The sequence below is a fragment of the Pinus tabuliformis genome, chromosome J, assembly GCF_031772625.1.
Source record: "Pinus tabuliformis cultivar Carrire ecotype Pingquan chromosome J, CPIR1, whole genome shotgun sequence".
In the NCBI taxonomy this organism is placed as follows: domain Eukaryota; kingdom Viridiplantae; phylum Streptophyta; class Pinopsida; order Pinales; family Pinaceae; genus Pinus; species Pinus tabuliformis.
Genome location: NC_142295.1, coordinates 1,338,782,940 through 1,338,927,118, shown reverse-complemented (window position 1 = coordinate 1,338,927,118; position 144,179 = coordinate 1,338,782,940). Strand labels below are relative to the sequence as shown.

The window sequence follows — 144,179 nt, the reverse complement described above, 5'->3', positions numbered from 1 at the left end:
GATAGCCATGGTGATTGTGGGTTTACATTCATTACCTTTTTTTGGTTGGTTATCATTTTTCCATAGCTTGGGTTGAGTTACTAGTCTTGGAAGCCCTGGTTGAACAAACACACTAGAAGCCCTATAACATCTTGGGTTGAGTTACTAGTCCTGGAAGCCCTTGTTAGTCAAACACTCTGGAATCCCTTGGCGGGTTGAGTTACTAGTCCTGGAAGCCTTCGTTGGACAAATGCTCTAGAAGCCCTATATAAGCTGTGGGTTGAATTACTAGTTCTGGAAGCCTTGGTTGGACAAATGCTCTGGAAGCCCTGGAAGGCTTGGATGGAGACCAATATGATGATGGTTTTTTGTGATGTCTGACCGTGAGGTGGAATCATTGTTTGATGGGTTGAGGTGGGTGGCCTCTAGAAGCCTTGGATGAGTTTTGATTGATGTGTTCTATGAGATCCCACATTCATTCTTGGAATATGGAATGGGGATGATTGGCTGACAAGAGACTTGGCTCAGCCAAGCTATGGTTGGGTGGAACATGGTAGTCCCATCTTTGGCTGGTCCATTGCATTTATTAATGAATAAAATCATTCCCTTCATTTTCATGTGCAAATGTACTGATGTATATATGGGTTTTGATGGTTGATATGTTTATTGTATTTCTGTTCCTATTATGTTTTTTCTATATGCAAATTTACCCTAGAGGTTGTTACAAATGGAACATGGCGCATGTGTCCGGATTATAGGGAGCTAAACAAGCTCACTATTAAAGATAAGTTTGTCATTCCTGTCATTAATGAGTTATTGGATGAATTACATGGAGCAATTTACTTCACCAAGTTGGATCTTCGTTAGGATATCATGAAATTTGAATGAAGACTGAAGTCATTCTGAAAACAACATTTAGAACTCATGAGGGTCATTATGAATTTTTGGTCATGCCTTTTCGCCTTACCGATGCACCTTATACATTTCAAGGTTTGATAAATTCCATTTTCAAACCCTTCCTTAGAAAATTTGTGTTAGTATTTTTTGATGATATACTAATATACAACAAATCTTGCAAGGATCATGTTCAACATGTTAATAGGGTGCTCAAACTATTGGAGGAGAAACAATTATATGCAAAAACCTCCAAATATTTATTTAGAGTAAAGGAGGTGGAATATTTGGGTCATATTGTATCTCATGAGGGTGTTAAGGTAAACCCTAACAAAATTAAAGCCATTAAGGAATGGAAAATCCCCACAACCATAAAGCATCTACGAGGAGTTATCCAGTTGACAGGATATTATCGCATCTTTTTTAAATTTTGGGAGAATATCAGCACCTCTAACAACATTACTGAAGAAAGATGCATTTTCTTGAATTCTAGAAGCAACTAAGGCCTTTGAACATCTTAAAGAGGTAATGTGCCAAGCACTGGTATTAGCTACGCCAGAATTCAAAAAAAAACATTTATTGTAGAATGTGATGCCTCGGGAAATGGAATTGATGTTGTTTTAATGCAAGAAATAAGACCCATTGCTTTTGAAGGTCATCCAATCAAAGGAAATTATTTACACAAACCTATTTATGAAAAGGAAATGTTGGCAATACTACATGCATTAAAGAAATGATGACCTTACCTAATGGGAAAAGGCTTCAAGGTAAAAATAAATCATCTTAAATACTTTTTGGAACAAAGATTATCCTTAGAAGAGTAGCAAAAATGGGTCACAGAGATGTTGGGTTATGACTTTGAAATCATCTACAAAAAAATGAAGCAAAATGTTGTTGCAGATGCACTCTCAAGAAAGGATGAGGATGTGTAAGCATTGCTTTGTGCCATTTCTATTACCCAGCCATATTGGACAACTGAAGCAAGGGATGAATGGAAGAATGACGAAGAAGTGTCGACACTCATTCAAAATTTGCAGCAAGATCATAGTACATATGATACATTTAGATGGAAAAATGATTCATTATGATACAAATATCGCTTATATCTTTGTAAGAATTCCCAACTCAAACAAAAGATTATTTTGGAATCGCACACCTCTCCCTTAAGAGGGCACTCGGGAAGTTAGAAACTTACCACAGGGTCAAGAAGGATTTTTTTTTTATGTCCTTAAATCTAATATTCAAAAGTTTGTGGTGGAATGTTTGGTTTGCCAACAAAATAAAGTTGAGACAATTAAGACCATGGGTCTGTTACAACCTTTATCCATTCCAAGTCAACGTTGGTGTTATAGACATTTTTGTGCCTTACAGCATAGAGCATGAAATGTCAATAATCTGAGGGATCCAAAGTCCCTAAACATGTTGTTCCTACCCCTAGAGGAACAAGGTCAGCAAACCACAGCACTTCAGATCAGTTCTCCACTAAAAAACACTCAAAAACAGGTCAATTTTGGATCAAAGCAGCTGCTCCACTAAGCATCTGCGCTGAATGTCAAAAGCTCTATGGTGTACCTGCGTTGCATAGCAAGTGCAACAAAGCCTACCTGCGCTGGGCGTACTTTGACATGTGGAGGAATCTTTTCTCAATGTGCCAGTGCCCAGGAAGCTTCCAAAATGACACTTGGATCAGAAGATTCGCCTAATGATGAGTTAAGAGCTTCTAAAACTCCAAGTGGAAGATAGAAACTCCGAGTGAAGGACTGAAGAACAACTGGAGTTGAAGAGGACGACAAGTCACACATCAAGCTGACTTATCTTCACTCCAAAACTCTATATAAGGATCTCATCCCATGGGATCTAGAGGCCGGAATTTTGTGCAAAGAATTGTCATTGGTTTACAGTGGAGAGTATTGGGTGATTGCTTGAGGGAGGTGAAGAGGAGATTTCTTTCCGTCGGGAAGGTGATGCTGGATTGGACCTCTTACGGTTGTATCACCGCCTGAACCTTACTTCCTTATATTAATAAAGCATTTGAGGTTCTTCTATTCGCATGTGTTTCAATGGTGTATTGTCTTACTTGCGTATTTGATTTATGCTAATCCTTGAATCAATTATGAATGCATGCTTCTTGTAGTTTCCTTTTCTTGTCTTGTTCGCAGGATCTCGTGTAGCTGGGCCCTTGAGAAGACTTGGAGCTGGGAACAAGCGGCAAATAGAGGAGATTGGATCGACCATTTGCGCAAGACATCGGTAAGTGGATCTCTTCCTTTCATCTCTTGCATTTCATAAAGAAGTAACTTTAGATAGCTTTGCTTCGACTTTTGCTAAGGAACTGTCACCCTTAGAGTGGGTTAGGGTCATTCCGAGTTGGATACTTTCCCCCACAACAGACTGGCGACTCCACTGGGGATCGTGTCTTGTTGGTAGCTTGTGTTTCTTGCTATTCATTTCTTAAACAAAGGGAGTACCGAATCGAACTGCATTCGAATCTTTCGAATGCAAAGTAGAGGGAAGCTACTCTAGCTCAGTGCTGGGCATGTTTATGATTTGAAGAGCTGATCCACAAGGACTCTTTTTAGCTCTTTGTGATAGTGTTCATCTTCCTCAATCATCCTCTAGTGTATACTTGTCTGATAGCCTCTGATTTGGCCAAAAACCACTGATTTTTGAGCAATCTGTGACCCGGAATCTGAGAGAGACGAGAGTTGTCTCTTCAGTGCAGCTGCCACAAAGGCTACCTGCGCTGCATGTCAGATTGACAGTGCAGTACCTGCGTTGATCCAGTTTTCCTTGTGCAACTGGGGTTCCCCACTGTCTGTTGCCCAGTTTTCAATATTGTTTTTGCAGCCTGTTGTCAACCTGTATACCCAGCTGAAACTATCTTTCTTTGCCATCATTCCGCCTCAGTTGTATGAAGAAACCGTGATTGTTCTTATTGTATTTCTTGCTTTCATTCACAGTTTCCCGTAGCGAAAGTGAACTAGTCTTGCTATGACCTCTTGGATCTAGACCTGTGAGAAAGTGTCGTTGTGATTCTAAGAGCTAGTTTATTGTTGTTCATAGCTGCTTGAGCATTTGCTTTCGTTATATGGTTCGAATTTCAGTATTTCTTGTGTTGAAACGAGTGAATCTTAAGGTGTTCTTTTGATTATTGGACAAATGCTTGTTTGCTTTCGCTTGAAATTGAATTCGAAATCATACAATAGCTTTCTTTTTGGAATACATCAACATTAAGAAAGAAGAAAAGAAATACTTGCATTGTGCATGTGCATTTTGACAGTTTGCATGTCGATTTAGGAAAAGTGCATCAGTGTGTGCTCTATGATGTGTTTGAAAAGATGATGTCTTTCTTTTCCCTCAGTAGTTAAGATTTTCATAAGTTGAAAGAATTGAAAAGCTTGCTTATCATTCTTAGACTGCATTTAGGAGTTGTATCATACATCACGTGGTGATCCATAAAGGCAAACTGCTAAGCAAGATCAACCTAAAAAGAACTGAATTTATCTAACAACGCTTTGAAACATAACGAAACACAGTAGAGGTCTAGGTAGAGACGTGAACCGGCGTCGTTAAACATAGTGACTGTAGATCTCTACGAAGGTGGGTGATTCCTCCTGAGGGACGATAGCACTAATACGAACTTGTGCCCCCGCGTACCGTCGCGTATATTGGGGGACCCCTATAGGAACAAAACCTTTATCCATAGGAAGCCGTGTCGGCCGCCCTACTGATCGCGATGCAGTGAACACAGCATTCACGAAGATCGACCACTCGTACCGTAAAACGTATTCTGTGGTTTCGCGAAAGGTTTGGCACACCCTCTGCCTAGAACTCCAGAGTAGTTTCTTTTGGCCTTTTTCAAACTCTATAACTGAAAAAGTCCATCCGAGCATTTGTCACTTCGGGCTCGTTAATACATCGAAGGAGACTAGAGTCATCTTTAGCTTTTTCTCGACTCTTAAAAAGTGAAAAAGCAAGTTGTGTCTAAAGCGTCGTCATATAAAATTCATTCTAAACGGAACATAATCACCCCTTATTCCTACGTTGATCTTTAGGTTGAGAACATGGAACACACCAACCAAGGGATTCCACATGATGGGACCCCTAGCCCTTTCTCCTCTTGGGGAGAAGTTGGTGCGCCCCACATGGCCACGTTGTCGCTTCCAGGACTGACAATTGGCCTGCCAGTTTGGCTATTCTCAACCACTGTAGTTCAGAACACCACGGTTCCTGAACAGTCGAGTCAACAGTTAGACCAGTCTAGAGCTACCCTCCAGCCTTCCACTTCTTATAAACCTTCCTCCGATCCTTCTTCTTCGAAAGGTCAAGCCACCGAAAGCGGAGCTCCCATAGAAAAGAAGAAGGAAAAGAAGAAAAAAGAAAAGAAGCAGAAGGAGCCGAAGGCGCCTGGGGGCAAGCAAAAGGCATCTAACAAAAATCCACACACAGCACGGACTGGGCCCAAATCGCCATGTGTCATATGTAGAGGGGACCACCTCCACCGTGATTGTCCCAGTATTCCCCGAATACTAAGGGACTGGTCCCCTCGTTTGCACAGTTCGGAAGCGTCAACCTCTGACAACCAGGTTGAATGCTTACCGTCGACCAACGAAAGTGAAGGTCCTAGACGACGAAGGGGAATGAGATTCCCCTGCGAACTGTGTGAAGGCAATCACACCCTCCGCCGTTGTCCCTTTTTAGACGAAGCAAAGAGAGTTTTGGAAGATCAATCGGTTGCACTATTGATACTTCCTCCTGGATACCAAAAACTCGCGCCAAGTCCTTCGTTGGTCGAAAATACAGCTGCCCCGCTCATAGGGCCAGCTGAAGTGTCAGTCACTGAAAGTGAACCTACTGAATCCGGACCGGACGAAATTCCAAAGGTCGAAACGGCAGTTGACCCGGTTCTCCCTTCAGAAGTTTCATCTTCAAATACCACAGTCACTGAGGATTCATCTTCAGCTGACACCCCTACCGAAGAGAGTAAGGATGACACCGTCCAGATTCTTTTCATTAACACCGATTCTGATGAACATCAGGGCAATGTGCCCACTCCTTTATCGCAGGAAGGAGCATCGTCAGGATCATACCCGGCCGTATATTCGGTCCCACCACCAAGCAACCTGGTTGTGTCCTTTGATTGGAACCAACTAGGCAGACCCCGGTTACCAGCCAATATACCATTTAGAATTATAGTCCAAATATACAAAATGGTGATGGCTGGGACTATCATTGATGAAGGGGCGTCTGTGAGTATCCTGTCCTCTATTGCTTGGAAAGCACTGGGTTGCCCAGCGCTTTTGCCTGAGATAAGAAATCTCTCGGGTTTTGACAAAGGAACCAGTCGACCATTAGGGATTCTACCTAATGTGCCTATTACCTTGAAAGGGAAGGCTGTCAAGATGAATTTGATGGTCGTCCAAGGACCCTTGGATTATAACCTACTCCTTGGACGAGACTACATATATTGCATGGAAGCAATAGTCTCCTCACTCTTTCGAATAATGTGTTTTCCATACGAAGGAAGAATGGTCAAGCTCGTAGACCAACTTTCATTTCCGGGATCACGCATCACAAATAGTCACATACCTATCCTGAATGGTCTATTTGATCAAGAAAGGTCTCTACCTCCGGTTCTTCTTCCTGATGAGTACGAGTGATTCGGGAAAGTAGGGCCGGAACCCAAGGAGCATGCATCCTGGTCTGCTGAGGTCAGAGAAAACCTTGGGTGTAAAGTAGAATTTTCGTGGGAGAATATGACTAGTCCGTACCCCGTCCCCTCCTTCATCCTCGTAAAACAGAAGGGCTAGTAAGAGCTCTCATGCGGAAGAAGGGGCTGTTAGGAATGGGGTTGTTCTGGAACAAGATTCTTTTGTTAAAGTTAAGTGTGTGGCGGAAGCACCGTCATTCACCTTTGTCTAAAAAACTAGGCTCTGCCAAAGAAGGGGATCCGTTTGCGGCAGCAAGTAGTAACCATCTTTGGGTAAAAGGCAAGCCTCACCCATTAAAACAAATGTTTTAAAGGATAAGTAGGGGCAGCCTCCAAAGAAAGGGATTCTCTTGCTGCAACAAATTGTAACCATCTGTGTGTAACCTAATGATAGACATCGCCGAAGAAAGTTTCTGTTTGAAAGAATTAGCAGAACGATCTTCGGATAACCTGAAAGAGGTAAGCCTCACCCGTTGAAAACTAGGGTTTTTGACGGATGAGTAGGGGCGACCTTGAAATTAGACTTACACCTGGGGGCATGCAAACCTCTTGGAATGCAAGCACGGGCGGCTTTTTAGTTTTTAGGTAGGTCTAACCCCGCTAACCCGTAGGATAGGCCGATACCCAGCTTGCATAAAGAGAGGATATGGAGCAAAGCGTAGGGAGATGAAGCTCCTTAAAAAATAACGATCTTCCAGGAGACCTTCCTACTTTATGACTGGTAAAAACGAGCAGTTTTGGCAAAGTTCATGCTCGTTAAAAAATAAACGCAAACACGAGCAGTTTTGGCAAAGTTCATGCTCGTTAAAAAATAAACGCAAAACCGAGCAGTTTTAGCAAGAGTTCATGCTCGTTAAAAAATAAACGCACATGTGAGCAAGCTTCCCCCAGAGTTCAAGCTCATTAAGAAAAATGAACCGGTAAATAACCATTTGAGACCGTAAATTCATCAGCCGTAAAAGCCTTGGTCGTGTTCGCACCGTCACCTCCACTTTTCATTTGGCCGATCATTCACATCCACTTGATTGTTTACCTATTTTGAGGAACAGCTGCGAAGAGTGATTTCACCTAGCCATCCTTGTAATACTGCCGTGATTGGAAAATTCCAACCTGTACCTGGAATCTGCTGCTATCCCTGTTTATCACTCGTTCCTCAAAAGACGAGTCTTCTTTGAGCTCTTTTCACTGACTCGTAAAATATGAAAAGTTTGCCGAGTTTTGGCCTTCCAGCTCGTTAAAAGGACCGGAAGAGCTATCCCTCCTCTAGATTTTAATCTTTTTGGACCTGAGGGATTATTACACAAAAAGATCGAGCGCTTGTCTAGTTCGGCTCGATAAAGATATCGAACATTCATCCCTTCTGTATTGTTTTATACTTTTTCGGACTTAAGGGATTAGATGACGAAAAAGGACCCCTGGAGTCCACTTTATGTACCCTTTTCAGACTCTCTAAAAATGAAAAGGACCGAGTTGTCTTTGTCGCTGGGCTCGTTAAAAATATTAGATAGCGACAAACTTGTCTTTAGACGAGAACGAGTTTCCCTATCGTTAGGCTCGTTAAAACATAGCGATGGGCTTGCCCGAAGGGCAGGTTATAGAACAAGCATATGTTATCCTCCTCAAGCTTGACAAAAATAAAGAGGTACTGGTCAGAGATGACTGGGGAAAAATTGGGAGAACCTCAAAGCTTAATGGTAGCAAGTCGCTCTTGAACATGACACTTTTGCCTCCGTAAATATCGGGTTGGGTTATTATCATTCACCGGTCCCTTCACCATGGTCTCGCCATACCATCCATACATGGGGTAATGCTACCGATCCATCACATCAGTGTCGTCATATGTTCAAGAGATGTCATTCAGAAAGTGTCAACCGGGTCCCATCCACTACCATACATCATCTTTCATCCTTCCATGATCGCCACCCTGAATCATATTTCACAGATCGTTTTCACCATCATCGCTAGCTCCGTTCCGTGTCACTGATGTGGGATTCATTAAGGCCCTCCTTTGACGGATCACTTCTTGTCGACATCAGCTCATTATCCAAGAAGTTGATCTAGGAACACCCCCTCAGTACTTTGAAGCTTGCATGCCTCAATGGCAAGTTTCTCACTTCCGGCGATAGGTATACATTAATGACCTTCGACCGGGAGACTTTGCGTGGTGTTCGACGTCAGATCATATATTCACGCCACGTGAATTGTGCTGCAGTACCTTGAGGGTCATCATCATTATCGGTGATTCCTCTCGCGCTTGTTAACAATTTACATTATTGACTGGTAATCAAGCGATGTCTTTCCATGTTCGACTTCAGGAAATTCTCACATGGATCGACTTGTACTAGAGTGAAGATCGGACAAGTTTGAAAACCCCGGATCTAGTTTCATCCATCCGGGCTGCGATATATATTCAGGAGATAAAAACATAGACATGTGCAGCAGATGATCATCCTACTAAAAGGATGATAATTAAAAGCAAAGAATTATCAGTCTATTATCAGACGATCGTCTGTTTATGTACAGCAAATGTATTTATAAAGCTGAGCATGGGAAATGCCCGCATCAGCTAGATCATGAAAAGAAAGTATGAAAAGATAATGTATTGTATTGTATTTTGTTACAGGTCACCTCCCGACGATTGAATGAACTTCGGATCCTCCTAATAAAGCATTTCACCCGATAAACGACCTCATACTTTAGGGGGCAACTGTTATAGACATTTTTGTGCCTTACAGCATAGAGCATGAAATGTCAATAATCTGAGGGATCCAAAGTCCCTAAACATGTTGTTCCTACCCCTAGAGGAACAAGGTCAGCAAACCAAAGCACTTCAGATCAGTTCTCCACTAAAAAACACTCAAAAACAGGTCAATTTTGGATCAAAGCAGCTGCTCCACTAAGCATCTGCGTTGAATGTCAAAAGCTCTATGGTGTACCTGCGTTGCATAGCAAGTGCAACAAAGCCTACCTGTGTTGGGCGTACTTTGACATGTGGAGGAATCTTTTCTCAATGTGCTAGTGCCCAGGAAGCTTCCAAAATGACACTTGGATCAGAAGATTTGCCTAATGATGAGTTAAGAGCTTCTAAAACTCTAAGTGGAAGATAGAAACTCCGAGTGAAGGACTGAAGAACAACTGGAGTTGAAGAGGACGACAAGTCACACATCAAGCTGACTTATCTTCACTCCAATACTCTATATAAGGATCTAATCCCATGGGATCTAGAGGCCGGAATTTTGTGCAAAGAATGGCTGTTGGTTTACAGTGGAGAGTATTGGGTGATTGCTTGAGGGAGGTGAAGAGGAGATTTCTTTCCGTCGGGAAGTTGATGCTGGATTGGACCTCTTACGGTTGTATCACCGCCTGAACCTTACTTCCTTATATTAATAAAGCATTTGAGGTTCTTCTATTCGCATGTGTTTCAATGGTGTATTGTCTTACTTGCGTATTTGATTTATGCTAATCCTTGAATCAATTATGAATGCATGCTTCTTGTAGTTTCCTTTTCTTGTCTTGTTCGCAGGATCTCGTGTAGCTGGGCCCGTGAGAAGACTTGGAGCTGGGAACAAGCGGCAAATAGAGGAGATTGGATCGACCTTTTGCGCAAGACATCGGTAAGTGGATCTCTTCCTTTCATCTCTTGCATGTCATAAAGAAGTAACTTTAGATAGCTTTGCTTCGGCTGTTGCTAAGGAACTGTCACCCTTAGAGTGGGTTAGGGTCATTCCGAGTTGGATACTTTCCCCCACAACAGTTGGGAGGAGGATTCAATGGATTTATCACAGGTTTACCCATGTCTGAAGGAAAGAGTGTCATCATGGTGGTAGTTGATAGACTTACCAAGTATGCACACTTTTTGTGCATTATCTCATCCATTTAAATCTAGTATAGTTGCTACTGCATTTATGGAAACAATTCAAAAGCTACAAGGAAACCCAAAGATTATTGTAAGTGACAAAGATCCCATTTTCACTGGAAATTTTTGGACGGAATTTTTTTTTTTTCTGGGTACTCAATTAGCTCAAGCTCATCTTATCATCCTCAATCTGATGGGAAAACTGAGATAGTGAAAAAATGTTTGGAAGGATATCCTCATTGCTTTGTATTTGATAAAAAACACAATGGGTCAAGTGGTTACCTCTGGCTAAATGGTCGTATAACACTTCCTTCCATACTGCAACCAAAATGACCCCATTTATGGCACTTTATGGATATCATCCACCGTCCATCACATCATCTTTAAGAGAAAATTCTAAGGTTCAAGTAGTGGAAGATAACATCGAGCATCAACAACAAGTTCTCCAATTCTTAAAGGATAACCTTACTTTGGCGCAGAATTGAATGAAACAACAGGAATATCAGCATCGCAACAAAACAAGTTTTGATGTAGGCGACTAGGTATTTTTACGACCACAACCATACAAACAAATGTCCCTCAAGCAAGCTAAGAAGGATAATAAATTATCACCAAAGTATTATGGTCCTTACAAGGTGCTGCAAAATATTGGTACTATGGAATACAAATTGGAGCTTCAAGCATCTTCCTTAGTGCACCCAGTTTTCCATGTTTCATGCTTAAAGAAGGTTATAGGTGACAAGCTCATAATTCAAACAATATTTCCAGAACTTAACGAGGAGGGAAAATCATATTGGAACTTGACGCAATCATGGAAACAAGAACTCAACAACTATGAAATCGATCAATTTCAGAGTATCTTATCGAGTAGAATAACTTACCCATTTAAGATTCCACATGGGAGGATGATAATTTTATATAGAAGCATCCAGAACTATTGAAGCGTTGAGGACAACACTTTTTTGAAGGAGAGGGGAATGTTAGGTCCCTATAATATTGGTGTATCCCCTTATTTTTATTGTTAGTGTAGCCCTCTTATCGTTATTGTTGTTCCAATGTAGTCCGCGTATTGTTATTATTGTGCCCCATAGAAGCCTACTATTGTTATTATTGTGCCCTTACATTATTATTGTTATGTAGGTTCTGATTGTATTGTGACCCCTTAGACTCCTATACATAGAAAGGATGTTTTTCCATTTGAATCATCAAAGAATTGTTCATTTATGTGATGTAAAGGAGGTTGCCCCCTCGAAGAGGCTATTTTTCAAGTTGTTTATCTATCTTTTCTTCTGTTTTGTGAGCTAGTTGCATAAAACATTATCTTAATCTTAAAGCTATTTAGATTTCATGTTAACCAGATTTTTCACAAAACATGTAAACATACTAGTGAAAGTATTCATTCATGTTGATTATATAAATCGAGTTGTCATAATATTATATAAATCATATATGTAAATATTGCTAGATTTTAGCTCTTGTTTATGTAGATTAGGTCTCTAAATTTTATTTTCAAGGCCCATTTTGTCCTAGTGTTGAACCTGGCCATTGATACCACTTTGTAACACTATTTATCACTCCCTTGCAATAATTATGGGGCATGGAAAGTGTTACTAACATTTTAACTCAAATTCCTCCAAAAAAACATCGTTTTTTTTTTTAACTTGTAGAATCAGATATTGATGTTGTCATTATGTCGAGCTTAGAGAGAGTTTTCTGGTAATATAGATTTTACATCAATCTGAGTCTTGGATCAAAATTTATTTTGAAAGAAACATTTGGCCTCTTGACATTGTTCACATCAACCTTAGCTTGCCATGTGGCACCTATGTGATTTTGATGAGGAACCTTATAGACATAACAACTCACATCGTAAGTTATATAAATCACATATTCTTCGAAAGGCCATGTATTAATTTAAATTATCAAATTACACAACCATTAAAACTAAGAGTTATTCACCAATATTTAATTCTAAATTATTGTATTATAAAGTTATAACTAATCCTTGAATTAAGGATTACTAACCAATAAGAGTATACCAATGTAAGGGTTGGAACTTCTTTAATAATCTTGCCCACCCATGGATTACCTTCAGTAAAGTATTGGATATAAGCATGATCTTATACATCTCCATAACACTTGGTTGCACTATTATCAAGAGATTCTCTACACCTAGTTTGTTATAATGAATTTTTATATAGGAAACATTCTCCTTTACATTATATTAATATATGAGTGCTATCGGCATGTGCAAGGTCGATATCTTGAATATTATAATTATTCATATATAAATTTTAACTGTCTTTATTTCGTCAACTTCCCAATTACAATATCGATATAAAATGGTTTGTATTTATCAAAGTATGGTCCAAATATTTGTAACATTACTTGAAGACTATGAGATGTGCTCCATCCATTCCCAATGGCATAGTCGAAAAGGTCGACGGCTAAAACAATCCTACAAAGTAACCTAATGTCATTTCATCCACCCTTTGGCATCAGTCTTACCAGTGGATAAACAAATTAATATGTGGGGGCGATAGCCCGAATGCTTGGTGTGGGCTCACCCCATCAGGTCAGTGTCAGTCCACGTTGCAAACTTGGAAACCGATAGTCATGCAGGCCACGTGCCCATTGTAACCATTGTAGCCAAGGGTTCTCAACCAGTGCATATAACAATTGTATAAACGAATATACTTAAATGATTATATATAAATACCACTAGCAAAACCACATTAGTAAATGTGGTTGATATAGGCCAAAGGCATCATTTCCCGTCGTTTGTATGCTAATAAACTTTTATAAATGAGTCCAATCAACATAATTTAATATATTTATTAATATTAATATAAATAATATTAAAAAGCTTAATTTCATTAAAAATAATATTAATAATTTCATATTAATATTAACATTAGTATTCATATTAATATTAAAATCAATGTTTAATAATATAAATATTAAACTTAATCTTTAATTATAATAATAATAATAATAATGTTATAAACATAAAATAATATAAAACTAATATTATTAAAAGCAGTGATCCAACCCAATTTTCAATAACCACACCAAATGAACTAGACTGATGGCAAATGCCAACGCCACATTTCATACATGTTTTTTTTAATAAATTTCAAAAAAAGCCACGTTCCACAAATAATTTTTTATTGAATTAAACACAGGGACATACTTAAAAAATTGAAAAATGATTGGAAATTTTTTCATATTGTCCATTGGATCATGTATTAGACGAATAATATTCGCTTGGCTTGCAATCTCAACCATCATTTTATTGAAAATATAAATTCCTCAAGCCCAATTCCAATATAGACTAGGCCTTCAACGTGAATATAAATGAATGCATATAGAGACGACTGCATATAAAAATTGTATAAACGAATAGATATAAATGAGTGCATGAACAAACATATTCATAAATATAATTAATTACACAGCCCACGTGGTTCTATCTCAATGCAAGTTACTTCAAGTGGCAGTCCCCCCATATCTATGGTGACGATAAATATATATATGTATCCATGTATTTACGATGTGAGTGCATAGTGGTGAGGCAATATATATTTCAGTCGAGATTCTAAAGGGTTACACAGGGCTTAGACCCTACCCGCATCCCATGGGTCGATCGTGGGTCTACCCTTGTGTTGTATAAATATGAACTTTATTTAACTTATATATGCCATCGACCCCTCGTATATTGTCACCAACACATTCAAATATTCACCGGTTGATAGTGCAATTAAATATTTGCACTGGAGTGTGTGCATATTGTATAAGGCTGGGAATGGGTGTGTGTAGTATGTGCAACTATGCCCATATTGGGTGTGTGATTGTGCCAAGAAGCGCTCTCCAGCTCAGTATGGTGGATATGTTGTAATGTAATGTTTAACATTTTGACTCACTCAAATTACATAAAATAAAATAGAAAGAATAATGTAAATTAAAGTGAGCTTTTAGAAGGCCAAGGATTCACGCTAGGGTTTTCAGGTTTCTGCTAGGGTTCTGAGAAACCTGACACCTCTGCTCTATATGCCATCGAAAGTTCTGCCTTGAGCACGACCTGTTTCAGAATTTCACGCTGACAGACAGGATGAATGAAACTACAAGGCGAGGGGAGAGATTCCCTCCTATCGAAACATAGTGAGTGGAAAAATAAGTTTTCAGGGCGCATAGACTGCGAGCACTCAGAACGGCCATGGAAAAGGACCCCCTGTCCTCGGAGCCCAATGGCAGACTCACATGCATGGCCATGCCTCCCAAGGGCTACAAATAAGCCTCGCTTCATCATACCCAACAATAAACTCGAGAACTATAGGAAATATATGAAGGACCACGCAATGATCTGCAAATTTATAAAAGTCCCACCAACGGAATGGGATCTAGTCAAGTGGATCTAGCCTAAATGACAATCAATGGGCCACATCGAGCTGAAATTAGGGGCTAGGGGATTCTTTACAGTAATTTTCTCCAACCTGGAGGACAAGGAAAGGGTGTTCGATGGCGGCCCGTATTTCTTTAACAATGGAGGGTTGTTCATGAGACATTGGGAGGAGTTTTATAATCCAGATTTGGAAAAATTCATAGCGGCTCTGGTATGGGTTTGTGTCAGGCTAGGAGGTAACTCCTCAAATGAGATTATTTTTGTTCATTTAGGTTGTTCATAGATATATACATGAGGGAGTGACTGTTGAGTTTCATCTCCCGATGACTCTCCATTTTCTCTTATTATTTATTTACACTATTTACAATTGTTCACCCAATCCCTATGATTAGGTGTCAACATTCCCCCCCTTAATCTGAAGGGATGTTGGTGAGTCCAAGCATCATTTTGAATCTTTCAAGCTTTTCTCTTCCAAGTGCTTTGATGAAGATGTCTACAATCTCCTCATTAGTGGAACAATGGTGAAAATGGATTGTTTTTGCCTCAACAAGATGTCGAATCAGATGATATTTTGTACTGATGTGTTTTGTTCGATCATGGAACTTTGGGTTCTTGGCCAACTTTATTTCCAAGGTATTGTTAATCATGAGTGGAGTCGAATGTACTTGTTTTACCTTTAAATATTCCTGAATTTCCCTAAGCCACACAATTTCTTTTGTTTCCTCATCTGTTGCCACATATTCTACCTCTGTTGTGGAATCTACTAGAACTAATTGTTTGCGTGATCTCCAGGAGACAGATCCTGATCCATGACTCATAGCATAACCAGAAGTATATGCCCCAGTTTCTTTGTCTCCATCAAAGTCTAAATCAGAGTATCCAATCAAGCTGAAGTCACCCACCTGTGTATACTTGAGTCCAAAGTCTTGAGTTCCCTTCAAGTACTTTAGAACTCTTTTTGCAGCAGACCAATGTCCCTCACAAGGATTTTGCATAAACCTGGAGAGGATTCCAACAACAAATGAAATGTCTGGTCTTGTAGTAGTCAGGTAGTTGAGACTTCCTACAAGTTGTCTATACTTTGTTGCATCCTCAAATTCTTTTCCTTCAATGGATGTGAGCTTTAATTTTTGTTCCATTGGAGTAGTCAGAGGATTGCATTCAGCCATGCCAAACCTGTTCAACAGATCTCCAATGTACTTCTTTTGAGAAAGGAATATGGACTTCGGATGTTGAGTTACTTCAATACTAAGATAGTAATGAACATAGCCCAAATCAGTCATTTCAAAACCTTTCCTCAATTCCTTCTTTATGGATGCAATGTAGCTCTCATTGTTCCTTGTCATCAAAAGGTCATCTACATATACCACAAGATATACAACTATTTTTCCAACTTTCTTGACAAACAAAGTTGCATCATCAAGATCATAATGTTTGAAATTGAATTTCAGAATATGCTTAGTTAGTTTTCTTACCAGGCTCGCGGTGCTTGTTTGAGGCCATACAAGAATTCAACAAGTTTTCATACTTTATGTTCATTTACTTTCCTAACAAATCCTTCAGGCTGGGACATAAAAACATTCTCTTTTATATATCCATTCAAGAAAGCAGTTTTTACATCCATTTGATGGACTTTCCAACCATTCTGAGCTGCTAGGGCAAAGGGTGTCCGGATGGTAGCCCATTTTGTTGTGGGGGAAAAATCCTCCTCATAATCGACCCCTTCCTTTTGTGCAAAACATTTTGCCACAAACCTGGTTTTGTGCTTGTCAAGTGAGCCATCAGCTTTATACTTGTTCTTGTAGACCCACTTGTAGCCAATTGGTTTGGTTCCCAATGGAGGATCAACCAACTTCCAAGTGGCATTCTTTATCAAGGCATCATACTCCTTCTGCATCACTTCTTTCCATTCATCATGAGAAGTAGATTCTTTGAAGGAATTTGGTTCAAAATCTATAGATAAATTCAATTCACAATCATAAGAAACATCCATATCAATAGGTGAATCAAAGTCATCTACATCACCTCCATTTTTCTGGATTGAATTTCTAGTTCCTGTCTTTCCAACCTCATTAGGATGAACACTTTCAAGTGTCTTTGTCAGCCACTTTTCGGGACCTTTCTGAGATGGTCCAGACTGCTCAATTGATTGAGTTGGCACAAAATAAAGATTGAGTCTCCCAATTTTTTCAATCACATCACTCAAATTATCATCCGTTGTTGGAGTTTCATGCGGGGGAGAGTGCTTCAAAAGAAGATTCCACAGGTTTATCTAGTATAGGAATCCCCCCTTCAAGTTGTGGAATCTGAATATCAAATTCTTGAAATGATTTTGCATTTGTGAATCTATCCAAGTGATCAAGTTGCCACTCAACAACATTGTCAGCTTTGGATGATTCAAGAAAGATTACATCTCTAGATACAACAAACTTTTTATTGACTTCATCATAAAGACGGTATGCTTTGGAGGTGTTTGAATACCCCAAGAAGATACACTTACGACTCCTTGCACCAAGTTTGTTTCTACGTACCTTTGGTATCAAGGCATAACATGTGGAACCAAAGGCCCTGAGATGATTTACCGAAGGAATGTGCCCATACCACATTTCATAAGGAGTCTTGTTTCTAATAGCATTAGATGGACATCTATTCTTTACATATACAACACATAGAACTGCATCAGCCCAAAACATCAATTTTACATTCTTGAAAAACATCATGGAGCGCACCATATTTAAGATTGTCCTATTCATTCTTTCAGCTACTCTGTTATGTTGGGGATTATAAGGCATAGTTGTTTGATGTTTGATCCCATGTTGGTGAAGATAGTTTTCAAATTCATTTGAAGTGTATTCTTTTCTATTATCAATGCGAATAGAGCCAATATGAGATTGTGCATCATTTTCAATCCATGTATGAAAGTTCTTGAATGTTTGAAAAACATCAGATTTGTTCTTTAATAAATAAACCCAACACATTTTGGTGTAGTCATCAATAAATGTCATCATATATTTATTTCCATTTGCAAAAGGAACATGCATTGGACCACATAAATCTAAATGAATAAGTTCAAGTTTTCTGTGTGCTCTGGAATGTGAATCATGAAAAGACTATTTGATATGTTTTCCTAGGAAACTTCTATTGCCAATATATAAAATATTTTCACTTCTCCTGTTAAAGAAAAAAACTGCACTGTAATAGCAATATTCTGAAGAAAAAAAGTGCAATTCTAATCAAGAATGCAATTCTGGTAAAAAAATACATTACCAGTAAAAATGTAGTTCTATTAAAAATGTAGTTCTGGTAAAAATTCATCTTCCAGCATGGCTTTAAAGGACTCCATCTGCTCTATTCAAAAACAAAGAAGAAGTAGCTTAGAGGTTCTGTTCAAAACCCCATAAAACCAAAATGCATAGAGCTTATACTCCACCCTGCGACTCTGGCATGTCTGAAGTTTTAGTCTAGACAAATCGATGCATTCACCTCTTTCTAGTGCCTATCAATGGTCGCGGGTACCAGTCTCACTACGGTCTATAGTAGCTAGCCCAATGGGAAAGAGGGAGCATATTATGGCACAATACTTGAAAAAAACACCAGCAGCAGCCACATGGAGATGCCTGAGTGCGTTTTCCTCCTCGAACCTCTCGCAGGACAAATACTGGGCATCCAACACAGTCTATTGCGATATTGGAGAGAAGAATATTGGCAGCGCGACATATTGGAGGGAGGGATACGTATGTATGGGAGTGTTGTGTATGGGAGCGCTGCAAACAAGCAGTGAGAAATGTGAACGTTGCGTATGAGGCAACAAACAGACAATAACCAAGAAACAGTCCAGTCTTGAATGCCCGGAGAATAGCGAAAGCAAGGAAAAAGGATGGCGCGGAGAGGGCAGTTTTCGAAATAATTGGAGCAGCATTAATAGAAGTGCAGGCCAAGACCAATATCGTAGGTAACTGGAGACCATAGCACGCTATCTGCCATCGATAATGAAAAAATTGAAAACAGCATTGAAAACAGTGAGACTCAGAACCACAATGGCAGTGGAAGCGTTTTAAATGAATAGCATGTTATACCTCTGGAGATGCTGGGAGCCAACGTTGTTGTTAACCTATGCGATATCACCAAATATGCACTCATCGCACCACAATACAGTCAGAGGTGTCAGTTTTGCAATATGGGCAGAACATAGCCAGAATAGGAAAATAGGCAGAAAGGGAGTTACAAGGGTAGGAATGCTAAAAATAGAGTTGGATCTGATACCCTGTCAGGCCAGGAGATAACTCCTCAAATGGGATTGTTTTTATTCATTTAGGATTTTCATAGATATATACATGAGGGAGTGACTGTTGAGTTTCATCTCCCGATGACTCTCCATTTTCTCTTATTATTTATTTACACTATTTACAATTGTTCACCTAATCCCTATGATTAGGTGTCAACAGTTCGCCTCTTTGGCCTCCCGGTGGACTTCTGGGATCTAGACATCCTGGAACGTATCGGTAACTCCACATGGAGTTTTGTGAAAGTTGCAGACTCCACGAGAAGGGGAAGGTACACATCTTACACAAGGATTTGTGTTTATATGAATATAACAAAACCCTTACCAGAATCCATTGAACTGGAATACCACGAGGAGGTATGGCAACAACCCATTAACTACGAGCATATCCCCTTCAGATGTCGTAGATGCCATGAATATGGACATTTGTTCCAGGAATTCCCATTGAACCAGTCTGAGACCCAGGAGCAATGAGAAGCTAATAATTCGAGGAAATCACAATAAGATGAGGAGGGATTCCAGGAAGTCCAGAGGAGGAGGCGAACTCGAAATAACCCCCATACTTCGACCCAACCGTGGCCAAGCAAAGGACTGCAAATTAGCAACCAGTATGACATCCTACAAGAGGAGCAGGAGTCCAGGGAAATGAAAATGGAAGCAACAGGTCTAGAAAACCAACCAACACAGCAAAAGGATGGAAATAGTGCCAAAAGAAAGGTTGAAAAGGAAATATCTGAAAAGGAGGTCAAGGAACATTTAATGGAACAGGATAACATGCAAATCGATAGTCAAAGAGAAGAGATAAGAAATGAAGAGAAAGTCTTACGCAAGTTGTTGAGTGAGTGGAGGCATTTGGATGAGCATTTTATACTGGAGGATCAGAAGAAACTTTACAAAGAAACATTCCAACAATACAAAGAAAAATAGGGGACAGGGGGATCAGTTCAATCAGAACAACTGGGATCACAAATCAATCAGGGGGGGGACCATGGACCCCTAGGGAAAGGAGGGAAGAAATGAGGAAGGAAAAACTTAAATGAGACCATTCAAATGATAGGAGAAGTGTTGGTGAACTCTGGAAGGGTGGTGTCACTGTCAGCGGTATTCCATCAACTCAATAAATCGTCCAAATGATAATTACATCCTGGAATATTAGAGGCCTTAACAGCAAAGGAAAACAATGTTGCTTGAAAGAGAGACTCAAGAAAGACAAGCCCAACATCATGGTGATCCAAGAAACCAAGATCTTGAAATCCAAACTCAAATACATCATAAAGGCCTTCAAGCCGCACTATGAGGTCATAGCCCAGGATGCTAGGGGTAGTGCAGGTAGACTTGCTATCCTATGGAATCTGGCGGAAATCATTTTTGAAGACTGGGTAAGTCGACCCAGAATCCTCTCTTGGAGATTTAGACATATTGGATATAGATATTGGGCCTTGCTAACAGGAGTCTATGGGCCTCATATTCCAGGAGAAAAAGGGGTTTTCCTTCAAAACCTAGAAAATCTTAGAAGAGATTATCGAGACAACTTATGGATCTCTTATCAAGACAACTTATGGATTGTCGGGGGAGATTTCAATATAATTACTTCCCTAGAGGAGAAAAAAGGGGGAATAAGAAGTTAGGACATAGACATGGAAAGGTTCAGAGACCTAATCACTGAGCTTCACTTGGTTGACATGTCGTCCAACAATGGAATCCACACCTGGAATAATAGAAGAGGGGGACTACACCAGATTGCATCTCGACTGGATCATTTTTTAGTATCAGAGTATGTAGTTAGTCATGACATCTTCCTGGAAGCATCCATCCTCCCTTGTATGGGATCTGATCACTGGCCAATTCAGTTGGAGATTGACCTGAAAACAGGGCCCAAAAACCGTCCCTTTAGATTTGAGTCCTTTTGGCTCAGAGATCCTAAGCTGATGCAGAAAGTGGAAGAATGGTGGAAGGAAAGCAAGGAACTTGGAAGGAACCATATGCATACGTTCCTATTGAAAATTAAGGAAATATAAAGAAATATTAAGAAATGGAACTAGGAGGAGTTTGGGCACATTACGCGAGACTAGCATCAAGTAATTAACAAGATGGAAAAGCTCCAACAACAAATCATAAGACAAGGCAAGGTAGAACACCTAGTGGAGGAAGTAGGGAGGATCATCAACCGATTGGAATAACGACGAAAACAGGAACATATCCTATGGAAACAAAAATCTAGAGTTAATTGGCTAAGAGACTAGGAAAGAAACACATGTTTCTTCAACAAAGAAGTGATCCAACACCTCCATCACAATAGGATCTTCTCTTTAAAGGATGAGGATGGAAACAGAATAGTCCAACATGGGGAAATGGAGGACCTGGTCGTGAACCATTTCCACTTTCTTCTCTTAGAACCAGTTCATGACAAGACTGAGGCAATTCAAAGAATTACTCAAAAAATTCCCCACCTCGTATCCAGGGACCATAACTTGGGCCTTATGAGGGTGGTCTCCTTGGAGGAAGTGGAGGAGGTGGTTAAAGGAATGGCGAAGAATAAAGCCCCTAGCCCTGACGGATTCACAATAGAGTTATTCCAAGCGGCTTGGAACTTCATTGGAAAAGATGTGTTGGAAGTGGTGGAGGAGTCTAGATGCAACCAAAAGGTATGTCCAAGCTTGAATGCTACGTTTATTTTTTTAATTCATAAAATGGCCAAATCAGAGGATCCCTAAGGGTTCAAATCGATATCCTTGTGTAATGTTATCTATAAGATTATAGCAAAAGTGATTGTTAAGCACCTCAAACCCCTACTCCCTAACTTCATTTCCCTGGAACAAACAAGTTTTGTTGAGGGTCATCAAATTCTGGATGGATTCATCACTTCCTAGGAGGCAATTCACTCCCTAAAACATCTCAAAGTCCCTGGTATGATGATCAAGTTAGACTTATCCAAAGCCTATGACCGTATTAGCTGGACCTTCCTTACCAACATTCTCAAATCCTGCGACTTTGATCAGAGATTGATCCAAGATCTTTTTGCTTCTAGATGTATTAAAGAATTACATGCATAAATTGCAGCTTAACCATAGAAATTTAATGCGCACATGAGAGAAGAGGAGAAACACATAAAATCATGAAAGAAGACAAGAGACTTGACAATGGAGTTCATTCGATTTGGACTATGTCTCCGGGCCCTGCTCAATCAATGGGTAGGCCTTCATTCATTAAGTGGCATGAGAAACAAGAGTACAATCATCATTCACAAAAAAGGAGTCTAATACCTCTATTCTGGAAAATGGATGAAAAATGGAGAGATTTTTTGGAGAAATGGACAACACCATTGAGTTCGTGGCATCGAAAAATGCTGAAACCATATAAAATTTGTCGAAATATGACAAAGTGAAAATCTAGCCCCGTGGAGAAATTGCTCAGATCATGGTTTCGGCCCCCTCTCTGCACTGCTCATGGTTCCGCCACCTACAATCGATCTACCTCCTAGCGCACTGAGCAAATAGGTTCATTTAATGTTTGGAGGGTGGATCAACCAAGAAAATGGTTGGGCGCATTGGTTAGCATTAGAAAATAGTTGAGGAGGGGTCGGGGGAACAAATCTTGCCCCTCCCCATTTTAACACCATAAACATTTGCTATAACTATTGGGGCGACGAGTCCACTGTTTTGGTGGCCCGCGCCCTTTTGCCCCACGGACAGTTTCGTTACATTGGAGAGGTGGAGGGGCAGCGGGGTTGACAGCTCGTGCCGCCCACTATATTTAAATATAAGTTGTTGTCGGCTCCTCGGGTGGTGGGGTCATGGCCGCCCACCCCACGTTGGTTTGTTGTGTGGCTCCGGGGTGGGGAGTTCATGGTTTCCCACCCCACTTAAAGTATATATTTTTGGTTTGGTGGTTCCGGGGGCGGTGGGGTCATGGCCTCCTGCCCCATTTAATATTTATTTATTTATTTATTTTAAATTATAACCACCAGCCCTTTTTGGGTTTTTCCAGAACCTTAGGCATTAGGAGACAAATTAACGGACCCACAAATTCACCTAGAAAACTGGCAGATTCTGGTGCTGGGTTCTTCCCAAATTGCGCCCTCCTTAACCCTGCCACATGGGTAAGTCAACCCACAACTTTGATTGCCTCTATCCTCTTCATACTGACTCGGATTGGAGTGTTGTTCACATCGTTGGAATTAGGGCAAGAAGCACTTCAATCTGATGCCAAGTTAATCGACTTTCTGCCACTTTGAATTTTGAGCCTTTTTCATGCCCCTGGTGTCTAGAGATCCACCTGGATCAATCCTCCCCATTGAGGAGCTTTTGGACTGCCAAAATATTTATCAGTCAATTGGCAAGTGAGGGAATTGTTCCCTCACTCTTTCTTTTTCCAGCCATTTTGCCTTGCTAGGGTGCATCCCCTTGAAACCAACTCGAAGGTATTCCACATCTCCCCGTCGTGAAGTCTTGGTTCTTCTGTCAAGGATGATATCTTCAGGAAACTCATCGAGATACTCTAGTGCAAAATCATCAACTGTAGGAATTGATCCCACCTCTTTGGTGTCCATAATCAATGGTGGCTCATAAAGCTTTAAGTTTTCCACATTCACTATGGAGTACATTTGCACATATATTGGCAAATCAAGACGAAAGGAATTGTTTCCAATCTTCTCCAAGATGGTGAATGGACCATACCGAATTGGTCACAACTTCTTCCCTTCTCCCTTCATCCTGTCCTTGTTGATATGGAACCACACTTTGTCGCCCACTTGAAATTGATGGTCGACTCGGTGTTTGTCATGTCGAGCCTTGTACTAGGCTTGACTTTTCTCCAACTGCTCCTGTACTGCTTGGTGAATCAACTAGATTCGCTGAATGAACCGTTGCACTTTGTCCCTGTCATCACGTCCACTGGAGTCATATTCCCTTCCAAAGACCATATCAAAAGGATCTTTGGGCAGGTAGCTAAAACATGTCTCAAATGGTGAACGATGCGTAGATGAGTGCACTACTCGATTGTAGGAATGTTGCACATATGGAAGATGCTCATCCCACAACTTAGGATGTTTCCCACAATAGCCTCGCAACAAGTGTACCACAGTGCGATTGACAACCTCTGTCTGTCCATCCGTCTGTGGATGAAATGTCGTGCTTCTTTTCAACTTGGTGTCCATCATCTTCCACAAGCTAGTCCAAAACTCTCCAAAAAAGAAAGAGTCCCAATCTAACAAAATCGATGTGGGTAACCCAAAATGGACCCAAACATGCTGAAAGAAAAGATAAGCAGTCAGCTTTGAAGTGATCTGCTTTTTACAAGGCATTAAAATACACAGCTTACTAAAACGATCAATGACAACATACAAATAGTTGTGACTTTTCCTAGACAAAGGCAAACCTCCTACAAAATCCATTGACAAATTGTCCCATGGACGACTCGGAATAGGGAGTGGTGTGTAGAGCCCAAGTTTTCTATTAGAGGGCTTTGAAGCAAAACACATCACCCATCCCTTTACATAGCGAGTCACAATGTTCTTCATATGAGGCCAAGAAAAAATTCTTTCTACATGACACAAAGTTTTTTCAACACCAAAATGACCAGACACAAGGGAGGTGTGGGCCTCCCGAATTACATGTACCCTTTCCCTTGTGGGTATGCACAATTTTCCAAGGTGATACAATAGTTGCGCCTGCAAGTGATAGTTGTCCACCTGTGAACCATGGGTTAGTTTTGCATAAATCTCCTTAAAGTCATCATTGTTAGCATATTGTTGAGCATAACTTTCAAAAGATAACGAAGCATTATACAAATAACAGAAGCAGAAATAGGAGGGCAAGATAGCATATCGGCCACTTTGTTGCTAATGCCCTTCTTATACTTTATTACCAGATGAAACTGTTGAAGAAAACCCATCCACCTAAAATGATGAGATTGTTGCAACTTGGTTTGTGACTGAAGATACTGCAAGGGCTGATGATCCATATGGATGATGGTCTCCTTGCCAATCAGGTAGTATTTCAACTTTTTCACACTCTAGACCAAGGCATATAACTACTTGTCATAAGTGGGATAGTTTATCACAGCCTGAGAGAATTTCTCTGAATGGTAACATATCGACTTCTTTTGCTACATCAGTACAACTCCCATGGCATATCCGTTGGCGTCTGTCTTGATCTTGAATGGCTGCTAAAGATCTGGTAAGGCCAAGACCGGTGCGGTGGTGATATTTTCTTTCAATGCTTCGAAGGACTTCTATTTCTTTCCTCCCCATTGAAAGACCTACTTTACACTTGTCATTGTGTGTAAAGGTGTTGCAATAATATAAAAATTGGCAATAAATATCCTCCAATACTGTACTGCACCCAAAAATTTGCGAACCTCGGTTACACTAGTAGGCTTAGGCCAATTTACAATTGCTTCAACTTTAGAAGGATCAATTTTTAACTGACCATGACCAACAATATGACCTAGGTAAACCAAAGAGGTCTTCCCAAATGGTGGGCTCCAGTATTGTAGCAATAATGCTGCAACTCCTGGGACTCCCTTCTTTAATTTTATCAACCCGTAGTTTGTAACAAACTTGGAAGCGACAGTGTTGTATGCACAAGTACTAGCTCTTGCCACAACTGTCACTTGGTTAGCTGGCACAAGTCCGCTAGGAGCTTAAGCCAACTTCTATGAGCTCTTAGAAGAAGCTTTTTAACTGATGAATGAAAGCTAACTCAAAGGGGCTAATTTACTTGCAGAAAGACACTGGATAGCGAAAAGGAAATGCAAACCCTAGCAAACCCTAATTTTACCAGCTAGCCCTACTGATGCGAAAAAGAGGATGCAAGCTACTGAAAGAGATGCCATTGACTTCTAGGAAGGTAAAATGCATGTGTCTAAGTTATCACTATCTGAAGAAAACATCTTTTTGTATTTTTGAATAAGGTGTCATAATTATCATGCATACAATTTAATTGTTTTTTACTGTGGAGAGGTGGATTGGCGAGAGGAAATGCTTGGAAGAGGTCAGGAAGGTTCAGAGAGGGCCTAAGGGGTCCCTAACACCCTTCTATAGAGTTTCATAGAGTTTGGCTATCAAGAAACCTCATTCATGAGCTTCTACAGGAAGTCTGTAGGGGTTCTACATGATGTTTCAAGAATTTCTACACGATGTTCAGAAATTTCTACAGGATGTTTAAAAATTGGATTTTGGAGGATGGGTGAGTGAGGGAAGATGCATGAATGGATATGGAGGTACGATAGGGGTATGAAGTGGCCCAGGGACTGGTGGATGGAGTGGTGAGAAGGTGTAGATAGCTAAGTTGGCTAAAAGAAGGCTGAAACAATGATGTACAAAAACTAGGGTTATGTGAGCAAATGTGGCAAACGTGAGGTAAGGATTCTAAGTAGAGGGTGGAGTGGATGGTGCTGATGGAGAATAAGCAGATGAAGGAGTGGTACAGGTGCTCTGTAAGCCGTTTTTCCAATCTGAACCAACAAAGACTTGTAAATTCAAAGACCTAGTTACGTTGACCTAATTTGCTAGCTCTCAGTAGAGAGAATGAACAGAAGTGTGACCTGCAATGAAACCATGTATTTTAACTCATGCAACTAAGAAAACGAAAGTCTGAACTTGTAACCAACTTCTACACATGAAGATCAAACACTAGTGATTGTATGGCAAAGAAAAATCAGTGTTTTTGTGGGCAGCAAAGTCATCCTAGTCACAGCTCCTGATCCCACTGAAGGAGAGGTGAAACCACAGATGTTTGTTGGCCCTTTTCTTGAAGCTTTTTCTGTTAACAACCTATCAACTAAATCTGAGCATGAAAAGCTATTTTACTCATCAAAAACAACCTAAATAATAAAACAAGGTTTAAATCTAAATAACAGATTTTATTCTAAGAATGCAGCAAAGACACATGAAAGTAAACAAAGGAGGTACAGGCACTTGATATGGGCCCAACCCCAAGAGCTACAGCCTCCTATGAGAGATTTAGAGCTGGTGCAAGGCTGGATTCATCTTTGTTGATCAAAAGAAATGTTACATTCCAAAAATTGTCCACAAGGAGAACTTGAAAACGGGCTAAAAGCAAAGCTAATCTACTGCCTAAAAATCGAACTACAAAATGACTAGAAAATGAATACAAAAATGACTAACTACTGGCTAACAAAAAATGACTAGCTAAAATGAGGCCCTAAGCCCTCTTATTTATACAAATTGAGGACCCCAACAGTCCTCCTAAACTTTAGGGACTCGGCTGCCCAAAACTTGCAGTTAACAATAGTTCTACTTGACTTGTTTGGCTGCCCTTGTGGTAATTTATTTGGTGGCCCTTGATCTCTGAGCTGATGGTGTAGAATTAGAGGTAAGGGCCCATAAATGAAGGGGACACCTTCCTACAAATCCTCTCCCTTGTTCTCCCACGAATTTGGCTGCCAAGTGCTCATTAAAACCTTCAATCTTGTCTCCAAAATGACCAAAAAGGCTACACAAAGCACACATTAGACTTGTTGGCATAATGACTAACCCAATTCACTCTATTAGCATAAATATAATAAAAAACATGCAATAAACTAATGAGAATGGTGGATTAAGTCGAATTAGGAGGTTGAATGAGCCCAAATAATTATCCATTTTTGGGGCTCATCATCACCCCCTACTGAAAGTGTTGCTCATCCTCTAAGAAACTAATCTATCTCCTCATCTTTGATGGCCCTGGTGGCCTCCCTGTCATGCCAAGTTTCTGAAGTGATGTCCTCTTCTCGATCATGAAACCATGCTTTTCTCTTTGCTTCTTCCCACTGCCTGCTCCTTTTCCTAGAGAATTCTCAGCTTTGGTATGATTGTGCAAGTATATTCAATTAGATGGCGGCAATGGTGGTGAAAGCAGAAGAAACAAGTGGAGGATGGAAGAAAAGAGTGGTTGCATGCCTCCTCAACAGACTTCAAGCTTCAAATCCCTCTCCATAATCGATTCTGGCCTGCCCAAAGGCTCTACAGGATGTTTCTGGTGGAAATACAGAACTTCTTGTAGAAAGTCCTGTAGCTTCCTGTAGAAGGTTGAACCATGACTAGATTGTGTCCGAACCTTGAAAAAATGAGTGTTCATGGAGGTGATGGATGTGAGGATTCCTGGGAACTTGGTAGGGACCCTTCTGCTTCTATTGGGAGGCCCCCTTTCCGCATGGTGTTCCTGCAACCTGCAACAATTTCCAGGGATTAAACTTGTTTTTTTTTCTTCTCTCTTTCTTCCTTCTTTTTCTTTCTTGCTTTTCCTCTTGCTTTTCCTGTGGCTTTTTTCAATTCGTTGATTTCATGTTGTACCATAGGCCTCAGGAATCAACCGAGTCACCACAATAATTTCAGGTTTGATGTCCAATCCTTGATGTTTTGTTCTCAACAACATTTCATTGTCCAATGCATGAACTTGATCAAGTATATACACAACCTATCCACCAGTATCTGGCATTCCTAAAACATTTGCTTGGCCAAAATAACCCTGAGGTGAAAGAATCACAACATTAAAGACCATATGAATCCTTCCTAGAAATGTTTCTAAAGTTGATGGATCAGGGGCCTACAAAGTCTCCAAGAGCAAATGAATCATATCTAAGACATGTTCTGCATTGTCTCCCCATCCTTTTTCCAATCCCATTTCTTGTAATTTGTATTCAAACTCTCTGTGTGGTGTATTCTTGGGGAACTTTTTAAGATATTCCTCTGCCTTTACCAGGAGTGAGCATACCTTGGACAAACTTTGTATTCTCTCATTCAGCATCAGCTTCTGGCCTCTGTAGTTGTGTGCTCGAAGGAAATCCAGCAAGGGCTGCATGCTTTCTCTATCATGGAATAATCTTGAGGACAAATGCTGATTGAGAAATTGAACTCCACTACCAATGGAAGATGGTCGTGTTGGGCGAGGAAAAGATTCATTGAAGGGCTCAAGGTCTAGCTTCGATGCATATTTATCCTTGACACTTTCATCCACAAGGTGCTCCTTGAATTCCAAATATTCAGCCACAGAAAGCTGTTCAGCAGCAAGTTCATCAACATTGACACGGACATAATCCCACACACCAGGCCTTGGCCGTACTGCAAGAACAATCCATGGTGGAAGAATGATGGCCTCCTGTGTGGACCTTAACACATCTCCAAATAGCCCATCTTTGAGCATTTGAAGTTCATCATTCTCTCCCAATACCTCTGTTAGTCCATCTAATAAATGATGAAGCTGCAAAATCTTCTTCCCTTGCGCTACATATCTCTCTTCAGGCTCCAAATTTGATGAAGAAAAACTCGGGCTTTTCTACTCTGGAAGGCTTTGCTATACTTTTCTGTAGGACGTCTTCCTATAAAAACGCCTGTGGAGTGCCCCTGCGCCTCTGAGCGAGCCTGATACGCAGTAGAATTTCGAAAACAGATAGAAAAACTCAATGGAGGACTATAGGTTAACCGATTGTGCACACCTCAATTGAGGACGTGGAAAGTGCACATGAACAACAGTTCATGAGTTTCAGCTGAGACGTCTTTAATTGTTGTGTGATTTGTGGTGAGGTGGCAAAAACATGTGCGCTGGCTTTTTCCAACTGCAGTGATGTTATGAACTGCATGTCTTCTTCTATTTGTTAATCATCTGATGTCCTGTGCGCTGGAGTTCAACAGGTCCACCACTGCACGTGTTTTTCAACTTCCACGTGAATGACTATACATGCATGCTGCGTGACTTTTGCCTGGGTGAGTGCAATCGAATATGGCTAGCTTCCTGGATGAATCCGCCCATCTCATTCGTTCATGCAGTGCTTAGATTAGATTCATGCAATAGAGGAACAAGTTTTAGTCACGTACCTGAAGTCAAATGGTTTCTATGAGGTGCTTTTTGCTGCTGCATGCATCTGTTTCGATGGTTGCATGATGGCTCCTTTGTGCTGTAAGCTCTTTGCTATCTGATGTGTGGTTATTTTGCTTGTGCAGGTATCCTCTAGCCAGATCTAAGCTGCAGGCGTTCATTTCCACATTCAGATCTGCACCCTCAAGCTGCTGCTGCTGAATTTTCACAGGACCAAAACTTGTTTTCGCCATTGCTCCCGAACAATAGATCGGATCGATCTGAAACTTGCTGAGCATGTTCCTATCATCACGATGCACCTCCCATAACAAAATTGAGATTAATGGATGCACAACTTTCGAGAAAAATGGAAAATGGCTAAAGATTTTAGAGATCAATTTCTCAGAAACTGTGAATTGGAATCAGCTGAAACTTCTTGGGTAGGTTACTATCACCCATATGCATCTCCCCATGAAACAGGTTTTGAAATAGACGCACGGATATGGAGAAAATGCAAAACTGGCTGACGGTGATGGAGGCAGATTTCTTGGAAACTGTGAACTGGAATTGGCTGAAACTACTCAGGCATGTTGCCATCACCCTTGTACAATTCCCCATAAAACGGTTTTGCAAATGGATGCACGGTTTTCATGTTATGGAAAAAACAAATTTTGTTCTATGTATTTTTTCTTCAAAGCATTCTGCAAGTTTTTGCATGGTGAAAAAGAATGAGCTTGGGCTGTGATGCAGGCATGGAGATGATGGAGGAGGAGTTTGAAAATTGCAGGAGGACTTCTGAACCCTTGAGGAAGCTACCATGTTTGCCAAACTACTTTTTTCAACCCATTTTTAACTTCTTCTAATTTCTACAAGAACTTCTTGTAGAAAACACAGTTTTGAGGAAAGAAGCACAATGACATGGAAAAAATGATGGAGAAGGGTGAGGGATGGAAACATGGATGCTTGCAGGCCTCATGGACATATTCCCAGCCTTCGGGTCCTCTTCGGAGATCAATTTGGCTTTTTTGTAAGCTTCCTGTAGAAAACACAGTTTTCATAAAATAAGCACAATGAGGTGGAAAAAATGATGGAAAAGGGTGAGGAATGGAAACATGGATGCTTGCAGGCATAACCAATAGATTCCAAGCTTTAGATTCCCTTCCAAAATTGAATCTGGCTCGCCTGAAGGTTCTACAGGATGTTTCTTGTAGAAATACAGAACTTCCTTTGTCTTTGTTTTGAGCGATCCTCCTGACCTGCAATGTCCTTCTTGCAACCTGCACTTATTCAATTAGCTTTATTTTTGTAAAACAACTAGGGCGCCTCATGGAGGTTTTCACCCTAATTGCCTGCCCTGGGCACCTCCAAGGGAGGTTTTCACCCAGAGACCTTATTCTCTTTTCTCTTTTTTTCCAACCCATTGACTGCGTCATGGAGGTTTTCAATCAATGAGCCAATCTAAGGCGCCTCCGAGGAGGTTTTCACCTTAGATTTTTATTTTCATCTTATTTTCATTTTTTGTTTTTGTTTTTTTTTTCTACCCTACCCTACCTGAAAAACAAAATTCTTTTCAAATATAAGAATACTTCCAATGGAGCCATGTGCACATCGATATTAGAGATAAAATGATGTGGCAGCTTGAAATGCATACTTTGACAGCTATCCGGATTTCAGAGACAAAATGATCTGATTTTGAAGGGATCAAACATAGCCGAGGAAGAGAGTACTGCTGCAACTTAGTGACCATCTGAAACCATATCTCAATATAGCTTTGATATCCTTGGTCCTTTTGCTGATCTGGATCATTCTCCATATCTTCTTCTATCATGAACTTCACATCTTCCTCTTTGTGCTGATTTTTCTCTTAACTACATGGAGGGGTTGATGGTAGCCATGAGGGAGCTTTCTTGATTTCTGCTTCTGATGTTTTCTCTTCATCAAGTGTAGCCCATGGTGCTTTGGTTTCCTCTTTTGAATCTTCTTTTGCCTTTGGTCCTTCAATGTTGTCAACGTAATCCCTGCTTTGCAACACTCTTCCTGAGCTATGGTGTAGATCATTGAGCTCAAGAGGAGTCATTTGGACATGTTGTGTCTCAGCATTGCAATTTTGTTGAGCTACTCCAATGGACAAGTTTGGAAATGGTGGTATGGGTAGCTGAGTGGGGGTGTATGTTTGAGATGGATGTGGATGGGGTTGTGGTTGGGCACGCATTTGGGGTTGCCTTGGTGGAGGAGGAGGCGATGGTTGTGGATGAGCAGGTGGTGGAGGAAAATAAGTGGGAGGAGTGTTGTATTGGGGCCTCCACCCCTGATGAGGTGCATTCCACTGAGGCTGTGGCTGAGCAAAAGAGTGAAACGAATGAGCAACTGGTAGGGCATAATATGGATCTATGATGGAACAAGGAGGAGGTGTGAACCAGGAAGGATGAGCAGGGGGACCCCAAGAAGGCATGAAAGTGGCTTGATAGGGGTCATAATAGGTCTCGGATGTCCCTTACAGTTCCTGCTGGTAAGATCTAGGTCCATGTGGCCTCCTTTGGTTCATATAATAGAGTGGTTCCGTGGCTCCTTTAGCCCTTTGATAGGCAGCTTTGATTTCGGGCAAGGAAGGGCACTGATTCGTAGGATGGTCTCTTTCACAAACAAAACAAACTTCTATGGAGTGCAATGGACATTCCTTCCTAGGATGCTTTCTAGTGCACCTGGGACAGAAGATGGCCAAAGCCCTCTTGGCTTCCTCTTGCTTCCTTTGGATCTGCAAGTTATCCAGTTGCATGGCAAGAAACTGCCTCATATCACTCTTGAAATCTTGGATCTGATTTGCAAATTCATTTTTGGATAAGGTACTGCTCCCAACATTTCTTCTTGTAGCCATTCGCTCCAGAGGAATATTTTCTTCTTCTTCTCCCCTAGAGGTTCTTTAAAGATGCCTTGATGTCCACCTAGGGCTTCTTCTTAATCACAACCATCGAATAAGAGAGAAGGTTGGCTATGTGAAGCAGTGGGGGGTGTTGTGCAAACATTTTTCTAAATTATCTCTACTCCTACAAGGCATGAAAGGAAATCTTTTTGGTTGTTTTTTCTTTTTTCTGCTTGTACCTGCAAAAACTAAAATAGATTGAACTGCAACTAACTATCTTGCTGAAATGAAAATGCAGAATTGAAATGAAAGCAGGAAATGACTAATCTATTTTTTTCAAATGAAATTGCAGGAATGAAATGCTAGTCTACACTTGCGGAATTGAAATGCTAATCTATGAAAGCAAGATATGTCTACTCTACTTTTGCGGAAATGAAATGAAATAAACTACTTAGCAGAAGGTTGTAGTGGAAAATAGAAGAAAAGCAGAAATCACCAATACTCTGACGCTTCCCCAGCAACGGCGCCAAAAAGATGGTGGGCTCCAGTATTGCAGCAATAATGCTGCAACTCCTGGGACTCCCTTCTTTAATTTTATCAACCCGTTAGTTCGTAACAAACTTGGAAGCGACGGTGCTGTATGCACAAGTACTAGCTCTTGCCGCAGCTGTCACTTGGTCAGCTGGCACAAGTCCGCTAGGAGCTTAAGCCAACTTCTATGAGCTCTTAGAAGAAGCTTTTTAACTGATGAATGAAAGCTAACTGAAAGGGGCTAATTTACTTGCAGAAAGAAACTAGAAAGCAGAAAGGAAATGCAAACCCTAGCAAACCCTAATTTTACCAGCTAGCCCTACTGATGCGAAAAAGAGGATGCAAGCTACTGAAAGAGATGCCATTGACTTCTAGGAAGGTAAAATGCATGTGTCTAAGTTATCACTATCTGAAGAAAACATCTTTTTGTATTTTTGAATAAGTTTTCACAATTATCATGCATACAATTTAACTGTTTTTGACTGTGCAGAGGTGGATTGGTGAGAGGAAATGCTTGGAAGAGGTCGGGAAGGTTCAAAGAGGGTCTAAGGGGTCCCTAATACCCTTCTAGAGAGTTTCACAGAGTTTGGCTATCAAGAAACCTCATTCGTGAGCTTCTACAGGAAGTCTGCAAGGGTTCTACAGGATGTTTAAAAATTGGATTTAAGAAGATGGGTGAGTGAGGGAAGATGCATGAATGGATATGGAGGTAGGATAGGGGTCTGAAGTGGCCCAGGGACTGGTGGATGGAGTGGTGAGAAGGTGTAGATAGCTAAGTTGGCTCAAAGAAGGCTGAAACAATGATGTACAAAAACTAGGGTTATGTGAGCAAATGTGGCAAACGTGAGGTAAGGATTCTAAGTAGAGGGTGGAGTGGATGGTGCTGATGGAGAATAAGTAGATGAAGGAGTGGTACAGGTGCTTTGCAAGTCGTTTTTCCAATCTGAACCAACAAAGACTTGTAAATTCAAAGACCTAGTTACGTTGACCTAATTTGCTAGCTGTCAGTAAAGAGAATGAACAGAAGTGTGACCTGCAATGAAACCATGTATTTTAACTCATGCAACTAAGCAAACGAAAGTCTAAACTTGTAACCAACTTTTACACATGAAGATCAGACACTAGTGATTGCATGGCAAAGCAAAATCAATGTTTTTGTGGGCAGCAAAGTCATCCTAGTCACACCTCCTGATCCCACTGTGGGAGAGGTGAAACCACAGATGTTTGTTGGCCCTTTTCTTGAAGCTTTTTCTGTTAACAACCTATCAACTAAATCTGAGCATGAAAAGCTATTTTACTCATCAAAAACAACCTAACTAATAAAACAAGGTTTAAATCTAAATAATAGATTTTATTCTAAGAATGCAGCAAAGACATATGAAAGTAAAAAAAGGAGGTACGGGCACTTGAGATGGGCCCAACCCCAAGAGCTACAACCTTCTAAGAGAGATTTAGAGCTGGTGCAAGGCTGGATTCATCTTTATTGATAAAAAAAAATGTTACATTCCAAAAACTGTCCACAAGGAGAGCTTGAAAATGGGCTGAAAGCAAAGCTAATCTACTGCCTAAAAATCGAACTAAAAAATGACTACAAAATGAATACAAAAATGACTAACTATTGGCTAACAAAAAATTACTAACTAAAATGAGGCCCTAAGACCTCTTATTTATACAAATTGAGGACCCCAACAGTCCTCCTAAACTTTAGGGACTCGGCTGCCCAAAACTTGCAGTTAACAACAGTCCTACTTGACTTGCTTGGTTGCCCTTGTGGTAATTGATTTGGTGGCCCTTGAACTCCGAGCTGATGGTAGAGAATTCGAGGTAAGGGACCATAAATGAAGGGGACACCTTCCTACAAATCCTCTCCCTTGTTCTCCCACGAATTTGGCTGCCAAGTGCTCATTAAAACCTTCAATCTTGTCTCCAAATTGACCAAAAAGGCTACACAAAGCACACATTAGACTTGTTGGCATGATAACTAATCCAATTCACTCTATTAGCATAAATATAATCAAAAACATGCAATAAAATAATGAGAATGGTGGATTAAGTCGAATTAGGAGGTTGAATAAGCCCAAATAATTATCCATTTTTGGGGCTCATCACCAAACTCACACTTTGACAATTTTACATAGAGTTTTTCTTTTTTCAATACATCAAGCACTTTCTTCACATGGCATACATGTTCATTCCAACTTTTACTAAAGACAAGAATATCATCTAGATATACAAGAACAAATTCATCAATGAAAGGCCTAAAGAGATCATTCATGACCCTCATGAAAGTGGTTGGAGCGTTGCAAAGTCTGAATGGCATCACCATCCATTCGAACAACCCCTGTTTGGTCTTGAAGGTGGTTTTCCACACATCCTGCTCTGCAATTTGGACCTGGTGATAACCACTACGCAAATCCAATTTGGTGAAATAGATAGCATTCTTTAACTGATCTAGTAAATCATCAATGCGCGGAAGAGGGTAACAATTTTTCACTGTGATTTTGTTTAGTGCTCGATAATCCACACACATCCTCCATGTGCCATCTTTCTTCGGCACTAAGACAATCGGTGAGCCGCATGGAGAAGTGCTCGGTCTGATGACCCCTTGGTTCAATAGTTCTTGCACCTGCTTTTTGATCTCCTCCATCTCAATGGTCGACATCCTGTACATGCCAATATTTGGTAAAGGAGCATCATGTTGCAAATGGATCTCATGTTGGATTTCCCTCTTTGGAGGTAATCCCCTTGGTTCCTGAAACATCTCATCATAGTTAGAAATTAATTCACATAATTCCTTTTTATGCACATGATCACAACCATGGAAAGCATCAGATAATTTTGCATCTTTCCTCCTTACAACCATAAGCATGCAACCCTTACTGGAATTCACCAACCTCTTCATTTGTCCTGCACTTACAAGGCTGGAATTGATTTTAGTTTGATGAGCCCTTACAATATATTCTACCCCATCTTTTGTGATTTGGTATTTGTTTTCATGACGGAAGAAGATTGCTTTTCTATCATATAGATATGGATGCCCTAACACCATGCCACAGATATCTAATGGTATCACATCAAGTTCTACCTCATCCACTAACTTAGAAGGGATAAAAAATTTAACCTTGCACTACTTAGTTACATTCAATTTTGCTTTATCATGTATCCATCCAAGCGAGTAAGGTTTTGGATGTGGTTTGGTTTCTAAGCCTAGCTTCTTTACCAAGGACTCTGAAATTAAATTTGCTTGGGATCCGGTATCAAATAGAGTTTCCACTTTTGTATGATTTATGACAACTCTAATATGAAATAACTCAATTCTCTTTCGTTCATTAGGAAGAGACTCATCTACTGATCTAGTGCCTTCATGTGATTCAGAACTAACATGAGGTGTAAGTGTACCTTTTGTTCATGTTGTTGTGATCAATGCTTTATCTCCGGAATCAGATCCAAGGTCTTGCTGCATAGTTGCCACTATATTTTGTTTGCCTTTTCCTCCATACTTCTTTGGTCTATTTTCTGGGTATAATTTCCAACAATGATCGTCGTCATGACCTTTCTTTTTGCAGTGAGTGCAATAAGGCCTTTCTCCTTCATCTTTCTTGGTTGATGTCGTCCTCTTCTCCTTTCCCTTTCCTTTCACTTTGGGTTTGCCATTTGGAGGTTTGAAAGGTGGTTTCTTGAAATGATAATCTCTTTCATTTTTTCCCCTGTTCTCAAGATGAAAGGCCTTTACACTGGTCGAGTCAATAGTAGTTGGTTAAAACAATAATAATGAATGTCTAATGTAACTATGTAATGATCCAATATACTTAGTTACTACTTCAGGTGAGTCAAGTGCAATGCCCAAATTAAGTTCTTGTTTTCTAAACTCCTCTGTAAAGCTTTGAAAATCCTGACCTCTGCCTTGCCTTAAGTATTGCCACTCCATTAAGGCTTTTTGCTTATAACCCAAGGGATAAAATTGTTCTTTTAATGTAGAAATGAAACTAGGCCATGAGGAAAGAAGATTACCCACACTCTTACTGCTTCGAAATTTTCTCTCCCACCAGACGAGAGTAGTGCTACTCAGCCGAAGAGAAGCCAGCTGAATCTTTGCCTCGTCCTCTTTGATCTGCTAAATCCTGCAGTAGATTTCAATCTGCCTAATCTAGTTATTAAGCTTTTCTACATTACTTTTGTCATTAAACATGGGGAGACCAAATTTGACATCTAATTTAAAGAAATGTTTCTTAGATGCCTCCCTTGAATTTCTATGATGATGGTGATGAGAGGAAGAAGAAATTTCACTCGTGGAAGGAGAAGGAGGGGGTTCTTCTCCACCATTTCCATGCACTGAACCTTGTTCTTCTAGATTTCTCTCTTCTTCTTTCTCCAGCCTTGAAAGCAACTGACCGACATTTTCTGCCATTGTATAGAAGGTTTTGAAAATTGCGCTCCTCTTCATGACGATCCTCTTCATCTGCCATGTTTCTCCTTCAATGTGCACGCCCAGCTTCGGGATTGAAAGACTTTAGTTTCCCTTCAAATCTTTGGAGCTTGTTTCTTGTTAGCATACAAACATGCAATTCACATCTACAAAGACCTGCTCTGATACCACTTGATCCAAGATCTTTTTTCTTCTAGATGTATCAAAGAATTACATGCATAAATTGTAGCTTAACCATAGAAATTTAATGTGCACATGAGAGAAGAGGAGAAACACATAAAAACATGAAAGAAGACAAGAGACTTGATAATGGAGTTCGTCCAATTTGGACTATGTCTCCAGGCCCTACTCAATCAATGGGGAGGCCTTCATTCATTAAGTGGCATGAGAAAGAAGAGTACAATCATCATTTACAAAAAATGAGTCTTATACCTCCATTCTGGAAAATGGCCAAAAAATGGAGAGCTCTGTTGGAGAAATGGATAGCATCGTTGAGTTCATGGCATCGAAAAATGCTGAAACCATATAAAATTTGTCGAAATCTGACAAAGTGAAAATCTGGCCCCCTGGAGAAATTTCTCAGATCATGGTTCCAACCCACTCTCTACACTGCTCATGGTTCTGCCACCTGCAATTGATCTGCCTCGAACTGCGTACACACTCTCTTCCTCCTGGTGCACTGAGAAAATAGGTTCATTTAATGTTTGGAGGGTGGATCAACCAAGAAAATGGTTGGGCGCATTGGTTAACATTAGAAAATAGTTGAGGAGGGGTCAAGGGATCAAATCCTGCCCCTCCCCATTTTAACACCATAAAAATTTGTTTTAACTATTGGGGTGGCGGGTCCACTATTTTGGTGGCCCGCGCCCTTTTCCCCCGCCGGAAATTTTGTTACATTGGAGAGGTGGAGGGGCGGCGGGGTTGACAGCCCGCACCCCCCACTATATTTGAATATAAGTTGTTGTGGGCTCCCGGGATGGCGGGGTCATGGCCGCCCACCCATGTTGGTTTTTCGTGTGGCTTTGGGGTGGCGGGGTCATGGCCGCCCACCCCACTTAAAATATATATTTTTGGTTCGATTGTTTCGAGGGCGGCGCAGTCATGGCCACCCGCCCCATTTAATATATATATATATATATATATATATAGATATAGATAATCAAACTACCGACTCTTTTTGGGTTTTTCCATAACCTTAGGCGTTAGGAGAAAAATTAAAGGAGCCAAAAATTTGGCCGGAAAAGTGGCCGGATTCCGATGCCGAGTTCTTGCCAAATTGCGCCCTCCTTAAGCCTGCCACATGGGTAAGTCAACCCACAACTTTGACTGCTTCTATCTTCTTCATACAGACTCAGATTGGAGTGTCATTCACACCGTTGGAATCAGGGCGACGAGCACTTCGATCTGATACCAAGTTAATCGACTTTCTGCCACTTTGAATTTTGAGCCTTTTTCATGCCCCTGGTGTCTAGAGATCCACCTAGATCAGAGATGGATCAGCTGGATCCTTGCCATGGTGGCCTCCCCTATTTATTCCATCCTCCTAAATGGCTCTCCAACCAGAACTTTCAACCCCTCTCGAGGCTTGAGACAAGGCGATCCTCTATCATCATTCCTTTTCATCCTGGCAACTGAAGGCCTAGGTAGGTACCTGAAAAAGGAAGCCCAATCTCTGAAAATATGAGGTCTTAGACTATGGGGAAATGACCTCCCTATCACGCACCAACAGTTTGTTGATGACATTATGTTCTTTTTCCATGTATCCTTGAAGGAAGCTCGTCGTATCAAAGAAATTCTCCACGACTTCATGGAAGCCTCTGGGACCCTGATAAACAATGACAAATCCTGCATCTTATTTTTCAACACTGCAAGGAACATTCAAACCTTCTTAGCTCATGTGTTAGGATTTGGAGTCAGCTCTCTTCCCTCTAAATACCTGGGAATTCCCCTATCTTTGAACTCTTTAAAAACCTCATGTTGGAACTCTCTCCTTCAGAAAATCCAAATGAAACTCAATCATTGAGCATTCCACACTCTCAACCTGGTCGGTCGCACAGTCCTACTCAAGGTCGTTCTTCAATCCATACCGATTTACCAGCTCTCGAGTCTGGCTGCTCCCAAAACATCTTGCACCAAAATGGCTGAGACTTTTAAAAAAAATCTTTGGGGAGGGGCTCATCAACTGAAGAAATGGGCTCTGGTTTCGTGGCCCAACTTAACCAAGCATAAAATGGGAGGATTGGGTCTTTGAGATCCGCAAAACCTGAACCAAGTTATGGGAGATAAACTCTAGTGGAGGTGGATAAGAGGAGGAGTTGATTTATGGAAACAAATTTGGACTCGCAAATATGGTATGCCCACCCGCACAAAAGATATCCTCAGGTACCGTGACCTGCCCAAAGGATCTGCAATATGGAACCTGGCAGCTCAAAACAGTGATCTTATCCATCAACACTTCTTCTGGGAAATTAGGAATGGGTAAACAACTCACTTCTAGCAGGATTCATGGCAGTAGAGAGGAAATATTTTTGCTAGACAGGACCTGAGTGATTTTTTCCTCTATGCCTCAGAAAGAAATTATCATATAGTGAATCAGTATTGGAAAGAAGACTCACCAACAGAAGGATGGAGAAGATGGAAAGGTCGTGAGGACTGGCCAGAACCTCTGGATTCCGCCCAATGGATTCAGTTGGGTAAAGAACTGGAATCCAGAAGAATCACCAGATATGAAGGACCAGACATTCTGAGGTGGGGATACAATACAAGAGGCACCTTTACCATCTAGGAGGCATACAGATTAAAGGCAGGATGGAGGCAAGAGAACCAACAAACAATTTGGAAAAATATATGGGGGGGGGGAATGGTGGCCGAAAGTGGCATTCTTTCTATGGCTGGTGTGCAGGGGAAAAATCCTAACATGGGATCAACTCCAAAAAGAGGCTTCTACGGACCCTCATACTGTATCCTCTGTGGAAGCCACACTGAGGATCTAGAACACCTTCTAAATACATGCTTGTTTGCCACTCAAAAATGGAATCAAGTGGAAGAACTCTTTGGAAGAATGGATCAAGATCCCCAGAGCATTAGAGAATCCATTCTTCTTTGGCACCAAGGCCTCTTCTCCATCCCTGCCCTCAACCGGGCCTGGAAATTATTTCTAGGATTTACTCTCTGGACCATCTAGAAGGAGCGTAACTGCGAGATCTTCAAGAGCAGGTGACATAATCAAGTGCTAGTGTGGGAAGGGATATTCCAAAATAGTCATGAAACTATCATGACAGAAATTGGCTACTAGATGACTGGAAAGTAAATATCCAAGAGGCTAGAATTCTTAACTGCCTAAAACTGGCGCTAACCATGATTGCCCCAGACTCCTAGAAACTGATCCCAAGCAGAGTGGATTCAGCTCAAATCTTCATCAATAAATTAAGTTGTGACAGAGCCTCAAAAGGAAACTTGAGTCCTACAGGGTTCGGCGGGCTCTTTCAGGACCATCAAGCGAGGACCAGACTCATATATGTAGACTACTGTGGTCATGTAAGTAATAACGAAGTGGAATTTGTTGGTGCCCGTCAGGGCCTGATCCTAGCCATCAAGCTGGGATACAGAAAGCTAGTAGTGGAAGGAGACTCCCAACTTGTAATCAATACTCTCAAGAAACTAAGTCAGGGGACTAATTGGGATAAGCTTAGTCACAGTTGGAGAACTGCCAGGTTGGTGTAGGAGCTGGGGGATCTTATTTAGAACTTTGACTATGTCATCACAATGCATGTGAGGTGGGAAGGAAATTGAGCTGCTGACTTTCTGGAAAATTGGGGTTGCTCACACCAAATTGAACCTCTAGAGTTGACTTGGCCTCCTCAACTTAGGGAAGGTCGTTTGGAACCACTGCATGAAATTCTCGAACATGACAAGATCAGTAGTTCATGTATTCTACTGGCCCCTGAACAGATTCCCCGATTGGGATGTGTACAGGATCCTCGGCACAATCACTGCAATTAAATGACGGGCGCCTCAAAGGACAAACCCACCACCCTCCACATGCATGGCAAGGCTCGCAAGGTCGCCTCATGTAGGTGGGGTGGTAATATTAACTTGGGTGGCGACAAGGGAAACCATTCTCGGTGTAAACATTCGGTTGATTGCACGCAGTGGTCTCGAGAGGAGACATTGGACCTGGCTCAAAGGAAGGTGGAAGACAGAGTTACCAGCAGTGGAGAAAGGTCGATATTAGTGTGCCCTCATCTACCCTTAGCGCTGGCTATTTGTGGAATAGGTTCTTAGCAAAATTCGTCAACTGAGTGGTTGGGGGCTTATACCACCTATGAGAACTCAGAATTATATTTCATCAAGTTGTGAGATGGTTACCATGGCTCGTGTGGCGGCTCAAACTCGAAGCTCTACCTCACAGGGCCATTGCAGGAAAAATAAAGGTAGACAGGAAGAAGGCCAATCCAATAACGCTAGAAGCAAACTAGGAGGCCGCAAACCAACTATAAGCATCATTAACGAATCTGCGGAATATTACTGCGAAGGTACAATAGAGGAAATTTGGTAATTGATACAGGAATGGGAGGCAGATCTGAACCGCTAGGCAAGATCAATGGAAATTGATGCAGAGGATTCGTTGATCTTGGTGCCTGATATAGGGCATACACGAGGCCGAGTGATCCAATTTAAACACACCTTGTTTCTTTACTGGTCAATGAAGGGAATTCTGGGCAAGGCCTTGGAACAAATAGCTCTGAACATGGCCACTGCAGTGCAGGCTTTCCCGAACTATAAGCAGGACTTCTAGAAGCTCCAGTTCCAAATGCAGAAGCAGGATGGGCACCTCCAGCACATTGAAAATCACCTGCCTTACATACTTTCATCAACTGAACTCCCGACGTCTAATGCAAAAGGCCTGGCACCATTAGAATCTGCTTCAGCTGAGGAAGTAGATTAGTTAAAATGATGTCTCTTTCTATAGTTTTTTGATGTGGATAGATTTTACTTTTCATTGTATATGCAGTTATGTCAATAGGAAAGTAGATAGTAGGATGAGCATAGACACACAGTGTTATATTTCTTGGTTAGAAATAATGAAGACTTATTTCTTTTGGATGGCATACCATCCTGTTAGGTGGCCAACAGACTTGGTTTCCCGCAGGGTAAGTTGAGGCCACCTAACTATCTTTAAAACTAGTTGTAACTTGCTATTAAATCAATAGAAAGAATAGGTACTACCAAGCTTACAAAAAAAAAAGTGACCTTTTAGAGTTTCTAGCGGATTTTTGACCGGAATCTGACGAAAAAAATTGTTGCCAAATCTTGATTTGTGTTGTTTAAACTAGTTTTTTTTACTACATATATGGGTTCAATGCCCCCAAAAACCCCTAGGGAACTTCGATTGTGAATAGTTCACATGTTAAACTTGTGAATTCAATGAATCCCTGCCAAATTTAAACAAATTAGATTGCAAAATAAATCGGAAAACTTTCCAAGAAGTTGCACTTAAAGAGTACTCAGAATAAAAATAAAAATAATAGAATAAAATTAATCGTATAATAATAGAATTTTAAAAAATGACTCATGGTATTAACACATGGTATTGATAACCCATGGTATTAACACATGGTATTGAGAACCCATGGTATTCATGTGGAATATAGCCTATTTAAATAGGGGAATTAAACCAGCCTAAATCCATCTTAACTCCATATCTACCAAGCATCCAACCAGCATCCAACTGAGATCCATCTTAACTCTGGATCTACCAAGAATCAAGAGGGATCAAATCTCGAGATTCAAACCTCTTTTAGAGTGAAAATAGATTTGATCCCTCTCGCCGCTTGGTAGATCCAGAGGCTAGTGTACAAATATAATCCATTTATGCACAATAGGGTTCATAAACATTTGTGTTTAACACAGGCCTGTCCAATTCATAACACCCTGAATATCTATATATTTATATGTATCTAGTTTATACTCATTCAAGTAGAGATATGCGATCGACTTCATCACCCGTTCAACAAAGTTATAATAGGGCATCAACACCGCAACGCGTGACTAAAAAAAATAATCAACAAAACTATTGAGACCAGAAAAAGGCACATTCATATATATATATATATATATATATATATATATATATATATATATATATATATATATATATATATATATAATATATATATATATATATATATATATATATATATCACAACCAAATAAATCTAATCCCATTTTACTACATAAACTTACTCTTATTTTTCCGCTACCCACTAAATAACTAGACATTGACACATACCCTAATCAACTAGAGTACTTGGAAAATTATTACCATGGGAGGAAAGCAATACAATGCTTTCTCAATCATTTTTCCTCCAAGATTAATATCCTATGGAAGTTATATATATATATATATATATATATATATATATATATATATATATATATATATATATATATATATATATATATATATATATATATATATATATATATATATATATATATATATAACCCCACTGTTGTAGACACCAACCTTAATGGTGCATGCAAAATCACCCCTATAACAGTGTTGACGTCAAGAAAGGATGCAACTCAGCTGACTTTCACAATTGTATAGGTGTATACACATTTCATAAGACACCAAATGAGATAGTACATGAATGCATGGTATGATCATTTCCCAAGCGACATTACTAAGACCTAAAGAGGGCACAACCTCAATCTAATTTACTGACGACACATATATACATGCACATCCTCAATCTAATTTCCTCACAAGACATATATACATGCATATCGATGGTCCATAACATGCCAGACATATATACATAGCATGGAAACACTGGGGTGGTGATAACCATTCTGACCACAAGGTTTGGGTTAAGAGAGGGGTACAACCCTAGGAAATTCCTTGGAAATTAACTAAGTAATAACTTTAATTGTAAACATGCATCATATGTAAACAATCTAATCTCTATGATTTCATATTATTCATTACTAGTTTACAATGTTACTACAAAGTGTAAATCATAAACTAATATAGAGCATTAAGGTAAACAACCAATGAGGTGTGTGATGTCCTGGGTTTCATGTTTACAATACCAATTTTCAATATTACTGGCACACAGGGTGCATGGTACAATTTTGGTATTGTCCAACTTATAAAGTGAATTGTGACTTCTAAATTGTTAGTGAATTAACAAGACTAGACCACTAAGTGATCATTGAACATCTCACGGCATAATTATATAGCTAAATAGTACAGTGAAATAACTGACCATTGTAAAATACATATAAATTGATCATTGTGAAACATAGATTTCACAACACAGAAGGTGTAGAGGTTACTTATCTGGATGATTCAATGGGAAACTAAAGGAGGCACTCCACTCTCCTCCCAACCATAGGCCAATTGTGACACTAACTATCTTGCAGCTGACCACCCCAAGTCAAATCCAAGGTCTGAGGAAATCACGAGTAGATTGAAAAAAAACTAGCAAATTCCTAGTTCGGTTCTCTATCATCCAAGTTGATAAACAACTAACATTCTAAGGGATGGGGCATGTGATCTAGAATTATAAAATGGTACGAGAGTTTCCAATAGGGGATATTACGTTTAACACCAGTGTGAAGGAGGGAATTATGTGGTTGCTCAGTGTTAACCAAAGGTGGCACAACATCCTCAACAAGATGTGATAGAGATGAGCCAATGTTTTTAGAGAGAACAAAAGATAGTATTAGAGTAATGCCCATTGTGATCCATATCTATTTTATGTATTTATAGGTTGTGTTATTTGTCCTTGGCATGGCGAAGAGGGAACCACCCTAGGTACCATTGCTCCCATGTCTTGCTTCTTCCAACCGGACGACTTTGTCGTCTTGCTTCTTCCAACCAGACAAATTGGTCATCTTGCTTCTTCCAATCAGAGAAAATGGTCGTCTTGCCTATTCCAAGCACAAACAATCAGCAATCCTTCCAACTTTATTTTCTCTTTACATTAGACTTAGTCGACCAAGCTATTGACTTTAAAATTCGTTATCCATACTTTATTAAAAATTTGATAGGAGAAATTACTTTTCCCAGTTGCGAGTGGTTCTAGAATTAAATGTAGCAAGTTAAGGTTATGGTTTTTCCAGACAACAATTAATTCTTGGTAATTTTCCCTCATACTGAGGATTTCTAAGGTGGTCCAACCTTTAGTTGCGTTAATTAATAATTTTTTAATTAATTAAATCAATAGCTAATTTGGGGTTTTAGGCAGTTGTAGTTGCTTCCAAGCTAATGTGGTTATCGTCTTTATATTTAAAATAATAGGGGTAAAATTAAGGGGATGTTACATCTTATATATGCCAATTGAATAGTATGGATTAAACTCGACAAGAAATATAAGGTTATTATATTGTTGTGTTCATTACCTTAATCATGGGATCATTTTGTAACTTCCATTAGCTTTAGTACAATTGAGACTCTTGAATTTGATTCTATTGTTCGAGCATTGTTGCCTAAGAAGGTGAGGAGAAAATTTACATTGAAACCTCCTCACCATAAGCAATGGTGGTTAGAGCTTAGTCCAGAGAAAAAGGAGAGAAGTCAAGAAGTGCATCCAGATCAAAATCGAAGGTAAACAACAGCAAACTTAATTGTTGGTACTGTAACAAGTCATGGCATCTCAAGAACAATTGTGCAAAGAGAAAGGAATTGAAGGAGGACTCCAAAAAGGAGGCAAATCCAATTGAATTAGGTCTAAGTATGATTGGTGAAGTGTCGTCTCCTTACAATGTCCCTCAATACTATAAAGAATGGTTGTTACATTCTAATGCTTCTTATCACATGTGTCCACATAGAAGTTGGTTTTCTTCATATCAAGTTGTTGATGGGGGGATTGTTCTTATGGGAAATAATATTTCTTATTAGATTCTTGGGATTGGAAGTGTCAAAATTAAAATATTTGATGTATGTGTAATTATGTACTAAGACCAAATATTTCAAGTGTACTAGGCGTTGTCAGCAGGTACATAGAAAATTTAGGAAAAGAACATTGGAATCCAATGGAATTTGTACTTTTGTATCTTAGCGGCATAAGAGATTATTGCATCACCCTACCTATAATAGTGATTATTTATGCAATTAAGTGGATTTAGATTTTGCAACTGATTTGGAGGAGGTCTACTTCAGGTTATGTATTTACTCTCGTAGGAGGATCTGTTAGTTGGATGTCAAAATTTCAGTAAACAATTGTTGTATCCACTACAGACGATGAATATATCATTGTCTCACATGCTTGCAAAGAGGCAATTTGGTTGAAGGGTCTTCTAGGTGAGCTTGGAAGAATGTCGGACAATGTCACTATATTATTTGATAATCAAAGTGTTATTCATTTGGCTACAAATGCAACTTATCATATTAAGACTAAGAATATTAATATTAAGTACCATTTTGTAAGACAAATCATTGATAGAGGTGGAAAAGATCTTAAAAAGGTACACATAGAAAATTGTGCAGACATATTTATAAAACCAATGTTGATAGAGAAGTTGCAGTGGTGTTCAAGTTCTCTTGGCTTACAAAAGAGGTGATAAAGGGGCTTGGTCAAGTTGTTAGAGAAGTTGTGGTGGTGTTTGGCTTCTCTTGGCTTGAAGAAGTGATAAAGAGGCTTGGGCAAGGTATCAAGTAAATTGTTGTCAAGGGGAAGATTGTTAGAATGTAACCACTAATAAATTAAAAGAAAATGTAAAAACCAAAAATTACTTAGGTAAATATTTGGTGGTCACTCTAATGGTGTTGGTTTATGAAAACGGTGGTACTTCATATAAAGAATGCAACATTGCCAAGATAGTTATATGAAGGCAGTCCAAGAGATGCATGGATGGGGTCGTAAGCTTTATTATAATTATTCATCTTTAATGATAAAATACTGTTATATGAAGGCAGTCCAAGAGATGCATGGATGGGGTCGTAAGCTTTATTATAATTATTCATCTTTAATGATAAAATACCTTACCTTGCCCGTGGATTTTCCCCTGATAAGTTGTTAGGGTTTTACCATGTAAAATTTGTGCTGTGTTATTCACAATCTTGTCATTATCTCTCTATTGTTGTCAACATTTTATAGACTTTCAATACCAATACAAATGGAGGAGGATAAAAAAAACTTGGTGCAACGCTGGCCTTTCCCTTTCATTCTAGATTCTCTTTTACACTCATCAATGGAACATAACTACCCACTCACTTTCATTCTAGATTCCCTTTTACACTCATCAATGGAACATAACTACCCACTCATTCATAACGCTTCTATGACAAGTTAAATAGAATTGTGCTCATTGGACACTCAAAATTGAGTAAATTAGTTGTGAATCAACAACTTAGATTGAGAAGATCATTACCTATTTGATGTCTTTTAGAGAAAAAGAAACACCTATAATACAATTAACTTAATTTATTAATAAACGGCTATATTTGACTAGGGTTCTACTTAATAATATTTATTTATTAATTTAATAATTTATCAAACAACTATATTTAATTGGGAAATTTTATTAATTTATTAATTTAATTATTTTATTTAATAGATCCCAAAAGGACTCACATAACAACTCACCCATGTACAATATGTAAAACTGAAGATGACCTATAAAATGAGAAGAATAAGGGCAATAACCTCAAGGATCAAAGCTCTAACATGTTCTAACATGTGAAATTTCATGGTCTTAGTACATAGAGGCTTTGCTCATTGTAATGTTGTTGAAAAACAAGAGTTGAATTGCAAAAACCCAAATTGAAACCCATGTTTTTTATTTGGACTTGTACATATTCATGTAATACAGGGAAAAAAAGGGTGAGGAAATAACCATATTGTCTAATCAATCATTGTTCATTGTCAAAACTAAAGATACATATCCAAAGTATCTCTAAAATCTGCTAGAAACATCGAAAAAATTTACCTTAAATATTTAAATATAAAAGCAAGTCCTCGAATCCCAATAAAATCTCTAATGATCATCCAAAATCCCCAAAACATCCAATAGCAAATATTCTTGGAGGAGACATAGCTCCATAGCAAATTTGAAATAACTTATGTCTAAAAGAGTTTTGGCCTATGTAGTTATTGTGAACAATAAAATGTATTTGTGAAATAGTAATAATAATCTGATTTTAGGATTACTATCAAACCAAACACCAAATTGGTGTATGAAACCAGTTTATTTGTGGGAGAAGAGACCCATCTTCTAGCACCGATGTGACTATTAAAGTTTAAAAAAATCTAAACATTTCATGTGAAAATATGATATAAATTTTGAAAACAAGTTTTACTTTGACATTATTGTTGGATAAGTCCACTGCCTCTTGTTTGAATGATAAGTTAGGAGCACTTTCCAGAAAGAGAGCCTCTTTGGAATTTTGGAGACAGCTTTGGCCATCCATTGTAAATAAATGCTCAAAGAAAAATTGAGTGTTTATCATAATCACCAGTTATAGGTTTTTGTAGGTCAATCCTCCCACATGTAATTTTTCTTTGAGACTCGGTTGTTTCTTGTAGCTATGTCAGTTCCGAATTTATTAACAAAGAATTTTATTGGATTCATCCACACTAGCATTACTACTTCACTAATATGTAATATTCATGTCTAGTCAAAGCCGATACGCTTCACGTTTTCATGAATTACAATTACTTTCATAAACTAATCTTTGGAGATGCCCTTCTGCAAAGGACTATTTGTGATCCTTGTCTTAGTTTGTCTCGGAACCTCTAAATAGCAGTGTCTTCATATCGGGTAACAATCAAACGCACCTTTGGCATAGTATTATCGGGCATCATGCCGGTTTCTGAGCAGTGATAACTGCAAATTTTATGAGCCCTTGATTGTAGCCTTTCACCATACGAAACATGGCAAATGCACCTTTAATGGTCTTCCATCCTGCTCAAAAAGCCAAACCAAATTGGATAACAACGGTCAGCTAACACTCTCTGAACTGCAGGACATGTGATGGTTGAACACTAAATGGACAGCTAACTTACCAGACTTAAGGAGACCCATTATCCCTCTCCAGCTTATGGCTGATCTTATTACTGCTGACCAAAATGGAGCTACATTTTCTGACCAGTCTGCAGTTTTCATATTCTGTTGAAAAATACTAGAATCAATAAGAGCTGTTCTGTTTGCAGTCTGTATTACATACTTTATTGCTTGATTTGTTTCAGAGTAAAACTAGAGTTCACCTGTAGTGACAAAGCTTGTGCGATCCTCACATAGTCAGCAGTGGAACACCAAGCAGGAAGGTAATATGCACCACAAATCTTGTCCAAGAGCTCCTGATGTCAATTCAATTGCAATGTCAGAGCCAAAAACTTAGACACACCCTTCCCTGACTCCCTCTGTGTTGGAAAAATCCAGCCTGCCCTTAGATGAATAGCCGAGGCTGTCCAGCCTTTCTATCTTGTTAGAGAGTGCCTTTCATTAGATGTGAATTCACTGCAGCCCCATAATCTGTGCTGGATCTTCATCTCACGTGAGTTTTAAGAAATGCCTCAGCTGAAGTATATACTATACTCATAACCTAGTTGCAATTGACATGGCTTAACTGCAACCATGTGTCTTTCATCTAAATAAAGAAACCCTCCCCCCAAGTGACCTGGTAACATTTTGGACTAATTTAATTACGTTAAAAAGAATTGCAATAGTGCTCTTAGTCCTAATGCAATTTACAGTAGCTTATGCATATACCTGCTCACTGGGTTGCAGAGAGGTCTCCCCTGGCAACAGGTCTCTGTGGCACCAGGTCACTATTATTATGGAACCACCAGGTGCTGCTACTCGGACCAACTCTTGCATAAACTGTAAAACAAATCAAAAGATGACCATACCACTTCCTATGTCTGAAATTGCATAATAGCTATTACAGTATATGCTTGAAACACTGTTCAAAGTTAGAATTATCTCAGCTTACAAGATATTTGAAGAAAGAAACAAATCTTAGCCCACCTTTTCTTTATCTGGCATGTGCTCCCCACTCTCCATTGACCATACCAGATCGAACTGTCCATCTGAAAAAGGCTGGTCTATTACATCTGCTACTTGAAAAGCAACCTGTGCAAATGGGGACAAATTAGACTAGAGTTTCAGATCAAAAAACTGAATAAAATGTAGTCATATAAATAATTCCAAACAAAACTGAAATTTCCCTGCTAAAGGTTATCTCTTAGGGAAAAGGTAAGATTATCCTTACCTGAACAATCCACACCTTTAGGTTGAACAGGTAAGTGCATGCAGAGACAAAATAATACGAATGGGCTTTTGTTATTCACATCACAAACCCGAAGGTGATTTGGAGAGTGCCTTGAGTCATAACTTACAAGCTATTATTAGCAAAATCTTAAATGGATGAACCATGGTGATTAAAAGTTCACGAGTGGCTGGTATAGAATTACCATGCTACGGTGACAATGATAAACACAGAGTTACATTTGAACCCTGTGTTTTCCCAACAAAAGCATAAAGATAAGTAACGTAATAATAGAGTAGCCTGTTGATTAGGACAAGTCCTGTTTTAATTCTTTCCTTATTTAATCTTTAACATGGAATGGGAGCTAAGTAGGGTGGTGGTGTCTAGGACTCCTAAACCAAAGGTAGCTTGAAGGGGGGTGTTGTAGGTACAATAGACATTCAAATTTTTAAGGAATAAGTAGTTTAGGGGTAGAGCACCTTATTATTCTGGACAGGTCATTGATTCAGTTCCTAACTTGTCAAAATTTCAACTAATATGAGAGCCAGGTAGGTCAGTGGTAGGGCGGTGGCTAGGAGACCTATGAGCCAAAGTGTGGATACCTGAACTATGTGAACGGCAGGTTATCCTTCATAGCTTGGGTAAGACCTTATTGCTATGGAAAGGTGATTGATGCAACTATGGGCTCCACTGGCAGTTCACGAACATGGGTTTTGCATCTTCCGGAAGCAACAACCATGGTTCTATTGACAAGATTGCGGAAATAATTGATGGCCCCAGAGCCCACCTCCTCCTGTATTTTCTAAACTAGTTGGGTACTAGCGGGATGATCTTTAGAGTAGGGCAGATTATTCTCAGGAAAAGACGAGTTAGTAATTAGCGACTGCCCTGTTTGCTCTGTAAGTACGTATGTTCTTTTGGGGGATATAGAGAGGGAGAGGCTTCGCTTCTGATGGAAGTGTGCTGCGCAGCTGCTGTAGTTCTTTGTTTTCCTCACTGGCAAGCTTCCTTCTAGCAGCTGTAAGTTCTGTTAATATATTGTATTGGGGGCTGTGACTCGAAAATTCTGATTTGTAAGATAAATATTATATTCCAAGTAAAATCCTCTTTGGATCCCCTGTGTTTTAGCTGTCGTATTGCCCAATTTACTGCCTTGCTGTTACCAATATCTTTGCAGGGCTGCAGATACATCCCAGAGGCCGCTCTGTATATCTAGGACCATGGTATATGCTCGCATCTGAGCTGATCAGTCGTATAGAGATGCAGTAGACTCTAGCCTCAAGGTAGTCTGCACCAGTAGGGCCATCCTCGCAGCTCAGGTAAAATCTTTCGCTACCTAAAGGCAAGGTTATCCCTTGTAGCTCAAGTAAGGCCTTCGAGCTTCGCAAAGGTATGTTTTTCACCATAGTGCCAGAAAGACCAGGCACATGCCCTCTGCATGGATATGCTTATCACTTACCTTATGCCCTAGTTAAGAATAGCGATATGTTTTTTGAAAAGGGCAAGTGATGACATTACCTTGGCCTCGTGTAAGAGACCTAACCTACCTGAGTTATGCGAAATACCTTTGTTGGGAAGGTCCTGAGGTCTTACTAGAGCTAGCTCCGTGAAAGGGCCAGTTCTCCTAACGTACCAGGTAAAGCTGAGATAGACGGGTATATGTGAGGTGGCCATCCAGACCTTTCGATTTAATTAAGGAAATGTAACTCAGTAGTGCAGCAGGGAGCTTGAGAACTGGCACATAAATTGCCTCATTTCTGGCAACCTCCCCGGAATATTATGTTGTTTAGATTGCAATTTTGAGGTATGGGCAACATTCTTGGAATGTTCCATTGCTTATATTGCAATTTTGAGGTCCTGGGCTGATTTAGAGAAGAACCAGGAAAACTCTAAAATCGCACTTTTTGGTTCCTAGGATTATGATTAGTCGTAATCTTATGGTTTTTTTGGATATATTTTCTGGTCAAATTTGTGGATAATCTACCGGGAATTTATTGGACTCACCAGATTGATTTGTGAACTTTGCACTGTTCAAGTGATTTCAGGGTTTTTCCAGCGTGTTAAATTATTTTATGCATTCAAAAAAAGGTTTTAAGCAACAAAAAAAACAATCCACCAAAATTTGTTTCGCCAGATACAAAAACTCTAAAAATTAGACAACGCCCGAATGATTCAGGAGTGCTCTGATTGCAGCTCTTTGATTCCAAGTTGGTTCTGCCCAAGAACATGAAGAAGGTAGGGCGCTTTCAATGCCAGTTATCCCACAGCGTAGAGGAGCCCATTGGCTGGCGACATGTCTTTGGCCCAGAGTTTTAGCCCCTCCAATTTTCAACAAACCTGACCAATGCCTTACTTGCCAATCCCATGTAAGACTGAGACTGGGATCTTATCTTCTAGTGAAGGTGACTTTGTAATCTAAAATATATTTGCACTTGATTGATTGATGTGATGCAGTGGTTTGTATAATTTTACTAAAAACACAAGGCATATTTTACAGTTCAAGTAATGGTGAGGTGTTCCACGCTTTCCAAAGTGTTTATACGCTCGTTTAGATTCAGGATACCATCAAAACACACCCAGAGTTGACTAAATATCCATCTAAACCTAGATCTGATATGCACATGGACGTTGACGATGTTGTTGAGTAATTGAGCGGCAAGGATGCGCTTTCTTTATATGGAAAATATTCTATGTTGTATGAGTTTCTGGAAAGTGGGAATATTGGGAACTTGGATACCGGAGTTAAGAACGGTTAGAGATTTCCCCAAAATTTATAGGGAACGGCTAATGGGGAGTTAAGAACGGTTAGAGATTTCCCCAAAATTTATAGGGAACGGCTAATGGGGAGTGATAATATTATATAATAAAAAATTTAAATATATAAATATATATATATATATATATATATATTTTTAATTATACAATTTATATAATAATCAAAATTAATATTGAATCAAAATATTCAAATATTCAAATCAATTGAAATATATAAATAATAAATATATAATCTATCTTATATATAAATATATTCTTTGGGTGTCTCTCTCCCTTTTATATATATAAAATATTAAAATGTCAAGTTCATTACGACACATGACGAGTCTTTGAAACAATCTGGATTAAAAATACAAAGGAACAATTTTACATATGTTTCTCTAGTTATTCTTAAGCCAAAAAGTAAACCAACTCTAATGTTTAAACAATCTGGATTAAAAATACAAAGGAACAATTTTACATATGTTTCTCTAGTTATTCTTAAGCCAAAAAGTAAACCAACTCTAATGTTTAACCACTGCCACATTCAATATGCACACATAATCCTTTGCAATATATATACATAAACAACAACAAAAATACTCATTAGCATGATATCCCAGATATGGCCCTTACATCGAGGTGCCACACACTTTCTTAACCCATCAGGAGATTGTTCGAGTTTCTCAATTAAGGATATCAGTGTAAAGGATGTCTTCTTCCTTTCTTCGTGCGAAGGTTTCAACTTATGCTCATGTTTTTTGGGCAATTCAACATATTCCTCTACCAGCTTTGTATTCCCCAACCACAAGGAACGTTGGAACTAAAAAAAACAGTCTTCAAAGCTCCTGGAACTTTCCCAAGCTTCCATTGGAGCTCCCGCTGAAAAGAGAACGTTCCCATACAGTTCCAAAGCTCCTGGGAGCGCGGGAACCATTGGAACAAATTTCCCAACTCTTGAGAACGTTCCCGTGTAACATAGAAAATATTACAATGAATGAAATATAATTGGATTGCAACCCTTGAAAACATGGTTTGATTAAACTCACACCTAAAGGAATCTGCTGAGGTATGAGACCTGGGTTTAGCTGGGTAAACAGGTCAGCTTAAGAGAAGGGGATTGCCCAAAAAACACACATACCTTATCGCTGAGACTCTGGGAAGCAGTAAGAGCAGAGGCCCTCTGAGCCTGCAGTGGGCTGAGTGTGATGCCCTGAACTTGGGCTCCGTACTTTCTTGCCAAATATCTGGAGCTCCCTCCGATACCACAACCAATGTCCACCACACGCCTTGGTTTCTTAAAATCCTCCTCTGCAACACAAACATCGCATTTAATACCAAAATACCGTATCCCATTTTTCCAGAATCGACCAATCAAATCAAAATCAAGAATCATATAACCAATGGCATTCATGCTAACCAGAGATGGCAGCGAATGAGAGGGCTTCTTCTATCATTCTAATCTGCGCGGGGGAAGTTCGTAGAATCCGTGATGCATATGTTGCCCCCACATCTCCTCCCAAACCCCGGACGACTCATCGTAGAACTCTGCTATTCCAGTGCGCAGGTCAGCGAAACTCGCGTCGGCCCCGGCCTTGCACTGGACGCGACTTCCGGGCATTGTGGGAGCGATGATGGGAATCGAATCGAGGTTGAACGCTTATCCAGTAAGGAAGGCCGCAGTCGCAATGGCAGGGACAATGGCGGACTGTTGCTGGTGTTGTAACACTACCATAAATAGCAGGAGGCGCCATATATATATAATTCAACCCTGTTTTTCAGCACCTGATTCAAACCTCTTCTGCTTTTAGTTGGCTTCTGATAATTGGCGTTCGAAACACCCTCCCAAAATCCAATCATTAAAAATTTGAAGGTCAGAATCCAGTCAATAAAAATTTGAAGGTCAGAATCCAGTCAATCAAGTTTTCATCAATCGTTTTAAGGCTTCACAGAGGGAGAATGACAAAGATTTAACAGATTTTTGTCATAGTTAAAGTAGTGCAGATATAAAAAAATTGAAATTCAATTATTTAAATTTTTAAGGTGAGAATCCAGTGAATCAAGTTGTTTTAATGCATCCACGGAGATTGGCTAAGATTAATAGATTTTTGTCAGCGTTAAAGTAGTGGATATATAAAAATTGAGGAAACTTATTTTATTATATATTTTAAAATTATTAGAATTAAATAAATTATAGGTGTATTTTAAATTATTTTTATATTATAATTTTATTTTAAATTATTTTTATATTTGATAAATGTGTTTATTTTTTAAAAAAGTTATATAATTTTAATTTACTTATTAATATTTAAATAAGGGGACACTAGAGATTTAATTTGTAGATTATCCATAAAATATTTACATCTATAATTATGTCTATTTTGACATAGGGTTTCCACAATTTTAATTTAATTATTAATAATTATTAAATGGATGGTCAAGATTTAACTTTCATGAAATATTTTAGAATATTCTTAGTAGTAGTCACAAATCAAATATTGATATTTATTTCCAAGATAGTTATACTTTTCCTATTATGAATAAGTATCATATGGAATGAGCTATGGTGTTTTGGGCATGTGGTATTGATAAACCATGGTATTGGCCTTGGATGGCCTCTCGAGGATTTTCTTCTCTTGCCAAAGATTTTTGGTTTCCCAAAATCCCAACTATTACAGTGACAACTTACACTGATGCTGATTGGGCTGGAAGCGTGGATGATCAAAAAAGTACGAGTGGAAATGCATTTTTTATGGGAGATTGTCTAATATCTTGGCTCAGCAAAAAAAATCATCGATATCTCTTTCCACCACTGAAGCCGAATATATAGCTGATGCAAATTTTTGTACACAGATACTATGGATGAAGGCTCTGAAGGATGTCAACATAGAAAATAAATAACCAATCACCATCTATTGTGACAACACTAGTGCCATCAGTCTCTCAAAGAATCCAGTCATGCACTCAAAGACCAAACATATGGCTGAACAAAACATCAAGTTGGAATATATCAATACTAAGGAGTAGATTGCAGATATTTTCACCAAACCCCTTCCTCGAGAAGCATTTGAACATCTTCGCCAAAAGATGGGGGTTATTTCTCTAGCATCACACTAAGAAGATTCTTAAGATCTCGCATGACAGGGGGAGCAGTTCGATAGGGGGAGTTCTTGTGCACCTGTTTTCCATTGATGTCAAAGGGGGAGAGAATGTTTGAAAGGGAAAGAATATTTCCATCAATGACCAAGGCAGAGATTGTTAATCAAGGTTGACATTGATGTCAATATGGCAGTGGCCAGGATGGCAAATATTCTGGAAGATGCCACAGGATGACTTGCTTAATCATGTATAAGACAAGCACTGTCAATCATGCCCCTGATGATCTAGAATCCATTGGTGACCTTGATGACATATGTGGACCACACTTGATGAACATGATTGGAACACTACCTTGGAACTTATGACATATCATTACATCACTAAGACTACACGATGATGATGAAAGACTAGATGCTGATGCTATTAATGACATTTCTGAGCCTATGAGCTTTTATGAATAAGCCTAACAAAATGAAGGCCATCCATGAAGAATATAATTGTCCTCTATTTATGCACTAATTAATAACCACTCATATTAAAAAATATTTTTCTTCTCCTTAGAGGAAAAGTCTCGCCATGAGGCCTACACCAATGAGCTATTACTTGGAAAAAATCTCCAAATAATGAGAGAGAACGAGATTTTACAAGGTTAAATAAGGTCTCTGCCTAGTAAGCCGACCCATCTTCAACAAAATCATGTCGGCTCATCTATTAGACATGTCTATTTGGTCTTCATACACAAGAATTTGTATATATACAAGAGTGTCCTCGACTTCATTACACCCAAAGCACTCAGACTCGATAAGCCAATGAAGAAATAATGATTTCACATCTCGTGAACTATACTTTGAGGAGTATACTCCTTTGGAGAACGCGGTTAAGAAGTTCATCACTGTGGATTGCGTTAGGATGGTTGGAAGAGACAATTTCTAAGACGGTTCAGTGTGGTAACAACCACAGTTCCAGACCTCCTCTCCTAGATGCAGATAGGGTTGTATTATGTTGATCTGGGTTCGTTTACCTTGCGGGCTATGCAGGGTCACATGTTATTGATTGTAGGCTGAGTACATGGACTAGGCTTTAGACTATTGGATAATACTATGGAAAGAATATGCCCTCCTTGTTGCGGATAAGTTCCTTCCTACCTGCAAATAGAACTGGGTTACCTTTTGCACACTTCATACCTGTGTAAATTGTTTATTGTAGACCTGTTTTGTTTTTGTTTTTTTTGTTTTTGTTTTTGTTTTTTTTTTTTTTTTTTTTTTTTTTTTTTTGCATATTTGGGACTCCTGTTGATTTCTGTGACATAGTTGGACTATAAACTAAGACTGTAGCAGTCATGTCTATGGTGCAAACTTTGGTGCAGTATTGATAAAAGAAGTGGAGATGGTGTGGTATGGTGCAGATTGGTGAAATGAAGCATTCTTGAACTAACAACTTCAGTAAATCTTGATGCAACAGTGTTTAAGTTGCCTTGAGATAATCTAGTGATTGAAGCAGTGGAGAAGTCATGGTGCAAACTCTGGTGCAGTATTGATAAAGAAGTGGAGATGGTGCGGTATGGTCCATATTGGTGAAATGAAGCAATCTTGAATTGAAGATAGCACAGTGAGCAGTGAAGGAGGATTCCCTTTAGACAATGAAGCATTTCATGTAAGTTATATCTACATTCTTTATTAAAACACAGGATTGGTGTCCTTGAAGTTGGTACTCCTAAACTCAAGGTCAGCGCCTTGGATGAAATAGGGTCGGAGCCTCATAAAAAACCAAGTTGATGCTTGGCAATAATTATCATACATTGTACTTATTCTTTTATACTCAATAAAATTATTATTATACATTTCTCTGATTAAATTGTGAAGAATCTAACTCGTAATAATAACAATTGAATAAAATACTAATTCACCCCTCAGAGTTTCCAACCATAAAAACTAATTTTAAAACTCACATTCTAAAATGGCTTAAAAAAAACCTCATTAACATTTTCATATATATATATATTCCATAGTATAATATAAAAATCCCAGATATGAGTTAGCTCTTTTGTCATTAAGCGATTTTTCTTCATCTTGTTGTTTATTTTAGTCCTACAAAAAAATCATTGCTCCACATGTTTTTTACAATAATTTTATAATTTTTCTGATCTGACCACGAGCAAAATCTAACGCACTCACTTTTAAACAAAAGGATTTATTTGAAAAGTGGGGTAGCTAATTACTTTTGTAATTAAGCGATTTTTCTTCACTTCTTGTTTATTTTAGTCCTACAAAAAAATCAACGCTCCACATGTTTTTTACAATAATTTTATAATTTTTCAGATCTGACCATGAGCAAAATCTAACGCACTCACTTTTAAACAAAAGGATTTATTTGAAAAGTGGGGTAGCTAATTACTTTTGTCATAAAGCGATTTTTCTTCATCTTGTTGTTTATTTTAGTCCTACAAAAAAATCAATGCTCCACATGTTTTTAACAATAATTTTATAATCTTTCTGATCTTACCATGAGCAAAATCTAACGCACTCACGTTTAAACAAAATGATTTAAAATATAACGCACTCACTTTTAAACAAAAGGATTTATTTGAAAAGTGGGGTAGCTAATTACTTTTGTCATTAAGCGTTTTTTCTTCATCTTGTTGTTTATTTTAGTCGTACAAAAAAAACAATGCTCCACATATTTTTTACAATAATTTTATAATTTTTCTGATCTTACCATGAGCAAAATATAACGCACTCACTTTTAAACGAAAGGATTTATTAGAAAAGTGGGGTAGCTAATTACTTCAAAAAAGATTTCATCGAAAATTTATCATCACGATTGCGTAGCTAAATTTAAAATAAGCAGATATGATTGAAACGGACCCTACCAAATTTCTAAATAAACAGATTTGATTTAAAATGTAGTAGGTACTTGAGTGGCTTCATTTCATGATCCCGTAGCTGATTTTTAAATAAGCAGATTTGATTGAAAGTAAACCGTTTTCCGTGAAAATGCAGAGAGTATTTGACAGACTTCATTTCAGATTTGATTGAAAGTAAACCATTTTCCGTGAAAATGCAGAGAGTATTTGACAGACTTCATTTCATGGTTGTCATATACAATCACATCACAACTTTCATCATTGTTGTTTGAAACAGAAAAATATATATTCATTCATTTTGTTTATTCTAAAATAAAATAAAATAAAATAAGATCTCTAAAATTCTAATTTAATTATCAATAATTATAAAATTAATAGTAAAGATTTATTTTTTATTAAATATTCTAATAGTAATCTTTTAATAAAATTAAGGATTTAATTTGAAAATAGATATTTCATTTTTGCCTTTTCATTAATTAAAAAAAAATCACATGAACAAATGTCATATGAAATAATAAGTTATAATTTTGTGCAAATGTAATATTGATAAATCATGATATTAGCCCATAGTATTGTAATGAAATCTATTATATTTTTTAAGATATATATATATATATATATATATATTACACAATTTTAAGGTCAAAGCCAAGTCATACACCAAATTGGTGTATAATACCCCTTGCTTGTGGCTAAAGGACCCAACACTCCTTTCATCATTGTTATTGCTGGACAGGTAAAAGTATATATTCATTCATTCTGCTGATAATTTTGTTTATTCTAAAATAAGATTTTCAAAATTTTAATTTAATTATCAATAATTATGAAATAAATAGTAAAGATTTAATTTTTATTAAATATTTTAATAGTCATCTTTAAATAAAATTAGACATTTAATTTGAAAGTAGACATGTCATTTTTGCCTTTTTAATTAAATTGAGAAATTAAAAAAATGAATCACATTAACAAGTGTCATATGAAATAATAAGTTATAATTTTTTGGACATGTGGTTTTGATAAATCATGGTATTGGCCCATAGTAATGTAATTAAACCTATTATATTTTTTAGTTAATATTGATATTATACACAAAATTGGTGTATGATACCCCTTAGTTTGTGGGACAAGGGGCCCACCTCCGGGCAATGATTTGGCTGCTAAGTCTACTAAGGCATACATAGTCTACCCCCTTTGGTTTTGAACCTGTGACCTCTTTGGAGGAGAAACATGGTCTAAAAATAAAGCTATAATTTTAATGTTTTTTTAATCTTCGCAATGTGGCTTGCATTATGAAGTAAATGTTTTGATGTTTACCATAAACTAGTGCCCATCAATGTTTGCTACTCATTTAATCTATATACATGAACAACAATAGTATTTTTTCTTATCAATCTAGATCCCTCAAACTCGGGATCTATCATGGAGTGAACCTTTCTTTTTGGACTGTAGAATATTATTAATTAATTAATAATTTATTATAAATAAAAAATAAAATAAATTATAATTTTCTTTAACAAGAACTAAAAACATATTTTTTATTAAAGAAAATAGAGGCCTTGTTAATAAAAAGGCTTCTAAGAATCAGTGGGCAAGATTGGTCAATGTAAGCTTGGTCAGTTCAGTTTTGGAGCTCTCTAATTATTCTCTCTCTCATATTCTTGGATACTTAGAGTTTTCTTGGAGCACTCTTAGAGGGTGTGACATACCTGAATTTTGGAGAAAGAAGGCAAATGAAGAGTAAGGAATCACAAGAGGACATCAAGATCAACAACTAAAGTGGGATTTTCTTGTCGGTATTGAGTTCCATGTATGTTTTCCTCACTATTTTTGGCATGCATGGCATATGCATGTGGACTTTTGGTCATGATCTATCACTGGCATGGATGATTTCCTAGATTCATTGTGGATTGCCTAGCCTTTCCATTTCCTGGATAGCCATGGACATTGTGGGTTTATTTCCTTGTTTTGTTTTGGTTGGTTCTCATGTTTACTTAGCTTGGGTTGAGTTATTAGTTCCTAAAAGCTCTTGTTGGACAAACACTCTCGAAGCCCTATAATAGCTTGGATTGAGTTACTAGTCCTAGAAGCCTTGGTTGGAAAAATGTTATGGAAGCCCTTGGCGGGCTGAGTTACTAGTCATGGAAGTCTTGGTTGGACAAACTCTCTTGAATCCCGACAGTAGCTATGGGTTGAGTTACTAGTCCTGGAAGCTTTGGTTGGAACAACTGTTCTGGAAGCCCTGGAAGGCTTGTATAGAGACTAATCTAATGATGGTTTTGTGATATCCAAACATGAGGTAGCAACATTGTTTGATGGGTTGAGGTGGATGGCCTCTGGAAGTGTTGGATGGTTCTGGATTGATGTGTTTTATGAGATCCCACAATCATGCTTGTAATATGGCACGGGGGTGAATAGCTTAACAAATATTCGGCTTAGCCATTCTACGATCACGTGGAACAAGGTAGTCTCATACTAGGTTGGCCTTTGCATCATTAATATGAGGTTACTTCTACTTGCACTTCTATCAGTAATATACATGTTTATATGTGGATTCTATGGCTATTGTACCCTTCGTATTTCTATTGTTATTATGTTGGTTATGAATATGTATTATGATAGTGGCTATGTATGTCTTCCATCATGCATTTACTTGTCTATGAATGAACAATGTATCTATGGCCTAATGGATAAAACTGGAGCTAAAGTGATAAGGAAACAATGCCTCATAGAGAATCTTAGGTAAGTATGAGACCCCTATGAATAGATTTATTATTTACACTTGTAGATTACATATTCCTGATATGTTTGACGAAATGTCTATCATGGCTAGTAGGGGTCCAGTCAAGGTCTCATTCAAGTGATTGCATTTATACTATCATTTCCTTGTTATTTTATTGTTTTGAAGATGTGACTCAATTCTAGGAAGTGACCTGGGTTTTGGGCCTAAATGTGGTTCAAATCTCCGAGACGCTGGTACAACATTGTCAAAAGTAGACCCTAGATGCTGGATTGGATGCATGTGAGAGTGTTTAGAGGTCCCTGGACGTTGGCATACACATAGCATGAGAGTTCCCATAGGTCAAGTGATCCAAAATCTCAATGGGACCGAGGGGTTGGTCAACAAAAAGGTTGGATCGGTTCCTGAGGGTCTTATTGCCGATATTGAAGGTTTGTATGTTGTGTATCTATCCATTCCACTTGCTTAACATGAATTCGGAGCTCGAATCATATCATAGTAACTTACAGTCACATGTTTACCCCGGTTGGATGATTACTTGGGTAGATGTGGGAGGAGGGTGTTACCGAGTGGTATGAGAGAATGGTTCACCACTCGAACTGGATGGGCGGTGTGTTGATCATGCATTTATGTAAGCTGCATATGTTTTCCTTATGTTTGTAGTCCATGTGCTTATTTCATGGCCATGGTGTTGATCATGCTTTTAGTCATGTCGCCTTGTGAAAGTTGATGATGTTGTTGTTCGGATGTGTTAGCCATGAATGCATGTCAATTGTATATGAATTTATTACACATGTCAGTGTCTATATGTTGTTATGCATGCATTGCCATGGTAAAGGTTATTGTGCCTGAGGTCATTTTATGAAATTAGGTCATCATGATGTTGTTGGTTGTTATGATGCTGATGTGTTGGATGAGATAGAGTAGGAGGTGCAGATCATCAATGTGAAGTTTCAACATTGGAGCTGGAGGTAAGAGAAGATCATCATACAGGTATTGTATGTTTGGCATGCAGGTATGTTAGTTAATGGATTGTTATATGAATTAGGGTTATATGCATGCTTTTTATTATATTATTATTATGGTTACATGTATGATAAATGCTAGTTGATCAGTGTAGTCATATACACATGTGTCACATAATCATGAATGATAGTAACATGTGGTTGTATGCATTTCTATTGTTGTTTTATGTTAGATAAGTTGATGATTATATTATATGTTGTTGATGAACATGATATATTACTTGTTGTCGTTATATTATAGTAACTTGATGATTAGGGTTATTACTTTAATATCTTGTTGTTATATATATCATACTAAGTTTGATTGGTCTATTCAAATAGTTAGGGTTATGACATTCAAGTATGAGTTAATATGTTGTGATATTATGTCATACTAATCTATAATGACTATGCAGATGTGATTATTATGTATGAATGCTAATTGTTTATGAGTTTATGATGTGAAAATGTTAGTTAGTGACTATTATGGATATCATGATCTTATTTGTGTTTGAGCTGCTATGTTGTGAAGTTATATCATGCTAACTATATTGATTGTGCATATAAGATAGCCTCCCCTTAGATAAATTAAGGAATGCCCCCTTTTATGTCATTTACTTTGTGCTTGAATGTTTGACTATGTTGTCTAGTTGGTGTTTGAGTGTCTGGTGTCTATTATGTCATCTGATTGATTTATCTAACCTAGTACATTTATAATTTGTTGAATGTTTGATTTATTGCATGATATGAGTATGTGTCTATAGGATTTCATCAAGGAATGATCTTGCTTTAAGATGATTGTACTAATACATATGTGTTGAGATAATTGATATGTACTTGAGTGTAGTAGGTGACAGTTGTAGCATTATGCCTAATGACTATGAGTTGACTATGGATTATGACATGATTGCTAGTCTCATAAAGGTTGATTTCAAATTGATAGATATGATTGCCTTGATATTTGGAACATGTGGCTGACATGTGTGAATATTTATAGGAAACATGCTTGGTATTAGCATGACAATATAACAATTTATTTATTTGTGTAACTAAATGTTGGATGATGTGATAGCGCATAATAAGACTCAATTGCACAAAGGTAAAAGGTAAAAGAAAGGAATTGGGAAAGAATTCATTTGGCTATGTTTGGAAACCCTAATTCCAAACTAATCAGTGATTTTCATGTAGGAAGTCTTCTTAACCTTGATCATGTTTGACATTATGTGGATATGTTCTAAATTCATGAACATGTACTTGACAAGTATATTAGGTAGTCTCTCGTTACAAATGGATCTGTTAAGGGAATTGGAGTCTGTTAAGAGATGGCGTGGATGTGCTCAGTTGCAAGCAACATGTTTGGTACAACAAGGTAAGGTAACCAGTGTATTGTTATATTTATTTAAGCACTGGAAGTTATGTGTTGATGGCAGTATGATGCAAGGCATTTCATGGAAAACAAATTGCCATGGAATCATGAAGAAGGGTTAAGTTATGCTTTCCCTTGGAAGCACTAGGAACCATGAGGATTGAGTCATCGTGTTTGTTGTTAGTCCTCTGATCTTGTTATTTTTGTGATTTGTTGTGCTTGATTGCGGTTTTGTTTGTGTCTTGTGTATGGACATGCCACCTTTTTGTGGTGTCGTATTGTTGTTGGTTGTCCATGGTTTTCTTCTTATTTTCTTCTTAGTCTTGCCTTTATTGTTTTGAGAGTCTTGGGAATTGGCTGGAAAATGAGGAAGTCAATGGACTCGGGGAGAGTTGTGTGGTACCCAATAGATAAGGTAAGACATGGACAAAGCCAGTGTACATACAAAGGAAGTTGAAGGCAAGAGTATGACAACCAATTGGACTAGTTGGGTCTATTGGTGCAAATATACTATGACAAGACAGTCATGGGAAAGGTAATCAAGAAAGTTAAGGTGAATGGATTTGAGGCGTCATATACCTTGGATATGTTGGGAATTACTATTCTCGATGTTGCGCATGTGTTTCACGTATAAAAGGAGTTCTCTTAACCTTGACTCTATGATATCTAGTAATTGCGTTGCGATCATGATTATGTGGATGTCTATATGTGTATACATGTATGTATGTATGTATGTCATGTCTGACAGGGTCATCATGGATCATGATTATTTTATGTAATGTTTATAGGTACATATGTATGTATGTATGTCGTTGATTGACTAGATCATTATTATTTTATGTTGATGTTTATATGTATGTATGTGTATGTATGCATACCATTGTCTGACAAGATCATGATTTTTTATGCTAATGTTTATGTTCATGATTGTTTTAAGCTAATGTTTATATGTACATATTATGTATGTCGTTGACTGACTAGACCATTACTATTTTATGTTCATGTTTATATGTATGTATGTGTATGTATGCATAACATTGTATGACATGATCATGATTGATTATGCTAATGTTTATGTATATGTCTGCATGTACTCATGTATCTATGTCACTATCCAGCAGGGTCATCAAGGATCATGCTTGTGGAAGAACGATTGCTTATGTAGGTGAATGGCATGAAGAGGTTCTTGGTCTTACAAGGAATCAATTAGGAGGAGCAGCCCTAAGAAATATATGAGGTCAGTATCATGTGGTTATGAGTTGATATTATGTGATTTTATGTTTATGTTATGGACAGGCTATACCAAGGGATACATCAACGAAATCAAAGTGGTGTGGTCTGTGACATGCTCGGACAAGCAAGGATAAAATATTGGAAGAAAAGTTTCTTGGTAGATATAGTGTGGTTTTGGATGTGTAGTACTATTTTTATGCATATGTTCTATATGTTGTACATGTCGCATATGTGATGCTATGCGCATGCGGTGTTGTGTATATATAGTCTGTGTACATGTTGTTTATGCAATGTTATGTACATGGTGGTACTGATAGGGTTGCGCAAATTTTGCATACACAGTGTTGGGTATAGATGGTGTTGTGTACATAATTGGATATGTGGTGCTCTGTACATATTGTACATTGTTGGGTATAGATGGTGTTGTGTACATAATTGGATATGCGGTGCTCTATACATATTGTACTATGCGCATGACGGATATGCAGTATTGTGTGCATATGGTGTTGTGCGCATGTTGGATATGCAATGTTGTGTACATAGGGTGTTATGCACATGTTGTATATGCAATGCTATGTACATATGATGTTGTGCGTATGTTGTACATATGGTGCTGTGTAAATATGGTGTTTTGTGAATGTTGTACATATGGTGCTATGTACATATGGTGTTGTGTGCCTGATTGTGCAAGTGGTGTTGTGAGCATGTGGTGTCGTTTACATGTTGTACATATGGTGTTGTGTGCAGGTGGTGCTATGTACATGTCGTGCATCTGGTGTTGTGTACATGCGGTGTCATGTACATGTCATGCTTATGGTGTTGTGTACATGTTGTACAGGTGATACAATATACATGTGGTGTTGTGTACACATTTTGCAGGTGGTGTCATGTGCATGTGATGTTGTGTACACGTTGTACAGGTGGTGTTGTGTATATGTGGTACTACGTACATTTTTTACATGTGGTAAATGTGGTATTATGTGCTTTTCCTACATGTTGTGTTGTGTACATGCGGTACTATGTATGTGCATTGTGTAGTCGTGGTGTCGTCACATGTGTACCCGTTGCGTTGAAATCTGTGTAGTACATGTATTGTATGGTGTTGTACACCAGGTGTAATTACATGTATTGTATGGTGTTATATGCCACGTGTAAGTACATGTATTGTGTCGTGTTGTACATTGGGTATAGACGTATGTATTGTGTTGTACATCTTATATATATGTAAGTATTATGTTGTACTGCGGGTGTAGGTGCATGTATTGTGTGGTCGTGTACACAAGATGTAGGAGTATGTGTTATGTTGTGTTTTACATTGGGTGTAGGTGTATGTGTGGTATGTCAGGTGTGAGTGCATGTATTGCATTGTGTTGTATATTGTGTGTGGTTGTATTTGCATATGGTTGAGGAGAAGGCACTCTGTGTTTGTCAGGTGTCGAAACTGATCTGGAGTGCGTATGGAATAAGGACAAAGGTAGATTAGCTAAGGATTAATTAAACGATAAGCATCTATATTTTATTTCTATTTTATTATGCATGAGATTTATGATTTTGGTCTATGATGATTACATGTGATTTATGATTCTAGTTTATGATGGTTAGATGTGATTTATGATTTTGATATATCATGGTTTTTTTAGCTAACCTGATGTGATATGTTTATACATGATGATTTGATCATAGATTCTAGATTGACTTGTTGTGATAGGAAATGAACAAAATTGCAAGTATACCTTATTGACATGCCACCAATGAGGTATGATTTGATGTTATTCAATTTATTTTGAATCTAATGGAAATTATATGTTTGGTACAAGAATACATGAAAATGTTTGGTTGGGTTGTTGAAATTGATTGCAAGAATTAGTAGCAAGAACAAAAGGAATCAGAACATGCAGCAATATGTTGGTAAAGCATTCAGGAGCAGGGCCATTATGGGACACTCATACCCAATAACGTCCATTGATTTCCATGAGAATGCTATAACCAGTATGATGGTTTTAAGGCAGGGATATGCCTTGGTTTGTGTATCTTTCGATGTGAGGACGCCTTACGAAGGGATGGACTGCCCAGGATGATGGTCCTTTCCGAACTTGGAAGGTGAGTGATTGCATGGAAGGGTGTAACCAAATTGCCCGAGGGACTGTGTAGCATAGAAGGGATGGTCGAGGATGAACTTTGTTTTGTCATTAACATTGTGAGAGGCAGTCAGATGCATTTCGGGAGTGAACCCTGGAATAATGAGTAGGTAACTATTCATTGGGAGGACAAGTGGTGCTAGAATATAGCATTGGACATTGGATGCAGATTTCACTTTTACAATGGAATTTGGACTTCGTGGGAAGGAGTTCAATCCTGATATTACTTTGAGATTGGAGGTGTGATCCTCTGCATTCCCTTTTTGCAGATGCAGGTATTGTATCCTTTTTATTTGCTGGATGAGAAAATGTGCAAATGTGTATATGTGTATATCAGGGAAAATTTTAGGGGCTAATATTCGCCCACTGGGGTAATTTTCTATACTTTTTCCAAAAAAAAGATTCACTAATTTCCATTTTTTTGTAAAAATGATTCACCCAAATTTTATAGAATGAAATAATTTTACCCTAAAAATCGCCAAAAAATTATATATAGACCACATAAAAATATTATAAATTTGAATATTTTTACAAAAATTTCTCCAAACATTTTATAGATTTCATATTATGGACTAGTGGGATTCGCCAAGCTTTTTAAACCTTAAGATAAATTTTCATCCTTAAAATTTTCCTTGGTGTATATCATTGTAAATATTGTATCGATCTGGATTTATAAAACTCCATAGACATTATGAGTATTTTTTGGGTGAAGAAAATGTGTATGTGTGTATATGTGGTTGTTATTATAAATACTGTAATGAGTTGTGTTATAAAGCTCTAGTAAATATTATGTTTCTCACGTTTTACAGATGGTCAATGTAAATACTGCAATGACTTGTGTTATAAAGCTCCATGGGAAGTATCTTTTGTTTTCAACAATCTTCTTGGTTATAGGTGTCATTGAGCACCGAGGATGGTGTTCCCGCAAGGGAGAGGGTTCTATAATAGCCCTAGTTCAAAATCCATGTAAACATATATAAGGTCGCGGCGATGGGACACATATTCCAAGATGAATGGTAGGTAAAACATCCTAGTGGGTGTTCATTCGATTTATTATGGTTAAGGAAATTGGCAAAGGAAATGGAAAAGGCTTTGGAAAGGCATGAGACATTAATTGGCATTTTATTTATGAAAATAATGGAAATTAGGAGAAAAGGAAGGTGAAAGGTCACAATTTGTATGTGAGGAGGGAAATGAAGGAAAATAATGGAAAATGAAGAAAATAGAGGCCTCATTAATAAAAAGGCTTTTAAGAATCAATGAGTAGGATTGGTCAGTGTAGGCTTGGTCAGTGTAGGCTTGGTCAGTTCAGTTTTGGAGCTCTGTCCTTATTATCTCTCTCCCTCATACTCTTGGATACTTAGAGCTTTCTCGGAGCACTCTTCGAGGGTGTGGCATACTTGGATTTTGGAGAAAGAAGGCAAAGGAAGAGTTGTAAAGCACAAGAGGACATCAAGATCAACAACTACATCGAGATTTGCTTGCAGGTACCAAGTTGCATGTATATTTTCCTCACTAGTTTTGGCATGCATGGCATGTGCATGTGGATTTTTCATCATGATGTGTTAGTGGCATGGAGGATTGCCTGGATTGATAGTGGATTACCTAGACTTGCCATTTCCTAGATAGATGTCGAGATTGTGGGTTTATTTTATTATTTTATTTTCGTTGGTTCTCATGTTTCCTGGGCGTGGGTTGAATTATTAGTTCCTAGAAGCCCTGGTTGGAAAAACACTCTGGAAGCCCTGTAACAACTTGAGTTGAGTTACTAGCCCTAGAAGCCTTGGTTGAAAAAATGTTGTGGAAGCCTAGTGGTAGTTGTGGGTTGCGTTAATAGTCCTGGAAGCCTTGGTTGGACCAAATGCTCTAGAATCCTTGGAAGGCTTGCATAGAGACCAATATGATCATGGTTTTATGATGCTTGACCGTGAGGTGGAATCACAATTTGATAAGTTGAGGTGGATGGCCTCTAGAAGCCTTAGATGATTTTGGATTGACATGTTTTATGAGATCCCACATTCATGATTGGAATATGGCATGGGGTTGAATGGTTTAAGAGAGATTTGGCTCAACCATTCCATGATAAGGTGGAATGTGGTAGTCTCGTACCAGGTTGGCCTTTTCATTGTTAATATGAGGTTATTTCTCCTTGTACTTCTATGAGTAATATACTTGTTTATATGTGGATTATATGGCTATTGTATCCTTGGTATTTTTGTTTTTATTATTTTGGTTATGAATATATATTATGACAGTGGTTATATATGGCTCTCATCATGTTTTTACTTGTATATGAATAAACAATGTATCTATGGCCTAATTTATGAAATTGTAGCTAAAGTGACAAGGAAACAATGCCTCATAGCGAATTTCAGATAAGTATGAGACCCCTATGCTCAGATCTATTATTTACACCTATAGATTACATATTCATGATATTTTTGATGAACTACCTGTCATGGTTAAAAGGGGTCCAATCAAGGTCTCATTCAAGTGATTGCATTTATACTGTTATTTCCTTGATATTTTACTATTTTGAAGATGTCATTCAATTATGGGCAGTGACTTGGGCTCTGGGTTTGAAAAAGTGGCTCAAATCCAGAGGAAATTGACACAACATTATCAAAAATAGGCCCTGGACGCTGGCTTGCAGGCCTGTGAGAGCGTCGAGAGGTTCCTGGTGTTGGCATTATGTTTCTGGTATGGCTATATGTTACAAATGTTGTACTTGATGGCAACTCCCGTGGCAAGGCCCTCATTTTGTTGAAAATATAGAAGTACACAGGAAATCAGATCATAAGGTGCATACCCGCAGGTACACCATGCAGGGACCGCGTCCAGATACGCAGGCCAGCCGTTCAGGAGGTGCGTCCCCCCAGTGCACACATTTCAAGGCAGAGAAAAGCACACCTGGGGTTTCTTATGTTTTACTCTTGGTATTTAGTCGACGGTTTTGGGTTATTATGGTGTCGGCTCGTGGTATTGTTCCATGATTTTAGGAGGAGCTTGCCTATATAAAGCAAAGGAGATCATTTTGCTTGAGCATTTTTTTGGGTTGAATATCTTATGAGGGCTAGATCTGGTCTAGATCTAAACAAGGCGAATCTACTGATGGACCGAGATCTCTTCGGCACATGTTCAGATCTGTAGATCTGACTGTCTGGGTTACTTCTAAAGTCTTTAAATCATCTATGCCCGAAGGTACGCAGGTACAGTGAAAGAAAAGTGCGTACGTACGCAGGAGCGAAGCGTTTCAGGTGCGCCGGTACGCAGGCACAGAAGGGGTGCAGGTGCGGGGTACGCAGACACAGAAGGGCTGTAGGTGCGTACATACGCAGGTAGTTCAATAGACTCAGAGCGAGGTACGCAGGCTAGCAGTTGAGCAGGGTGCGTCCGGGACGCAGGCTAGCAGTTGAGCAGGGTGCGTACTGTAAGCAGGCAAGCAGTTGAGCAGGGTGAGTACAGTAAGCAGGCCAGCAGTTGAGAAGGGTGCTTACATAAGCAGGCAAGCAGTTGAGCAGGGTGCTTATTTCTCTTAAAATCTTTGTTTATCGTTGTTGTGTTCTGGGTTTGGTCCTATTATTGTTGATCTGGTTACTACAGTTGATTGGGTGATTCTCTTACACTTGATGATCAATTGATGCTTATGGATCCAGTTTGAAAATTTATGAAAAGTGGTCCTTGTATGAAAAGAAGTAGGGGGTTGTAGCTCCCTTCCAGGAGAGACTGGAAAACGAGAGAGAGTTGTAGCTCTCTGCAGGTTACAGCCTGCGTACTGGTAAAGGACTGCACCAGTACAAAACCATTGTAAAAGGAGTTTCTAATTTGAAAGAAGATAGAGACATATTGCAGCAGGTGGTTTTCACCCACATTGGGTTTCCACCTTACATCTTGTGTTCTTTGGTGTGACTATCTGTTTTCTTTTGTTCATGCTCATTATTTTATGGTACTGACATGCAAAAATAATTCAAAGAACAAATAAAGAAGATTTATTAAAAGAATTATATAATACTGATTCACCCCCCCTCTCAGTATTATTTCCAACACCTGGATGCTCGCATGCCCATAGCATAAGAGCATCCGAAGGTCAAGTGTTCCAAAAGCTTAGTGGGAACCAGGGGCTGGTTGGCAGAAAGGTTATGTTGGTTCCTCAGGGTCCTATTGTTGATGTTGAATGTCTATACGGTGTGTTTCCATTTGTTCCACTTCCTTAACATGACTTAGGAGGTCGAATCATATCATAGTAACTTCTCCTCACATGTTTACCCCGACTGGCCGGTTACTTGGGTAGATGTGGGAGGAGGGTGTTGCAAGGATGAGTTGTTTGGTAGTTAACAAGAGTGAAATGGTGAAATCACTCAGTTAAGTCATTCAATCCAATTTTTTAGGCTAGAAGTAGAGTTGTGTGCAAGTTGGTGGTTAAAATATAGTTTTCTAGAGGTGTTACCTTTAGCGAAACTCAGTTATTTGAGCTCTAGTCTAATATAGAGTTAATATGAGTTTAGTTGAGTAGTTGTAACTATTGTAAACTCAACTAATTCTTAGTTAAATAGTCGACTTACTAAAAATATCCTTAGTCATGCATGCAATCCTAAATGCCTAGTCAATTTACAGGGGAAAGACACATTGTAATTATCAATACATACTAGTGAGTGTACATTTTTTGCATGTGGTGGGTTAGCTAATTCTCTTGGATTTGCACAAGGAAATATGAGCTTATTTATTCTTTATTAGCAAAAATTGAGCTTTAAGTATTGAAGCAATCATTGTAATATATCAATGTTCTCATTTGATATAATACAAATAGAGGAGGGGTTTTTCCCAGTTGGCTTCCTGAGTAAGAAATTATGTCCATTGTCATTGAAAGATTGCATGTATTCGTATTGTCATTTTTCCTTCCACAAAATCTAGTAGAATAAATTTGTGTCTATTGATTTTAGTCTGATTTCATTATCCGCTATAAATTTTGAGTTATTTCTACATGGTGTTAGAGATTTTGAAAACTACATAAGAACCAGGTTCCTGATCATCTCTTAAATAATTTTATAATATCATGTTTGTGGTGAGGATATTTCTCCACTACGGGAACAATGTCTTTCAATGGATTGAGGCTTGAGTATGCATTGGAGAGAACTTCAAATTTCTATGCTTGGAAAGAATGAATCGAAGTTGTGTTGGATGAAATTGAAGTATTAGAGTACAAAGAAGAATATATTCCAAAACCAACAACATTAGATGGACAAAAGTTGGTTGAGTGCAAGAAATATATTGCATATTCCAAGAGAATTATCTTGGAGGGAGTTAGAAACCATGTGGTTTCAAATTTACAAGGAAAGGAGACTAATTTTGCAATGTCGAAAACTCTCACAAACCTATTTGAAAGTAGCAGTGATGCCAGGAAGTGGGCATTGAGAGATAAGCTTAGGAAAATTCAAATGAGTAAAAATGAAACTATTGTTCAATAACTATCTAGATTCACTCAGGTGAGAGATGAGCTTGGAGGAGTTGGAGAGATTGTTCCACCATCTGAACTTGTAAGCTTCATACTCCTTGGTCTTCCAATATCTTGGCAAAACTGTTAGGATTTAGTTAATGTAAGAGACAAGATCCGGAATTGGGAGATACTTTGGCCTGACTTTGTGCAGTAGGAGATTAGAATAGACACTAGAGCTAGAGTCACATCCAAAACTAATGAGGAAGAAAAAATTGCTTCAACAAGAAAAAAGAAAGAAAACCAAAGGAAATAAGGCCTAAGGTAAGGTAGAATCCATCCAAAACCGTGGAAAGAAGAAAGACCTCAGTAAAATTAAATGATTTCACTGTCATGAGTATGGAAACTATGCAACAAATATTCCACACAAGAAATCTATTAAGAAGCCTATAGCAAGATCAGGGCCATAAATTTCCAATGTAGCCACCATAGTTGTTCCTAACTTGCATACACAAATATACGAGTAATTCAAATAGATATAAAATAGTGTGCGATAGAAAAGATAAGAGCTTGAATAATTAGCACAATGAATCAAAGTTCTTTCCTGTCAGCAAGAAGAAAATCCATAACCACTACTTCTAACCAACTTGCTCTCTTACCTTTTTGACGAAAAACGTTATAAAACAAACCTCAAAAGCCTCCTGTGAATGCATATTCATCTCTATTTCTTGCCTTAGTAAGCATGAGAAAATATCAAAACTTGTTATTTGTGATGAATATTGCCTTGTAATATTGCTCCAATCATTTAGTGATTGGATTGTTAAATTAAAAGCAATCATCTTGAGAACTTTGAGATCCTCAAAGAGATGAATTTTCAATTAAAAGCCCAAGATTAGGATGAGAACCTCGTAATGGGAAATGAAATTGATCATGTTCATAAGGCTTGTCAACATATTGAGGACCTAACATAACCATCTACAAAGGCTAAAGTGACTTAGCTGCTTCACAAGTATCAGAATAGTGAGATAAACCATAAATATTAATCGACGTGAAACAAATGTCATCAAATATACTGGCAAGAAAATGATAAAACAAATGACAATTAATATTACGAGGAAATTTATGATTAGAAAGATTAATTAAATCATAATATTATCAATTATAAGACAATAAGGATAGGCCAATTTGAATAGTTTTGTAAATGCTCTGAATAATAGAATCATCTTCCTTGCACAATGAATGTAAAAAACTATTTCCTTGTAATTGATTACACATTACACTACTATCGTAATCATCGAAAGAAGTGAAAAGGAATGCCAATATAGAAAAAACATGAAAATAGTTAAGATACCATGAGTGAAGAAGAATTTCATTCATCAAATGACTCTTGCATTCACTAGCACTCAAGAGGATCTAAGGTGTGATGAAGAAGAACACTAGTTGTATAACATTCACAAGAAAAACCAGGAGCTAAGTATTCTGAAATCCATTTAATAGAAAGGATTCCTTCCGTCAGAGATAGTATTTCAAATGATAAACTTCGTTGTCCCATGATTTTAGGAGAGATACACACTCCAAACCCACGCTAAGTAGAAGATCCATGCATGGAGATGAAGCAACAAAGTCGTGAGATCCTGACATAACCATCAATGGAAGTTGAAGTGCCTCGACTTCCTAACAAGTCCCAAAACATTCAAGGAATGAAAAATCACATTTTGAAGATTGAACCAAATCATGCGTGTTCTACGAATAGCTACTATCATTGATTTCAATAATACCACTACTGACCAGATGGTAGCCATCTCTATCACTGATTGAATGGATTTTACAACTTCAACAACCAGATTAATCAAGTCCAAATATTCTTCTAATCACGAATCTAGAGATGCATGCATCAAATAAATTTCATGAGTAAGCTTATTTGAAGTGTTTCCCTCATGCAAAACTTAAAATGACAAGGAGCAGAGTGGATAATCAATGATTTGATCATTTCCTTTTTCATTGTGGGTAACCTCACTACCTTGTGTTAATTGAGAAGTTAACCCATCAGATGAATAACTTGAACAACATGGAGTATCTTCATCACAATGAGACAAATCGTAGAGTAAGTTTCCATAAGTCTAACATCTTCTTTGACTAACTCAAATTCTGGATGAGACAACGAAAGATCAACTGTTGCACTTGGGGGTTCATCATCGCATGCATCAACGAAGTCATCATCATTAGAATGGTGGTTATCCAAGACTTTAGATTGGTTAAGAAAATCAACTTCATTCAATTGACTACCGAGATTAGTAGATTCAGAATTAGTCAAGAATGGAAGGGAATCATATTGACATGGGGGACTTTGAAAAAGAGAAGAAAGATTGAAATAATCCTCACTTTTCTTCTCCTCTACCTGTGTAATATTTTCACCTTGTACTTGATCACAATTTGAACCAACAAATTGAAAATCAAGAGAGCGTGAAGAACTAGTTGGTGGAATAGATTGATTAAGCGGATCATGGTAAAAATATTCAAGGCATATAGATGATAGAGGATGACAAATATCCCTTGAAGAAGTGATACTTTTAGTGAAACCAGATTCAAGATTGAGGTTAAGAATGATAGTATCATCTTGAGGAATGAAAGAATTAGCATTCACCCTAGGCTCCATGAACCATTTCCAGGTTTCCTCCATTAGATTTGGATCATCAGAAATGGGTAAAGATTGAAGAGATGGATTAGCAATTGGATTTTCACATTCCCCAACTTCAGCGACATCACAACGAGACACCCACATTGGAACTAAAAATGGAGGACAAGGAACAAAAGGAATAGTAGGTTCCTCCACTGAAATTAGAGGTGTCTTGTCATTTACAAGTGTTAAGAGAGTAGAAAAATTAGGAGGTTTAGATTCACCATGCAAAGAGATATGAAGAAAACGCTCAAACATTTATTTAGATTCAGAAATTACAACATTGCACGGTAGGGCCATTGCGATTTGTTATATACCTAGGGGGGATAATATGGGGTACCAAGGGAGGTACCCAAGGTAATAATGGAATAATGGGATGGGCCATTGTAATAAATAAGGTGGTTAACCCACATCATGTAAGGGACCACAAGTAGTTAGTAATAATGTAATGGGCCCATGGTATTAGTTGATGGTATGAGGGAACCATGGTAATGACCCATGGTATTGTATGTATGAGGCCTATATAGAGGCTAGAGACTCCACTTGGAATAGAAAGTGAAGGATTATTGTATGAACAGGCATATGGCTTGTGGAGTGTTCTCCTTCCTTAAGGAGTGAATGTATGGTTTTGCCCTACCTTAAGGGTTTGATCAATAAAGAATCCTTTCATATTAATTCCTGGGTTTATTTGAATTATCTTATATTTTCATATCATATCTATAGTATTTCTGGGTTAGATCTACAACAATTGGTATCAGAGCACTTTCTTGGGCACAAAAGTGGAGATTTTTTTTATTTTTTGCAGGGTTTCGGGGGTGGCGACTTTGCAGGTCATATCTATAGATTTTGGTGCAAGATCTATAAAATATAATTACATATATGGATTCTTTGTGCAAAAATAGTCGAATTCAAAAAAACAATCAGTTGAATCGGAGTCCGGATGAAGGAGATATCACTGATCAAAAAATCAGTGGGGTTGCAGACAATTTTCAGGGCAACGATTTTGTGGCGCAGATCTAGACGTCCTAGTACAAGATCTGAAAAATCTAATTGCAGATCTGGATTCTTTAGGAAAAAATACCCAATTTCAAAACAAAAAATCAGTCGAATCGGAGTCCGGATGAGGGAGATATTGCTGATTTAAAATCAGCTCTTTTTGCAGAAATTTTGGTGACGGCAGGAGAGTAGCAGCACAGATCTGAAATTTCAAGTGCCTGGATCAAGATTTCTACCACATGGACAGATGCAAAATGATTGTTCCATTTCTAAAAATAGGTTATAATAGGGATTCTGAGCAATATTGACGGAATTGTGACCAATTCAATTTTTCGCCAATATTTTTTGTGATGGCGGGCCTAGATCGGAGTTTGAGGGACTTGTATAAATTTGATGGCTCTCATCTAGCTAGATGGATAGCACAAATGGAGCAGTGTTTCAATCGGAATTGCATCTATGATAATGAGACTCAGCTTATGGTGGGAAGCATGTACTTGGAATATGAAAGACGACAATGGTGGCAAGAGCATCAATGTTCCAATAGAAAGTTTTGGACTTGGGACATGTTTACACAAGCTATTATGGACCTCTTTGGCCGAAAACTATTCTTGTTGATAAGCTCACACAGACAGACACTTTTCCTAGCAAAGAGCTTATTTTTACAGAAAATAAGGAAACCATGGAAAAGGGTTATTTTCTGCTGATGCTTTCTTATTGCAGGTTCATGGATTGATTCAGAAGGAGAAAATCATTGTGACTATAAATCCTAGTTGCAAGCAAAATCTTATAAGTGTTAATTTGGCAAAAAGATTGCAAGTTCCAGCAAAACACATTGAAACTGCACAAGTTGATAATGAGGATGTTCAAGTGTACAAGGATTTGAATATTTCTATGGATAAATATGTGTTGCATGGTGATTTTTATACGTCAGAGATGGATGATATGGATGTTGTTTTGGGATATCCTTGGATGGAATCTGCGGGTACTATCAATATTAATGTGCAAAAGAAATTCCTGAAGGTATGGTATAAAAAGAAGAAAATTACATTACAGGATATTTCCATCCATAAACAGGTAGAGCACATGGAGGCTAAAGCAGAAGATGTTCCAGGGGCTGACATATCAGATGATGAGCCTTTGATGATCAAAAATCAAACACAAACAGAGACTGAAGAAGAAAAGGTTACAGGTGATGATACATCAGAGGAGGGTTCAGTGGTTGAAGTCATATTGAAAAAGAAGACACCACAACAGCCACCACAGCAGGGTGAAGTAAAGAAAAAGCCATCGTGGGTTAAAACTTCAACATATCATCACCCACATCACCCTGCAATACAACCATCAAGATGGAAACCAATTATCCACATGGACAACAACCCCCGCATGACAGATCGAGAGAAGCGAAGATCCACCTACTACACATCCACACAGAAGAGCTACCACGGTCAACTTCCATCTCAAGCGAGCGAGGCACCAGCGAGATCGAGGGTTCACCTTTATCTTGGATGGATAGATGCACGTGCATGGTACCAGTGGACTACTCTTTTGAGTAGATCTTATTATTTGTGTTCTTCCCATGTTTCGGGGACGAAACATGCTTACGGGGGTGGAATGTTATATACCTAGGGGGGATAATATGGGGTACCAAGGGAGGTACCCAAGGTAATAATGTAATAATGGGATGGGCCATAGTAATAAATAAGGTGGTTAACCCACATCATGTAAGGGACCACAAGTAGTTAGTAATAATGTAATGGGCCCATGGTATTAGTTGATGGTATGAGGGAACCATGGTAATGACCCATGGAATTGTATGTATGAGGCCTATATAGAGGCTAGAGACTCCACTTGGAATAGAAAGTGAAGGATTATTGTATGAACATGCATATGGCTTGTGGAGTGTTCTTCTTCCTTAAGGAGTGAATGTATGGTGTTGCCCTACCTTAAGGGTTTGATCAATAAAGAATCCTTTCATATTAATTCCTGGGTTTATTTGAATTATCTTATATTTTCATATCAGATCTATAGTATTTTTGGGTTAGATCTACAACACGATTAAAGTTCATTATTTCGAACGAGTACGTTTGAAAGTCTCCAAGATGAAATCAGATATGCCATTCTTTAAAATATGTAGATATTCATAATAAATAATTATTGTTGTGTCAAAACTAGCCATTATATTCTAATGGCTAGAAAAAATCTCTCTACATCTATTTAATTTGGTTCTAAGATTTGGTTCCTAATCTTGAACTAAAGTTGAATCACTCTAGTTTTTTCGCAGCACGTCGACAAAAATTTCTCTTATGTGATTATCGCCGAAAGATTTCTTAGCATACAAGTTATGGATCACATAAGCCTAAATTCAAAAATTACAATCCTGTAGAGTAGGACCATTGCAATTAAAGTTCATCATTTTGAATGGGCATGTTTATAGGTCTCCAAGGCGAAATTAGATTTTTCATTCTTGAAAAGATGTAGAGATTCATAATAAATAATAATTCTTGAGTCAAAACTATCCTTTATATTTTAACGGCTAGAAAACATCACTCTACATCTATTTAATTTGATGCCAAGATCTATTTCCTCATCTTGTCTTGAAGATCAACCACACTAGTTGGTTCGAAAGGCATCGACAAAATTTTATCTTATGTGATTATCATAGAAATATTTCTAAGCATACAATTTATGGAAAACAAAAGCCTAAATTCAGAAATTACAACCATTCACAGTAGGGCCATTGTGATTAAAGTTCATCATTTCAAAAGGGCAAGTTTGCAAGTGTTTAAGATGAAATCAGATCTGGCATTCTTGAAAATATGTAAAGATTCATAATAAATAATAATTCTTGAGTAAAAAATAATCGTTATATTCTAACATCTGGAAAACATCTCCCTATATCTGTTTAATTTGATGCCAAGATCTTGTTCGTCATCTTATCCTAAGGATGAACCACACTAGTTGGTTTGAAACACATCGAATTTTTTTTTCTCTTATGTGATTATCACCGAAATATTTCTTACCATACAAGTTATGGATCACATAATCCTAAATATATAAATTACAACCTTCATGGTAGGGACATTGCGATTGAAGTTCATCATTTTGAACTGGCACGTTTGTAGGTCTCCAAGAAGAAATTAGGTCTAGCATTATTCAAAAGATGTAGAGATTCATAATAAATAATAATTCTTAAGTCAAAACTAGTTGTTATATTATAACAACTAGAAAACATCTCTCTACGTCTATTTAATTTTATGTCAAGATATATTTCCTCATCTTTTCCTGAAGAGGAACCACACTAGTTGGTTTTAAATGTGCTCACAAAATTTTCTCTTATTCGATTATCACCAAAATATTTCTTAGCATACAAATCCAAATTCACATCTTATTTAAAAAATTCATAACAAAGGTGAAGGAATCAATTAGAGAAATCCTTTATTGATTCAATAGTCTAAATTCTAAGTTTATTAATTCTTTTGAGAACGTTCGAGTAATCATACCTATCAAATGTTAAACGAAGCTCTTTGATGAGGTGTTTAGAAGAATGAATGAAAGCGGGTGGTAGTGTATGACACCATTCATTAACTCGGCCTTCAAGTGTGAGGCATACAAGAATACAAACCACATATTCATAGTCAAATTCATAGTATTCATAAAACTTAAGAAAAATAGATGCATGCTCAGCAATGGTTATATCACCCTCACTATCAAACTTAAATTATGACAAGTCATCAAATTTTCCACGGAGATGCAAGGGAATAGGTTGGAGAAACATTATGGTATTATTATTTGGGGATGAGCCATTTAAGAGAAGAGATTCAAAACAGACTCAATGGGAATAGATTGTCATTTGGCCCTCCTTCTAGCACCATTTGATGACGGTGCTCGAAATACATCAACGAAAGGGGTCTCCTCGATGAAAAGTCCCAATTAGACTTCATACTTTTTGGTGTGGAGCCCTTCTTTTAATAAGGTCTAGATGCCATATATTCTTAAAGATATTCCTTGGCTATAATGTTCAACACAAGAGATTAATGAAACAATACTTTCATATTATCAATTGAGTATGCCTTGTGGAATGTTCATCTGTAGAATGTATCATGGTTCTTCTATGGAAAGGCAAGAGAAAACGTGAGACTTTTAAAAACAAGTTGTAGTACTAATGAGCATGTACATATGAATGAATCATTAAAGAGCTAGTGAAATATTTCATGTAGAAGCAACAATTGTTAAAACACATACAACACACCTTCAACAAGATAAGTACCAAAGCCATCGAAATAGTTCAATTTCCTTCATACAAATAAAACTAACATGCATCACAAACATTTAAAGAATAGTCTTACAATATTTATGACATATGCATGAAAGTGTGTTGGCTTAATGAGCTTTTAAATTATACAAAAGTTCAAAGATACATTAAAACAGTGAACCCCACTATCCCTAATAGTGGAGCATTAGAGAAACCACTTTCTCCTCCAAAATAACTATTTTCCACTCTAATGATTGGTATGAGGAGCCAAGGTGAAAATTCCTTTGCATCAGCTATGAGGGTGTATATATACCAAATATGGTGATCATTCACCTCCCTCGTCACTCTTATATGATCCTCATGATTTTTTGACTTCTCTATCACCTGTCGACTCCTTCATGACTTTTCACATTCTAGGCATGCCTCTTGGACTTCCACTTTACATTAAATTTCATATACATTGAAATTACATAATCCACAATGATGTGGCCAATGATGACATGACACTTTGAAAAGATATGACAAGACATTGATGACATGGACTGCATGATGACATGGGAATGTCAAACCATTCTTATTGCTGCTATGTTTGAGTCTTCTTAAGAGATGGTGAATATTCTTCTTCTTCCTCCATTAGGATTGAATGTAGGGATTCTTGAATGTGGTCTTGATTTCCAGTTGTTGTCACAATCTAGTGTCCCCTTCTCTTTCTTGATTGATCAACTTGTCTTCGTAGCTTTAAAGTTATCTTCTAGCAAGGTATCCTTCTTCATCTCCTTCTTCATCATCCTACCATAACATGATGCGATACATGCAACTGAAATCCACTCATGACAAGATGAAATCAGTCTGCTAAACCCCTAGTTTAACATACTTTATGGCAATCACTAACTGAGATGGAATGGGGTGATAGGATGAGACACGTGCTCAAGGATTTCCTAGTTGTGTAGATCAAGATATCAAGGGTCAAGACTAAGCCTTGAGACTGCGCAGAGTGTAGTTGAGGCAGGTCAGGGCTATTCATTGGCTCAAGAGTTCAGGCTGAGGGATTGAGGCTTAAGGATGCGCACTTCACAGTTCGAGAGAGATGAAGGACAAGGGATTGTGTAGTTGTGTAGTTTAATGGTTCAAGGCATAGGCCTCATGCTTGAGACTGGATAGTGCACAGAGGAGACTAATTAAAGGTAGTGATTGCACAGTTCGAGAGCTTAAGGGTAAAGACTGAGCACTGAGATTGCACAGTGCATAGTTCTAGGATGCAGAGACCCTACATTGCGAAGTACTAAAAGGTAAGGCTGAAGCTTGAGGAATGATACCGTGTAGTGTGCATTTCAGGAAGGTTGCATGATGTCGGGTTGCTCGGCCAGGAATTTCTCTATATTTGACTAAGTGTGGGATTAGTGAGATGGAAATGAACAAAAACAAGAATTAAGCATGATCACAGACTTAGAAAACTTATTTACACAACATAGATCACCCAAAAAACATTAACAACATACTTTCCTCAATGCGACAACATTGTGAAAGCTTTCCCCAAGTGCAACACTAAAGGTACACTTTGCGATGATAGTGAGGACACTTGTGCGAAAGTGCTTGAAACATTGGAAGTGAGTTTGATACATGTCTACATGAAAATAATGAATCATTAGCACCAAGGTTACCCATTAAAACAAACAAAAAATGCATTTTTGCAATACGTGAATCTTACCACGATAAAAGACGACACTTGCGACGACAAGAGGAAAGTGGAAACAACATTTGCAAAAAATGAACTACATTGAAAGAGATACATGCTATAATGAATATAGCATGAAAACGAAACTTGTTAAAGTGAAAAAAATTGAAATCAATAGTCATAAACATCAAAGTGACACTTGCATGTGAAAAGGTGTGCAAAAGAAACAGTTCAAAGAACTCATTGAAAATAGAAGAACAATTGCAAGAAAAAGCGAGAGACTATGAATGAAAGTGTGCATTGATTGCCAACATAGGTTGAACATTGCACATGCACTATCTTGATGGAATTGTGTTATGCATGTTCATGCTTTCATAAAAGAGTGTGCTCATGAACTCATTGCAGATTGAGCATGTGTGAGCAAGCGAATTTGACACTTACAAACTGAGAAGAAGACTAGAATACTTAACAAAGCATCGATTGACCATAAAGTGACTATTGAACAAACAATGGAAAGATCCACAGTAGGCTCCAAAATCCAAGTGTAGACCAAATTTTGGAGGGTGTTTGTAACAACGACAACAAAGCATAAGAAAAATATACATGATATATGGAACTCATGATATAATTTATCGATTTTCAGCCATGCTATTTTGAAGAGGTTATTTCCTAGCAGGTGTGGGTAAATTCCATCGTGGAGGAGTATACATCAATCATGAAGAACAATGTTTGGGGGGTGGTGCCTAGACCTAAGAACAAGTCATTTTTTGGTTCCATGTTTGTGGCCAAAGGATTCTCACAGGTGGAGGGGACTTATTTTGAGAATACATTTTACACTGTGGCAAGATACTAATCTATTAGGACCATACTTGCATTGGCAGTAAAGTTGGGGTGGAGGAATCACCAAATGGATGTTAATATTAACTTCCTCAATGGAGTGGTTGAGGAAGAGATCTACATTGAGTAGCCTGAGGGGCTTGAGACCTTTAACAGGGAGACACATGTGTGTAGGCTCAAGAAAACTCTTTATGGTCTCAAGCAAGGACCTTTTGCTTGGAACACTCACATATATTATTATCTTAGTGGATTTGGCTTCACTAAGAGTGAAGCAGATGCCAATCTATACTATATTATGGTCAATGTCAGTCTTCTCATATTAGTTCTCTATGTGGATGATTTGATATTGAAAATAGATGACATGTTGATCCATTGTTGCAAGGAGGACCTTGCAAGAGAGTTCAAGATGAAGGATATGTGTTTTATGCAATACTTCCTCAGCTTAGAGGTGTGGCAAGGAGATCGAGGGATAGTTATTGGACAGGGTAAGTATACCTCTCAGATCTTTCAGAGATTCCATATGTAGGATTGAAAACCCATGGATACTCCTCTAAGTACCAACTGGAGGAAAAAGTATTCTTCTACAGGGGAGGAAGTATATGGAACTATCTATAGATAGGTTGTGGGGTCCTTGATGTACTTGGTGAACACAAGGCCCACTATTTATTTTGCAGTAAATCGGCTTAGTCAGGGCATGGTAGAGCTTGCTAAGATTCACTAGAAAGGAAAATAACATGCTCTAATATACCTCAAAGGCAAAATATACTTTTGTTTATGGTACATCCAAACTGATGGAGTGAAGCTCCAAGGCTTCACAGATGCAGATTGGGTAGTGAGTCTCTCAGATAGGAAGATAGCATCAGGAATAATCTTAAGTGTTGGGTCAGTAACAATTTCTAAGTACAATAGGAAACAAAGATATGTAGCACTCATCTCAACAAAGGATGAGTATATAGTTTCTATTCAAGCAACATGTTAGGCTATTTGGATGATGAAGATCATGGTTAATCTCTTCAGTCAAGGGACAAAGCATAAATTTATACACCTTAACTATCAAAGTTGTATAAAATTCTATGAAAATCTAGTGTTTCATGATAGGACCAAGCATATAAATATAAAATATCATCACCTCAAATATTTTGTGCAAAGGAGGATCATTATGTCATAGTACATTCTTACAAAGGAGCACAATGTAAATATCTTGACAAAGGTGTTGTTAAGAAGAAAGTTCAACTTCCATAAGAGTAGTATTGGGGTTGTTCAGAACTATTTTCTTGCTAAGAGGGAGTGTTAAATTGTACCAAGAAAAGGCTTCATTTTACTTGTGCCATAATCAAATGAAGAAATCTGAATCTCCACTTCAGCAAGATGAGTTGTCAAGAAGTTATCAGGAGAGACATGGTCAAATCCTTAATTAAGTTGGTCAATTTGAATTTATGGGCTAGAAGTAGAGTTGAGTTCAAGTTGGTTGCTAACATCTAGCTATCTAGAGGTGTTATATTTAGATAAAGTCAATGATCTGATCTCTAGTCTAGAATAGAATCAATACGAGTTTAGTTGAGAAGTTGTAAATGTTGTAAAATCAACTAACTCTATGTTAACTCATTAATTTATTAAAAATAGACCTAGTGAGGCATGAAATTCGTATTTCCTAGTGAATTTGGAGGGAAAAGGCACATTGTAATTATCGTTGTATACTAGTGAGTGTAATTGTTTTCCATGTAGCAGGTGAGCTAATTCTCTTGGATTTGCACAAGTAAATAGGAGGAATAAGGAGGCCTATTTTGGCTAAGTATTAGCTAGATCAGAGTCGCGAGGAGATCAATGTTGCAATGTAGATTGAGCTTCAAGCATTGAAGCAACCATTGTAATAGATCATTGTTCTCATATGATATAATACAAACAGAGGAAGGGTCTTTCCCAGTTGGGTTCACTAGTAAAAATTGTGTTCATTTTGGTTGAATGATTGCATGTGTTTCTATTGTCAATTTTCCTTCTATGTAATTTAGTGGAATAAATTTGTGTCTATGGATTTTAGTCTGATTTCATTAATAGCTACAAATTTTGAGTTATTTCTACATTATGGGAGTTGAAATTTCATTTTTTGCAGTCTTTCTTACCTCTTGTCAAATGGGGGGAGGAACCTGAATTTTTATTTGACAGTTCGAAAAAGGATGCAGAGGAGGAAGCATTATCTTCTTCGACCATCTTTGTAGATGTAGAATCACCAACCATCCTTCTCTGTTATTTTCCAAAAGTGTCTTCCTTTTCTTCCCCCAATTCCTTGTCTCCAGTTTGTTTAGATATTTTTTGAAAGACCTCTTCAAATGACCTTTGAGAATGAAATTCTTTATCCTTCTCTACATATGCACTTATAACATCTTTATTTGTGTGGAAACCTTATTTCTTATGTGGTTTTTCATGGATTGTCTTTTCACGCTCTAATTCATTTTCTGTAGATCTAAAAACTAAAGATTTGTAATGATTCCTTTTGTTCCTAGGTGAATGAAAAGCCTCCTTTGTCGGACCCTCAACCTCTATTTCCACCTTATTTTCTAACTTATACTTTTTTGAAACGAAATTTCCTTGTGGGATAGCCCCTAAATTTGAAGACATGAAGTTGTCATGTTCTTCATATCTTTGTTCCTTCTCTGTAGCTTGGAGCACAATGTCCTCTACTAGATACGAGGGTCATTTTGGTTCCATTTGGTTTACATATTCTTTCCTCCTATGATATTTTTCCTCTAAAACTTCCTAAGTTGTATCTCCTTTATCAAGACCACCCTTTAAAGAGGTGAATGGGTTCACCGATCTAGTTGTTTCATCAGAGTCTAATTTTCCTTCCAGGTAGCTTAGATACATTGGTTTCTTACATGAGGAGGCTTCAGGCTCCCAAGACTCAAGGTCCTGAAATTTCTGATATTCCTACTAATTCACACCCTTTCTATTCCTCTATGTCTTCAATTTTCCTTCATCTTCTTAGAATATGTGGGTTTTCCTTTTTTTGGGAATTTTCTTGCGAAGTTCCAATAATCATGATAATGCCTACACTTGAATGAGATTTGATCATGATCCATAGGTTGGATATGTGACCAGTTATCTCGAGAGATTTAGATTGTTTTAGGAATACATTTCTTTAAAATAAACACAAACACAAATCCTAGCACAGGTATACACTGAGTATTTAACCATTTCCCTATTGATATAAATTTCTATTGCATTTCCAACATTCCTCAAGGTATCTTCATCCCAACAATTAATACGTACATGGGGTAATTTGAACCCAAATGCAATAGAAAATAGGACATCATTCTCTGGGATAAAATTTAATGTCCACATGTCCAAATACAACCCTTTAGTTCCCATAAAATATGGTCCATTTTGAAAGATCAAATCCCTATCCTCTTTGTGCTAAAAAGGAAAGTGAAAAATCCCTTCCCATAAGAAGCAAATTCGATTTGTCCCTTAACTAAGGGCTTTCAATTCTTGTCCATGAATATTCTGACGGAATTAGGGGATAACCAGATTTCCATGAATTTACTTATGAAGCCCCTCTCAGCAACACTCAGAGTTATAGTTGTAGATCTACTTGGATTTTTTCTAAACCTTTAGAATAATTTACAGTCTATTCAAAAAATCATCATTTTTGGTTTTAAACCTTTTCAATTCATTATGAATGAGAATGTTGAAGGAAACTACGATGGGAGAATATGAGGCGTGCGATAGAGAAGTTGCTAAAGATGAGGGTGAGGGGATGAATCCCCCCGTGATGACAACCATTTCATAGTACTCGTTTAGTCATGTCTTTAGAGTTGAGGCTATCAAATTCTTAAACTTCTCCCTTAAAACCAAAACAAATCCAACAAAAAATACAAATCAATAAAGGCAATCGAAACCTACAAACATGAAACCAATGCCAATCATGGAAAATGATTCTTTGAATGAGTTGAATGCAATGATTGAGCTAGAAAAAATAGATTGCAAATTCGTAGAGGAGGTTTGGGCAGTGACTAGGATTACCTTAGCCGCAAAGGAGCTTCTTTGTTGAGTTTCACATCACCTTGCTTGTGAATATGTTGATAACACTTCTCAAAATTTTAATGGAATTTTTCGTTTATATTCATAAGAATATATTTTATAAATTATTTATAATAATATTATTAAACTATATTTATATTAATTAATTAAAATTAATTAATTAATATTAAATTATTAGAAAATAAATAATCTTTAAAAACAACTAATTTTCATAATTAATGTTATTAATACAATTAATAGTTATTGTTTAAATAATTTGTTAGCGTTAATTAATGTTGGTAATAATAATAACATTAATAATAATTATTTTAAATTATAATGATAATCCTCTTTGTTTGCAATTTTTTTGGCAATTTGAATTTGAAGAATAAGTTTCTTGAGTTTTATCCACAATATATTCATTTTTAATTGACGTTTTGAGTCCATATAAAACTCCAAAAACCTATTCTTTGAATAATAATGTTATTTGATCAATAATAACATGATTGAGTGATCATATTCTAGCCTAAGATCCATAATAACTTTGGATCTTAAATACTAATAAAAGATAAAACTAAAACCAGCCTAAGATCCATAATAACTTTGGAACTTAAGTACTAATAAAAGATAAAACTAAAAATACACTTGTTTTGAAAGAATTTAAATAATATAAATTTCAAATTGTTCATCCAAAATAAATTATTAAAAATTAAAACATGGTTTTAAAATTTATTTTCATAATCCAAAATCATTTTAAAATCATTATGCAGTTTTTAATAATTTATTTTCCATAATGAACGAGCTGTAATTTGCTTGATTTTAATTCTTTCAAAACGAGGTTATTTATATTCTTATCTTTCATTAGTATTTTATATTTGGAGTTATTAGGGATATTAGGCTGGAATATCATCTCTCAATCATGTTATTATTGATCAAATAATATTACATTTTCTTTTGCTGACGCAAGAGTGGTACCTTCTATTTCATTAAGCTTGAAAATATTTTACATGGTGTACAACCGTCCACTAGAAACTGTGGACTCAGGAAAAAATTAAGGCTAACCGCCTTAGGCATGAATCCCCAACCCTACAGAGGTAACCTCCTCACCCACAAGGCTACAAACAATGTTTATGCAACATGATCATATGAATGAGTGGAAATCCACGCATTTACCCACCCATTTACCAACACAATTGTTCACCAGACTTGCCTGTCTAATCGTGACCGTCCATACACCTATCTCAATCCAACGGTGGAGGAGGGTATCGCCCCACAAAGGCGCTTGATATTTAATGCCCTGACCCCATCAAACTACACGATCAATGCCATTCGTTGATCCTTAACGTGCAATCCAATGGTTGAGAGTCATATCGCTCGATACAAGGGCACCGAACTATAGTGTGCGATGAGGGCAGTATATGATCCCGTTCCCCTGCCACGTGTTGGAAGCTGTATGGAATCACTTCCAAAACACTAATACCACTTCCTTCTTGAGAGGCTTGCGATCAAACATAAACCACTCAGGAAGCTGTTTTGCATTCCGATAAGGGAAGATATCGATATTCTGGCTACCAGAAAAGTTAGTATTCTCATCCTTCGCCTTCTTACCTCTACTCCTGAACCTGGAACCCTGGAAAGTCTTGAGCCTTCCATCTGGTCGACCATATGATGAGCTGATAAATCCGTACAACCTACACTGAGGATTTCTGAAGTTGAAATTGACAGGGCTGCTGAGATCGATAGAGGCCCGCCTCCCTCCAAAGACCAGTCTGACCAAAAATGGTGTTGTATAACTAGATCTAATCATTGTGACCTTGCCCCCATGGCTTTGTTTTGAAACACTTCCCTATCCTCTTCCGCTTGGTTGTGACAAAGTTCTTTAAGGCTGCCCTGAGGCATTACTTGCCACCCCATCGAAACTCTGCCTTCATTACAGCTCACACCTTGATTGGCCACAATGTCCGCCAGTTTATTGGCCTTTCTACGTACATAGTTGAAACTTACCGTGCACAGTCCTTGGACGTGACTCTGAATTCTTTGGAAGACACGGATTAGCCTCTACTGTTTTGAGACTTTCTCCGACATTGTTCCACAGCTAATTCTTTTGATTGAGTTAATGACTAACTCAGACTCGGCTTCTATAATCACATTTAGACAATTATCCTGCTTCAGAAACTCTAGGCATTGCTCCAAAGCCATTAATTCCGCCATTTTGTTAGTGGCTCTTGCTAAATGACAATGAAAGTGGAAGAGAATTCTTCCTTCTTCATCTCGTAGAACCCCTCCAAAACCTGCAGTACTCGGGTTGCCTTTTGACGCTCCATTTATGTTGTATTTCAGAAAGCATTTTGGTGGAGGATGCCAAAATTCCTTCTCCATTTCCAATTTGATTACTTTCCTATTCAGGCCTTGTGGTATCAGTCCTTGCATACCCAGCTGCCTGAGAATTCTCATTTCAGCCTCTGAGGGAGGATTTATGGGGTGATTCCTCACTATGGTGCCGACCGTTTCCTTTAGCTGTTTTAAGATCTGCTCAAACAGGCGAAGAGAGGGATTCTTTTCATTTTTGAAGATTCTCTTGTTCCTTTCCTTCCAAACATTCCATATAATGAAGCCTGGCATTAGAGCCCAAGCAGAGTTAAGAAATTCATTACCCGAAAAATTTCTTCTCCAACTGCTTAGGGTGTTGGTGATACTCCCTTTGTCCCTATCAGTTTATTGGAAAATGGTGGCAAATGTATCCCATAACCTGGAGGTGAAAATGTAGCCATTGAGAAGATGTTCCATTGTTTCCTCTTGAGCTTCACAGAGCAGGCATCTGGAAGGCCCCAGTACCCCCCTCTTCCTAATATTATCCCATGTCAAGATTTTCTTGTGATGAACCAACAACATGAAGAGTTTTATCTTCATCCAACCTTGGTGTCTCCATAGGTTCTGCCATGTTCTATCCGGAGCAATGGAACCCAACTTAAGGAGAATACCTTTTGCTTCCTTAAGATTAAAGGTGCCTTCTTTATTGTTGCCCCATCTTAGTTGATCCTGCCCCCTAGTTACTAAAATCATCCTTTGTTCCAATATTCTCATAAGAGCCTCTTATTTTGTATTAAGAGGTCTATCATCCCTGCAATCTATTTTTTTCCAGGTTCTCCACTTTCCTGTATTGTGAGAATGATCCCAAAAATCTTTTACCTTTATTAATCCTTGGGTATCTGTCTCGTGCTTAAGGTCCAAAAAGTCCTCTTTTAATAGAGTTGGTTCTTGTTGCCATTTGTCCTCCCAAAATAGAGCTAGATCTCGTTCTCTGATTTCCCAGAAACTATTTTTTTGTACTAAGCCTCTGTTATCCCAGGCCTTGTTCCAGATGTATAAGCCCTTTATATTTCTAGACATCCTTATGAGATTAGTAGTTTTCCAAGGGCTGGCATATTTTTCTTTCCAGATACTTGCCCATTGAGCTTTTGGATCTTTAACCCAATGCCACCATAATTTGGCTCCTAAAACATTGTTGAGAATCTCCTAATCATCCAAGCCTAGGCCCCCATGGTTCTTGGGTTTACAGATTTTTTCCCATGAAGCTAAGGTCCATTTTTTCCTTGTCTCTTCCTTACCCCAAAGAAAGTCCCTTTAGATGTTTCTGAATTGCTGCAAGACTCCTTTTGGTGCTGGGAGTGCTGATAGCATGAAAACTGGGATTGATTGGAGCATAGCCTTTGTCAGCACCAGCCTACTAGCCAGATTTAAAGATCTGATGGTCCATTTTCTGACTTTATCTTGCATCTTATTGATCAATGGTTCCCAAATGCTCTTGTGCAAGGGTTTAACAGTTAGAGGAACTCCCAAATACTTTGAAGGGAGGGAATCCCTTTGAAAGCCTAGAATTTTGGAGATATTTCTCTGAATAGCAACATTGGTATTAAAGAAAAAGATTTTTGATTTGGCAAGATTAACTTCCATACCTGAAGCCATGGCAAAGTTATTCAGTATTTGTTTCTAAGCTAGAGCCTCCTTGACTGTGGGGATTCCCTGTAACATGGTATCATCTACAAATTGTTGATGAGTCAAAGCTTGTCCATTCTCCGATAGTTGAAGGCCCTTAATTTTACCCGTTGCTTTTGCATGCTTGATAGCCCGACCAAGTCCTTCCATCATGAGGATGAAGAGAAAGGGAGAGAGCATATCTCCCTGCCTGAGTCATCTTGAAGGAAGAAAAATCTCAGCGGGAGAGCCATTAGCCAATATAAAAAAGTTGGAAGAAGTCACCAGGGCCATGACCCATCTGACCCAGTTGTGATCAAATCCAAATGTAATAGGCACTTTTCTGATGTAGGTCTAGTTCACTTTACCATCAACTTTGGCTATATCCAGTTGCATGATCATTCCAGCATTTATCTTGCTTGTTAACGAGTGGGCCACCTCGTGAGCTTGAATGATGTTGTCTAAAATTTGTCTGCCTTCTACATAACCAGATTGTTCCCCTAAAACTAGAAAAGGAAGTAGAGGTTTGAGTCTGTTGGCCACTACCTTGGATATTATCTTGTATACCACATTGCATAAAGCTATGGGTCTATATCTTTCTAGTGTTTGAGCATTGTCCCGTTTAGGGATTAGGGAGATGAAGGAGGTATTGAGCACCTTCAAAATAGTTCTGTTCGACCTGGAGTCATCCACTACATCCAAAATATCATGTTTAACAATATTCCAGCAAGATTTAAAGAAATCCACATTAAAGCCATCTCAGCCTGGTGCTTTTCCATTCTACATATATTTGAGGACCTCGCTGACCTCCTCTTTAGTCACTGACCTGTTAAGATTGAAATTGTCCTCTCTAGACACCAACTTAGGTATACGACTGGTTAAGTCCCTGATGAAATGTTCTCTTTCTGGATTGGTTTCCTACGCTATGCCTCGGAAGTGCTGAACTAACACAGCTTCTATGTTCTCATGGGAGATATGAATCTGCCCATCCTTGTCCTTGATTGAAGTGATCTTGTTGTGAGCTCTGTTTGCCATGGTGGATCTGTGGAAAAATCTAGTGTTACACTCTCCTTATTTTAGCCATTGAACTCTAGATTTTTGTCTCCAAAATATTTCCTCTTGTTTACACAAATTTTCCCAGTCTTGATGGTGTTTCTCGACTTGATCACTTTTGTCTTTATCAAAGCCTTCCTTAATTAGGGCTTGATTGAGTTCCTGCATCTTATTTTCCATAGATTTCTTTTCAACAAAAATATTGGCAAAATCATTCTTGTTCCAATCTTTAAGCCTAGGCTTGATGTGCTTTAATCTTTTGTGTAGAAGGAACATTCTTGTTCCCTGCATCTGCAACTCTTCTGCCAACCATTTTTCAATATTGCTGATGAATTCTGGGTGGGAAAGCCAGATATTTTCAAATCTGAAAGGTCTATTCCTGGGGGTACCTATTCCCTGGATTTCCATTTGAACCGGCCAGTGATCTGAGCCTCCAAAGGGAAGAACTCTCGCTATTATCTCCTTATCTATGATCATAAGGTCCTCTGAGATAATGAATCTATCTAACTTGGAGGCCACATGAGACTCTCCTCCTCTTTTGTTGTTCCAAGTAAAGAGGCCATTGTTTGTTTCAAAATCAACTAGCTTCATATTATCTGTAAAGATTTGGAAAGCTGAAGAGTCTTTATTTAGAGCTCTGGTTCCCCCTTTTTTCTCCGAAAGTGATTTGATCATGTTGAAGTCCCCTTCCATGATCCATGGTATCCTTGCATGTCTGTCCCTGAGATCCACAAGGGAATCTATGAACTTTAGTTTATCATCTATTCTTTGGGGGCCATAAACATTCGTAACTAGACAAGTATCCCTATCTCCTACGGGCTGAATAACCACTGATAAATAATTCCTAGATGCCTCAACATCTATTATGCCAATTCTTTGGGGGTTCTAGAGAGTGAGAATTCCCCCTACTATATTTTCTACTTTGACTTCTAGAAACTCAAATATACTTAGCCATTTGCTATGTATTTGTTTTAACTTTTTAATGGAAAATTTTGTTTCCTGGATAAAAATTATATCCAGAGCTGCTTTTTTCATTCTATTACTAAGCATTCTCTGTTTTCTTTTACTACCTAGATGTCTGATATTCCAAGATGTAAACTTCATACTTAAATATTTGTGAAGGAGTAGCTAGCTAGATCTTTCATCTTACCTGAATCTATCATAAGCTTTCCACATTCCATCAGTAGCTCATTTTTCTTTTTCCTACCTCTTTTCTTTCCTGGGTTTCTAGATGCTAAGCCTGGAGTAGTTTTCATCGTTTTCACACCTTTGTTACTCTATCTTTCAATGTTTTTCCCCCCTCCAAACCCTTAGCTCGAGTTTTCCATAAAAACAACTGTTGTATTCTATTGAACTCTTCTTGAGGTAACGATTCTACCCCACCTGTAGTTCCTTGAATCAAGAACCCTTCCAGATCTAGGTGTTCTCTATCTAGAATCTCCTATAGCTCATGGTCCTCCAGTTCCATCTCACTCTGGGTCATTTCCTGATCCATCTCTGGTTCTGTATCACTGATCATCATCTCTTTTTGTTTGTCAATATCCTGTGTTTGTTTCCGGTTTTCTTCTTTCTCCTTCTCCCCAGGACTTCCTCCCATTGTTTGGTCTTCTGTTATTATTTCTTCATCCTCTTCAAGAACTTGGAATTGGTTTTGACTGACCTGTTGTCCTTCCTTTTGGTGTTGCTTAGGCCCTCTTTTGCCGCCTTTTCCCCTGTGTACCACTTTGTGAAAGTTGTCAGTGTCTTTCATTGTATTAGTTTTTCTCTTGTTCTCTACTTTACTGAGAGGGCAGTCTCTGAGTAGGTGCCCATGTTCATGGAATCTATGACATATGAACAGAATATGCTCGTAGTCTACTGTTTGCACCCATTCTTCATAAAAAACCTCCAAGATTAGCTCATCTGGCAGAGCTCCGGATAGATCCATCTCCACACATATCCTTGCAAAGGAAATATATTTTCCCCTTCTTGTGGCTTCAGAAGCTTTGACAAAACGACCCAATTTATTGCCTATGGCAGATAATGATTCAGTTTGCTAGTAATCGAGAGGTAGAGAATAGATTCTTACCCAGACTGGGACCGAAGTAAAAGTCTCATGCTCTGGGGAAAAATTCGTCATCCATGGCCGCATATAGAGACCTGCTACTGCGTAGAAGTAGGGCCCTCCTTCAAACACTCTGTCTTTATCTTCAATATTTGTGAATACCATTGTGAAGAATCCCTTTGACCCAAGATGTAGGTCAATGCCCCCTTTACGTTTCCAGCGGTATTTGATCCATGTTTGTAAAGATTTTTCAGTGGGCCATAGTCCCATGAATTTACAGATGATAGCATAAGTCTGCATGTGATCCCTATGTGCCTACAATGCCAGATCATTTAAAACTACTCTGGGAGTGATTTCAGCTTTGGGTTTACAAGGTCCCTTTTGTCTTTTGTCTTTTGTTCCCTGATTTTTGTCATCTTCCTCCTTGTCTTTTGTGCTGTTATTCTCCTTCATTTTGGTGCCATCTTTCTCCTCTTCCATATTTCTTCTTCCTTCCTCAACAGTACCTCTGACATTTTCTAGAGGTTTCTTGCCCTTGTTGGCCACGGCCTCCTTATAGGAGGGAGTGGAGCTCCCTCCTCTGCGTTCTTTCATGGAGATCAACCCCTGCAACAATCTGAAACCCTAGTTGTTCGCTCTCCATTCCTCCCACTCCACAAGACTCTAATTCGATATCTGATTCACACCTAGTTAAATATATCTTGATCAAATAACATTATCATTATAGTTTAAAATAATTGATAATTATATTATTATTAATAACATTAATTAGAAAATTAGTTCTGATTAAATATTTATTAATTTATAATATCTAAATATTAATTAATGTATTATAATTAATTAATATAAATATTAGTTTCTAAATATTATTATAAATAATTTATAAATTATTATAAATCATCTAATTTATTAATTATCATAAATTATTGGCAAGTTGGGATGTTTTTAATGAAAAAAGTGGAGGGGGAGGGGGTGGTAAGGGGGTGGCACTAACCCTCTTGGCCAGGTAGCCTAGGTATGTGGTAGTGTGATCGAACAATAAGATGGATGACCGACATGCTTATAACATTTCACCTAAGGCGATTTATATGCAACGTCCTTGATCCCAAGACCATGCATTAAAGAAGCATTTAAATGTCGTTATCTCATCTGGATGGTCACGTCACCACTTGTGTGGTGAATATATTTTACACATTATTATATAGATTCCTCCTTCTAGTGTGAGTTATCTGATATGCTGGTAGAGGAAAACCTTTCTCCTAGTTTGTGACTCCTTCTTTGACTCTAAGCAGTCAACATTAGCGTATCTTGTTGGCCTACTTCTATGAGTTCCATCTAGAACCTAACACTCTAATTTGTATTTCTCTCAGAGGTTTCATACATAATAAAATCCACTTCCTTTAAATAATGATGCTTTTCATTTGGCTTCATGTTTTAATGGTGGAGACCTATTGTTTCCTTTTCAAAACCTATTGAATGTGCATGCAAGCGAAAATAGTGGGAATCCCATAAGCGTTTGCTACATATTGGACACGCCCCTTGTGGGAGTTGGGCCCCTATTATGAGTGATGGTTTGGTTGTGTTTGGTTTTTGTTCGTCTCTTTATTTAATTGTTATCTCTAATATGAGAATTGATACTCTCGCCTCTTTGGCTCATAATCTACCTATTTCCTTAAGTATTTTTCTTTATTCACTCTTGAGAATTATTACCCCTTTCTCTGCATACCTGTAACCCTATATCCCTCCCATTCTCCTTATCCCATGGGATATCGTCTCTTGTAGGCAACATCTTTGGTAGGCGCTCCATTTTCCCAGATCCACTCTTATGGCCTCATTGTATTCTTGTGGTAGGATGGTGGTTTTTCCACATCATCAACTTCTAGTTCCATTTGACTCTATGCTATAGGAATCCTTGTATCCCTCCCCTTTTCCTTATCATGTGATATATATTTCTTTGTAAGGAGAATTTTTAAGTAAACATATTTAAGTGAAAATTCATAAGTTATTTGACTTTCTTTATTTCATGGTTGTCATATACAATCACAACACCATATTCATCATTATTGTAGTTTAACTCATAACAACATATATTCACTCAATATATTGATAGTTGTGTCTATTTTGGAAGAGGATTTCTAAAATTTTAATTATATTATTAATAACTATTAAATGAATGGTAAGGATTTAACCTTCAAAATATTTTAAAATATTCTTAATAGTAATCATAAATCAAAACTAGACATTTAACTCAAAAGTAGTAATATCATTTTTGTCTTTTTAGTTAAATTGAGTAATTAAAATAATAGTCACATCAACAAGTGTCATATGAAATAAGTTATGATTTTTTGGAATGTGGTATTGATAAGTCATGGTATTGGCCCAAAGTATTGTAACAAAGAATATTATATTTTTTGAAATGTGTATATGTTTAGTTCAATTTTTTTTCCCAAAGAAAAATCACAATTTTGTTCATAATGACCAAAATTACATATTGTAGATGCTAGAAAGCATATGTGAAAAACAACATATCCTGGTATCCAAGTTCGGTAAGAACTCATCAGAGAGATAACACAAGTCTACTCTTTTCTACCTTTATTTTTTTCCACTTTTTGGCAACCACTAGAGTTGGGAGTGGAAGATACAATAGTCATTTGAGTCTCTTTTACATTTATTGAGATTTATTTATCAGAATCTGAACTTTATGATGCATGAATATGTTTGGTACCACTTGCTTCATTTTTAGATGGGATCTTCTCAATCTGTTGCTACTGAGCTGAAGGCATTGGAACGATTGAAGAATTATTCTCAACTTCGCTCTTCTGCATGGTATCCTAGGATTTTTGGTCATAAATGTTTGAGATGTTTTCTAGGATTTCTGCATCATTTGCTTCTACTTCCTGTTATTTATGCATCCTTTGCTTCTAGTTCCTAGGATTCTGAAAACTGCCAACCTTTTGGCTTTGGAGCTTGTTTCTTTTTTCTTTTAGGGTATTTTTTTTGCTCAAGGACACACATTTTGAAGATGGTCAATTTGAAGACATATACAACAATGAAGTGTCGTATTATCATAGCCAACAAGCTGAGACCATTACAGATTGTTGCGAATCAGAGTAATGTGCTCAGGTAAACCTTTACTAAGGACTACCTCTACACATATTATGGAAAAAGTGAAGATTATGTCTCAGACTCCATCTACATCCACCTTTAGGAACCTCCCTAATTCCTTCTAATACTTTGTGATGACAAAAATGCAGGGGTATATTATGTAACCTCGTATATACTGGAATTTTGGGGACCACTACAGTATTTGCATCAAATCCCAGAAACCAAGGTATCATAAATAGACCCGCATTGCCCCAAAACCATGGTCCCTGATAAAACCCCAATCCATGGAGTTCCTAAAATCCCATAGATTGGAAAAAACTCAAGGAGTTTTTAATTCAAGAAGGTATAATATCTTTGACCGGAAGATAATATCATGTTTGTGACCATGATTTCTCAAAGATCACATTTCTTTGATTGCGATGAGAGCCCAAATGTAGCCAAACCATTGTTCTGTGATGTTGTAAATCCTATTGGCTAGTCTCATCATGCCAATTATTGTAGCATAAGATGATGCTAATCAATCCTCGGTTTGCACTTTCACGATATTCTTCATCTTTCTAGCAGATCCACTGGATCATGACTCGAGGCCCTTGATCCATATGGAATAGTGAGAAAAATAATTTCTGAGAAGTCTATGAGTCTGCACTTGAGGTAATATGGTGAGATCGAACAAACAAAAATTGTATCTATCTATAGTTCCACACTTTCAAAAGAACTATGAGTCCAAGGAATAACAAGTTCTTCATTATTTTCCCAACTAAACCACCATATCTTGTTGATGCTGAAGGATCTCCACTTGCCCAAACCCCTCTTCTTGACTTTCCATGTGTGTCAGTCTAAATCTATTGAGAAATCACTTATCCCGTGATCAGATCAGCTTTCATCGACATTGATCCTAGCTTAATGCGTTTTTGCACGTGAAGCAGGCTTGTCAAAAATAACACAATCCAACTTCCTCCCTTCCTCCCCTAGGTAATAGGGAGCACTCACCACAGGATGAGGTAGTTCGAATTGGATTCCTTTGATGGAGGGGTAAAATCTCACAAGTATATGTTTAGTTCATATAATAATAATGATAATAATAATAATAATAATAATTTAGCTGATTTTTATGGTTTTATTTAATCACAGCGATATGAGTTGTATTATGAAGTAAATGTTTTGATGCTTATCATAAATTGATGTACATCACGTTTACTAATCACTTAATTTATATCACCATGATAGTGTATTCTCATCCTTAAATATAAAAACAACATTAATATTTTTTCCTATCGGCCTATATCCATCCAACTCAAAATCTATCATGGGTATAGCTTCTTTTTGGAGTGCATAGTATTATTAATTAGTTAATTAATTATTATAACTAATAAATTAAACAATGTATAAATTATTTATAATTATATTATTAAATTAATATTTGTATTAAATAATTATAATATATTAATTCATATTAAATTATTATAAATTAATTAATATTTAATAAGAAATAGTTTTCTTAGTTAATGTCATTAATTTTTTTCTCTTGAAAAACTATATTTCCATTCATAAACTTGAAAGAAAATACATTTTTCATATACACACGTAAGTGTGCATTCACGAGAAATCTACCTCGATCCTATATTGACATATAACAGAAAGAGAAAAACTAAGAAAAGGTGTTGTTATCCTCTCCATGAAACGATTTACATTTGTTGTGCACCATCGAGAAAGTAAAATATGAAATAGTGTTGTTATGCATCAACCATTGTTTACAATGACAAAAAAGTATGCGGAAAAATATTTATAATAAAATGTTGAAAAGTATCGAAGAGAAGAATCATAGATGTTATAACCAGAATATTAAACATGATCAGTAGGTAGGATGTTTTCCATAAAAGTCCTGCGAAAAAACTGATAGTGCATTGCCCTAACCAACTTTGTCACATGCTATAACCCCTAATTTATGTGCAAGCCTTTCTTAGAAATCCTATCAGTAATCCTTTTCTGATCCCCATAAACATGCATGCATGTGTTTGAATTAAAAAAAAAAAAACTCCAGTCATAAAATATCCTCTAAACAAGGGATATGTTTGGACATAATTGAGTCTCATTGAACCAATTCACCACCAGAAAAGAGTCCCTAAACAGTTGAAGTTGTTGACATCATTTTTTTGTGCAAAAGCTATAAGTGATATGCACACTAATAATTCTTTCCAATTATTTGTACCACGAAACAATCCCATAATGGCATGGAAGGAATAGTACTCTAATAAATGAATTATGAAACCCACCCACAGAGAGAGCCCTCCTCCTGAGAAGCCCCATAAAAAGACCCCACGTGATATTGACATCAAGAGATTGAATTAACACATTCGTACAACTAGAAGTCATATTTCACTAGGATAATGAGAAAGGATAGCTAAACCTTCGACAAGATATCTGCTCCATCTTGCCTACTAGTGACCCTTTGTCCACAACCAGTTACGATGTCGATTTTTGGAATCAACCATGTGGGTTCACTAGGGGAGAAATGTTGTACCATGTACGTTCATATTGGGGGATATATATTGAGGAAATAATTGCAGAATAAATTGAGCATATAATGCATGGAAGCTTCATTGGGGTGAAATACCATACCATGTACATTCATATTGGGGGATATATATTCAGGAGAAAATGACATAATATATTGGGGGATATATAGGGGGTAAAAGTTTTTTATATTGGCTCATATAAAAAATGGAGCTCAAACTTTATGAAAGGGTATAAAAAATGTTAATGAAAAACTGGATGCCTACAATATCTAGTGAAAGTAAGGGTTTTTTTAATTTGTAAGGTGTATTGAGTTTGCAATGGTAGGAGGTTAAATAATGTGATTTTTTAGTTATTTTACAATATGTAGTCAAATTAAGGGTATTGTTTAGGATACAACTAACACATATGATATGTTAGAGGTTCATTAAGTGAAATCTCCATCGAATTGATGCCCCACCGAACCAAGTCCAAAGGGCCACTGACATGGTGGTTGGAGTAGCCCATTACTCAGCCATACCTACCAGTAGTCCTTTGGCCCCAACCAAACGAGAAGTGGATTTTGGGAATCAATCCCCACCCTTTTTAACAAAAAAATATAATTTTTTATTTTTTATTATTATGTTTCCTAATTATGTTTTCTCATATCTATATCTATATATATATATATATATATATATATATATATATATATATATATATATATATAATATTTTTATTCAATTTTTCTTAATTTGTTTTACATATTTATGTTTTTAACTGTATTTATATTTGCTAAATTATTTTATTTTTTTAATCATGTTTCTCGTTTTTCATATCAAAATATGTTTATTGTTTTTTTGGTTTAGTATTTTGGTATTTTAGTTAGATACGGTTATGTTTTTCATTTAATTTTAAATTATATATTTATTTTTAATTTGTTCTTGTTTTTTCAATATTTTTTTATGTTGGACATTTTTTATTTTTTAATGTATTATAATTTTCTTTAAATTAATATTATTTTATAATTTTTAATTATTTTGTTTTGTTTTTAATTTTGTTTTTTTAATTCTTGTTTTGTTATGGTTTTTCCTTTTTATTTATTATTTTTCAACTACGGCTATGTCGATGTTCAATTAGCAACTCGTTCCTATTATATGTAAATTTGATAGTTGATTTTTAAGTTTTTGTTATAATGTATCCAATCTGGACCCACTCTATGTCAATTTCATGGGTGATTTTTAAGTTTTCATCACAATGGATCAAGTCACACTATTTTTTAAGTTTTCATTCCAATGTGTTAAGTTGTCATAGGCTAATATTTTAAGAGAGTTATACTTTTAGCATTTAAAAAAAACGACTTTTGGTGTAATGACTATTTTATTTAAGTATTTATTTTTAAGATATTTTCTAGTCATGATATTTGATATATAATGTTATGATTGAAATATGATGAAAATTTAAAGTTTTTTATACTCATAATATTTTGTTTTAATTACATGGTTTAAAAATATCAAAATTTTAACTTTTTGTAATATTACTATTTTATTTTTTTTGAAATACATTTTTAAATAAATAAATGAATTTAAAACCATAAAAACTCTAAACACCCAATATATGCAAAATTATCAGCTAAAATATACTATTCCATTTACTTTTAATCAAATTTCAAACAAAAATTATACTTTAAACGTTTAAATTATACTCATTATAATTTAGAAAACTCACATTCTAAGCGGATCTTAAAAGAAAGAGACACAATGTCAATGACCCCTCATTAACCTTGTAAAAGAGAGACACAATGTCAATGAACCCTCATTAACCTTTTAAGATATTTAAAGATTTTTATTTCATATAATAATATAAAACTGCACGATGCAAGTTAGCTATTTTTTCATTAAGCGAATTTTCTTCATCTTCTTGTTTATTTTAGTCCTACAAAATTATTAATGCTGCAAATGTTTTCCTCTGTAATTTTTTTTTAATCTTACGATGAACAAAACGAATATACTAACTTTTAAACAAACAGATTTAATTGAAAAATTTGTGGCAGCCTTCATTATATAAATGTAGTGTTTTTCTCTGTAATTTTTTTTTTATCTTACGATGAACAAAACGAACATACTAACTTTTAAACAAACAGATTTAATTGAAAATTTTGTGGCAGCCTTCATTATATAAATGGAGGAGAGACATTGTTATGATGAGTGTATGCGATTGAATGATTTAGTGCATTTGGCGACACTAAGATGGCAGGCAAGTTTACTAGTCATATGTCTGAAGTGTAATTCAATTCCGATGCCGATTCTCATGTGAATTATCAATTTTGGAGGTTGAGATGGTGGCTGCGGTCGTGTGGATTATCAATTGTGGAGGTTGAGATGTTGGTTGCGGTTTGGTAGTAGTGTAACTTGTGATCATCACATGTTATATGTGGTGCCACCCACAACTGGTCGCACTCTGCTAGTTTGTGTTGTATTGATCATACTCAAAATCATGTTTCCGAGAGAAAATGATGTAGTGACTTAGTGTAGAATATGATGAGATCTTGTAAGGCCCATAGGGGTAGTTTTTATGAATATAAAAATTCCTTTCCATGAACTCCATTTCTTGGGTCCATTTATTGGTTCAGGAAGGTATGATTCTTTTGCCTCAAATACATTCTTTTGTGTCTTTATTGTGTTTCTTTAAAGCTCTTTCCAATCTTATTTTTTTTAGCATTAAATGTGACATCAACAAAGTGTTGTGGGTAGTTTATTATTCTAAGAAGAATTTATCCAATGAAGATTAAACATGTGTAGAAGTTGAAAAATGTTGTAGTATTCCCAATTTCATGTTCAACTTCCTATCCTGCAAAATTTAGTTCAAAATATTTTGAAAAAGTACTACATGTGACCCTCTCTTTTATATGTATTAGAAATTTTATTTGAGGACTCAATATCCTCTCTGGTGAAGTGATAGGACATAAATAATCCCATTGCCTCTCATTACCTATTGTGGTGCATGCATATGTGAAACAATATGACCTTAATGACGTCAATGGAACAAGAGACACAAGGTCTATTTTCTTGTTGTAGCCCTCGTGTCTAGACCCCATCATTTTCCTTTTTTTTTGGTTTAAATTAAGATTTTATGCGAAGTAATCAAACTCAATAGAAATTATTAATTACTAAGAGCTATGAGAATAGCCATAAAATGTCAGTTACTATCGATTTACTAACTCTACTACTTTTAGTAATGGTAAGTGTTTTTAAGGGACTTTATTTCATCATTTCTGAGGACCAAAATGCCAAAAATATCAAATTATTCCCTTTCATTAGAATCACTTGGATTTAATGCTTACATTCTATATTCTATATCTAAGAATTTGGTTTGTAAGTTGTTAGTGATGGTTGAGAAATTCTCTCAAACCTCTCCTCCTAAACTAGGAATCAGTTAGATCTCAGTTAGATCTTAGAAACTCTATATATTAGGGTAATTTATGAATGTAATATTGTCCGTGTGCATGAATACATACCTTATGGAAGATAATGTGAGTTTCCTATCATTGTTTCTTGGTATCAGATCCTAAAGCTCATCCAAAATTTCTGACAGTGACGGGTAAGGCAGCGTGTGTGTTTCTAATCGATTATAAATGCCAATTATGGAACTCCTTCGCAGGGTATAAGAAGTTAGATTCTCTCATATCACAATGTGCGTGGAGGTCAGCGTTAAAGGATCTTGATCGTTTTCTATGACTGGTGATTGAAATTGTGCATCTTCTGGTGGAGAAGCATTTATGTGCGGTCGGCTCAAGTGTTATGAGGAATTATCCAACCACAGCGGGGTATACAGGTTGCAAGGGAAGATCGAACATACCCACAATTTGATGGAAGACTAAGTAGAGGAAGCGATCCGTGAAATGGTTGTCGTGGATCCATACACATGAGCGAGTTAGTCTTATTAGAGGTGGGAAGAAACTGCTACACATACAGTGACATAGAATAGATGAGTCCACTGATTTTTCACGAGGTCACTGTTCGTAAATAAATAAATAAAAAATCTCTTTCATTGCTCATTTCAGCGCATTCCTATATGAGAATTTTGTTTTGTTCCAATTTCTGGGTCAATTCGAGGAGATAAAGGCACTATCATGCATGTAGTCATTGGTGTCAAGCTAATGGTGTGGCATATCTTCTGTTAGAGGAGGAGTTGGCTGCAATGGAAAGTGGCATGCGATTTTTACACCGCAGTCAAGCGTTTTTTAATTACAGAAAGGTACATCGGTGTGGAAGTTTAAAAAGGTATTTTTTTTATACTTTCATTATGGAGTTTATGGTTCTAGAAAATTTAGTGGTTTATATTCCTCTTATGAAAAGTAAAAGTACAAATATAATTAATGAAAAAAAAATTAGGGGGCATAGTGAAAGGTATATAAGTGGCACCTACAGATGCCAAACAATTATTTGAATGGAAAAAATAGAGATGAAAAAGTTAAGTCTATTATTGGAATTTCTCTTTCAGACTCACAGTGACATTATGTAGATCTGACTAAACCATCTAAAGAAATATGGGAACAGTTGATTCAATTCTCCAATGCAAACGCTACAAATGAAATTTTTTCCATAAATTGCAGTTGTTTAAATTAAAAATGAACGCAGAGACATCTATGTCCAATCATGTAAATAATTTAATGTCTCTTATAATACAATTAACTGAAGTTTGTGCCAATGTAGAATATGAGGACGCAAAAGCCATCTTATGAAACAATTTACCTTCAATTTTTAGCAATGTCATCTTCACCTTAAGTCAAATGTATTCACATACATTAGATGAGACAATTGCAACACTTTTGGTAGAGGAAAGGAGGCTAAAACCAGAGGATATAGAAGGAAATTCTCAAATATAAAATGCATTATTTTGAGAGACAAGGATGAGAAAGAGAAATGAAAATAAAAGTGAACTTGAATACTACTATTGCAAGAAAATTAGGCATAGAACATGGAATTACAATGACTGTTCCAACGATCTATTAAAAGGGAAGGTAAAAGAATGAACAAGCATAGCCACAGATGTGTTAGGTTCCTATAACAATAAGAGTCATAATTTGGATTGATTAAGGTTAAGCATTGTAATACTGTACATGCCTTTACTTTCTGCAAATGTTTTCCATATTAAAAAATTAAAAAATGTAAAGAGGGTATGTCCTAAAAAATAATCGAAAGACCAAAAAAATAAAAACAGTTCAGAAAAAAATGAAAAATATGAACCCCAAGAAAACAAAAAGACTATGAAAGTGTGCAAGTCAAAATGCCACTACTATTTACTTTTTATGCTTAATAAATGATTGTGTGCAGCTTGTCACTTATGCCACAATCCATGAACAGTGAAAATGTTTAAACTTGGCTATTTCATGCTTTAAATTTCATGTCTATAGATAGAAAATAAAATCTGACCAAACAGTGTAATCTTGGCAGATAATTAGATAGGTAGAGTAAATAAAAGGAGCTCAACCGTGTAAACTGATCCATTGGATGAAATAAGGTTTAATTTAGATAGTTTGCTATGTAAAGAAAAGAAAATATTGATAACGGTTTGCTAGCTCAAATGCACCCTAATAAAGTGAAGAAAAAGTGGTAGAATGAATAGATAGGTACGTAGAAAAAAAGTTGCAGAAGTATGATGATTGGTTAGACAAAAAGAATATTTATCGTTTATCATCATATGCTCCAAATATGAATGGACAATTAAGCATCTAAATGGATTTCAAAGTCAATTAATTAACTTCCCCCATTCATTTCACCCCTGTACTTAACTAATTTCCCATAATAAAGTTCTAAGTATTTAAAACCTTTAAGTCAAAGAGGCTCAGAGCATTTCTTTGACTTTTGGAGGAACTTGGCCCTCAGCTCCTTACGGATATCAAATACTAGATTTCCCTCATAAAATTCATCCCCCCATCAGTTTATTCATTTGCCTAATAAAACCCCTTTTCTTAAGGGTAAAACACTTTTTGCTTAGGAAAATCACTTTTCCCCATATAGAGCACTTTCATACCATAAACCCACAAAAATGATTTACCCTAAGTATTGATGTAAATATGTGAAAAACATGTAATTCACAAAAAGCATTATACTTAGTGTTCTTCCCTTTTCCGCCCATTTTTCATATTAATTACTAACTTTTATTAATATATACAAAATCCCCGAAAAAACCCAATTTCCGTATATATTTAATTCCCGTGTATAAATTAGCCCTACCCCTTAGTTTAATTATAAACTATATTACTAGCCATATCCCACAAAAATAAATAACCCCGCCTTAGCCCTTAATCCCGCATTAAAGCACCCTGATGAGATTAAACTCTAAATTAATCTCATATCACCGTAATTAAGTGCCCGTCGGGCCCCCCACTAGCCTCCGTGCAGCTTCCCCGCCCGATCACCATGCGATCATCCCCCTCTTCATCCGACGGCCCTTATCCATATCGGGCCAACCCAACGTCTGCCCTTTACCCACCCGATAAAGTGGTTTCTCCCCCAGCCCCCAGTGCTACGTGTCATCTGATGAATGGAATCGGGCGGCCCCTCTCGAATACCATCAAGCACCGAAAAGAGGTGTGATATAAACCGTTTACCACCCTCCTGCTACGCAAAAAATCAACCACTATTCACCCCATAACCACCAAAACTAACCTTTTACGTATCAAATCCAAAAAGCCCCAAATTGTTTGTTTTCACTGACATCTCATCCGGAAACCTCTGTATGCATACACAACACCTGCAAATGTCGAAGCCACCAACCTACGTACAATTTCACTCAAAAGACGCTAGAGACAACCCAGTCAGCCTTGTAGCTTATACAAAGCCATTTGACCACTTGCAGTCATCAGCCATCCCGCTCAGAACCAATTCACCCCAATTGTAGGTATTTCAACTAGATTTCAGCAAATACCCTATCAATTTCGAAAGTAACCAACTGCTGAGTGTTTTAGTTAAGATAAAAATTAATTAAAAGCTGCACACCTTGCTAAAACACTGTTTCCCTGAACACTGCAAATTACCTTCCCCCATTACTCAAATCCACAAGAACTAAGAATGACAGCCCCTATTGCTATGGATGTGAGACCCATCTCCACACCCCATTTGGACCTAGACCACCTTCCCTTAGCTGATAGATATTTCCAGATAAAATATACCACCGTTATAGAGCTCCTGCTCAAAATACATTGCCAAAGTAGAGACAGGTTCTTGAACCATGTTGATGAAATTGGCCTTTGGGAATCAAAATTTCCCAAGTACCAGTTCCCCCATGTGCACATTTTTCCTGAAATCGTACATATGTGATATGCTTGCTACGTCTCCAGTCACAAAACCATCATGTCTCATGACCAGAGAGTCCTTTTCACCATCACTCCTGAGCCCATAAATGAGATGCTGCAGCTCCAACCACGGCCAAACCTAACTCCCTTCTCAATTGGAGACCTATTAGACTTATATCCCAAACTCAACTCTGCAATATTGGCCCAATTGATCCAAACCTTCATCATAGAAGAGAAGTACACCCCCAAAGACCCCCCTCCATATGTAGCAACTATATTTTCTCCTTGGGGCCGAAATATTGTATCCATGATATCTTGTGTTTTGGGTTACTCCACAAGTGAGTACATTGATGAAATCATCCTGGCTTTCATGTCCATCTACACCCCAGGACAACCTCCTGCAACTATTTATGACTTTGCCACATTCATAGCTGATAGAATGCATGAGCAATTCACAAGAATGGGAAATGAAAGGGTTTTCAAGTACTCCTCAGTTCTATACCACATGTTTTTATATTATCAATCAGAGAAATTCCCATTCACCCTTCAAAAGCTGGACACCAAGGGTCAGCCCAGGTCAGTCATTTTTTGGACCCCATTGATCCACCAGTACCAGTCTCCATACTCTTACTCTGATTTTATTAATTTATTTGTAAACCCAGTCCTGACAATGTTGACTGGAATCCCTCCTCCAAGGTTCAGTCTAGAAATAAAAGAATCCTCCAATTATCTAAACAAACCAAAGTTGGTGACTGGTACCTTTACTAGAACCACACAGAGATTAGGATATAAGGTTGCATGCTTGCACCATACAAATTGCCAAGATACCTCCCTATGAGGTTGTTTGCTTTAGAATATTACAGCCAAATCATCAATGCAGATGAGATAAATTTTGTAAATGCCAAGAATAAGGCCAATTTCAAAATAAAACACCAACTAGGCCCCTCAATATCCAACTCCAGAGAGGTTGGCCAAGAGGCAGACTTAATATTACAAAGGATGAAGTTCCAAAGAAGTTTTTTCTGGAAATACGATCCTTTGGAATTCATCAAAAAGAAAAGACAAAAGGTCAGGCTAGGACGTTTCATTCACCATCCCATACCTGAGATAGAAGCTTATGCAAATAAAGTAGAATGGGTGGAAGGTACCCTAGCAGACCAGGACAACACCATAGTAGATATTGAGAATGCTCTTATTGATTTAGAAAAGCAGCTTGATGACAGCTTTTTTCTGCAGGTACCAAAAAAACCAGAAACTACCTTGAGCACTCCTCTAATCATGCAGACTCCTCAGAACGAGGAGAAGGCCCCAAAAAGAAACAGCTAAGGAGCTTCCACTTCATGGATGGCAACCTCTAATTTACATCAGGAATCAAACAAGAGGCAGAGGCTAAATCTAGCCTCTGAGAAGGAATACACTGAAGGCTTAGCTGAGATTACCAATACAGAAGCAAAAAGAAGCAGACTTGCCACTCCATCTAGAGGCATACAAGAGCCTTCCACTTCACAAACATAGGTATTGGAAAGGCAACTCAGTGTGGAAGTATCTTCCTTCAGAATGCCTGCAGACAAAGACCAAGACATCAAGGAAAGATATAAAGAAATCAAGGCTAGAAATGAAAGGCTCAAAGCCCAAACTTATGCCCAATACCTGAAACTCACCCCTACCAATCAAACAAGGCTAATGATAGCCTTTGACATTAAAGAGGGGAAGCTGTGGATGACCTTTGTGAAGCCTACAACTCAACAACCAAGAAAAACTTCAGATTTTAAGGAAATAGATTTTGAAGTGCTAGCAAGGGATATCCATCCCATAGACCAGATTGAGCTAAAAAAGCAAACAAGGGAGATGATATAATCCACTTTGACTGGAAAGGCCATAGCTACCCACCAGCTACAAGACTCATTGAAAAATATCTCGGCTCAATTCTAGTTAGAAAAGGCCTCCTCACAGGCCAAGGACACTAGGATCAAGTCCTTAGAGGACTTAGTAATTGAATTGGGACACGATCCCAAGGATATAAACGCTACAGAACAGCTTATTAAAAAGAAGAATGATGACATAGATTCATTGAAAAAACAACTAAAGATATCCCAACTACTTCATCCACAAACAATAGAGGTTCTAGAAGCTAAGCAAAGACATGAAGAACTCATGGAATTAGTCCTGAAGTTGAATGATCAATTCAAGGAGAAAGAGAAGGAGTTGGACACTTTAATTCAATCAAAGCAAAGTGACTTGGCAAAAACTTCCAGAACTGTCATCCCCACAGTATCATCCCCACAGTATCCACAGGAGTTCCTTCTACCCTGGTAGCATCACTGGCACCTACAGTTCCACTTGCAACAACCTTGCCAACAACAACGGAACCTACTACATCAGCAGGTACATCAGGAGAGAAAGTAGCCGAAATTGTCAAAGCCATGGAATAGATGTCTATCCAGGCTACAGGGATGAAAAAGCTAATGGAAAAAGTGTCAAGTCTAGAAACTGACTAGAAACTTGCCCAACTAAAGCAGAAAGAAGAAACAAAAAGGGCCAAGAGAAAGGGTGAGAGGATCAAAATCATAGAAAAGGATTTAACACTTGAGAAGCCACTTGGACAAACCAAAGAAATGTTGTGGGCCAATATCATTGACTCTGTCAATGATATTTGGCCATCAATCCAAGTTATTTTTGAGCAAACAGAGCTAGTGAACATAGCTACTGAAGCTATCCAGAAAGTGGAGGAATTGAGAAATAATCCTGAGGATGCAAATAGACTCATCCATTTCCTCAATAACAAAAACAGATATGAGCTACAGGAGTTGAACATTGAAGACAAAATGGCCACCATTTTAGAAATAATAAAGGTCCTTTCAAAAAGGAACCTTATGCTTAATATGGAAGAAAAGTGCCACAATATGCAGGTAGCCATTGATAGGTCATGGGTAAATTTCAAACATTAAGGGACAAAGGTTTGCCCAGTGCTATGGTCATCAAGGACAAACTCATGACATAGTCGGACGATGGGGATAGAATTAGAAAATTGGCTAAGGATCAAGCTAGTTCCTCATCCATTAAAGCCGTGCCAACATGCAAAGTATTATATGACACATTTGAGAACTTGTTTGTCCTTGAGCATGAGGTAAAACATTTGTTCCTCACCAAGCCCAATTTTGCAAAGTATACTGAGGTTGATGAGATTTATAAGAGGATGATAAATGTGAAATTACCAGATGCACAATGGTGGGAAACTGTGATTGAATTACTGTGATAAATTAACATCTAAAAGTTACCATGCAGTAAATATGAAGGCAGTAGGACGAAACAGGTAAAGACAGTACAACAAGGTCAAAGGGTAGCATGGGCAAAGAGTATCAGATGAAAGATCAAAGTAAAGAAGACTCCAGGGTGAAAATACCACAACTATCAGCCAGCATAAAGGGCTACATCTCAACCACAAAGGCCAACACAACCATAATTAAAGGGACATCAAGAAACAGTTCATTAGCTGTCTCTATCTTCTTGCTAGAAGATATTTAAATTTCCTGGAATAAATCTCAAGCTGTTTTGAGATATTTTGTAATAATTTTTTTGTATAAATACTTCACAATTCGAAGTATGTAGTGTGGATTCCAAAACATTTCTATAGACTATATCTATTGTATCAATGACTGGATTGGCTTACTAGATCAAGGAATAAAGATCATATATTTTACAGGATTCTTGTGTAAAGCAAAAGACAAATAAGTATTCTCTCATGTTCAATGTTATTTTCCTTCAAGTTTTTTTCCATAATCTTTATGTGTCTCTAAAATATAAATGTTATAACATGGAATGATATTTCAGAAATCGCTTAAATGCACTCTATCTTGACTGTTATGCATTATTATATGTTTTCTTCACAAATCTAAGTTAGGGAATTCTTGATTTCTCCTTAGTTTAGGTGACTTCTTGTGATTTGTAGCAAAGGACTCTTAATTGCCCTTTTTTGATCATGATCCTCTGTTCTCCATTCTAATCCCAGTCTAAGAATTCTTGAGTGCCCTTTTACCTTGGTTGGAGTTATTTCCCCCCATTGCACCTAAAGATCTACATTTTGCTCTACTGGCCTACCCTGTGAACATTCCCTTTAATTAATTGATCCAATCCTACTATCCATTTGTTGACTCCATAGCCCAATGGCTTGAAGACCTATGTCTATCCATCTGCCCTAAGAATTCCACCACCCAACCTTCAAAACAAAACCAAAACCCCAAAGAACACTAAGAACTAGCCTAAAATCCCATAAAAGATAAAGCTAAATTATATAGAGAGAGCCCTCTCCGAGTCATAGGTTGGCTAGAGCCTATACTTAAAAGACTAGTTTGTGGTTACCTCGGTTTCTTCCTTCTTCCGATAACTTCTAAGGAAAATTATGAGTGATAACATAGGGGTGACCATACTGGGGACATCAAATCCTAAGTCTTAATAAACCTTTAAGAAAATTTTAAATCTTTCTTTCAAGCCTATTAAAGAGTTTATTAGAAGTTATTTAAAAAATCCCACAAAAAGAAAGAAATTAGAAAAAGCTTGAAATTCTGGCTTCAAGGAGAACTCACTACACTAGGGCTAATCCAGATCCAAAACCTGCCCTAGTAGTTGATAATCCCAACCTAATTTCGAGAAGACCCAAAAGAGAAGAAAGTTCAGTTAGTCAAACTCCTTTAATCAAAGTCGATTTGTGCCCTCATGAGTGGTTGTTTTTAGAAGACCTTCCCTTTGAAGTGCCATTTGATCTTTCCCTATTTAGAAAAAGGTCTGAAAGTGCACTTGATGAAATTGTTCTAGATCTAGAGTTTATTGCAGACCTCAAATTCCAAACAGCTAATCAGTTAATTGATCAATATATTCGGAATTCCCCACAGTCATCCCTTACTACTGCTAGGAACCCTGAGCTTTCTGAACCAATATCCACTACTCTTAGTTCACCATTATTCCCTTCAATCTCTGAAGTTCATTCCCCACCTCCATTCATACCCTCACTCCCTTACCAACCTATCATATCCGAGGTACCACAGTTGGTCCTAGTTCACCCTCCACTACTACATCATCTTCCAGTGCCTCAACCCCACATTTTAGCCCATCCCAGATTATATCCATGTGATCCGGATTTAAACAAGAACGCAACAAATTACAGAGATAACCATATACAAAAAGATGCAGCGGAAATACTATTTCATTTCATTAATGGAAAATACTGAAATATGCTTACAACCAGAAATGGAAACAAAACCAGCTAGGGCGATGGTAGCTTATCTCTGAGAAGAGATGTGATGGCTACATGCCTCTGAACTGTGTTACAATGAGGCTCGAAGGCCTATTTATTGTTGAGAAACAATGGAAAACCCTTAACATTTCAAAACCTAACCCTAGGAGATGAAACGCCAAACTGTGGGCCCCATTTGGGGTAAATTGGTACATCAACTTCCCGGGGTCGTAACTTTGGCATATGATCTCCGTTTGACGCGTACAATAGCTCGTTAGAAAGATCCATCCAAGCACTACCATTGTTGGAACGGGCGACATCGGTCCATTCGATGGACCCATGTTGCCCCCGGATTCCCCAAAAAACGTCGTTTAGGGCCTCAAAACGGCTCCGGAAGTTCAAGACCCGGAAAACTGCTAAAAATAGTAAGTTGTGCTACAATTAAGGAAACTGAAAATGCTGAGAAAGAAAATGGTGGGGGTCCAGGTGGACTTGGCAGGTGGCCACGAATATCCACCTGGATCATTCCTCCTCCCTTACGAAGCAATGGTCCCCATTGCGTTGAGCTCCTCCATGAGATGAGGAAACTTTTGCTGAATTTGTTCCCTGGTGAGCCACTTGCCCTGCTGAAGGAGTTGGCCTGCTTTGACAACTTGATACAGTTGGATATTCTGTTGGCGAGTGTTCTTGATCTGTGTGTCCATGATCCGATCAGTTGCAACTTGTTCCATGCAATCTGGATTTAATTCTGTGGGTTTGAGCTGTTCTGCAATGTCGGATGTGTCTAGCAATGGTGGAAAGTATGGCCGAAGGCGGTCCACATTTAACAGTGGGTGCAGGCCAAGGAATGGGGGAATGCTGAGCTCAAATGCATTATCTCCCATAGCCTTATTAATGATGTAAGGACCATATCGGAGTGGTCTTAATTTCCGATAGGCTCCAGTAAGGCGTTCCTTTTGCAAATGCAACCAGACTTTGTCGCCCACCTGAAACTTGTGTGGCACCCGATGTTGATCATGTCGCTGCTTGTACTTGGCATTTGATTTCTCAAGAATGTCATGGACCTGTTGGCGAATATGTTGGATGCGCTCAATGAAGCTGGTGGCCTTATCTGTTTCGGACTGGACATGAGCTGAATTTATGTGAGTAGCTACAAGTGGCATGGCCACATCAATGGGGCATAGTGGCTGGAATCCCAAACCCACCTGAAAAGGGCTATGGCCAGTGGAGCTGTGAAGAGCTTGGTTGTAGCTGTGCTAAACATAGGGGAGGCTCTCGTCCCATGTGCGTGGATGCTTTGAGTTATACATGCGCAGAATGTGCACAATCATCCTATTGACAACCTCTGTCTGGCCATTAGTTTGAGGATGGAAGGCTGTGGACTTCGTGAGTTTGGTGTCCAGCATTGACCAGAGACTGGACCAAAATGTGCTGAGAAACCGACTGTCCCGATCTGAGATGATAGACTGTGGGATCCCAAAGTGCACCCACACTCGTTCAAAGAAGAGTTTAGCAGTGGCTTCTGCTGTGATATTCTTCTTGCAGGCCACCATAATGGCCATCTTCGAGAACCTGTCGACGACCACAAAAACACAGTCATTTCCATGCTTAGTGGAAGGAAGGCCTGACATGTAATCCATGGAGATGGATTACCAAGGTCGACTAGGGGTAGGCAACGGGTTATAGAGGCCATGCTTCTTAATGGCCGGTTGGGAAATGGCACAGGCAGTACATGATCTGATGTACTTCCCAACATCCTGTCGAAGATTCGGCCAATAGAAATAATTTTGCAGTACTGCCACTGTTTTCTCGACCCCGAAATGCCCAGCAGCCCGACTGTAGTGTGCTTCCCAAATCATCCTGGCACGCTCACTTGAAGGAACACAAAGGTGACCGAGGTGGCATAATAGGGCATCCTGGAGGTGAAAATCTGCAACATGCTGACCCTCCAAGAGTTTCTGGTATGTGTGGCCAAATTCTGGGTCGCTTTTGTAGAGAAGTGGCCAATCAGAAGTCTCGTGCCCACAAGAGTTGAGCACGATGGTTAACACCATGATCGATGGTCGACTGAGGCAATCTGCAACATTATTGGTGCTGCCCTTCTTATACTTGATATTCAAGTGGAACTGTTGCAGGTATGTAGACCACTTCTGATGGCGATCATTCTGCAATTTCCCTTGGGTCTGTATGAACTGCAGGGGTCAGTGGTCTGTGTGGATGACGGTTTCCTTCCCCAAAATGTAATGTTTCCATTGTCGGGAGGCCTGTACAATGGAATACATCTCTTTATCATAAGTGGGGTACTTCCGGACTGTGTCTGAAAGTGTTTCACTGTGATATGCCACTGGATGCCCATGTTGAGTAAGGACTGCCCCAATAGCATAGTCAGAGGCATATGTCTCGACCTCAAATGGTTGTTGTAAATCTGGTAACGCGAGCACTGGTGTCGTGCAGAGGCGATCCTTCAACTCCATGAATGCCTTCTGTTGAGATTCAGACCAAAAGAATTTTGCTTTCGCCTCTCCCTTGGTGACTTGACTCAAGGGCCAAGAAATATGAGAAAACCCCAACACAAACCTGGGGTAGAAGTTGGCAAGACCTAGAAAGTTGCGGAGCTCTGTTAGAGTGGTTGGAGAGGGCCAATCCCGAATGACTTGGATCTTGGCTGGATCGACATGCACCCCCTATTCATCAATGATGTATCCCAGATACTGAACCTGGGTCATGCCAAAAGTGCATTTCTCCAAATTGGCACATAGCTTGTGTTGCCGTAGTGTTTGGAGAACCTGTCGGATGTGGTGGAGGTGCTCTTCCCAACTCTGGCTGAAGATCAGAATGTCATCCAAGTATACTACTACAAAGGAGTTGGTGAATGGCTGCAAGATGTCATCCATTAGCCTCATAAAGGTTGCAGGAGCATTCGTCAATCCGAAAGGCATAACCAACCATTCGAAGAGGCCCTCCTTGGATTTGAAGGTAGTCTTCCACACATCAGAGGGGTCGATTGGTACCTGGTGATATCCTGACTTCAGATCGATCTTGCTGAAATATTTCGCCCCCTTTAGTTGGTCTAGGAGGTCATCAATCCACGAGATCGGGTACCTATTACGGACAGTGATCTTGTTCAGCGCCCGATAGTCAATATAGAGTCTCCACGTCCCATCCTTCTTCTGTACCAACACGATCGGGCTTCCACAGGGCGATGAACTCAGACGGATGTGACCTTTCTGCAGGAGCTCCTAAATCTGCCTCTTGATTTCATTGTTCTCCAGAACGGAGCACCGATAAATTGGTCCATTGGTTAGCGACGCACCTGGGGTCAGATTGATGGAGTGCTTGACTTGACAGTGCAGAGGAACCCCCGCTGGGGAGGTGAAGATGTCCTCGTACTCCTCCACAATCTTGTCCATCTGTAGTTGTCGTGCAGAGGGACCCCATCTAGAGGCCGCGACCACTATCTTCTTCTTTCGTTGAGGGCGTATCATCAGGAAAACAAATTTCCTGGTTTTGGAAATGATCTTACTGCATTGTTTTGCAGTAATCAAAGAGATGGCGGTAGGTGGTGCTACCTCTGGTATCCTGAACAACTTGTTTCCCAATGTAATAATAACAGCATGGGGCCTTGATTCATACACAGCATGTCGCTTCCACAAGTATGGTTGTCCTAGTAATACATCACAAACTTCAAGGGGAGCAATGTCACAAAATACCTCATCCGTGAAGGGCTTGATGTTGTATGGAAGGTGACACTGCTGGCTCACACGAAGATCTCGTCCTTGGTGAAGCCACCCAATGGTGTATGGTTGTGGATGTGCTGTGGTCGGTAAGCCCAACCGCTTCACGACCTCTGCCGAAATGAGGTTCTGTTGACTCCCGCTATCAACAATGAACTGTATCGGGGAGCCCTTTACCCACATCTGGGAGTGGAAGAGACCCTCCTCCTCCTCTGGATCTTCGGGTTCAATTTTCTGGATCTTTGCGGTAGCAACAGTGGCGCTGGGATCTGCATCAATGATCTGCTTCCCCTTTTCATACCCCTTATCGGGTTCTGAATCAGAGTCGGAACATGCATCTGATTCTCAAACCTTTAGCTCAGCCACCAGTGACTGCTTGGCCCGACACTCACTTGTGTTGTGAGTGGAGCTCTTATGGAACTCGCACCATTTTCCAGTGTCCTTTCTCGGCTTCGCGACACTGTTCTTTGCTTGCAGCTTCGGCTGGTTGTCTTGGGCTGTCCCGCCTTGGCTTTGTCCTTTGTTCTGTGGTTTAGGGGCACCTTTCCCCTGCTTTGGATTCGTAGATCCAAAGTCTCGCTTCTTTTGTTTAAACTTCTGCTCGACCTTGACGGCATATCGGTATGCTGCACCGAGCGAGGGGATGTTTAGGAATTGTATTTCTTCCTGGATGTACTTGTGCAGGCAGCCACGGTATTTGAGTATCAAATGTTGCTTCGAATCCTTGATACGCAACTTTGTGCGAAGGGTATGGAAAATATTGGTGAACTCCGGCACGTCTTGGTCCCTTCCCTGCCGCAGCATGGTCCACTTTATGTATTCATCCTCATAGCTTCCAACAAGGTAGTACTGCTCCTTGATGGCATCCCGGAATGAATCCCAGGTGGGTGTAGCTGAAAATAGTGAGCCAGTACTTTCATCCTTCTGCTCGTAGTATGTTTCCCACCAGTCCTTAACGTGGGGGGATGCTTTGAGAAGAGCAAAAACAATCTTTTCCCGACTCGAAAATTCATGAACAGAAAAATAACCCTCTAGCAGATTTAACCATTTATCTATGGCATCTGCGTCTATCTGACCCTCGAATATGGGGATTTCAAAATTAACTTGTACCTTAAAGGGTGTGGTGTTTCCAGAGTAGCTTCTGGAAGTCGATGCGTCGCTTATGGGTAGCCGCTGAAGGATCTAGGCAAAGCTGTCCATCATCGCGTTCTGTTGTCGCTCGAGGGCTTCTTCGAGCAAGATTTTGATGGGATCTCCTACCCCCTCATCTTTCTTCTCATCTGCCATGGGAGGCCGTCAGGATTTGCGAGGCTGGTCTTGCAAAGGTTCAACCAGTTCAAGCCCTAACTCCTTATATCCCGACCTTGTTGGGGACATGCAAAGAAAAACAGAGAAAAAGCAGACCTCTCTGATACCACTGATCCGGATTTAAACAAGAACACAACAAATTACAGAGATAACCATATACAAAAAGATGCAGCGGAAATAATACTTCATTTCATTAATGGAAAATACTGAAATATGCTTACAACCAGAAATGGAAATAAACCAGCTAGGGCGATGGTAGCTTATCTCTGAGAAAAGATGTGATGGCTACATGCCTCTGAACTGTGTTACAATGAGGCTCGAAGGCCTATTTATTGTTGAGAAACAATGGAAAACCCTTAACATTCCAAAACCTAACCCTAGGAGATGAAACGCCAAACTGTGGGCCCCGTTTGGGGTAAATTGGTACATCAACTTCCCGGGGTCGTAACTTTGGCATATGATCTCCGTTTGACGCGTACAATAGCTCATTAGAAAGATCTATCCGAGTAATGCCATTATTGGAATGGGCAACGTCGGTCCATTCCATGGACCCATGGTGCCCCCGGATTCCCCAAAAAACGTCGTTTAGGACCTCAAAACGACTCCGGAAGTTCAGGACCCGAAAAACTGCTAAAAATAGTAAGTTGTGCTACAATTAAGGAAACTGAAAATGCTGAGAAAGACAATGGTGGGGGTCCAGGTGGACTTGGCAGGTGGCCACCAATATCCACCTAGATCACCATGGCAAATAGATATGCTCCCCTCGTCTTACATGCCCAACTTGGTGCCATGCCAATAGACTACCAGAGTAAAATCGTCCAATTTGATGGCATAGGACACTACACTACCCAACACCATGTTAATAAAATGACAGACTAATTTGAACTTCATGAAATTGATATTGTGGATGTCCAAATGAGATTATTCACTCAGACTTTAGTTGGTGATGTTAGAAAATGGTTTAGATCACTGCCTGATAATAGTATTGATAGTTTAGAAGTATTTCAACAACAGTTTTTTAATAGATGGAAAAGAAAAGGAATCCTCTACAGATCCTTTCTGAATATGAAAATATTAGGAGAGGACCCAATGAAACTGTTTAAGATTATTGTACCATATTTAACAATATATACAATGAAATTCTAGTTAATCTTAGGTCCCAACCTGACTTAGCATTAATAAATTTCCTTGATGGTTTTGACATAGACATGGCATTCCAGCTTGGGGAAAGAAACCCCCCAACCCTAGAATATATGAAAAGTGTAGCAGTAGGTGTAGAGGCTAATTTGTTAGCTAAAAGAGCTAGAGTTATGAATGAAAGAAGAGGATCAGCTAAAGATGAGCCTTCACCTTCTGACATTAAAATAGATAGCTTAGCAAAAGGCATGGAAAATTTAATGGATAGAATAGATAATATAGAGAGGAAACCCCAGTGGGATAATCAACAGGCACCTCCAGTTAGAAACCCGAACTTTAGGAAAAACCAAAACCAAAATACTGGAAAAAATGGACCTGATTAGAATATAAGACCACCTTTCCAGGAAAATTATGCAGAAACATCCCATCCTGAGGACCCAGAGCAAGACACACAGATTAACTTGATGGGATTAGATGATGAAGGTATTTTTTTTGACCCAAGACGATCAGGAATTTCATATGTTGCAGAAATTGCAAATCCAGTCTGGAGAGTCATTTGACTATAAACAAGGTTATGATTCAGCCATCTTTGAAGTGCATAAACAGTATAATCTAAGGAGTAAAAATAATTTTGATATCTCTAACTAAACCAAGAAAACAATGCCAAATCAACCAAAGAAAATCAAAGAAGACCCGATTTCTAAAGTCCTCCAGATTCTCCCCAGACAAAACCATAATTCTTCTGGTCCTACCATTGAAGATCTTAGCCCTAATCAACCTTCTAATGATCAACCCTCTTCTTCAACTTCCCTAAAAAAACCAGTGGAAACACCTCAAAATACAAGATCGGAAAATTCACAAAAATAAGTCCCCAATAAAGGAAAACAAAATCATCCCACTCAAAACCCTGTTGTCAAAAGTACAAACCCTAAAATAGAGAAAGCCCCTTTGCCTTTTAGTTTGGGATCAGAGGTGGCTAAGTTAAAGATTTTAGTCCCTTTGATAGAGTTAATCAAGAATGAAACCCACAAAACACAGATAAACCAAACCTTGCACCTTGTTGAAAATGAAGATTCTGTTAACCTGTTTGATGACCAACCTAAACTTATATTTGGTCCAGATGTCAATGGAAAACCATTAGAAGGAGGGATACCACCTTTCTATATTAGCCTTGGCATCCATGACAAAATTCTTCATAATGCAATGTTGGATTCTGGTGCCTCCCACAACTTAATGCCCAAATCAATAATGGAAAAAATGAACCTAGACATTACAAGACCTTACAAGGACTTATTTTCATTTGACTCAAGTCAAGTAAAGTGTCTGGGGTTGATTAAAGACCTATGTGTTACCTTAGTGCAACATCCTGATAAGAGCATCCTTATGGACATTGTAGTCACTGACATCCCACCGAAGAATGGCATGGTGTTATCCAAGTCATGGGGAGCCAAACTTCAGGGATCTCTACAACTTGATATGTCATATGCAACAATTTCTATTTTTGGACAACCCAAGAAATTATACCAAGAAACTTTAATGAAATACATGGTGAGTAGCCAAGATCGGCCTCAAAACTTTCCTATCTACTCTGTACATTCAGACATTGATTATTTTATTTTGTATAATATTGATGAAACACAAGGAACTCTTTTAGATAGTATTGATACGGAACCAAAAGAATTTGTAGTTTCAAAACAAAAGGAAATTGTCCAAACTTTAGAACTTTCCACTAAACAAGATAGTCAAGTTGAGGAAAAATTGGTCGAAATAGATGATACGAATTATGAACATGAGATATTGTGGCATCTTGAGTTTGATGGGCCAGTAAATAAGTTTGGAGCAGGAGCAAGAGTCTAGATATACAATCTAGAGAATGATTATTCAGAAGGCTATTCATATAGACTAAATTTTAAATGTACTAACAATATGGCTGAGTATGAATCACTACTTTTAGGTCTTAAATTAGTTGGGAAGCTAGGAGCTATAAGAGTTTCTATTATGGAAGACTCTAAATTAGTGATAAAACAAATTAATGTTGTTTATATGACCAAAGATCCTAGATTAAGTTGTTACAGAGGAACCATTGTAGAAATACTAAACACTTTCTTAGAAACCAAAGTTGTTGTAATTCCTAGAAAACATAATATGCGGGCTCATAGTTTAGAAATGTTTGCTAACCCCTGCAAGTTACCCTTTCAACCTAACTATCATTACACTACTAACGTAAGGCACATGCCTGTAATCCCAGATAATTTGAAGAACTGGAAAATATTTGCTGATGATAAACAAATAAACAACGTTTTGATTTCAGAACAAGAATTTGTAAATTTAATTATAGATACTGACACATAAATAGACCTTAACACTAAATATAAAATAGAAATAACTGAGGTAGCAGGTGAAGAGATAGATAGATTCCATCCCACTAAATTCACAAAATCAGATGTAGAAAACCTAGAACAAGTTGAGATTGATGAGATAATTAAAGAAGACATTGAAGTGATTAATCTCAAGGCCAATTTCTTACCCAATGGATTAACCCCTTTGGAAGACCTGTTTGATTCAAATGATGTCCCTAGAAAGCCCAAAATGGAACCTTTGAAATCTGATATGGAGGAGTGTAATATTGGCACTCATGAAAATCCCAAGTTGGTCAAACTTTCTAAATGATTACCTCCCACTGGAAAAGTAAAATACATTGAGTTATTAAAATAATTTCAAGATGTATTTTCCTGGAGTTATGAGGATCTCAAGTCTTATGACACCAGCATCATATAACACACAATCCCTATAAAAGAAAATCAAAAACCTTTTAGACAAAAACTTAGAAGGATAAATCATGTCCTATTACCTTCAATTGAAAATGAAATCCAAAGAATGTATGATGCTAAGATAATTGCACCAATAAAATTTTCTAATTAGGTTTAGAACCTGGTGCCAACTAGGAAGAGAACCGGTGAGATCAAACTTTATGTGGACCTTAGAAACCTCAACAAAGTATCCCTTAAAGACAATTACCATCTCCCCAAAATGGACCATATTCTGCAAAGGGTAGTTGGATCAACCAGGATCTCATTATTGGATGGGTTTTCTGGTTACAATCAGATTTTAGTTCATCCTAATGACCAAGGCAAGACTGCCTTAACTACTCCTTGGGTCACATTCATGTATGTGAAAATCCTTATGGACTAATGAATTCAGGAGCCACTTTTCAGAGGGCTATGGACATAGCCTTTGCCAAAGAAATTCATGATTTCTTGGTGCTATACCTAGATGAAATTACTGTATTTTCAAAATATGACAACCAGCATTTGGATCATCTAAGGTAGGTTTTTATTAAATGTAGGAAATATGGAATTTCTTTGAACCCTAAGAAGTCATTGTTTGGATTAGAAGAAGGAAAGTTACTAGCTCATATAATTTTAAAAGATGGTATCCGAATAGACCATCCAAGAATAGAAGCCATCTTACAGATACAAAGTCCAAGGAACATCAAATAATTACAAGCTTTCTTAGGGAAAATTAACTTTCTTAGGAGATTTATTTCTAATCTAGTAGAATTAATTAGATCACTGAACAATATGTTGAAAAAATATTCGACCATAAAATGGACCATTGAGGCTAAGAAATCCTTTGAAGACATTAAGCTAGCCTTAACTAGAACACCAGTCTTGATCAGTCCAAAATTTGATAGAGATTTCATCTTATTTTCCTTTGCTTCTGAGCACACAATTGTTGCGATTTTACTGCAGAAAAGTGATCAAGGCTATGAACAACCTATTGGTTTTTTTAGCAAGGCCTTGAGATATGCCTCCCTTAAATATAACATAATGGAAAAACAAGCTTTTGCTTTGGTCGAAGCTATCAAGGACTTTAGAGTATATATTTTATATTCACATATAATAGCCTATGTTCCCAATTCAGTTGTCAAAGACATCCTAATTTAGGGTGCTCCAAATGGAAAGAGGGGAAAATGGACTGCTACTATTTTAGAATATGATATAGAATTCAGGCCAACTAAGTTAATCAAGGGCCAAGGTTTAGCCAAGCTTATGGCTAAGTCAAACTGTCAGGCCCTGGATATAAACTTTATTGCTCAAATAGATAGTGAAGAGGAGATGACAACTCCACTAATCAACCAGGCCTTTATTGAATCACCATGGTATGATGATATCATTTATGTTTTACAAAATTTACAAGCTCCTCCAAGATTATCTAAGACCAAAAGTAGAATTTTGAAGATGAAGTCCTTAAAATTTTGCATATTAGACAATGCTTTGTTTTGGAGGAATCATGAAGGTATTCTTTTGAACTGTTTATTAAAATATGATTCTGACAAAGTATTGCAAGAGTTTCTTGTAGGTGACTGTGGAGGTCACCTTTACTGGAAAACCACTGCAGATAAAATTCTTAGAGCTTATTTCTACTGGCCAACTGTGTTTTCTAATGTAGAGAAACATGTGACCTCCTGTCACAAATGTCAAATTTTTGAGGGAAAGAAAAAGCTTCTACCTTTACCCCTAAAACCAATTTCTGCATAAACACCTTTTCAACAATGGGGGTTAGACTTCATTGGTGAGATTCACCCACCTTCCTTTGCCCAACATAAATGGATCCTTACTGCCATAGACTATTTCACCAAATGGATAGAGGCCATACCATCAAGGCAAGCCACTGACACTGTTATCATAACCTTCCCTGAAACCAACATTCTATCAAGATTCAGATGTCCAACTAATCTCATTACTGATAATGCAACAACCTTTAAATCCAAAAGGATGATAGATTTCTACAACAAGCATCATATAACCCTTGGCCATTCCACAACCTAATATCCTTAAGGAAATGGACTAGTAGAATTTTCAAACAAAATCCTGGTGAATATCATAAAAAAGTTGTTGGAGGACAATAAGAAAACATGGAATAAGAAGCTAGTCAATGCCTTATGGGCAGATAGACTAACCAAAAAGAAATCAATTGGTACCTCTCCCTACCAACTAGTTTATGGGATGGATGCTGTTTTCCCATCTTCCTTGGGAACACCAGTAATGATGTTGCTCCAAGAATTGCAGGTTGAACCAAATGACATCCAAAGAAGAATCAACCAAACAATTCATTTACAACAAACCAGGGAAGAAGTGTACATCAGATATCAAGTTGTGCAGGAAAGGATCAAGAATATTTTTGATAACAAGACCACGACTGAGGATTTCTACCTTGGTGACAAAGTCCTAAGATGGGATTCAAGGAGGGAAGATAAAGGTAAACATGGGAAATTTGATTTCCTATGGAAAGGCCCATATGTCATTTATGCTTTCAGAGGTAATAATGCTTTCTTCCTTAGAGAAATTGATGGTACAGAAGTAGAAGGTGGACCAGTGAATGGTCAAATGCTCAAGCACTATTTTGAACCTAACTACTAATTTTTACTTTCCACTGTACATATTCCATTTTTTTTTTTCAAAAAAGTTTATTTTGGATTAGATAGTGGCCATTGAAGTTGAAGCCCAGAGAGAAGGCCCTAAGATTCAAAGGATTCACTATCATAAGTATCAATAATGCAGAGGCACAGAGGGTAATTTTGCAAGGTAACATCAACAACAATTCAAAGGCTACTGATTTACAAAGTTCTTGACATTTCACCAAGAAATGCCATCCCCAAGTGGAGCCATTGTTAGGTTCCTATACCAATAGGAGTCATAATTTGGATTGATTAAGGTTAAGCCTTGTAATATTGTACATACCTTTGCTTTCTGCAAATGTTTTCCATATTAAAAAATTAAAAAATGTAAAGAGGGTATGTCCTAAAAAAATAATCAAAGGACAAAAAGAATGAAAATAGGTCACAAAAAAATGAGAAATATGAACCCCAAGAAAACAAAAAGACCATGAAAGTGTGCAAGTCAAAATGCTACTACTATTTACTTTTTATGCTTAATAAATAATTGTGTGTAGCTTGTCACTTATGCCACAATCCATGAACAGTCAAAATGTTTAAACTTGGCTATTTCATGTTTTCAATTTCAAGTCTATAGATAGAGAATAAAATCTGACCAAATAGTGTAATCTTGACAGATAATTAGATAGGTAGAGTAAATAAAAGGAGCTCAACTGTGTAAACTGAGCCCTTGGATGAAATAAGGTTTCATTTAGATAGTTTGCTATGTAAAGAAAAGAAAATATTTATAAGGGTTTGCTAGCTCAAATGCACCCTAATAAAGTGAAGAAAAAATGGTAGAATAAGTAGATGGGTAAGTAGAAGAAAAGTTGCAGAAGTATGATGATTCGTTAGACAAAAAGCATATTTATCATTAATCATCATATGCTCCAAATATGAATGGACAATCAAGCATCTAAATGGATTTCAAAGTCAATTAATTAACTTCCCCCATTCATTTAACCCTTGTACTTAATTAATCTCCCATAAGAAAGTTCTACGTATTTAAAACATTTAAGTCAAAGAGGCTCAGAGCATTTCTCTGACTTTTGGAGGGACCGAACCCTCGGCTCAAAGACTTATGGATATCAAATACTAGATTTCCCTTGTAAAATTCATCGCCCCCATCAGTTCATTCATTTTCCTAATAAAACTGCTTTTCCTAAGGGTAAAACACTTTTTGCCTAGGAAAAGCACTTTTCCCCATATAAAGCACTTTCATACCATAAACCCACAAAAATTCTTTACCCTAAGTATTAATGTAAATATGTGAAAAACATGTAATTCACAAAAAAGCATTGTACTTAGTGTTTTTCCCTTTTCCACCCATTTTTCATATTAATTACTAACTTTTATTAATATATACAAAATCCCTGAAAAAACCCAATTTCCGTATATATTTAATTCCCATGTATAAATTAGCCCTACCCCTTAGTTTAATTATAAACTATATTACTACCCATATCCCACAAAAATAAATAACCCCGCCTTAGCCCTTAATCCCGCATTAAAGCACCCAATGAGATTAAACTCTAAATTAATCTCATACTGCCATAATTAAGTGCCCACCGCCCCCCCCCCCCCACTAGTCTACGTGTAGCTTCCCCGCTCGATCACCGTGCAATCATCCCCCTCCTCATCCGACAACCCTTATCCATATCGGGCCAACCTGATGTTCACCCTTTACCCACACGATAAAGTGGTTTCTCCCCCAGCCTCCAGTGCTACGTGTCATCTGATGAATGGAATCGGGTGGCCCCTCCCGAAATCCACCAAGCTCCCAAAAGCGATGCGATATAAACCATTTACCGCCCTACTGCTACATGACAAATCAACCACTGTTCACCCCATACCCATCAAAACTAACCTTCTATGTATAAAAGCAAAAAAGCCCCAAATTTTTTGTTTTCATTGACATTTCATCTAGAAGCCTCTATACGCATGCATGACACCTGTAAACATCGAATCCACCAACCTACATACAATTTCACTCAAAAGACGTCGTAGACAACCTAATCAGCCTTGCAGCTTATACAAATCCATTTGACCACTTGCAGTCGTCAGCCATCCCGCTCAGAACAAATTCACCCCAGTTCTAGGTATTTAAACTAGAATTCACCAAATACCCCATCTATTTTGAAAGTAACCAGTTGTTGAGCGTTTTAGTTAAGATAAAAATCAATTAAAAACTGCACACCTTGCTGAAACACTGTTTCCTTTAATACTGCAAATTACCCTCCCCCATTACTGAAATCCACAAGAACTGAGAATGGCGGCCCCTATTACTATAGATGTGAGACCTATCTCCACACCCCATTTGGACCTGGACCACCTTCCCTTAGCTGATAGAGATTTCCAGATAAAAGGTACCACTGTTATAGAGCTCCTACTCAAAATACATTGCCAAAGTAGGTATAGGTTCTCGAACCATGCTGATGAAATTAGCCTTTGGGAATCAAATTTTCCCAAGTACCAATTCCCCCAAGTCCACATTTTTCCTGAAATTGTACATATGTGCTATGCTTGCTATGTCCCCAGTCACAAAACCATCATGTCTCATGACCAGAAAGTCGTTTTCACCAGCACTCCTGAGTCCATAAATGAGATGTTGCAGCTCCAGCCAGGGCCAAACCTAACTCCCCTCTCAATTGGAGACCTGTTAGACTTATATCCCAAACCCAACTCTGCAATATTTTCCCAATTGATCCAAACCTTCATCATAGAATAAAAGTAGACCCCCAAAGACCCCCCTCCATATGTAGCAACTATATTTTCTCTTTGGGCCGAAATATTGTATCCATGATATCGTGTGTTTTGGGTTCCTCCACAAGTGAGTACATTGATGAAATCATCCTCGCTTTCATGTCCATCTACACCCTAGGACAACCTCATGCAACTATTTATGACTTTGCCACATTCATAGCTGATAGTATGCATGATAAATTCACAAGAATGGGAAATGAAATTGTTTCCAAGTACTCCTCAGTTCTATACCACATGTTTTTATATTATCAACCAGAGAAATTCTGATTCACCCTTCAAAAGCGAGACACCAAACGTCAGCCCAGGTCAGTCACTTTTTGGACCCCATTGATCCACTAGTACCAGTCTCCATACTCTTACTCTGATTTTATTGATTTATTTGTACACCCAGTCATGACAATGTTGACTGGAAGCCTCCCTCCAAGGATCAGTCCATAAATAAAAAGATTCCTCCAATTATCTAAATAGAACAAAGTTGGTTACTGGTACCTTTACGAGAACCACACAGAGATTAGGATACATGGTTACATGCTTGCACCATAAAAATTTCTAAGATACCTCCCTATGAGGTTGTTTGCTTTAGAATATTACAGGAAAATCATCAATGTAGATGAGATAAATTTTGTAAATGCCAAGAAGAAAGCCAATTTCAAAATAAAATACCGACTAGGCCCCTTCATATGCAACTCCAGAGAGGTTTTCCAAGAGGCAGACTTAATATTACAAAGGATGAAGTTCCAAAGAATTTTTGTCTGGAGATACGATCCTTTGGAATTCATCACAAAGAAAAGACAAAAGGTCAAGCTAGGACGTTTCATTCACCATCCCATACCTGGGATAGAAGCTTATGCAAATCAAGTAGAATGGGTGGAAGGTACCCTAGTAGACCAGGACAACACCAGAGTAGATATTGAGAATGCTCTTATTGATTTATAAAAGCAGCTTGATGACAGCTCCTTTCTGCGGGTACCAAAAAAACTAGAAACTACCTTGAGCACTCCTCCAGTCATGCAGACTCCTCTGAATGAGGAGAAGGTCCCAAAAAGAAACAGAGAAGGAGCTTCCACTTCAGGGATGGGCACCTCTTATTTACAACAAGAATCAAACAAGAGGCAGAGACTGAATCCAACCTCTGAGTAGGAATACACTGAAGGCTCAGCTGAGATAACCAATACAGAAGCAAAAAGAAGTAGGCTTGCCACTCCATCTAGAGGCATAAAAGAGCCTTCCACTTCACAAACACATGTATTGGAAAGGCAACTCAGTGTGGAAGTATCTTCCTTCATAATGCCTGCAGACAAAGACCAAGACATCAAGGAAAGATATAAGGAAACCAAGGCTAGAAATGAAAGGCTCAAAGCCCAAACTTATGCTCAATACCTAGAACTCACCCCTACCAATCAAACAAGGCTAACTTCAACCTTTGACATTAAGGAGGGGAAGCTGCAAGTGACCTTTGTGAAGCCTACAACTCAACAGCCAAGAACAGCCTCAGATTTCAAGAAAATAGATTTTGAAGTGCTGGCAAGGGATATCGATCCCATAGACCATATTGAGCTAAACAAGAAAACAGGGGAGATGATATACTCCACTTTGACTGGAAAGGCCATAGCTGCCCACCAGCTACAGAACTCTTTGAACAATATACCGGCTAAATTCCAGTTAGAAAATGCCTCCTCATAGGCCAAGGACACCAGGATCAAGTCCTTAGAGGACTTAGTAATTGAACTGGGACATGATCCCAAGGATATAAAAGTTCCATAACAACTTATTAAAAAGAAGAATGATGACATAGCTACGTTGAAACAAAAACTAAAGATACCCCAACTACTTCGTCCACAAATAGTAGAGGTTCTAGAAGCCCAACAAAGACATGAAAAACTCATGGACTTAGTCTTGAAGCTGAATGATCAACTCAAGGATACAGAGAAGGAGTTGGACACTTTAATTCAATCAAAGAAAAGTGACTTGGCCACAACTTCCAGAACTGTCATCCCCACAGTATTGACAATAGTTCCTGCTACCCTAGCAGCATCACTGGCACTTACAGCTCCACTTGCAGTAGCCTTGCCAGCAACAACGGAATCTACTACAGCAGCAGGTACATCAGGAGAGAAAGAAACCGAACTTGTCAAAGGCATGGATGAGATGTCTATCTAGGCTACAGAGAGGAAAAAGCTAAAGGAAAACGTGTCAAGTCTAGAAACTGACTGCAAACTTGCCCAACTAGAGAAAAAACAAGAAACACAAAGGGCCCAGAGAATGGGTGAGAGGATCAAAATCCTAGAAAAGGATTTAACACTTGAGAAGCCACTTGGACAAACCAAAGAAATGTTGTGGGCCAATATCATTGAGTCTATCAATGATATTTTGCCATCAATCCAAGTTATTTTTGAGAAAACAGAGCTAGTGAAAATAGCTACTAAAGCTATCTAGAAAGTGAAGGAGGAATTGGGAAATAAGCTAGAGGATGCAAATAGACTCATCCATTTTCTCAATAGCAAAAACATATATGAGCTACAGGAGAGGAACATTGAAGACATAACTAACACCATTTTAGAAATAAGAAAGGTCCTTTCAAAAAGGAACCTTATGTTTAATTTGGAAGGAAAGTGCCACAATATGCATTTAGCCATTGATAGGTTCATGGCTAAATTTGAGATTTTGAGGGAGAAAGGTCTGCCAAGTCCTATGGTCATCAATGACACTCATGACACAGTCGAACTACACGGATAGACTTAGAAAATTGGCTAAGGATCAAGCTATTTTCTCATCCATTAAATCCTTGCCAACTGGCAAAGTATTATATGACACATTTGAGAACTTGTTTTTCCTTGAGCATGAGGTAAAACATTTGTTCCTCACCAAGCCCAATTTTGCAAAGTATACTGAGGCTGATGAGATTTATAGGAGGATGATAAATGTGAAATTACCAGATGCACAATGGTGGGAAACTGTGACTGACTTACTGTGATAAATTAACAACTAAAAGTTACCACACAGTAAATATGAAGGCAACAGGATGAAACAAGTAAAGACAACACAACAGGGTCAAAGAGTAGCAGGGTTAAAGAGTATCAGATGAAAGATCAAAGTAAAGAAGACTCCAACGTGAAAATACCACAACTATCAACCAACATAAAGGGCTACATCTCAACCATAAAGGCCAGCACAACCATAATTAAAGGGACAACAAGAAACAGTTCATTAGCTGTCTGTATCTTCTTGCTAGAAGATATTTGTATTTCCTAGAATAAATCTTAAGCTTTTTTTGAGATATTTTGGAATAATTTTTTTATAAATACTTCACAATTCGAAGTATGTAGTGTGGATTCCAAAACATTTCTATAGACTATTTCTCTCGAATCACAAAATCTATTGTATCAATGACTGGATTGGCTTACTGGATCAAGGAATAAAGATCAGATATTTTACAAGATTCTTGTGCAAAACAAAATACAAATAAGTATTCTCTCATCTTCGATGTTATTTTCCTTCAAGTTTTTTTTCAATAATCTTTATGTGTCTCTAAAATCTAAATGTTATAACATGGAATGATATTTCTGAAATCACTTAAATGCACTATGTCTTGACTGTTATGCATTATTATATGTTTTCTTCATAAATATAAGTTAAGGAATTCCTGATTTCTCCTTAGTTTAGGTGACTTCTTGTGATCTGTAGCAAAGGATTCTTAATTGCCCTTTGTTCATCATTATCCTCTGTTCTCCATTCTGATCTCGGTCTAAGGATTCCTGAGTGCCCTTTTACCCTGGTTGGAGTTATTTCCCCCCATTACACCTAAAGATTTACATTTTGCTCTGCTAGCCTGCCCTGTGCACATTCCCTTTAATGAATTGATCTCGTCCTGCCATCCATTTGTTGACTCCATAGCCCAATGGCTTGAAGACCTATCTCTATCCAGCTTCCCTAAGATTTCCACCACCCAACCTTAAAAAATAACCAAGACCCCAAAGAACACTAAGAACTAGCCTAAAATCCCATAAAAAACAAAGCTAAATAATATAGAGAGAGCCCTCTCTAAGTCATAGGTTGGCTAGAGCCTATACTTAAAACACTGGTTTGTGGTAACCTCGGTTTCTTCCTTCTTCTGATAACTTCTAAGGAAAATTCTAAGTGATAACAAGATGAATATTCGTTGAATTCTCATGATGAATTCAATGAAGAATCTGAACCTCTCAAACTCTTTTAGAAGAACTACAGTTCAGTGAATTGTCTCAACATTGATGATTGTCTAGATAATATAGTAGTTGTCGATCTGGGGCAGAATCCCTCATTTGCTGAAGATGAGGGAGTGATCTTCTCATGAGGTTATGTGATAGCTTGGGACACTGTTTAGTAACTCACTTCAGGATATTCATGATTCGGGAGTTCAGGAGTGGAACTCGGGAATCCAACTTGTTGAGTACACCTTTACGAGGGCTATGAGGTAAGTTAATGGAGCCCATGATGATCTGGAAGTTGTAAACCATTTAAAGAATGATTGTGCATTTTGTTTTTTATGGGTGGTTTCAATAATTTATGTATTGTAAGCATTAAGACAGGCACTTGGATATAATTCTTACATTATAATTTGATAAGCTAGTTTATGAGTTATTGGTGATGTTTGAGAAATTATCTCAACCTCTCCTCCTAAACTAAGAATTAGTTAGATTTGAGAAACTCTATATATTCGAGTAATTTCTGAATGTAGAAATGTGCGTGTGTGCACGCATACATACCTTATGGAATATAATTTTAGTTTTCTATCATTCTTTTTGAATCATCACTAACACCTATAGATTGTCCTAAGGTAACATCCTCAAAATAAAAGAAAGTGGTACAAGAATTTCTCCAATATGTGTATTTCATTAAAAATATAAGTAAACTTATTATATACTTTGTGCTATATTTTTTTCAACATTAAATAATTTTCCATTTACTTGAAATATATCAACATTTTAAAATTTTAAAATTTAATTTTTATCCTTATATAAAAATGAATGGACTATTCTTAAAAGGATTACTATTTTATATTTTTTGAAATACATTTCGAAATATATAAACGGATTTAGAATATTGAAAACCCTAAACACTCAATCTACAAAATTTAACAGCTAAAACATACTATTCCAAAAAAAATTAATCTAAGTTCAAACAAAACTCATAAAAGCACTCAAAAACCTATAACATTTAAATAATTTCATAAAAAATAATTAAAAAAACTCACATTCTACGTGGCTCTTCATAAAAAAGACACAATGTCAATAACCCTCATTAACCTTTTAATATATTTAAAGATTTTTATTTCACAGAATAATATAAAAATGCACGATGGGAGTTAGATATTTTCTTCATTAGGGTAGAGTTTTCTAGTGTTGTGCAGGGACCAGTAATTGTTATAGTACTCATCCCACCAAGACACCAGAAACTAAGAGATGTGCAACCAATATTTAAAGAAAAACAAATAATATTAAGTGCAAAGACCTTTTAATTTATGTCTAAATTTTTCCAAAACATTGAATGGGCCCACAACTGTCCATAAATAGTCTCTTTAGTGTTAAGAGTACAAATCATATTGCCTCAACTAGAAAAAAAATAAAACCATAAATCCTTCCACAATGGTCTATCTGAGAAGTACAAATTAGTAGTCACTTCAACCCCCATTGATCAGAACTGAAGTTATGTATCCCAAATGTATATCCATACCTGCACGTAATAAAAGTTAATGTATGTCAGTCATAACTATTGTGTTATTAAACATTTGAACCCACTAGGTTTAATAAATGACACCCAACCCAATAAACTCAATAAATGACACCCAACCCATTCTATTTCCCATTAAAACAGATCAAAACACATGGATCAACAAAAAAAAATCCAACCATTGGATCATATCCAAATCAATCCAGATCACACATTCAAAATGAATCCATTAAAATCCATGTCCATCCTTGCCACCAATTAAATTCGAGTGCAAAAAACTATAAAAGAAGTTCAACCACTGCTGAAGTTGCATGTTTAACATTCAAACTAGTCACTAGCCCTAGAGACAAACCATCACAGAGCATTTCACAATATCTTAAAGTTAGTTATTTCAATTACAACACAACTTTCTTCCAGTTTTATTTTCATTTATCATAGTTTTTATTTCAATTTTCTTACAATTTTATTTTCATGAAAATATATGTTTTTTCTATTTTTATTTATTCTGAATCATTTTCAACTTGATTGGAAAATATGACAAAACTATAATGTAGAGTTTTGGCTAGTATGGCTAGCTACATGTGAAAAATAATAGAACATGTTTATAACACATTGACATTGTTTGACATGTGTTAGCACACCTTTTCATTCCTTGGCATGCCCTGACCCTCGCTCGCTATCATTCCCTCACAACTAACCTTACTTAATTTGCAACTTTGGAACCCAACCAACTCCTCGCTTGACTACAAGAGTGATCCAGGTGGATATTGCTAGCCACCCATGTATTCCACTCGGAACCCCACCATTGTTTCTTTCATTTTTTCAATTTCCTTATTTGTATCACAATTTACTATTTTCGAAAGTTTTTTGAGTCCTAAACTTCCAGAGCTCTTTTGAGGCCCTAATCGACATTTTGTGGGAAAAATGGGATTAGCATGTGTCACTGACTCATGCTAGCCACTCCAAAGTTCTATTCCTTAGATAGATATTTCTAATTAGGTATTGCACACATCAGACGGAGATCGTATGCCAACGTTACGGCCTTAGAAAGTTGATATACCAATTTACCGAAACAGGGCCCATAGTTTGGTGCTTAATCTCCTAGGCTTAGGTTGTTGGATATTTAGAGTTTTCCATTGTTCCTCAATAATAAATATTCCTTTGAGCCTCATTGTAATGTAGTTTAGAGGCATGTATCCACCACATATCTTCTCAAAGATAAGCTACCATAGCTCAAGCTAGTCTTATTTCCATTCTATTTGTAAGCATATTTCAATATTTGATATTAATCAAATGAAGTGTTATTTCCGTGGCATCGCTATATTTATGGTTATATCTATAATCTGTTGCATTCATGTTTAAATATGGATCAATGGTATCAGAGCGGCCTGCTCTTTCTCAATTTTTCATTGCATGTCCCCAACGTGGTCAGGATATAAGGAGTTAGGGCTCGATCCGGTTGAAAATCTACAAGATCAGCCTCACAAACCCCAACATTGCCGCTGGGGAAGAAAAGAAAGACAAGGAAGTAGGAGATGCTATAAAAAGATTGCTTGATGAGGCCCTTGAGAAACAAAGGAACATGATGATGGATAAATTTGCCCAGATCCTTCAATGGTTGCCCACCGACAACGCATCCACATCCAACAGCCACTCTGGAGGCTCCAATCCTTTTAAGGTACAAGTAAACTTTGACATTCCCATATTTGAGGGCCAAATAGATGCAGATTTTGTATATAAATGGTTAAATATTCTAGAAGGATATTTTTTTGTTCACAATTTTTCCAGCCGAGAAAATATTACTTTTTCTCTTCACAAAGTTTCCCCCCATGTCAGGGACTTGTGGGAAACCTACCATGAGCAGAAGGATGAAAGTACACCCTCATTTGTTTCACCCACAACCACTTGGAATTCATTCTTGGATGCCATCAAGGAGTAGTACTACCCTATCGAGAGCTATGAGGATAAATACATAAAGTGGACCATGCTGTGGCAGGGAACGGTCCAATATGTGCTGGAATTTACCAATGTTTTTCATACCCTTTGCACGAAGTTGGGTATCAAGGATTCTGAGAAACATTATGTACTCAAGTATTGTGGCTGCCTAAACAAGTACATCTAGGACGAGATGGAGTTCCTGGACATATCCTCTCTCGGTATGACATACAAATACGATGTTAAGATCGAGCAGATGTTTAAACAGAAGAAGCGAGACATTGGATATGCGAATTTGAAGAAAGGGAAAGGTGCCCCCAAACCGTATAAAAAATGACAAAGCCAAGGTGGGTTGGCCCAGGATAACCCTCCAAATACATAAGAAAATAACAACATTGTGAAGCCAAAGAAGGCCACAGGAAAGTGGTGTGAGTTCCATAAGAGGTCCACTCACAGCACAACTGAGTGTTGGGCCAAGGAGTCATTGGTGGCCGAGTTGAAGACTTCAGAATCAGATGCATGTTCCAACTTTGAGTCAGAACCTGATAAGGGGACTGAAAAAGGGAATTATATTATTGATGTGGAGCCCAATGCCACCATTACCACTGCGAAGATCTATAAGTAGGAACCTGAAGATCTAAAGGAGGAGGGGCACCTATTCCACTCCAAGATGTGGGCAAAGGGTTCCACGCTATAGTTTATTGTCAAAACTAGGAGCCAAAAGAACTTCATTTTAGCAGAAGTCATGAAGAAATTGGGCTTATCAACCAGAGTACACCCAGAACCATACACCATCAGGTGGATTCAACAAGGAAGAGATCTTCGTGTGAGCCAACAGTGTCGCCTTCCATATAGCATCAAGCCTTTCATGGCTGAGGTATTATGTGACATTTCTCCCCTTGATGTTTGTGATGTATTATTAGGCCAACCATACTTATAGAAGAAGAATGCTATGTATGAGTCAAGGCCTCGCGCTGTTATTGTTACCTTGAGAACTAAGTTGTACAGGATACTAGAGGTAGCACTACCTACTGCCATCTCTTTGGTTACTCTAAAATAATGCAGTAAGCTCATTTCCAAAACCAAGAATTTTTTTCCTTGATGATATTCCCTCAGGTAAAGAAGAAGACAATGGCAATGACCTCTAGACAGGGCCCCTCTGCACGGAAACAATAGATAGGAAAGTTCGCTAAGGAGTACGAGGACATTGTCACCTCCTCCATAGGGGTGCCTCTACACTGTCATGTCAAGCACTCCATCGATATGACCCGAGTTATGTTGTTTCCCAATGGACCAATCTATTGGCACTCCATTCTAGAGAACGATGAAATCAGGAGGCAGATTCAGGAGCTGCTATAGAATGGTCATAGTGAGCTGAGTTCATCACCCTGTGGGAGTTCGATCATGTTGGTACAGAAGAAGGATGGGACTTGGAGACTTTGTATTGACTATCGGGTGTTGAACAATATCACTGCCTGAAATAAGTTCCTGATCCTACAAATTGATGACGTTGTCGGCCAACTAAAGGGGGGAAAATATTTTAGCAAGATCGACTTGAAGTCTAGATATCACTAGGTACCAATTGAATGCTATGATATGTGGACGATTGCCTTTAAAGATAAAGAGGGCCTTTTCAAATGGCTGGTTATGACTTTTGGGTTGACGAATTCTCCTGCAACCTTCATGAGACTGATGGATGACATATTTTGGACATTCACCAACTCATTTGTAGTGGTATACTTGGATGACATAGAGTTGGGAAGATCACCTCAACCACATCTAATAGGTTCTCCAAATACTGCGGTAACACAAGTTGTGTGCCCATTTGGAGAAATGCACTTTTGGCATGACCTAGGTTTAGTATCTGGGATACATTATTGATAAATGTGGAGGTGCATGTGCATCCAGCCAAGATCCAAGTCATTCAAGATTGGCCAACCCCAACCACTCTCACAGCGCTTTGTAGCTTTCTGGGTCCCTACCATAGGTTCGAGCTGGGTTCTCTCACATCACTTGGCCCTTGAGTCAAGTCACCAATGGAGGAGCAAAAGAAAGATTCTTTTGGTCTGGATCTCAACAAAAGGAATTCACAGAGCTAAAACATTGCCTCTTCTTGCACCGGTGCTCAAATTACCAGACTTGCAACAACCATTTGAGATCAAGACAGATGCCTCTGACTGTGATATTGGGGCAATTCTTACTCAACAGGGCCATCCAATCGAATATCATAGTGAGACACTTTTAGACACATTATGTAAGTATCTCGCTTATGACAAAGAGATGTATTCCATTGTGTAGGTCTGTTAGCAATGGAAGCATTACATTTTTGGGAAGGAAACGGTCATCCACACAGACCAAAAACCCCTGTAATTCATACAGACGTAAGGGAAGTTCCAAAATGATTGCCATCAGAAGTGGTCCACAGGCCTGCAATAGTTCCATTTGAATATCAAATACTCAAATATGCTTACAAACAGAATGGAAATAAGACTAGCTCAGGCTATGGTAACTTATCTCTGAGAAGAGATGTGGTGGCTGCATGCCTCTGAACTGAGTTACAATGAGGCTTGAAGGCATATTTATTATTGAAAAACAATATAAAACCCTAAATATCCAAAAACCTGACCCTAAGAGATGAAGCGAAAAACTATGGGCCCTATTTGGGTAAACTGGTACATCAACGTCCCGAGGTCATAACTTTCACATACAATCCCTGCTTGATGCACACAATACCTTGTTAGAAAGATCTATGTAAGGAATACAACTTTTGAGTGGCCAACATTTGTCTGCAACCCATGTTGGCCTTAGTTTCCCAAAAAAACATCGTTTAGGGCCTCAAAATGGCTCTGGAAGTTTAGAACCCAAAAGACTGCCTTGGTCCAGTCTCTGGTCAATTCTAGACACCAAGCTCACTAAGTCCATATCTTTTCATCCCCAAATGGATGGCGAGACAAAGGTCGTCAACAGGATGATCGTACACATTCTACACAAGCACAAATCAAAGCATACACACACATGGCATGAGAGCCTCGCCTATGTCTAGCACAACTATAACCGATCTTTCCACAACTTGACTAGCCACAGCCCTTTTCAGGTGGGCTTAGGATACTAGCCACTATGTCCCACTGATGTTTCCATACCATATGTAGCGACTCGGGTAGATTCAGCTCAAGTCTATTCTGAAGTCGACAAGATAAATAACTTCATTGATCCCATCCAACGCATCTACCATCAAGTCCACAACATTCTGGAGGAATCAAATGCCAAGTACAAGCAGTGACATGATCAACATTGGGTGCTACACAAGTTTCAGGTGGGCGACAAAGTCTGGTTGCATTTGAAAAAGGAACACCTTACCAGAGCCTATCGGAAACACAGACCACTCTGGTATGGTCCTTACACCATTACCAAGGTTGTGGGGCACAACGCATTTGAGCTCATCATTCCGCCATTCCTTAGTCTGCACCCAATGTCCAATGTGGACAGCCTTCAACCATACTTCCCACCATTATTGGACACATCAGACATTGCAGAACAACTCATGCCTACAGAGTTAAATCCAGAATGCATGGAACAAGCCACAACTGATCGGATCATGGAAATGTAGAACAAGAACACCCGACAACAAAGGATCCAACTATATCAACTTGTCAAAGTAGGCCAACTCCTTCACTAGGGCAAGTTGCTCACTGGGGACCAAGTTCAGCAGAAGTTTCCTCATGTCATGGAGGAACTCAATGCAATGGGGACCATTTCTTCCTAAGGTGGGAAGAATGATCTAGGTGGATTTTGGTTGCCACCTGCCTATTCCACTTGGACCCCCACCATTATTTCTTTCAGTTTTTTAGTTTCCTTATTTGTAGCACAATTTACTATTTTTGGTAGGTTTTTGAGTCCTAAATCATGTTGGCCAATCGAAAGTTTTTTCCCCGGATAGATATTTCTAACAAGGTATTATGCATGTCAAACGAATATTGTATGCCAAAGTTACGACCTCAGGGAGTTGATGTACCAATTTACCCAAATGGGGCACATAGGTTGGCGCTTCATCTCCTAGGGTTAGGTTTTTGGATATTTAGGGTTTTCCATTGTTTCTCAATAATAAATAGGCCTTTGAGCCTTAGTGTAACATAGTTCAGAGGCATGTAGTCACAACATATCTTCTTAGAGATAAGCTACCATACCCTAAGCTAGTCTTATTTCCATTCTATTTGTAAGCATATTTCAGTATTTGATATTAATGAAATGAAGTGTTATTTCTACCGCATCTCTGTATTTATGGTTATATCTATAATTTTGTGTGTTTCTGTTTAAATCTAGATCAAAGAGCTTGACCAAGTTACGATTACTACAATTGGACTATATTGTTGAATTGTGTAGCTTGCGAGGTACTCCATAAGCCTAGTGAGATGGGTTTGTAAGTTTTGTCACAAAAGGTTTTGTGGGAAAAGAAGCCAAAAGAAGGGGTTTTGTACCGATGATGGGGTTGAAAATATAAAACAAAATTAAAAATGAAATTTAATATTTCCTCAGGTCTAAGTGTATAAAACCTATAATTTCTAGAGGGTTCCTAAGAGGCCTAGCTAGGAAAAGATATTTAAGGAGGCCTTAGTATTAAGGCAAGAATTTAACACCCTCCTCCACATATACCCAAGTAATAGATCAACTAGGGTAAGCATGTGAGGAGAGGCTACTACGATTCGATTAAACCTCCCATGTGACCTTAAGGAAGTGGAATTGATGGAAACACAACATTATACATACGTTCCACATCAGTTTCGCGACACGTGGGAACCATCCCAACGCTTCAGGTAGCCAGCCCCTAGGTCCCAATGAAGTTTTTAACCACTTGAACTCTCAACACTCTCATGCTTATATAGGCCTTCCAGCATCTAGGAGGCTCTAGATTCTCTCATGACAAGGCATGTCACCATCTAGGAACTATTTTGTCCAGTGTTGTGCTTGTGTCCCTAGGTTTTGAGCCACTTTTTTAGGCCTCGAGCCCAGGTCACTTCCCAGAATTGTATGGCATCTCTAGAAGAGTAAGATAATAGGGAAACAATGATGCAAAAGTAAATACTTGAACAAGCCCTTAACAAGACCCCTACTAGCCATGACAGACATTTTGTCAAACATATCACAAATATGTAATCTACAAGTGTAAACAACAAACTTAAGCATAGGGATATCATACTTATATGAGAATATCTATGAACCATTTTTCTCTCATATCATTCACTACATTGTCATCTATTAGTTCATATACAAGTAAAAACATGATGAGAGCCATACATAGCCACTATCATGAAACACATACATCACCATCATAATAGCAACAAAAATACCAATGAAATCACAACCATATGATCCACATGTAAATCAATATAATAATAATAGAAATACAAGGAGAAATAACCTCATATTGATGATACAAAATCCAAACCCGAGATGGGACTACCACGTTCCACCCGACCATAGGATGGCTGAGCCAAATCTCTCTTCAGCCATTCACCCCCATGCCATATTCCAAGCATGAATGTCTGACTCAAACCAAAAGAACAAACTAGGGCTCCCAAGGCTAAACAATGTCACCCTCATCAATAGAAACCAGGATTTACTGTAATCCACCTCAGATCACTAGGCCAACACAATAAGCATGTAATAATATGATTTACCATGATCTCCACTCGATCAATAGGCCAAACAAGCATGGATTCCACTGGTTTTCTCCACCTACACTGTGAGGAATTTTCATGTCTCCTAGTTTCTCGAGCTTTACTGCAATCTAATCCCAGAACATTAGGCCCTAAAGCAATACCCATTCTCCAGGTTTTATAACATATCTCAAACCTGGGATTACTAGGCCCAATGGAGAGCAAACCACCTCTTGTATTTACCGTATATCCTGCCATTCACCGCCAAGTATTCCTAGGCTCATCGAGGTAACACAAAATATGCTTGTAGCATAGCTCATACTCCAGTTCAGGGGTAACTAGGCCATGTGTTCTATCATTTTGGAGATCCACTTCACTCACCTTTGAACCCATCTGACAATCTAGCTCAACCAAAACATGAGAAACCCATCACACCATGGCTATCTAAAAATGACAAAGCTAGGCTGAAAACAATATCACACCTGGCAAAAACCATGCCATAACAACAAAATAACCACATGAAATACCATGTATGCCAAATATAACAAGGAAAATACACATGAAAATCAATACCTGGAAAGAATCCTATTGTAGATTCTTGATCCTACTCTTCCCGGCTTGATCTTTTCTTCTGCTTGCCTTCTTTGTCTTTCTTTATCGAATGCCAAAATGCTCCAAGAAAAATATAAGTGTCCAAGAGTGAGAGAGAGAGAGAGAGAGTAATGAGAGGGCTCTGAGACTAAACTGACAAAAGGCTAGCAAATGATCCTTAGGATCCCTTTTAACAATTATGCCTCTATTTGGTCTCAATTTCCATTATTTTCCTTCATTTTCCTCCTCACATGCAACATGTGACCTTTCACCTCTATTTTCTCCTAATTTCCATTATTTTCATAAATAAATGTGCCAAAAATGCCATTTTTCCTTTCCAAAGCCTTAGCCATTTCCTTTGCTAATTTCCTTAGCCATAATAAACTGATGAACACCCACACGAAGATGTTTTTCCAAACATTTAGCTTGGAATAAGTGTCCCATCAACCATGGTTATTATTTTCCTTTATTAACTTTTATTACATGGAATTTTCACCAGGGCTGTTACAAAGAACATCAAGTGAGAAGGACCTCATTTGATCAAGGAGGCGAGGAGAGATGTAGTCCTAAAGTAGGTCGAGTTAGAGGGTTGAGTAAGGGTTATTAAAGGGAGGCCATCATCATCCACCAAGAGCAAGATCATCATGTGAGGGTTCACAAGAATGTCACATACCTTAATGGGTTCGAGCTAGGAAGTAGGATGGCATACTATTGGTTCTCTTTTGGTAGATCGAGCTTAAGAGAGGCGTCTCATGAGAATTTGGGCATGTGATTTCAGTGGTGTTTCTATGTGAATATTGCATCAAATCATGAAATAGCAGAGAGCGTTGAGACCCTCTCTTGTGGAGGTTAGTAGGTCGCAATTTCTATGATAAAGACCAACACAAATGGGGGAGGGGCCGAACTGGAATTTAGGGCCATAACATAAGTAGTCACAGGTGTAATATTGACTAAGGTAATCATAGTTTGAGGGTCGTAGATATCTAAAGTTCAGGTCAATATTCAGTCAAAGAAATGGTCAGAATCTATGGATACATATGAGCTAGGCTGAATCTCTTATGGAGGAAAGAGTTATTTTTTTTTCTATGGGTGAATAGGGTTTTTCTAAAGCAATGAGACTAGAAGTATAGTTCCCTACTTAAGGTGGTTGCCTAGCATGTTCAGTCCATAAGATATGCCCTTAATACTGTTATCACTTAGAACTGCAGTCAATGTATGTAATGATGTCCAAAAAATTTCATATTCAAAAAAGAGTTGTCTAGTGGTTATGTTCCTATGTGTGTTACTTAGGGATCATGTTTTAAAAAGGTATTGATGTGAATCATTTTCAAAAACCGTTAATCATCCTCCATCATAATTGTTTAAGGCATGTCTTGTCTTGTTTGCGTCATTGGTCCTTTGCGCAGTTTCGCAGCGCAGTCTGATTGGCCAATTTGGCAGCGCAATGATGTTTCCGCCTTTTCGTAGCGTGTCAATAATCAGCCATTTCGTAGCGCATTTCGTTAATTTATGACTGTCTGCGCTACGAAATCGGGGATTCGGGGATTTTGCAGCGCGTTTTCTTGAAATGTCAAGTCTGGGGGGATGAGTCATTAGGTCCGTCCATATATTTTCAGTTGATGTCCTCTCCAAGTCATTATGGGTCATCATTCCGCCATGAGGTTCAGAACCATGCACATAAACATCATTCAAAGTGATTTTATGATGTATGGTAGAGTCATGATATTTGTTATTAGTGCGTAAATTGACTTGCTTGTATGACAAGACTATTGAAGCACAAAGGAGCCCGAGTTTTCATTTAAAAGAACCTGATTGCAAGCGAGCCTGCATTCCAAAGTTCGAAGTTGCCTTTTGAGTTGAAGCTGCTGTTAGTTCTCTGTCCAAAAGTTTTCAAAGTAAAATGGAAAAGAGGGAGCATCGATCCGGTAGGTGCCAAAGAACAGAACCGGAGGGGATTGATCTTACGTTAAAGGATGAAGGTGTAGCAAGAGCTTTTAAAAATGCTAGTTGCTGGAGGTTTTGTGAGAAGTTGCAGGGAGGGCATGCAAAGGTAACAAAAGCTTTTGCATTGAATTTTACTGGTTTAAACTCTAAGGTGTCAATGCTAGAATTCCCTGTATCTCCAGAAGCCATTTCTAATGTGACCGAGATTCCTAGAGGGGGACATGAATGGTTCAAAAATTTCAAATTCGATATGAGCCCCTGTAAGGAATTCTTGAAGGAGCCTTATGTAAATGAGGATCTTACCAAGGCTGTGCCAAGGAGTTACGTGAAGGAACATTTTGCACTGCTCCTTACATGCATCCAAAAATATTTAACATGCGAAGGGAGGTATAACAAAGTTTATTCCTATCATTTTAAACTTTTGTTACATTTCACAGGCAAAGCATCAATAGATATCCCCTTCTACTTGTTCAGAAGCCTTAGTAAAATGTGTGATAAAATTCAACTGAAAAAAGATGACTGTGAAACATCACTGTTTCACCATGGTTTGGTAAAGCTGTTAGTGTTAGATGGTTTGCAGAAGATTGGTAAAGATTGGAGCTCCTTTATTTTTATGGCTGGCTTTCAGAGCAAGACAGGCCTTACTCCATTGCCTGTTAGGAAAAGAGAAGAAACAATTGAGGAATCTACTCTTGCTGAGCTTAGAAAGGAGGTGAAAGATCAGAAGAAGTCC

At 38.1% G+C, this 144,179-nt stretch overlaps 2 pseudogenes across 1 annotated transcript; both read right to left on the bottom strand.

Annotated features, from left to right (window-relative positions):
- Positions 1 to 28,671: 28,671 nt before the first annotated feature.
- Positions 28,672 to 29,268, bottom strand: LOC149232304 (sucrose synthase 1 pseudogene; annotated as a pseudogene).
- Positions 29,269 to 49,278: 20,010 nt separating this feature from the next.
- Positions 49,279 to 129,757, bottom strand: LOC149232303 (tocopherol O-methyltransferase, chloroplastic-like; annotated as a pseudogene). Its single transcript, XR_016248459.1, has 8 exons — positions 129,585 to 129,757; positions 55,133 to 55,426; positions 54,854 to 55,023; positions 50,718 to 50,822; positions 50,460 to 50,570; positions 49,955 to 50,047; positions 49,754 to 49,856; positions 49,279 to 49,652 (listed from the first exon to the last, which is right to left on the bottom strand). The product of XR_016248459.1 is annotated as a tocopherol O-methyltransferase, chloroplastic-like (transcript).
- Positions 129,758 to 144,179: the final 14,422 nt, after the last annotated feature.